We start from the raw sequence: 135,128 nt of genomic DNA on the forward strand, positions 1-135,128 counted from the left end.
ACGGCGGGCAGCGGGGGTGGCTCCGGTCCCTTTCAGACGGCAGGACCACCTGGGTGAAGGGCGGCCGATGCTCTGACCGCTGCGAAACGTAACGCAGGCGCTGGAGCTGCCCCCCAGGACCCCGCGGTGCTGAGGTGACACTGGGCTGGAGCCCTGGGCCTGGGAAGCAGCCCCAGGAGCAGCCCCACCGGGAGCACAGCACCCCCTGCGTGGCAGCCGGCGGTGGGCGATCGGCCTGGGACAACAGGTGAGTGGGCTGCACAGACAGCATTGCTACAGCACAAATTTGCCCGTTCTGGGATTTCCTTCGACAGCCAGTTCCTGCTCCAGCCTTAAATCCCACATGAGCATCCTGGTCCTTTGGTCTGGGGCTTCTGGGACTTTCGGTGGTGAGATCTGCATCAGCACTTGGTTAGAGGTTTGGACCAGCACTCAGAAGGATTCAGGGAAAGGTTTGCACCAGCGTTTAGTGAGAAGCTTGCACAAGAATTCAGGGAGAGATTTTCAGGTGGTGAGGAGGTTTGCAGGCTTGCTGAGGACACAATCTCTGAGGTCACCGGTGCCAGAGGAGCAGGTGACAGCTAAGAGATGCCATGGCACCACCTTGCCCATTCCCTTCCCAGGTCTTCCTGCTTGTGCCCAGACCTCGAGGCTGCCTGTGCAGGGACACAGATGTCTGGGGCACGCTCTGCCCCACGGCGGGTGCTCACCGGGGACCTGCAGCTGTGGCACATCACGCGTGATGGGCAGCTGGCACCGCAGTGGTGACAGCACAGCCACCTGTGGCCCTCGTTAGCTAGATCCCCAGGGACAGCACCAGCTGCGTGCCCTGGCAGGGGTGCCAGGCTGCTGCAGGGAGTGCAAGGGGAGGCTGGGACTGGGACAGCCACTGGCACCTTGTCCCCAGAGGAAGGGCTCGGTACAGAGCGGGGCTGGATCAGGGTCCAAGGGGGTTCTGTTGTCACAGCTGGGATCCTGTGGGGTGCTCAGAGCATGGGTTTGGGGTGCTAGCAGCCGGTCCTTCACCCCCAGGGTCCCCAGGACCAGTCCTTTGCTCCAGCTTACTCTTCAGCTCTGGCAGCCAGAGCAATAACTCAGCAATTAACACCATTTCCCCAGGCGAGGGCTTCCCTGAGGCTTCCCTCCTCTGGCAGAGCACATGGCATCCATTACCCACAGCATTCCAGCTTCAGGCACACAAAGCACTGCCAGCTCCTCCTTCCTCAGGGTGCCCATCCTCTTCTGCAGGTAATCTGGCTTCCAGGATCTGAAATGCTCACTGATCTGGATGCAATGACAGCCCACTGCAGCTATGTGAATGGGCTGAAATATCCAAGTCCAGCTTTTGGCAAAAAGCTCTATCTGCCTGCAGACCCTATGAATGCCCCCTCCTAATTCCCCCTTTGGATATGCTTCTCAGGCCCTGTTCCCCACCCAGCTGCAGCACAGGCACTGTGCAAGGAAAGCCCCCCCAGGGCAGGTGAGCCACCTTTGCAGACCATGTGCCACCAGTGACAGCCCTGCAGCTTTTCGTAGTTGTTCCATGGATGTGATGAGCACTGGAGGAACCTCCAGCAATGGTGACCACTCTCCAGACACCTCCTTCCGGGAACTCTTGCATTGCTGCAAGCAGCCTGTTCACAGCATCCAGCCGTCCCTTGCGCTCAGTGCTCTGTTGGCAGCCACCAGCAAGGAGCACCCTCTTCCCAGTGCATGGGTGTCCCTCCTGCTGCAGGGACCCGTTTGTGGAGCCATGGGTGCCTCCCTTGGCTTCCCTTCATTGCTGCTGTGGGAAACAAGGCCAAGCCTGCCTGGTATAGGCTGGGGCAAGGTCTTAAACACAACAGGCAGCCATGGGGTTCCCAGAATTTGCCAGGGAGAAGACAGAAGCCCCGTAAACACTCCGGACGGAGGCTAGTTGGACACAGCTGTTTAATGGATGCTTCTCAGTACAGAGCGGGTGTTGCGATCCACGCACGCACAGCCGCCTCCTTACCATGGCCATGGCTCTGGCCCCATCTCAGATCTGGCATCCAAAATATCCCCATTGGTGTGGCACACCAGGGCGGTAGAGGGAAGTGTCATGGCATTGGTGTGCCTCCCAGTTTTGCAGAAGGGAGAGTCCCAGGAGAGGGGATCTGTGCCCTCCTTGGGAAAGGGGGGCTGAGCGGGACGGTGTCCCTGTCACATCGGGTGGGAGGTGGGGGTGAGGGAGGGACCAGGGTGCTGCAGGTGCACCCCTGGTCTGTGCACACCCTGGGCTGAGCCCAGGACATGCCGGGGGAGAGGCTGAGGGCACTCGGGGAGGGTTTTGGGGGGCAACTGCTGGGGCTGCCATGAGACGGGGGCATCCCCACCCCTAGTATGCACAGCGCAGGTTTCCAGGGTTCCCTGCTCCTTCACCAGTGGGCTGAGGGCATCCATCACCTCAGGGCCGCTGGGCATCAACCCTGCCCAGCCAGTGCCTCATCCCTGCAGCTGACACCCTGGGGAGCTCTCGGCTCTGCCTCCTGCTTCTCACCCTGGGCACTGGTGCCCCCAGCAAGGTGAGGGTGCTGTGCTGGGGACAGAGCAGGAGCAAACAGGGCTGGTGTGGGACCGCACTGCTGTGTGGCAGGAGAGCATCCTGGGGGACCAGCAGGACAGGAGGGGATGAGGGATGCAGGGGAGCGCTCCTGTGCATCCAACCTTGCCCTCCTGTTCCCTTGGTGCCTTCTGTTCCCGGTGCTCCTTCCCACAACGTATCTGTTGGCATTAAATGGTTGATCCCCAGCAGGGCAGCATCGAGCTGTGCTGGGAAACACTCTCACAGACATGGCCATGAGCTGCGGGTGCAAGGGAGGACCTGCCGGGCCCCAGCTGGTCTTGAAGCTGGGCAGGGTCGTGAAAGAGGCCAAGTGCCTGTCAGCCACATCCTCCTGACCAGGATCCACCGTGCTGAACCCACAGTGCAGCTGTCAGCAGCACGGAGGCTCAGCCGTGCTGCTCCATGGCACTGTGGGGGGCTGGCAGTGCAGGGCTGCCCAGGGTTCCCTTCTCATCCCAAAACTACCTGCACTCAGCTCCAGGATCAGAGTGAGCCCCACTCTTCCTTGGGGCAGACCCTGCTCTGGCTGGGGATCCATGGGGATGGATCCCCAATGGCTCCAGGTGCTGGTGGGTGAGGTGTTGCCATGGGGCTGGAGATCATGGGGGCAACAGGTTCCCTGACCCTTGTACCCCACGGCACCCCCAGGCACAGGACCTCTCCACACAGTGGGGCCTGTGGGGGTCAGCCCCTGTGCCCCATGGCATCCCCAGGCAACAGAACCCTCCCCGCAGTGGGTTCTGAGGGAGAGACCCCTGTGCCTCATAGTATCCCCAGGCACAGGACCCCTTCCCACAATGGGGTCTGTGGGGGAGACCCCTGTGCCCCATGGCATCCCTGGGCACAGGACCTCTCCCCACACTGTAGTGTGAGGGGCAGCCCCTGTGCCCCATAGTATCCTCAAGCACTGGGCCCCTCCCCACAATGGGGTCTGTGGTGAGCAGCCCCTGTGCCCCACAGCATCCCTGGGCACCAGAGCCTTCCCCACAGTGGGGTGTGGGGGGCAACCCCTGTGCCCCATAGTATCCCCAGGTACAGGAGCCCTCCCCACAGTGGGGTCTGTGGGGGAGACCCCCATGCCTCATGGCACCCCCAGGCACAGACCGCTCCCCACAGTGGGGTCTGTGGGGGAGACCCCTGTGCCTCATGGCAGCCCCAGGCACAGGACCCCTCCTGCAGTGGGGTCTGTGGGGGAGTCCCCCATGCCTCACGGCACCCCCAGGCACAGGACCCCTCCCCACAGTGGGGTCTGTGGGGGAGTCCCCCATGCCTCATGGCAGCCCCAGGCACAGGACCCCTCCTGCAGTGGGGTCTGTGGGGGAGTCCCCCATGCCTCATGGCACCCCCAGGCACAGGACCCCTCCTGCAGTGGGGTCTGTGGGGGAGTCCCCCATGCCTCACGGCACCCCCAGGCACAGGACCCCTCCCCACAGTGGGTCTGGGGGTGGGGGGGGGGGGCAGTGTGGCTACTCCCTGCCACTCCCTACTTCCTCCCCATCCATCAGAGACCCGAGCGCCACACCCACTCCCTCACCCTATCAGAGCCTGGTACCCATCCTCACAACCAGTCACAAACCGGGGCAGGGGAGAGGGCGGGGCAGCCGCTCCCCTACCAGCCAATCGGTGCCCGGCTCTGCCCACAGTGGGAGGGCGGGCGGGCGGGTCTCCGCGGCGGGAGCAGCGTCGCTGCCCAAGATGGCGCCGGCGGGTCTAGGCGGGGGGGGGCTGCAGGTGCAGGGCTGCGCTGTTGGGGCGGGCGGCCAGGATGTAGGCGACGTTCTCCCGCAGGAAGCTGGCCCAGTCGACAGGCCTGCGGGCAGACAGGGGCTCACCGACCGCCCCCACACTGCTGCTCCCCCCAGGGTCTCCTCCAAAATGGGGGTGTCCCCCTCAACCCCCCCTTAGCCTCACCTGGCCTCCTCCTGCTCTGCAGCCGCCGGGGTCTTCTGGCTCTTGCTGCTGCCGCTGCTGGCGGGGCTGCTCTCCGACATGGGCCCTACATGGCTGATGCTGCAGAAGAGGAGGGAGCCCTTTGTTCCTCTCCTGGCACCCCAAATGGCGGCAGTGGGGTGAGGGGTGTGCAGGTTCGGGACAGGGCTGTGGGGCAGGAGGAGGGGCCGGCACCGATCTGTTCTCTCTGGTGACCAGTGACAGAACCCAAGGGAATGTCAGGAAGATGTGCCAGGGGAGGTTCAGGTTGGACATCAGGAAAAGGTTCTTCACCCAGAGGGTGCTGGACACTGGAACAGGCTCCCCAGGGAGGTGTCACAGCCCCAAGCCTGACAGTGTTCAAGAAGAGACTGGACAACGTCCTCAGACACACGATGTGAACTGTGGGGTTGTCCTGTGCAGGGACAGGAGTTGGACTCGATGATCCTTGTGGGTCCCTTCCAACTGGGGACGCTGATTCTGTGGCGCAGAGGGGAGGTGGCTGGGAGAGGGGCAGCCGTTTGTACACCGAGCCCCTTTGGTGGGCACTGGGGCTGTGGTAGGGCCCCCGGCAGGGACATCACCCCCACCCCAGGGCAGGTGTCCCCGTACCTGACGCTGCAGGAAGGCATTTCCTTTTGGTGCTTGCGGAACCAGCCGTGCCGGGCTCGGCGGCACTCGCCCTCCCTGATGAAGCCGTCGCCGTCCTGGTCCAGGGCCAGGAAGGCTGCCCGTGCTCGCTCCCGCTCCTTGGCTGTCAGCAGCCGCAGCAGCGCGTTCTGGGGGGGTAGAGGGGAATGGGGAGCGCTCGCCCCACGGGAACACCCTCAGTCTCCTGCCCAGCACTGTGGGGATCTCCCACCCTGGGTGCCACAGCGATGGCTGCCAGCCATGGGAGATGTCCCTGGGTGCCATGGCTGTGGGTGCTGGTCATGGGAGCTGGACCTGGGTGCCGTGGCCGTGCGTGCTGGTCATGGGAGATGTCCCTGGGTGCCATGTCTATGGATGCTGGTGATGGGAACTGGACCTGGGTGTCATGTCTGGGAGTGCTGGTCATGGAATCCTGCCCTGGGTGCTGTGTCCATGGGTGCCACCATGGGAAGCAGAGCTGGGTGCTGTGGCTGTACCTGTGGCCGCAGTTTCTGCAGCAGCTGGATGGACTCGTGGGAGAGGAAGTCGTGCCACTCGATGTGCCCCTTCTTGTCAGGGTCCAGGGCAGAGAACTGCAGGGCTGCCTGCTCCTCCTGCGCCTCGGCCATGGGCCGCTCAAACTGCTGCTTGTGCACCAGGTGCTTGTAGTGCAGGAAGTCGTCCAGGGTCAGACAGGTCTCTGGGGGGGCACAGATCAGCGCCTGGGGAGGGGGGACCTGCCCCCCTGCACTGTCTGGGACCCAACACAGGGAGGGGGGATCTGCACCTGGAATGATCTTGCAGTGCCGCAGGGTCTCCATCAGGCTGAACATCTCTTCCTCCGTCAGCAGGAGGTTGAGGTTGTCCTGGGGTGGGGGGCAGAGAGGACCCATGGGGCAGCAAGTTCCCCATCCCCTCAGAGCAGGCTGCCATGTGGGACCCTGCTCCCATCCACGCCAGTCACGGCTCCCTGGGGAGCACCCACCACCCAGCAGAAGCCCAATGTCCCCCACCCTGGGAACTCACACAGTAGTAGCAGCTCCAGCCCGTCTCAGTGTGCGCCGTCTCCGTCACCTCCACAGCGCTGTCATTCTGCAGGTAGCCCATGCGGCGCAGGCAGCCGTCGTGGTACACCCGGCTACAGACGCGGCAGGGGAAGAGGCTCTCGGCTGTCCACACCTCGCAGATCTCGCACATCTCGTCATTGAGGACCTGGGGAGAGGTGGGCAGCTACTCAGAGGGGCAGCGTGGGCAGGGGGGTGGCTTCGTGAGGTGGGGGTTAGGGTGGTGCTTTGCAGGTGGGGGTGGATGTTGGGGGGCAGAGGGAATGGGAGGGTGAGATTGTGTTGGGCTGGCATAGGGAATAGTTGGGTGGTGGGGTCACAGGGGGCATGAATGGTGGATGGGAGGAGTGTGGATGCATTTGTGGGGATGAATGAAGGGTGTAGGTGTCCTGCTGTAGGATTGGTGGGGCTGTGGGCTTGTTGGTCAGCTGTTCTTTAGGGCTGTACTGTGGGTGGATGGAAGTGCTGATCTGTGGAACAGCTGGTTGTAGGTGTGCATGGACAAGATGTAAGGCTGTAGGTGGGCTGGGGTGTGGGCTTGTCAGGGTGTGTGGATGAATGGGTGGAGTCATGGGTGTGGATGGGTGGGCTGAAGGCTTGCGGGCATGGGTGGGTAAGCTGTTGGGTTGTAGATGGGCAGTAAGGGTTGTAGTTGTGAATGGATGCATTGAGTTGTAGGCTGGCTGTAGACTGACAAACGGATGATTCTTCTCTCCTCCCCAGAGCTGCAGCTGTCTGTGCCCAGTGGTGACCCCTCCAAGACACCCCGGGGTTCCTCTGGGGCACATCTGACCAGTCACACCCTTCTCCCTGCATGGCACCTCCAGCTGCCCAGCCCAGACCCTGGCCCCCTGCCCCACCGAGCCACCTCCATGGGGCTTTGCTGTGCGCAGGAGGCTGTCACTGCCCAGCAGGCATCAGTGATGCTTGCACGTCCCCGGGGCTCTCCCCTGCATGTCTCCAGCCCCATCCCCATCCCCCCTTCCCCATCCCTGTCCCTATGCTCCTTCTGCTCGCCTGTTCGCGCGGCTCCAGGCTGATGTCGGGGGGCTCGTCATCATGCAGCTCCCGCTTGGGCCGGATGAAGGCGGGTGGTGTGAACCTGTTGGCTCGGTCAAACTCCTCCGGCTCCACGCCGCGGCCATCCCGCAGCCGTTCCCAGGCCGCCTTGCTGGCACTGCTCTCCTCTGGCTGGGAGGGTCCTGCTGATGCCTCCTCCTCTCCCTCCTGCACCTCCTGCTCCAGCGTCCCCCGGCGTGTGTCCCCCGCCTCTGCCCGCCGCCGTGTTGATGGCTGCTCACGCAGCCCGTCCTTAAAGGCCGACACAGCCAAGCTGACCTTCTGCACCTTCTCCACCGTCTGCCGCCTGGACATCAGCACCCCCATGGCTCTGTGGGGGTGAGGAATGATCTCAGTGCTAAGGCCTTGGTTGGCAATGCTGCTCCCCAACCCTGCACCGTGTCTCTGGCCCCAAAAAGGTGTCCTGGTGGCTGTCCCCCAGGGTTTGCAGGGAGCAGCTTGGGGCAGGGAGAGATGGGGGCTCCTTGGCAAACTGGTGCTGAGGTCTTCCATGGTGGCCATGGGAAGATGGACCCAAAGCCATGTGGAAATCTGGCTGTGGTGGGTCTGAGTGTGCGTGGTAGAGCAGGACAGCAATCAGGGACCTGGTTTGGGCGTACCCTGCCTCCCCAATCCTTGCTCAGTAGGCTCTGGCTTAACAAAAAAACACATCCAGGGCCTTCCCACACTAAAGCAGTAAATCCCAGAGGGACTGTGACCATCCCATTCTGTGTTGGAGAAAGCCTCTTTGGCCAGCCAAGGGTGAGGTATCCTCCTTCCAGCTCTGCGAAAGAGCTGGGCCAGAGCAGAGCTGGTGCTGGGTCTCTTACCTTCCCTAAATTTGGGGAATTTCATCCCCCCAGTCTCTGTTGTGCTCACATGCTCCTGTGTGTCTGTGTTTGCTGCTGCTCTGATCACTGGGCACCCTGCATCTCACCTCAAAACGTGGGTTGATGTGGCTCACAGCAAGGAGCTGTGTGGAGGGGTTGTGACAGTTGTGGGAAGGCTGTGAGGGTGCAGGAGGGGAGGGCAGCAGCACGTGGGTCTGGGGCACAGGGGTCCCAAGAAGGGGGTTTGGGTGCAGGACTGAGGGAAGTTCATCTTGGGGTAAAATAGGGAGGGCAACAGCAGCAATAGCAAGTGAGACTCTGTCTCAATGGGGCCAGGCTGACACTGGGGAGAAGCAGGATTTATTCTCCAGTGGTGCAGGGCACAGCATCACCCTCCATGGGTCCCAGCACTGTCCCCATGCCCCACTGGGGCTGGGTTGTGGAAGATGCTGCAGTCGAGTGGAGCTCCCAGCTGGTGCCTGGGGACCAGCAGGCGCTGCCTATGCAGGCAGGAGGAGATGGGAGCAGCCATCTCCCATCTCGCCAACCTCAGCAGGGATGTCCCCAGGTAGCGGGATAATTAGCTGCTCACGCATGCACACGCTGGGATCTTGTGGCTGCAGGAGGACACAGTGCTTCAGGCACTGGTAATTACTGGGAAGGGTAATTACAGCTGCCCTGCACCAGTGGTGCCCAGCAGAGCGTGCGGGCCAGCGGCACCCCGATGCTCCTCGCTCATCCCTACAGTTGCCCAGCTCCATGCTCTCGCCTTGTGACCCCCAGCCCTGTGGGTTCTGTTCGCACGTACGTGTGGGTGTGCAAACCAAAACACGGCTGCACGCACATGCATGTGATCTCCTAGCCTCCCCCCCCACCACTGCGAGACCATCTGCCTGCAGATTCCCACGCGGGGAGCTGGATGAGACACACGTGGGTCCTGTCCTGCGTGTGTGGGGGTCTCGGCGTTGGGCAGGGATGGTGGTATTTGCACCATTCAGCCCCTGTGCTCAGCTCAGGGCTGGTGCTGCAGCTCCTGGGGTTTTGCAAAGGTGGGATAGGGGAAGAGCTGGAGGCACAGCTCCCAGCCACAGCAATCGCATCCCTGCGGCTGTGCTGGCCAGGAGGGAGACACCTGGGTGTCTCTACCTCCTTGCTGTGCTCTCACCTCTGCCCAGGCAGCTCAGAATTCCATCGGCTGTGGGCAGAATCGTCTCTGCTGCCGGGCAGCACTGCAGCTCTGCCTGCAAGCCAAGGAGCTGGGGGCACTGCAGGGAGATCGCCCCCTTTGCAGGTCCCTGCATCACCAAGCGTGGGCCAGATCCTGACCTTACCCTGGGGAGACATGGGGAGGAGAGGGCGCAGAGGGGCTGGGCTCATGGAGAAGAGCCAAAAGAGGGATGTGAACCCCAGCTCTCAGCACACCAGTCTAACCAGTAGCTGCATGGATGCTTCTGCTTCCCAGCATGCTGGCAGCATCTCCCGGCAGAGCCACGAGGCTCCGGACCCGTTCCCAGTGACCCTGTGGCACAGCAGGGCAGCTGGCGTAGGAGTCTGCTGTATACCCCCAAAATGAGGTTCCCCTGTGTGTTCATGGTGTGATTGCCCTGCCTCACACCACTGCTGGAGGTTCCCAGCCTGTCCTCCTGTCACTTGTCCCCTCCTAATGCCACCCTGAGTGTCATGTGCCACAGTCGGTGCCACCAGCTGCTGCATGGCTGGAGTCCGGAGGCTGTCACTCCTGTCACAGCTTGTGTGTGTTCTCAGCCCTGCTTGTCTCCCTGTCTCTGCCCAGCCTGCACGCCCAGGGCCTGAACAGCTTCATCCCAAGCTCCACCTCCAGCCCCTGCTGCCTTTCCACAGGCCCCAAACCTGCTACGCATTCTCCACGACCCCTTTTCCCCCATGCCCTGCCTGACCCATTGGTCATGTGAGGTGGGGCATCACTCCCACACAGAACCGGCCCCGGCTCAGGGTCCTGCCCGGCTTAGGAGTCCCGCCTCTCCAGGGACCCCTGGATATGGGGAGGGCAGACCAGAGACCCCCTTGCCCTATAGCAGCCCGACCTACCTAAGCCGTCCCTGCATTCCCATGCGTCCTGGGGACATGGTGTCTCTGCTGCTATCTGTGGCCATCCTGCTGAGGTGCCTGGTGGTCAGGGACCCGGTGACACCACCCAGCTCACCTTAGTCCAAGGCATTGGGGTCTCGATCTTACTGCCAGGTGCCAATGTGGGGGATATTTTTAGGTTGCCCCCATGGAGGAGCTAAATCTGGGCATGGGCTGGAGCTGCCTGCAAATGCTCAGCTCTGCTAAGCCTGGCTGGCACCGGGTGCTGTCACAGCAGGTGGTGGGCACCTTCCCTTGCCTTGACACCCTGTATCCCTACCTTGCCCTCTGGGCACCACTTGTTCCCCATGGTCCCCTGATGGGTGTGTACTCCTTGCTACTCCCTGCCTGCAGCAAAACGCTCAGCCAGAAAATACTTCTTCCTTCTAGGACCCGTGAATTCATCTTTCCCAGCCCCATGCAGCTTTCTGCGTGGGGAAACTGAGGCACAGCTGGTGCAGCTGGTGTGGGGATCAGCCTTTCTTTGGGGAGGACGAGGGCATTTCAGATGGAGCTGGTGGCCAGCATGAAGGCACACAGAGAGGAGGCATTGTGGCAGCGCATCCAATGCAAACAGAGTTGTTGCTCCCTGCATGGTTCCAAAATCTCCTCTCTCTCATAGCAGCAGGAGCGGGGAGGCTTGTGCTGGGGGTTACGGGGCACTGGGTTTGGGTGTGAAGGTGGTGGCTGATGGGTGTGGGTGTATCGCAACATGGTGGGGATGTTGTGGTGGCTGGGAGTGCAGGATGGATGCGGTGGGGAGCAAAGCGGCGGGGATGTGCTGTGGGGTGGGTGTGTTCTGGGGTGGATGTACTACAGGGTGGATGTGTCCTGGAGTGGATGTGTCCTGAAGTGGATGTGTCCTGGGGTGGATGTACTGCAGGGTGGATGTGTTCTGGAGTGGATGTGATGTGTCCTGGGGTGGATGTGCTATGCAGGGCTGGCAGCTCAGGGCAGGGGTCATGGCCTGGCAGGGGGGGGTGTGTGCTGGGGATGTTGAAGCGACTGTGGACATGGTGTGTGTGATGGCTGTGGCAGCTGGGGGTGCGGGATGTGCGTATTTTGGGGGCCATGAGTGCAGGACGAGCTGTTGAGGTGCCTGGCAGTGGATGCGGGTGTGGAGTGCCGTGGCAGGACTGTGGATACCTGGGGCTGGCAGTTGCTCCCTGCCTGCCCTCAGCTCAGCCATGCTTGCCAGCCCCATGGTCTGTCCTTGGTGCAAAGCCCCATGGAGCAAATCAAGGGCCAGCGGTTGCTTGGGCTGGTGCCTGCCCACCATGCTGGTGCAGCCCCTGCACCACCTCTCAAGGGGGTGCAGTGGGGGTGTGCCAGGGGCAGGACCCCCTCCTGGGCTCCCTGGCTGGTGGGGAAGGATGCACCTGGTCCCCATGGGCTGCCCACGGGCCAGGCCTCCTCCCTGCCCTCGCCAGGCTCCCAGTGTTTACACCCCCTGGTGCTGCACCTTCCTGGGAGCAGCATTAGCGACCTGGCTGCACACAAGGAGGGTACTGATGGGGAGGACACCCCAAGGTCCATGGCAGCCTGGTGCCAGGGCTTGGTCCAAAGGGCACCAGGCAGGACTGAGAGGAGCTGCTGTGGCTCTGGCACAGCCCTGCGCACCCTGCCCACTGCTGCCTGCCTGTAGCCAGGGGTGCCAGGGAGCGCAGGCAGCAGGTTCTGCTCAGGAGACTCCACATCCTTGAGCTGGCTGGGGATGCCCAGAAGGGTCCAGCAGCACCCCCTTGTCCCCTCTCCTTGGCAGATGGCACGTGCTGGGACTGTGACACTGCTGGGGCTGCTGCTGCTGTGAGATGACCTGGTTGCCACGGGACAGGGGAGTCTGTGGCTGATGGCACCATCCCCAGCCCCTGCAGGGCTGCATGGCCCTGGTGGGGAGGTCTGGGAGGGTGGCTGGAGCCCCACTTGTGCTGTGTCCCCCTCCTGGGGACACTGAGCTAGTGGCTGCTCTCCCTGCTGGATCAGGCTGCCTGTCCTGCCGCGCCATGGCAGATTTTATAGGTGTGTCGCACGTTTCCATCTCCCAGAGGGGGATGAAAATGCCGTGACAGCAGAGTCCCTTCCTCTGCAGCAGACACGGCTCCCGCCCAGCTCCCCACTTCTCATCCTCATCTCCCTCTCCAGCCCCTCTCTCCAGCACCCACATCAGGACCCCAATGTCCAGCCAGGACCCTTCCGCCCCATCTGCATCCCCACTCCAAAACACCTCATCTCAGGAGCCCTGGTCACGCTCCCTGGCACCAGGACCCCGGGGACAGAGGGGAGGACCGGGGGGGACCCACCCATGGTTGTCGTGATGTGCATCCAGCCCGTGCCATGCACAGGGCAAAGAGCCAACAACAGCAAAAAAGCCACTTACCAGGGTCAGGGTCCGTCTGGGGAGCGCGAGCCCTAGAGAGCAGTCCACACGATGACCATAGCTGCTGCCTCTGGCCACGACCCCCTCTCCACCCGTGGGTGCTCACCGCATCCCACGCCCCGCATGCAAATCCCCGCCGGGGGATGGAGAGGCGAGGCTGGTACCCGAGGAGCCAGAGCCCTGCACTTGCTGCTGGAGGATGCAGGAGGCAGCGAGATGCTGGGAGCCGATGCCTGTGTCTAGCGCGCACACACACACACACACACACACACACACAGGAAGCAGGGAGCTTGTGACTGGGGCTGAGCAGATGCAGCCTGGTTTGCTGTCCCTGTACCAATTGCTGCCTGAGCTGTGTTAAACAGCTCTCTCAGGCACGAAGCATTTTTTTTAACCGGGCTGACGTTGGCTGGGAGATACCAATAAAAGCTTTCCCTGCATCTCCTCTGGCCCCTGGGGACAAACCACCTTTCTTTGAGGCAACCTCAAGGACTACAGAGATGGGGTTGCATCCATGGTGGAGCAAAGGTCTCTCCTGCCCACTGGCCAGGGTCTTCCCCAGGCCCAGACCCCTGGCCACAGGCTACCTGTGACTGCTTTAACCCATTGCCTGTCAGTCGAGGTTGCAGTCAGGCTGCAGGGGTCCTGATGTGGGTGCTGGAGAGAGGGGCTGGAGAGGGAGATGAGGATGAGAAGAAGAAACGTGTGACACACCTATAAAATCTGCCATGGCGCAGCAGGACAGGCAGCCTGCCACGGTGCATTGGAGGCATGGTGACTCTGGGCAGCTCCATGTGCCTGGTGCAATTGTAGCACTAGGGGTTTCAGTTCTTCTGGTCCCCAGGATTGGAGATGACCTGGGTGCATGCCACAGGGCTGCAGCGGGGTTCATGGAGAGCGTGAGGGAGGTGATGGGGCAGGAGGAAGGATCTTGGGCTGGAGAGGAAGGTACAGTGCTTCTGAAGGTGGGATATCTGCTCCACATGTAGCCCCACCAGCCTCGTGGACATGGTCACTCAGCCCCCTGACACCCTCCTGAGATGGAGTATTGGTGGCTGAGGGGGCTATGCACTCTGTTCAAGAGCTCCCAGCTCTGCCAGGGCATGACTTAGTGAACAAATCCTCTGAGCCCTCCTAGCAGCAGCTTCCAGCCAGGCCTGGGTTTAGTCCTGAAGATTAAAGCGGAGGGCCCTGGCCAGTGGATATTGCTGCAGGGCTACCCTGTCCGTCAGCGAGGCTGGATATGGCAGATCGTCTCCCATGTAGGGGAGACGGATGCTCTGCCCAGTCCACTGTGCCCTGGGGTGCTGCTGGGCAGACATCACCCTCCAGCCTGACTCCACGGCCATGCCAACCCCTGTGCTCTCCACGGGGCAGGACCTGGCTGGCTCCATGCAGACCCACCACCCCGTGGAGAAGAGGATGTGTATGCATGTGAGTGACAATGCCTGTGTCTGCAGAGGGGCTCATGAAGCCTTGGCAAGGCAGCAAGCGGCAGGGTGAGGGGATGTCACATTTCCCATGTAGAGACCGTGCGGAACATGGTGTGGGGGCCTTTGGGTGAAGGGCCATTTGATGCATGGAGCTTGCTGGCTCCTGGGAGGTGGGCAGTACCATCCCTGGGGTCTTCTCCACCCCCAAACAAGCCTGTGGTGGACCCAGGCTCCAGTGCCCATACGGTGTCCTGTCTTCCTAAGAGCAAGTGGCAGGGGCACAGCAGTGTCGAGGGTGTTTCCAGAACTGTACTGGGGGAAGGTTTGCTCCATCCTGTGACACACACTGGTGACAGGCTTGTCCCTGCCCCCTGTCCAGTCTGCGGTGACTCCCAGCAGACCTGAAGCTGGTGGCGTGGTGACTTCTTACCCCCTGCCAACCTTTTCCCCAGATCTATGGCCACTAACACCGTTCCCCCGATACCAACGCTGGTATTACAGACCCTCCCCACTCCCCCAAAATCCCAAGCAGCAGTGAGCTGAGACCGCTCGCAGCCCATGTCACCCACAAGCAGAGCCGGAGGCTGGGAAAGACAGTGTCTGAGCGCTGCACCGGGACCTGAGACATCTTGAGTGGAGATGTGCAAAGCCGTGCTGCAGACGGGATTTATCTGCTTTCTGCTTGTGGCTGTCAGGTTCTATCTTGCTTCGCTCCATCGGCTGCGGGAGCCTTGCAGAGAGCCTCTGGTTGCCCTGCCCTGGCCCTGGGCTCCCTCTCTGTGTGGAAATCTTCCCCAAGGATGCTCCCCATTAGGGGAAATCACATTTTGTGTTATTTGGCCCCAGGAGCACAGTGGAAAGGTGCTGGGATGCATGTGGGTTGGAGAAAGTGGAGGCCAGCAGTAAATGGGATCAGAGGAAAACATCTCTGCAGATGAACTCTGGCCCCAAAGGACTGGGGAGAGGGGGAGGCGATGGAGGAGGAGAGCGCCGGCAGGCTGCGAAAGCTTTAAGAGCCTCTGCAGGGACAGCCCTGCCCCGATGGGCCCATGGCCAAGCACAGTGGTTCCTGGAAAAGCTCAGGCGAGGAAGAACCCCAGTCCTGCTCCTGCTTCAGCTGCCAGCAGCCTTGGGAGTCCCGCTGCCTTCTGCTCTGGTGCTCTGCCGTCACTTCTGTGGCATGGCCATGCTGTCCCCTCTGCAGCAAGGCTCCATGGATGTGGCTGGCTGAACCTGGGGGATGGCACCTCCTCGCCAGCCCCTGGCCCAGCTGATGTTTATGGTGGTCCCACCAAAGAAGAGCTTTAGCCCAGATCTGCTTCTGCAAGGAGCGCCCAGCAGCCTCCACCCTGTGCTTGCTGCAGCATGCTCTCACACCCCCCAGGCAGAAGGAGGACATGGTCCCCTGCCCTGACACCCCTCTCTGAAAAGCCAAAGCGTGGTTGAGCGCCTGTCGGAGCGGCTGTGATGGCAACAGGCTGGGAAAGCTCTTGGCGGCGCCGGCAGCGCCGGGCTGCTGGAGGAGGGCTGCAGGGGCGGAGGTGAGAGCTGAGCTGCAGCGGGAATGTGCATTTTCGTCAGCTCTCCCCACCCCCCTCCCTGCCTTCCCTCCAAAATCGCGCATGACGCCCGCGTGTAGGTCACTGGCTGCTGCAGCGACGCGGCGTGTGGGCTCACCATCTGCGGCTGCTTCTGGAGCCCTCCGCCTTGGAACACGGCCCCGGCTCATCCCCAGTCCTATCCAGCCCTCTGCAGCCACCAGCACCCTGGGGGGCTGCGAGGAGAAGGGTTTGGTCCATGATGGGGGGGACCCAGACTTTTGGGTCCTGCCAAGAAGCAGGAGAGGCAGCAGTGTGCGCCTGTGTGAGCGAGCGTTCCTGCCAGTCAGCGGGAGGTGCTGGAAGAGAGAACTTGTCAAAATAGCAAGATATCTTTTTTCAGGAGATTACAAGTTTGGCTGATGGAGATAATAGTGTTGATGCGCTGCAGGGAGGGTTCGGAGAGGCATCGACACACCTCGCGGCAGCTGGTTCAGGAGGGGAGGATGATGCCATGATCAGCATGAAATGGGATAAAAACCAGCTGCCTGATGGGCTGCCGTGTAAGGCTGCAGTCAGGGAATGTAGAGCATCGCCCATCACCAGGAATGAACAGTACAGGAGTGAGCCCGTGAGTGGGGCAGACCAATGCCTCCATCTGGCTGTCCCAGCCCGTGTCCTCCACCTGCGTGGGCTCCGTGTGGGGGAAGAGGCTCAGGATCCCACCCATGGACCTGATCCCAGCTGCAGACATGATCCCGCTCTCCACCAGCACCTGAGTGGGACATCTCCTGCTGCTGGCTGCAGGCATCACCTCCCGGTGCCACCTGTCGACGGCTGTCCTTCATGCCCAGTGACAGCTGTCCATCATGACCACCAACAGCTGTCTGTCACTGCCCCTGGACATTCACACCAGCTCATTGATGGCTCTCCATCACACCCCGGTCATCAACATAAGCTCTGTGCACGATGCTGATGGTGGTCCATCATTGAGGCTGGCTCATTGTCACCGCCTGTTACATCCCTAGTCGTTGACACCGCTGTCCTCTGCTGTTCCCACGCCCTGACACCTCAGCCACAGCCTCCAGCTCCCTGCAGTCTGAGGGTGGGAGGGGGTGTGCCCCTGTGCCTCCCACCCCGAAGGATTCAACACAATTCTCTTGGGGGGCTGGTTCCCTGGCCCATCCCCTCGCGCTGGCCTGCCATGATGCCTTCTCTCTGCCATTCCTGTCCCCAGCTGTCCCCACCAGGTGTGTGAACAGGGCTGCAGTGCTGATGCCATTCCAAACTACTGCTGGGGCTGTAGATGCTCTCTGGTTCCTGCTCCCCACAGTCACACTGCCCTGTTCTTGGATGGGGATGGCAGATCCTGGCTGTGCCCCTGCCCTCAGTGACCAGGGCGCCCTGAGCAGGAGCTGACAGATGGTGCTGAGCAGGGACACAGCCCCTCCTTTGACCCCATCAGCAGCCGCACGGTGACAAACCCGAAGTAGGTTAAGACACTGCGGATGCTGGCTGTGTGCCCCACAGCCGTGGCACCGCGCTTGTTCACTCCAAGTTTCTCCCTCCTGTGCCAGGGCCGGAATGCAGAGCTCTTGCAAGGAATAATTACTGAGCAGCCTTGTATGCACCGTTGGGGTGCAAGTGCTGGCTCTGCCCGCTCCCCAGCAGCTTTGCCTGCATCCAAAAATCCCCCAGTATGAAAGTTCAAAGCAGAATTTTCCTAATGAATCTCCCTTCAGCCCTGCAGCTCTGCACAATCTAGGAGTTTGCAATTGAAGTCTCTCTGAATGTGTGTGGCAGCCGAAATCTCAGCTTGGGCAGGACCAGGCGCTGGGCTGGACCAGGTGAAGCACCTCTCGTTTGCCCAGTAGCAAATTTGGGCTGAGCTCCCTCTCTAGACGGACCCTCCCTCCCCTCTTGGGGCATGAGTGCATTGTGATGCCCAGGGCAGTTTTAGCTCCATCAAGGAGCTCCTGGTGTGGAGCTGGGCGTTGCTTCCTCCTCATCCTCACTGCTGTCTGATGCAGCCCTGCCTCATCCCTGCGTTCCCACATCTGCTGGGCTGAGCCATGGCAGCCCCGGATCTGCTGAATATGCAGCCCTGAGTGGATAACACATCCCCCAGCTTCTCCAGCTGCTGGAAGGAGGAGATCCAGCCTGCAACCAGCCCATCCATCTTCTTGCACGTCCATTTCCAGGTGAGCACGTTGCTGCGTGCTGCTATCTTCTCCTTGCTACTGTCTGGCAGCCACAGCTTGGCTGCTCCCTTTACCCCGTACAAGACAGGGCCCTGGGGAGCCTCAGACAGAACGTGAGGTGCTCAGCACCATCCTGCTTTGTGCAGCCATTTACTTGTGTTGCTGCTCAATGAGCTGCCTTCACCTCTGTGATAAGCAGAAAAAACTGGTAGGGACCAGTGTTACGACCTGGGAAAGGGGTGCAGAGAAAGGGTGAGGTCTGACGGTAGGGATGGGTGGCAAAATGCCCCAAAGGGGAGCTGGGAGGAAGGTGCTGGGGTGATGGAGGCAGGGAGATGAAGCAGGCAGCAGGAAGCCAACAACCCATCCCACCCCCGGGGGAATGCCTTGTGGTCTGGGGTCTGCAGGAAGGTGTTCCTCCAGGGTGGCTGCTGGGGCTGACCCTGGGCTGTCCCTTCCTGTGGGTGGCACGTCCCTGCAGAGCAGCCAGGGCGTGGAGCTCTGGGTCTCTACCAACCCCATCCCTGCAGCTGGCAGCTTGCCAAGCCTGGCCCTGACGAGACGAGGATGCTCCCTCTGGACAGATAATAGCTGAGCGCTTTAGAGCTCTCTAATCTAGGAGCACTCTTGCAGGCATTAGCTAAATGACCCTCTTCACAAGGCGACTCCTGCCAGCACCAGCGGGCAGCTATCCCCCCCATGCTGTCCCCTGCGAGTCCCCAGGAGGGGCGAGGCCAGACCCCTGGGTCTCCAGGGACTGGTACCCCCTCTCCCTAAGTGGGGACACGGGTGTACCCTAACAGCAGAGCCTGCTGGAAGGACTCATCCCCCAGGGCACTGAAGGGCTCTGGAAGAGCAGGATTAGCCCTGGAGTGGGAGAGAATGGTCAAGGCTGGGTTGTGCCCGCTGCGACTGGACCATGGATGGGTGCAGGGTATGGCTTTGCAACCACAGCATCCCAGCGCCAGCCCCACAGTGCCTTGGAAGGGACATGGCCATCCCCAAAGGGAGGCATGGGCAGGGATGCCAGCCCTCCCTGCTGCCTGCCCTGCCAGCCTGGATGTCCCCCTGCAGTGTCACCTGTCCCCAAACCTCCCTTGGTGGGGCCATCTCTGCCTCAGGCTGGTGAAGCATCCTCACAGAGGAGCTTTTCAAGTGGAACGGAAATGCCTAATGAGGGCAGACTTCATTAACTGGGCCTGTCACAGGGATGATTGCTGCCTTCCTGAGCCACTTTATGAGCAATAAAACTGTGACAGGAGAGTAGGGGAGAAGGGCAGAGCCTGCCCAAATACCTCTGCCCTGCTGGTAAGGGCACCACCATGGCCTGTTTTGGGGTCTGGGGTCAAGCAGGCAGCCCTTGGGGCTGGAAGCAGATGCTGGCTCCAGGGGAGCATGTCCCAGCGGAGCTGGGGGGTGACGGATCTAAACATCTGGGGCACAGTTGGGTTCTGTCCCACCGTGGACATGGCGAGACTCACACCCAAGCCGGCAGCTACGCAAGGCTCCTGGGTGCTACTATTTGGACAGGGATGCGGTGCTTGCAAGTGTGTCCAGCAGCCTCCATGTTTCTTTTGGTGTGTCCGTCAGCCCTATGCCCATGCCAAAGCATTCTACAGGCGGGAGTAGTGCAAGGGCTCGTCCCCAGCTTCTCCAAGCCTGGACACCCCCTCCTTTACCCCATGTGAGGTGCAGGGTATGGCTTTGCAACCACAGCATCCCAGCGCCAGCCCCACAGTGCCTTGGAAGGGACATGGCCATCCCCAAAGGGAGGCATGGACAGGGATACCAGCCCTCCCTGAGGCCTGCCCTGCCAGCCTGGATGTCCCCCTCTCTTGGAGAACCCCCAAGCACCCCTGATGGGGTGAGCGGGGACAACCCTACGTGGCGGCTGAGCCCCGGCACGCTGTCGCCCCGCGCTTGCCTCTTAATCAGCTAATTGTGTGTTTGGGGTTTCAGGCGCGGGCCCCAGCCTGGCGTTGCCATACCAACTGCATCAGCATCACTTTCAAACATTTACCAAGCAGGCTTGAAATGCAGGGAGGGGGGGAATTAAAAAAGGAGAGGAGGCCAAACAGAGGGTTGATGGGAGGGGAAAGTAAAAGGGCTTTCTGTGCCTCTTTCATTATACCGCGTGGAGTCCCGCCGGGCAAAAGGCTCTGATTAAAATGGCTCTTGCTGAGATTCAGAGGCTTTTTGGGGAAAAAAGAAAATGCCCCTGCCTGCTGGAGGCTGTCTGAGGCACTGTTGGTGGTAGGAGTGTCTCGGTTTCTTCAGCAGGGTCAGGGGAGGGCTGTGAGACAAGCCAGCCCAGGTTGTGTCCCCAGGCAGAGAGCGGTGGGTGCTCGCCCCAGGGACTCGCTGTCCCGAGAGCTGGTGGGGCAGACAGCTGGAGCGGTGGCTCAGTGGAAGAGGGAGAAAAGGTGGCTGGGGAGTGCGGTGGGGTAGATCTTGGAGCTCAGAGGGTCTGTCTCGCATTTGTCCCCGACCTGCTGTCATCCCAGGGTTTGGGGCAGGACCCACGCCCCCAGGAGCACTGCACACCCCCCCTGATTTCTGCCACTGGGTTGTGTGTCTCCTCTGCCCCACTCTGTCCTCTCTCCTCCTTCCAAATCTACCTCTTTGCCACCCTTGGCCTTTCTGTGAGCTGACCAGGTCTCTAAAGCACCTCCTGTCCAGCTGGACTGCTTTTTCTTGCCAGAACTGTCATAGCATGAGCCCTCCCTTGCCCCCTGCCCCCCTCCTTCCCCTCTGGCAGTGACCAACCTGCTGCAGGGGAGGAAGCTGTCCTGGGGGGGCCTTGGAAGCAGGTGTGTGTTCCCCCTCCTGCTGACCCGGCTTCCCCTGCAAACCTATTTAACAAATCAAAATTTTATATGCTGAGCCACACTGAAGCCCAGAGCACAGCTCAGTTTTGCAGGTTTTAGTTGAAGGAGGGCTACATCAAGGGAAGCAGGCATCGGATACTGCAGGGGTGGTGGGGGGAACAAGGGAGGACAGGTCAGAGGAAGGATGACATAGAAGGAAACTTCATTTTTGAGGGTGACACGTGGATTTTTGGCATCCTGTCTTATGGGATGGCTCTTGCTGTGGCATCTGAGTGCCTCCTCCCAGCTCTTCTCCACCTCCACATCCCCTGGCTGGGCTCTGACACTCATTCAATGGGCGTGTGACCCTGGTGGCTTTGGAGGAGACGCAGCCAGTCCCTTCTGCCTGCTTGCTGCTGATGCTTCAACATGTTGAGCTGTTTCCCTTCAAAGCCCTGCTCCTCCTGCTCTGCACTGAGTGAATCTCTCCATCCCTTGCATGCTGACGTTGTGGCTCAGCCATGTATCACTGTGGGCAACACTGCTCCTCGGGTGTTTATCTCCAGAGAAGAGCCCATGCACCATGTTCCCTCCTGGCCTTGCACCTCCGCCTTGGCCACTCTCTGCTCCTCAGAGCCCCAGCTCTCTGGAGACCAGAGCTTGTCAAGGGAAGGGGCTAGAGGGAGGCAGAGGGTTGTTTCTCTTTCATGAGCTCCCTCATTCCCCTCCCAGGTGTCTACGTGAGCTCTGCATGCCCCAATTCCCATTGTGGTCCATGAGCATCGACCAGCACCACCAGAGAGGCTCGTCACAGCGGGCTGCAGACACATGTGCCATGCCCAAGGACCCGGGGGACCCTGCCCATCCCATCGCTCCTTCCAACATCATGTGGATCGCCTGGGAGTCGCGTGCCTCACCTGTCATTTCTATGGTGCTGAGAGCTGCTGGAGGTGGCCGTAGGCTGTGGGGTGGCTGCTCTGACCTCGGGCTCAGGCTTTGCTGGGGAAGCACCTGCACTGCCCAGGGCTTTGCAAGCAGCCGTGAGACGGCTCGACGGGTGCAGTTAGTGTGGTGCCAGGCCCTGGCTTATCAGCCTTGCTGAGCATCTCTGAGTGGTCCAGATGGCTTTGTGCTGGCAGAGAGCAGCCCTGGCAGCTCACTTCTGCTGCAGACGGCGTGCGGGCAGACCCTCTGCCTCCTCCTGTGCACTGCCGGGGGCTGCTGCGCTCAGTGCCTGGGACTGGGGCTCACCCAGAACCTGACACAGTGAAAATTAGGGCATTGACAGTGCAAGAAAGTAAATCCTCCCCTATCCAGGCGGTGCGCATGCTCCTAGATGCTGCCAACCCTGCTTGGATGTAACAATTCAGTAGATTTAAGTGGGATGCCCTATGCTGAGGGGTGTCCCTGCTGGGAGCACCCTGGGGTGTCCCTCCTGGATCTCACACCCTCTCTGTGGCTTCCCAACTATGTACGAGGCACCAGCCAGGATCTGGGACAAGTAAGGGCACCCCCTGTCACAGCCTCCAGGACAGGCTGTGTCCTCCAGGCTGCTTTGCCTTGCTCTGCCCCAAGCATCATGGTCTGTTCTCCCTCCTCACAGGCTGTTCTTTTGGTGGAGAGAAACCTCCAAACCATCATCCCCTGCAGCTTGAGAAGGAGATGACCAGAGTGACCTCTATGCAGCTGGTGGCGAAACGGGATGTGGTGTCCCAGGGCCCTGCACCCCACCCCAGGAGAGCCTGAGCATCACTCGCTCCTGTGCAGCACTTCTGGGCCTCCGAGCGCTGGCTGCGAGGTTCCTTTCCAGCCAGCTCCAGCCGTGAGTTTTGCAGCTGCCTGGAACATCTCCAAAGGGTTGATTTACTGTAATTCCTCTGGAAAGCAACTTTTGTGATTGCTAGCCTGGAGATCTCAAGCTGGACCTAAACAACAGGATCCTAAAGAGGCCATGAATAATTGAGTCTAATAAATATTAATAACTCGCCTGCATGGTGGCAGGGCATGTAATTGCAAGGAGCATTCTGGAAGCACAGCTCTGCAGGCAGGGCCGTGGCAGAGCCTGGTTAACACTGATGCTGCTGGGCCATGCAGAGCCGTGTGTAGCCACCAGCCCTGGGGCTAGCAGTGGCCAGGAGCAGGGGGTGCTGGCCACCATGTAAGTATTTGTATGTCCTTGGTGGGCCTCCCCCTTCTGAGCTGCTCTCCTATTGAACACAAGTAGACTTGCAGCATCCACTGCATCTTTTGGCAGGGATTTCTCCATCTCTGATCCTTCTTCACTCCTCAGGCACCTGGGAGGACCTCAGACACCCCGTTCAGAAAGTCCTGCCTGCCGTTGTGTACAAGCCAGATAGACGTATGTCCCAAATCAGAGGCAGTCTCCGGATGCTCCCTGCTCTTTCTCCCCAAAGACCGAGTGGTCCATCTGTGGCCAGACTTCATACAGGACAGTCCTGTGCATCATAAAAACTGATGCACCGCAAAATCCAGCTCCCGGGGCCATGCGATACCGAGAAGGCACAGTCTAAGTATGACCATACAAGTCCTCCGAAGTTTGGGTGCAGGTGGGTTTGGATGATTGAAGACATGGATGAGGCGTGGGATATGGATGTATTTTCTATTTGTGACAATACAGTGATGAGAAGTGCATGTGGCCACCCCTCTTGGCTGAGGCATGTCCTGCAGGGGAAGGCTAAGCTTTTTCAAACCCTTGCCAGCAGCACTGAGCCATTGATCAGACCTTGTGTAGGTGTAGGATCCTGCCTAAAGCCGCTGAGGTTTCTTGGATGAACTATAACCACGGAGGTCAAGACAAAATCCAGCTGTTTCCCTCCTGGTGTGCTCTAGTCCCTCACCAAATCGCATGCCTGAAATAACGCTGACGCCTGTGGCTTTGCCGACACCCGACAGAACCCAGCATTTCCCAGGCTTCTGCTTTTTGAGGCAGATGAGGAAGAGGAGTCTAGAAGGGACTGTGAGCGCTTCCATGGTCACAGTCAGCTTGTCTGTAAAGCCTCAGCAGTACTGTGAGCAGGGTACAAATGCACGCATGGAGGCTTTGCCAGAGCTTTCTGGATGTGCCAGTTCAGGGTAGGCAGCTTGTAGACCTGCCCCTTCGGAAGCCACTGTGGGTTTTGCTACCTGATGCTGATGGTGTGACGAAAGATCCCACATGGTGTACAGAGGAATGGGACAGAAAAACGCTGAGTTTGTAGCAAGGGCTGGGGGGAGTCCGGGTGGGACTGCTTGAAAACTGTGGTACTTGTGCAGCTGAGAAGACCAGTGAATGCTTGGCAAGGCTATTGTAAGGCTGTATCCTCTGCAGGAGCTCCCACACTGAGCGTTTCTTTCCCCCAAGCTGCCTGGCTGTTGAGACTGCATCTTGCAAATGCGGTTTCAGATAATAACAGCTTGCAATTATGCAGCGCTTTCAAAACCAAGATATCCTGAATTTCATTAACATCTTTGTATAAAACTAGCTGAGGCTGCTGCTAAGATGCAAAGCTCCAACCTGTGCGGAATTGTCGCAGCTGAGGTCACCCAAAGCTTTCTACTGTGACACGCTGGAGATGGTTCTGTCTGCTGACTTCAGGACACTTCTGGGTGACTGGGACCCCATGCCTGGGCTGGCAAGACAGAGCAAAGCAGGCACAAGAGACATTGCATGGTCCCTGCCCCTGCTTTCTGTGTTTTCTAGCGCTATATGTTTGCAGGAGGAGGACTGACAGACGGTGGGGATTATCCACCCAGAAGCCAAAGAGCTCTGCGCTCTCCAGGGGAAGGGGTGATGTGACTTGGCATGGATCAGTAAAGCAAAGCGGTAATTGCTGTAAGACTTATTATGGAGCACAACCTCTCAGAAGCCATTTCTGAGTGCGTAAAGAGCAAGCAGGGATTTCCCAAGGGAAAACCTCTGTACCAAGCGTGGCCACCAGCGGCTTGACAGTGGCCATTAACTACCAAAGCAAAGCTGACACGGGGCTCACCATCAGCAGCCTGGGCACTGACACAGGATAAACCTTCAGCAAAGCCTCAGGCGCCACTAGACAAGTGTGACTGACACCTGAAACAGGCTCAGTCTGGGGTGGGATTGGATCAATGTGTGCACTGACCCTCTGAAATTCAGCGAGGGGGATGCAAAGCACAGTACCAAGGTGCAATAAGCCGAGGCTGGGAGCGGAGTACCGAGCAGCAGCGCTGATGGGAAGGACCTGGGGCTTGTTGTGGGCACTGGGCTGAACATGAGCCAAGAGAGCACTCTTGTGAGAAATGCAAACCACATCCTGGGCTACATTAGGAAGAGCGTGGCCAGCAGATCGAGGGAAGTTATTATCCCTTCTCCTTGGCGCTGGTGAGGATGCACAGATCGCAGAAGCCATTCTCAAATAGCTCCAGCAGCAGCTCTCCCCCACCTTCCTCAGTTGATAAAGATACTTGAAAATAGAGACAATAATACAGGGGTTGCTGCAGGAGCAATCAAAGGAAACTGTAGTGCTATCCCAAGGCACTTGTAACACTTGCTTGGGAAACAGATGATCTTGCTTGAGAGTCCCATGTCGTTCAAATAAGACACTTGGGGAAGCGAGGAGCTTTACACTTGGATATTATCTTCTGTTTGGATGAAAAATTAATGAAAGGCTTGGCTGAAAAGAGCTTGTGGTCACAGATACCCCAAAATATAATATCTAAATGCTTCCAGTCCCTCTGTGCTGCTCTGCAGCTGCTCCTCAACCAAAAAGCAACAATACCTTGTCTGCTGGACTGTTTGCAGGGTAGCAATGAACCTGTTTTGACAATACTTGAGACTGTGAAAAAGCGAGTGGTCGGTCGCTTGGCCGATCCTTGCTGTGTGCAGCTGGCGGTGCTGGGCTGTGCAACGGAGCCAACCGCAGAAATGAGTGTTTGCCCAGGGCTGACTGCCCAGCCCCTGTGTAGCACAGAGCCTGCTCATACCAGTGTTTTTTCAGTCTTTTTTAATTTCCAGCTATGGCCAATTCAGAGTTTCAGATGAGACTCGTCTGCTGTGAATGGGTAGAAACATAGCAGCACATTTTTCCCCCAGGGTTAACTTCATATCCTGCAGTACAGAGGAACTCAAAAATTTTGGGGGCTATCACAGCTATCTATGCACTGGGTGAAAACTGCCGAGTAGCATTTTGAGAGGTCTCTAAAGCTGGTGACACCCAAAACCGGCCTCAGTGCTGGGTGAAGCGATTACTGTCGTGTCGCTTCAGAAGGAGCCAGCATCGTGTGGCGAGGCAGGCAAGGAGGCACACATCGAGGAGACAGTGGCATGGCCAGGCTGGTGACAAGTCTACAGTGGTCTACGGCTTCCTCTCAATGGGGTAAGAAGGGGCAGGTGCTGATCTCTTCTCTCTGGTGACCAATGACAGAACCCAAGGGAATGGCAGGAAGATGTGCCAGGGGAGGTTTAGGTTGGATATTAGGAAAAGGTTCTTCACCCAGAGGGTGCTGGACACTGAAACAGGCTCCCCAGGGAGGTGTCACAGCCTCAAGCCTGACAGTGTTCTAGAAGAGATTGAACAACACCCTCAGACACATGGTGTGAACTGTAGGTTTGTCCTGTGCAGGGACAGGAGTTGGACTCGATGATCCTCATGGGTTCCTTCCAACTCAGGACATTCTGTTATTCTAATAAGTGTCTGGGTTAGGTGTTCAAGCCGGTGGCATGTCCAGGCTGGTGACAAATGTCTGGGGCAGATGTACAAGCTGGTGTCATGGCCAGGCTGGTGACAAGTGTCTGAGGAGACCCTCATTCAAACAGGGCAACCAGGGCAGGACTGCATGCCCTGGGGCACCTTCTCCCTCAGCTCCTGCCTTCATGGGTGATTGCAGAGCATCGATCCCCAGATCTCCTCCACTGCTCAAAGCTTTTAGGCTCCCTGGGCTCTACTATGCTCAAAGGTAGCTGCATGAAAGAGTATTTTCCCTTTGTAAACAAATGCAGCGACCTGCTAAGTATCGATTCTGTGAGGTTGGGCTTCAAATTCAATTTGCTTCCATCGTACCTGTGAAGAGTTTGGTAAATTGATTTTTAAGATTGAAAATGTATTGAGAGTGATTACAGATTATAAATATCATTTTAAATAATAAGATGAGGCTTATTGTTCACCTCAGGGGTGCAAAAATGTATAGTCAAGAAAACAGTATTTTTCTAAGACATCACTTATAATGCTGACCTTTATTTTTCATGGGATGACTCCAATTTCCATCTAGTTTTTCACGGAAGGCAGCCCTGGAAAGTCAGGGAGTGCAGCTGATGATCCCTAAACCTGCAATTTATGCTACTGTTGTAATCTCTGCACACCATAACTGATGAATATGCATCATATCATTTCTATGCGCAGCAGAAAGTAACCTACTTCTGTCCCCCAGCAAGCTATGGTAGATCCTGCGGCTCTGTACCCAAGGTGGGGATGTGGGATTTTGGGCAAGGTGGGGATGACATGGGAAAACCCTGAGCCCAAACCCAGTCTGTGGCTTAAGACCAGTTCCACCCGTCCCTCCATCCCTCCATCCATCCATCCATCCATCCATCCATCCATCCATCCATCTCTGTACCTGCTTCCTCTTAAGACCCATTTAATGTGGGGTTTGGGCGACAACAAGGTGGCAACCTGCTCTGGGAGGGTTGATGGGTGGAGGATGATGGCCGCCCCAGAGACAGCCCTGAATAAACATTTTGAAGCAGAAGTGTCAGGGAGGTGATAGACACAGAAGAATAGCCAAGTGACACTCTAATGAGTGTTAATGGGAGGCAGGAATTAAATCCTGCTGGCTCATTAGCATGGGAAGATGTGCCATCTGCCATGGCTGGCAGGTTTTGAGGGGGGAGCTGCTACTGCAGGGATGTGGGGAGGCTTGACTGGTGCCCAGGAGGTCTTGTGCTGCTTTGCCTATGACAGCTGAGAGCCAGTCCTGGAGAACATAATGTGTGAGACCCTCCTTGGCCTGGTTGGGGGGCTGCCTTGGGAGGAGGAGGAGTCCCTGTGCACTCTCATTTTGTCTGTGGACCCTCCCCAGCCCTTTCCAGCCTGGCCGACAAGGCAGCAGGACCGGTAGCATAACTGGCAGGAGGACAAGCTTTGATCTTGCCAAAGTATGATGATGGCCTGTGAGCAGCAACTATCTGGGCTCTTCCCTTTCAACCTGCTGACAGTGGCACAGGGTGACAGGCACCCTGGTTTGGATCCCCACTCACAGCCTGCAGGCCCAGATTGTCCCTGATCCCCCCAGGACTGAGGGATTTGGGGCTGCAAGCCAGACAGAGGAGCTGAAGAGCTGCCTCCATTCAGCCACCAGCACTGTGGAACACTGTGTGTGAGACAGTCTTTCTCCTGGACTGAGGAGGAGATACTGTGGTCTCCTGGTTTGCCCACAGTACCCCCAGTCCTTCCCAGAAGAGCCAGCAAGGCACCAGGACATGCAGCTGGACCAGCTTTGGTCCTGCCAGAGGAAGATGACAACCATCAGACCAACTTTGCCACCCCGTGCTCGTACATGGTTGGGGATGGGAGCCAGCCTCGTGTCTGTTGTCAGCTCTGGAGTTGAGGCAGGACATGTGCAGCAAGCTCTGGTTGCAGCCAGCAATAATACGGCTGGAGATACAGCTGTGAAGCTCTCCAGGGCAGTGCAGCAGTCCATGGAGAGGTGGCATCAGCTGCTGCCCAAACTCCTGCAGCTCGTGGCTTGCCTCCTGTGGCCATGCTGCACCTGTGTCCCCTGGCTGAAGCCAAGCTGGAGACGGGCTGAGACAGCTGTGGTTGTTCAGCCTGGAGAAGAGAAGGCTCCAGGGACACCTTATTGTGACCTTTCAGTACATAAAAAGGGCCTATAAGAAAGAGTGGGACAGACTTTTTAGCAGAGTATGTTATGACAGGACAAGGGGTGATGGTTTTAAACTGAAGGAGGAGAGATTCAGGTTCAACATAAAGAAGAAATTTTTGCCCCTGAAGGTGGTGAGACCCTGGCCCAGGTTGCCCAGAGAGGTGGTTGATGTCCCTGGAGGCATCCCAGGCCACGCTGGACGAGGCTCTGAGCAACCTGGTCTGGTTGAAGGTGTCCCTGCTCATTGCAGAGGGGTTGGACTAGATGACATTTGAAGGTCCCTTCCAACTCAAACTATTCTATGGTCCTATGGCTGCAAAATCCCTTGAGTCCTGACAATGTACATGGTGCAGAGGGACTGGAGTGTGTTGGGGGGCCATGCCTGTGCTGGTGCAGGGTCCTGGCAGTGAACAGCACTGTGTCAAGGCTGTCCCGTCCTGCAAAAGCTCATCCTGCCAGGTAAGAGACAGCCCTAGGCATGGCAGAAACTATGCACCTTGTTGTGTCCACCATGATCTTCGGGTCCGAGACTGGAGCTGTGGAAAGGAGCGTATACGACAGGCACAGCGTGGATGCTTTGGAGGACTAACCCCAGGAGCATCCCCAGGAATCGAGACTTTCAAGGAAGATGGGCATGTAGTGGCCTGCTACAGCAAATGCCGTAGCAGGCAGCTGTGACACCTCCCAGTTTAACATTCCCCAGCCCAGAAGAGATCCCCCAGACAGTACAGCTCACTTTTGCGGGAACAATGCACGCAAACTGCAGGAGGAAACTACTGTGCCCCTGCCACCAGGCACATGTGCTCATGCTACCTGTGTCGAGGTAGCAGTGCCCAGGGTACTGCAATGGTGCTGACCAGCCATAATCTCTGCTTGGTCTGGGACAAGTGATGGACAAAGAATTGGCTGGATGATGACATCCAAAGAGTTACAGTCCATGGCTCAGTGTCCAAGTGGAAACCTGTAACGATTGCTCTACCCCAGGGGTCTGTACTGAGACCAGTACTTATCTAATGGCTTCACAAGTGACATCGACACTCGACAGTCATTTTGAGTGTACCCTGAGGAAGTTTTCCAGCACTCAAAGCATTGAGGGCTGAATAAAAAAAGTGAAAAGCATGTGCTTTAGAAAGGCATTATTAGAGGCTGAAGCCTGAGCTGTGCAGTGAGGAAGGGGGTTTCACTGATGGGCTGTCCTGCTCTTGTCTGGGATAGTTAATTTTCTTCCTCATAGCTATTACAGTTCTGTGTTTTGTATTAAGTACAAGAACAATGTTGATAACACACTGATGTTTTCGTTCTTGCAAAGCAGTCAAGGACTTTTCTGCTTCTCATACTGCCCTGTCAATGAGAAGGTGGGGAGTGTACAACAAGTTGGGAGCCAGCTGACCCCAACTGGCCAAAGGGATCTTCCATACCATATAGCATCATAATCTGTATATAAATCTGGGGGAAGAAGGAAAGGGAGGATCTTCAGAGTTATGGCATTTGTCTTCCCAAGTAACGGTCACACACGATGGAGTCCTGCTGTCCTAGAGATGGCTGAACACCTGCCCGCCCATGGGAAGTAGTGAGTGGATTCCTTTTTGTTTGCTTTTCTTGTGTGTGGCTTTTGCTTTACCCGATAAGCTGTCTTCAACTCAACCCATGAGTTTTCTCACTTTTACCCTTCTGATTCTCTCGTGCATCCCACCAGGGGGTAGTGAGTGGGTGGCTGCGTGGTTCTTAGTTGGCAGACGGGGTTAAGCTATGACATGGGCCCGGCAGAGGAGGGATCTCTGTCCACATTGAGATGGGTCGGCAGGGGCAGATGCAAACGGGAAGTTGAGAAGTGTGTAAAACTGTGAACACCCCTGGGAGATATACATGGCTGACCACAGCAATGAGGAGGAGGACAGCTTTTACTATCAAAATACATCCTCAGCTTTCAGATCTGCTTCCAGAAAGAGTGAAAATGCTGTTATGCAAGATGCAGAAGGGAAGGCAGTATCTATTTCGGAAGAAGCAAGGAAGGCTGTGAAATACTTCCCATTTTATTGGGCACTAGAGGGGACGCTTGAAGACATACACTGAGGGCAAATATTTCGAAATTAGCTGCCCAGCTAAATTGTACCCAAGAGCCCTGAAAGAATGGGCTGAGGGATCTTAGCTGCAATGGTATTTATTTCTTATACAACTGGAATTTCCCTGGTGTTCCCAGGAGGTGCTGGGGCAAGCAGGCCTCTGCTATCTCCCTCTTAGGCATCCATGTTCCCCAGAGCACAGAGCATCCTTCATGTGAGTCAGGCACGCAGCAGCAGCATGGCTGTTACTACAAGGATTTTGAAAGAAGAATGACTGCTTGCTTTTTCTGGGAAAAGCCTGAACAGAGTAAAGCAAAGCTGATACAACTCCCACATGAGGTTTTAACGCGGAATGGGAGCACGTCCTGTGGGACGCGGCCCCTTTTGCCCAGCTCTCCACCTCTGCCTCCTCCATCCTCAGGACAGTGAATAAATGTGAGTGGTTTGTGTAGAGAAGTCATTTTTCCCTGGACATGGGACAATCTGTGAGCTTGATGCTAGAAGGGAGCATCTCTTTGTGGTGTGTGCAGGGACCTGATGTTAAGAGACCTCTTGTCTGTGGCCCTTCAGAGGTTTGATCACCAGTCTGCCAAATTGCCCTCCAAAAGAAAACACCTTAACATTGCTTAGTTGCTGCTTCTTGAGAATCTGTCTCACAAAACAAAGTCTCCAGAATAGCTTCCAAGTTACCTTGTCCATTAAGCAGTGCTTTACAGATTCTGTGATGTTTGCACAATTTAAACTTGCAGATCTCTCGCAGCTTTGTTTGCAAGCTGCCCTGCCATTTATAAAATCATATAGTACTTTAGGTTGGAAGGAACCTTCGAATGTCATCTAGTCCCACCTCCCTGCCATGAGCAGGGACATCTTCAACTAGGTCAGGTTGCTCAGAGCTTCATCCAGCCTGGCCTGGGATGTCTCCAGGGATGGGGCATCAACCACCTCTCTGGGCAACCTGGGCCAGTGTGTCACTATCCTCATTCTAAATAATTTCTTCCTCATGTCTAGGCTGAATCTCACTTCCCTTAGTTTAAAACTTTCACCCCTTGTCCTATTGCAACAGGTGCTGCTAGAAAGTCCGTCCCCATTTTTCTTATAAACTCCTTTTAAATACTGAAAAGCCACAATAAGGTCTCCCCAGAACTTTCTCTTCTACAGGCTGAACAACCCCAAGTCTCTCAGCCTGTCCTCACAGCAGAGCTGTTGCAGCCCTCTGATCATTTTTGTGTCCTTCCCTGTGCTGTGGAGGATGTTCTGGGTACCCTAGTGTCGAGGGTTTAGAGTGTGGGGTGACAATAAAACCGTGGCAGATGTATTGTTAACCTCCTCTCCCCCTATTCCCCCTTCAGCCTTTCCCTCTCCCCCCTTCCCACTCAGGACAGGCAATCGGGAGGGAAAGGAGGACAGAGAGAAGAGAGCTAGAAAAATTAAAGATGTTTTACTAATGCTACTAATAAGAATAGAGAAAATAATACAAAATATACAAAACCAATCTTGAAAGTCCCAGCAACTGCAGAGCTGGCACCTGAAGTCCTGGACTGGACTCTGCAGCCAACCGGAGCTGGATTCAGTCTGTCACTAGGCTTCAGTTCACAGGGACGACTTGCAAGGTCCTCTCCTAATGTCGGCCACAAGGAAAAAGGGATGAGATCGTCATAATCTCCCACTTTTATATGAAGTATTCACGTGAATGGGAAGTTATACTCCGTTGGTCAGTTTCTTGGTCACCTGTTTCTCGTCGCCCCTCTCGCGAGAGGTGCATCCATGCTTATCAATAACTTCGCATTCCATTGCTATGTTTACCAAAACATGTATCTGGTTCTCCAGGAAAATGCAGCTAATATGAAGGCTTTAGCTGACAGGCAAATTCACTGAAAGAGAAACTTGTTTTTTAACAAAACCAGGACACCTAGGAAGTGTAGCGCAGGTGGGAGTCCACGTGGCAGTCTGGGACTTCAGGTTTACCTGATCAGAAGAGGGGCAGGAGGTGACTCAGGACAACATGTGTGACCCCAGGCACCAGTAACCATCTACAGAGAAGTGGCACCTGACAACCTGTTTCTCCAGGACAAGTTCTGGGCCTGATCACATTCAGCATGATGGGAAATGAATATTAAATGGTTGTAAATGAGATCTGCAGGTACAAGGAGACAAGCACAGAGCTAAAACATTGAACGGGCTGCACAGCTATACAGCCACCAGCAAGGCTTGGGGCTGTGAGAAGCTGATCTGGTGGCTCCCTCTGGCCGCAGGCTTTGTCAGTCTATGGAAAACGCATCCTGCAGCTGCTGCATTCCCACAGGCATCCAAAGAGACAGGGAACCTGTTTCTTTCTCAGATCTGTTGTCTGCAAAAGGCCTCCTCCACCACCTTGCCCAGGGAGGTTTTGGGTGATGCAGAAACACAGGGCTGGTGCTGGGCTGGGCATCGCCCACAGGTTCTTAGTGCACACAGGAGCTGATCCTCACCTCGGGACAGATGGAGCAGTAATTTTGGCAATGAACTTGAGCTGCTAAAAGGCAGAAGGGCTCAGCTCTTTCCTGATGACCTTGGGAAGTGATTTTCCTCCTCTGCTGAGCAGAGGTGTGTATCTGGGTACTGTGTTCAGCTTTTGGTCCCCCCAATACAAAAAAGACACAAACAGAAGTGAGTTCAGTGAGGGCCACTGAGATGGTGGAGACTGGAGCTCCTGTCCTGAAAAGAGAGGCTGGAAGAGCTGGGTTTGTCCATCATTGAGAAAGGAAGACTTTGGGGAGACCTAGGGCAAGCCCCCCAACACCTATGAGGAAATTATGGGGAAGATGAAGCCAGGCTTTTAATGGAAGTGCATAATGGGGGCATAAGGGAGAGTGATCTGTCTGGTAGCATGGGGAAATCATCCCCGTGGGGACAGCTGGGTGTTTGAAGAAAGGCCTGGAGAAGTAGTAGGATCTCCAGCCTTGGAGGTTTTCAAGACGCAGATGGGGAAAGTCCTGTGCAGCCTTGTCTGATCTCACCACTGCCCCTGCTTTGGATAGGAGGTTGAATTTGAGACCTAGTTTGGTTTGCAAGTCCGTGAGATGGGTTTGTGTGTCCACGAACACAACAGGAGACTGGAGAGATCAGCAGCTGAAAATGGTCTTGGGAAGAGGGACTCTGAAAGAGTGATGGGGAAAGGCTGGAGAAATGACTGCCTGATGCTTGGTGTGAGGAAAACCTGCTCTACCACAGGCAGTCTCTGGTGCCCCATCTGAGCCTGGATCACAGAATCATAGAATAGTTTGGGTTGGAAGGGACCTTCTAGTCATCTAGTCCAACTCCCCTGCCATGAGCAGGGACATCTTCACCCAGATCAGGTTGCTCAGAGCCCCGACCAGCGTGGCCTGGGATGTTTCCAGGGATGGGGCATCAACCACCTCTCTGGGCAACCTGGGCCAGTGTTTCACCACACTGACTGTAAAAAGTTTCTTCCTCATGTCCAGCCTGAATCTCCCCACTTTTAGTTTAAAACCATCACCCCTTGTCCTATTGCTACAGGCACTGCTAAAAAGTCTGTCCCCATTTTTCTTATAGGCCTTGTTTAAGTACTGAAAGGCTGCAATAAGGTCTCCCTGGAGCCTTCTCTTCTCCAGGCTGAACACCCCAACTCTCTCAGCCTGTCCTCACAGCAGAGCTGTTCCAGTCCTCTGATCATTTCTGTGGCTCCTCTGGCCCTTCTCCAATGGGTCCATGCCTTTTCTTGGTGATCGTGTTGCCAAGGACCTGCTTGGAGCACAGGACTCTTGGAGCTGGTGGAGAAGAGCAGGACCAAAGAGCCTGAGGAGCTGAACGAACTTGGATGAGAAACCCAATTTCTAGCATTTCGTTCTGGATTCAGACTTATCCCAATGTGCTCTTCTGCCAGCTCCAAAGGAGACTGGAGAGAGGAGATTAATGGAGCTGCTTGGAAAGAGTTTTTAAACACTTTGGCTGCACACAGAGGGCAGTGGGGCTAGGGGCTAAGAGCCGCATGGGGCACTGGGGTCCTACGCAGGGCATGTCCTCGGGCTGGGGGCTGAGCTGCCCGGGTGTTAGGGGGTCCAGGACTGCCCTCCAGGGGACACAGCGACGGGATGCTGACTTCTGCATCAGGAACGGAGCAGGGCACGGGTTTACGCCTACGTTTCAGAGGCGGGAGGGTGTAAATCAGGGAACGCGCAGGGTGCACAGGCGAAGGAAGATGTCTGAGCTGTCTCAGCCCCTAGTGGGACCCAAGTCTGTCAGTGATTAATGAGGCCATCGCTGGGTCTAGACAAGCTGATTAAGCGTATGCGGGAAGGCCACCTCAGCCAGCTGGCAGGGAGCAGCCCAGGGCTGAGCTTTCTCTCCCCTGGAAAGAGTGGCTGCATCTCCCATCCCTCGAGTATGGTCCCTGACCCTGCTCACCCCCATACACTTAGCTCGGTGCTAGCTGGCCCGGCTCAAGAGCACGCGAGGGAGCGTGCACATAATTTATCAGCACATGCAGTGATGTTGTAGCGGTGCCACTGCCGCCCCAGCATCGCTTCAGGAGGACATTGTCGCTCCAGGGCCACTGCGGTGATGAATCAGGAGGTACCAATGCAAGAGACTTTTCTGAAGCTTTAGGCAGTCCCTGTGTTTTAGATGTTGTGAGACCAGGGACAGCAGAAGGAAAAGGAACAAACTGTATGATTGCTGCAGTTTCTCTGGCCAACAACTGCTGCTGCTACATCACAATGTTGAGAAATCAGGTCCATGTGCTCTCCTCTTGCTTCTTTTATCCTCCCTAGCCCCTCATCCATGGACAGTTAGTCACCCAAAAAGCTTTTCTATCTGGTTATGTCCCTGTGATTTTCTGGGATGCTTTTGTCCTTCTGACTAATGAGAAACAGTCACCTCTCTCACCAGGGTTCACGGCGAGGACATTGGTCAGTGCTGCGGGTTACCAGGGTCCCCTGGTCAGCGCGAGGTCTCAGGGCTCTCTGGCAGCTCCCATCGCTGGAAAACCCATGCCTTTCACCCACGTGCCTTTCAGGAACATGCTTATTTAAAAAAACAAAACAAAGCGAGGAGAATTGAAAGTACTTTTCCCGTTTCTTTCTCCAATCGTGCTCCTCAGTTAAATTAAACTGTTTGTCTCAAAATCTCCCCTCTGTATATCTGAGCAATGTTTCTGGTTTAACTGACCAGGTTTTGGGTCCAAGTTTTCCTGTTTGTATTATCCCCAAAAGCTTTGGGCTGTCATGCCTGGGAAGACATCCCCCTGCGAATGCCTGGCCATGCCGAGAAGGGGATGGGACCTTCTGTCGCCAAGATGCTGCAGATGGGACACCCGGCAGGCTCCCCGCACCCGAGTCATCCAGATCCCCACTCCCAGGGCTATTGCAGGTCCTGCTCACCTTGAGCCCTGCCAAAATGCAGCTGTGCTTAGCCTGAGCTTTGTGCTTTGCCACGGCACGAACATTGCCCATTGCCTGACTTAAAAACCACTCACTGGCAGGCAGAGGAGGTCCTGGAGTGTCTGCAAGTGAGGTCAAGTGTCTGCAGCCATTTGAGCCTGATGTAAATCCCCCCAGCCTTGTGTTGTGCTGGCCCTGGGAAGGATGAAGGGGCTGGTGGCAGGGAGGGCAAGGACAGGAGGACAGACCTGCATGTTTGACATGCCTGGAGCTGGACAGGCTTGCTCAGGTCCCTGCACTGCCAAGGAAATGAGCTGCATGCTCTGTTCCTGCCCTGGTGTTGGCACATCAGCCACCATGAGCACATGTACATGAAGGCATTGCATTTTAGCCCACTGTCACACTCTTGCAGGCAAACTGCCCAAGGAAATACCTTCCTCACCTCAAAACCAGCAAAACTGGGGGACCTTCCCCACCATGCTGTGGGAAAACAGTGCATTTCAACAACAAGCCCCCTTATGGAAGTATCTGGCTTCTCTCTCCTCCCCAGCTCACCCTCATGCCCATCCCTGAGGACTCAGTGCTGAACAGCTGAGAAGAATCATAGAACCATATAATAGTTTGGGTTGGAAGGGACCTTCAAATGTCATCTAGTCCACCCCCCCTGCAACGAGCAGGAACATCTTCAACTAGATCAGGTTGCTCAGAGCCCTGTCCAGCCTGGCCTGAGATGTTTCCAGGGATGAGGCATCCACCACCTCTCTGGGCAACCTGGGCCAGTGAGTCACCACATGCACTGTAAAAAATTTCTTCCTTGTGTCTAGTCTGTCTCTCCCCTCCTTCAGTTGTCCTATTGCAACAAGCCATGCTAAAAAGTCTATCCGCATCTTTCTTATAGGCCCCTATGACATAAACATGACCCTAGGAAGGGTCATGTTTGTCAACTGTGCATTATATACAGCAGTCCAGCAGGATCCCCAGATAGTTGGACCCCTGTTTTTCCCCATGGTGTAGGCCAGCTGCAAGCTCCTTCCTTCAAATAGAAGCAAACATGGGGCTACAGATGGTCTGGGGGTTCAAAGCAATCCCTCCAGCTTGTTAATAGAGCAAGGACAACCTGTTTACTTTGACAGGGACAGCGGCTTGCTTGGTGGGTGGCTGCAGAAACCTCACCACACAGCTGGACAGATGCAGGACAGCTTCTCTGTCATGTTGGCTTTGAGTCTCCTGGCCACGAGAGTTCGAAGTATGCAAAATCTGGATTCAATCTAGTAAACGAACAGCTCCAGCCAGCAGCTACCGCCTGCAGCCATGGGGCAGCAGGACAAGAGACTCCGTCTGTGAGGATGAGCATGGAGCCATGGGCTGGCTGCTCAGCTCCACTGTGCCCTGTGGAATGGTGGGGTTTCCCCTCCCTAAGCGGGTGAGTGTGTCAGGGTACTCAGGAACATGGAGGTGACAGCCCAGCAGACTTCTTGCAGGGACAGGAGACACTGGGATCCAGGCTCTGTGGTGAGATGCATTATGGACATGAGTCCTTTCTGACAGCTCTGGGCACCTTTTCTCCAGCCTGGTTGCCTCCCTCAGCTCCCACTTTGAAGGACCTGTGGCTGATGACCCTGTGGTTTGCAATGTCCCTAAACGGGTGGCTGGTTCTTGGCTGGGCTGGGTTAGCAGTGAGCCATTCTCGGGAATTCCCTGCACAGATGCCATGGTGTTTATCAGCCTGTGTGCATTTGTGCAGAAGTGTGACTACAAAAGCTGTTTGCAGAAACAGGCTGAAGCTGTTTGCAAACCATTCAGCCTGAATCTTTGCCTTTATCTCTGTGATTAGCTCAAATGGAAAGGAACAGCTGGGCAGCTGGGGAGCCTGGGAAGTGGGACAAACACAAGTGAGATCCAAAGCTTCCCAGAAATTGCACTGTGTTGAGTTCAGTGCTGAGAGACAGGAAGGACAGCTTTTTATGGGGGCATCCTTGAAGTGGAAGAACGGAGCGGGCAGTGTGTGGTGCGCCCATGGCTTGAGCATCCAGGGATGGGCAGGAGAGCCCTGGCTGTGCCGTGAAGGCAGAGGAAGGTGTGGGTGCCACGTCTCCCCTCTTTTTTGTTCCTCTGGCCTTCTGCTTGCATGGCTTGGTGTTCAAGGCTGGAGGAGACCACTGGGTCGCCCAGTCTTAGCCCTGTGCAGTGCAGACCACAGATGCCTGTGAGATTGCTGTGGGGCAGGAGATGTTGCTGCCTGCATGGACACCCACAAAGGATGCTGCCATTCCCCCGGTGGGTTTGGTGGGGGTCACAGGCTGCAGGTCCTATGACTGTAGCTTTCTGCACTTAGCTCTTCTCAAGCAGCTTGGGGCCAGCACACTGGGGTCTCTCACGGTCAAGGGACCGTGGTGGAGGTGGACAGACCCATCATGCTGTTTCAGGGAGGTCCTCAAAGGGGGATTTGGGAGTACAATGTCCGATGGGTTGTGCCCACCCCAGAAGAGCTCTTCTAATGCCCTGCGTCACTTGCTTTAGCATATATAAAATGACTATTCCAGCAAAGCGTGCCGAGCTCAGGCACTGGCCAAGTCTCAGGATAGCGGGGATTTCCAGAAGATTTAGAAGAAATTGTTATGCCAATATTTGACAGGGGCACAGAGGTGACCAGAAAGATGGTGCACGTGTTTTAGGAGCCACTTAGCCCCTAAGCACATCCCCAAGCTGTAGGACATCTCTGGCAGTTGAAAGTTTTAAAATAAGACGGGATTTTTTTCCTGAAATTTGTGTGCGACTCGGGAGATCCCAAGGCAGATAACATCAAGTGGGAAGGGAGAGCGGCTTGACCTCCAAGAGCTGCTTGGATGTTTGTAGCCTTGTCCTTATCTTTGCAGTGCTTTAGCCAAAGCGGCTGTGTACAATCTCTGCTGGACGCTCAGCTTGGGCTTGTCAGCCTGGAGATATGCTTATTTTCTAATTCCCAGTGATAACATGAGCAATTGCAATCTTCAACAGGTTCTGGGAAGGTCTATTTCCCGGGCAAAGAGGTTACTATCATGAAGACAGGATATGAAAAGGTACTCAAGGAAAGACAGGGAGGAGATGGGGTTAGTGTGATGGACCTGATGATGGGAGGTTGGGGTCCACCAAGGAGAGGTCACTTGCATGAGAAGCTGGAGCCCTGCAGAGGTGCAAGGTCAGTCATCTACCCTGGCTGTTCCAGACTTCTCTTTTGGAAAATGGAGTGTTTTGTGTGCGTTTGCTTGTAAATGTGCTACTTGGCCTTTGTGTTTGTGTCCCAAACCCTCTCCCCGAACCTCCTTAGACCAACCTTTATGTGTGCTAGTGCTGCTCTGGCTCATGTAGTGAGCTGTTATGATAGTCTGGCGCACATAGTGAGCCAGAACAGAGGAAGATGGAGGGTCCTGTACCCCAGGGGGTTTCAGGGCATCCTGCCAGACTGTGGTGGTGGGGTGTGGAGGTTTGTGCCCTCATTCCCTGCCCCTGAGTGCTGCCACCCCTCTGGCAAGCAGAGCTGTGGGGCTGGAGGGGTCTTACTGTTTGGAAGAGAAAATACAGATAGTGCTTTAAAGGAAACGCTGCTTTGTCAAAAAAGCATTTGGTGCCGCTTTCCATGATACCAGAAACATCAGGCAAATAGAGGAGGTGTCTGTGTGAGGTCTGAAGCTCCTTATCTGTAGCTTTAAACCCCACAGCACTGCCAGCATCACAGGTAACTGTCCCCTCTGCCCATGCCCACCTGGGAAGCAACAGGACATGCTCTGAACTCTGCTCCCCACCTCTCCTGCTTTGGATTTTAGCTCCAACATTGAGTTTCCATCTTTGGCCATGAATCTTTGGCTGTTGGATCGTGAAGGGATACTACATTGGGCGATGAGGAGAGGAGATGTTTTAGCCTTTGGTTTTCCAGGCTTAGTGCAAAGGTCCTTTCACTGGGTGGCTGCCATGCAGCTCATGGGGGGAGCTGGGCTCTGGGCTTGCAGACCCTCAGTGGTCCTGCTCCCAGAGGTGGGAGCACAAGGTGAGTACAAAGAGGGCAGGAACATCCCCAGAGCTTTCGGTGCTGAAACGGCACGCAATCTTGTGCCGCTGCTTTGTACATCTTCCCCCTCTCCCTCCAGCGATGCTGTTGTTTTGCAATGCTGGCAACTCTCACAGAGACCTTTAGTACTGGAGCAGAGCCCTGCACAGATGGGAATTAGGGCCATGGCCCCTGTGGTCTTCCTGGGGGTGCAAAATCCCCCTCCTGATTGCAACCACAGTCAATTACTGTTGATATACATGGGGCATGATCTGGTGTGAATCTCATCTTGGCAGCCTTGAGCTCTTCCAGACCTCCACAGCATGTAGGGCCTGCTCTGCTGCCAAGGCGTTGGGACAGGACCCATTGGGAGGGGCAGAGATGGGACCTCTGGTCCTGAGATGCGGGAGCTGGACTTTCAGAGCACACACAGTGCTGAGCCCCATGGGTGTGTGCAGAACAACCCAACAGCTGGGCCACCAGAGGCAGATCTGCTCTGAGTGGATATCCAGTGTGGCCTATATGCCACAACAGCCCTGCTTGGGTTTAGACCATCTTGCTGTCTCCATTGCCCTCTGCAAAAGCCCTCATGTGCCACATTGAACTGGTCTCTAAGGGGAGGCAGAAGAGAAGAAACACCCGCCACCGTACAGGGAAAGCAGTGTTTGGAGCTGGGACTTTGCTCGAGATGCTGCAGCCGTCTGGCGAGCATCCTAGCTCTTTGGTTCGGCGGGTGGCTGCAGGCGGTGCACGATGGGCTGGGAACAGAGCGAGGGGCTGGAAATTCCCTTTGGGGATGGGGATCAGGCAAGACGGCTGTTTACAGCAAGGGAAGAGCTACAGGGCCAGAAGCCGGGAGACCTCCCGGCAGCGTCCGCCTGCCAAGGCTCTGGAGACACATCACAAAGATGGGGAAAGGACACACCAGCCCATCAGGACAGAGCAGCTCTGGGCTGTGGAAAGTACCAGATGGGCCAAGGCAGATTGTTCATTCATCTCCCCATATCAAAGAGGAACAGTTTGGGCTCTTCTCCAGAAGACATGCCAGCTTCCTCACTGTTTTCCAGCCAAGATCTTTTTTTTTCCAGGGCAATTTGGTCTTGTGGTGTAAGAATCAACTCATAATTTGGGAGTATAAGGGAACCACAGACATTTGGGTCAGGTTCATCCTGAGCTCTGACCCTGTGGCATCCCTGGAGCAGCCTGGGTCTGTCTGGAGATTTAGAAATGCTCCACAGTTTCCACAAGTGCCACCAGTTCCCTGTCTCTAGGAAGACCCGAGGGGTCCCTCCTGCCCATTGTTGTATTTCTATGTGGTATACTGAGTGGAGAGTGTATCTGATATATGTTGTTTTGTGGAATGTTCCTTGTGGAAACTGGTTGTTGTAGCCATGAGAGAGCCTATCATCACAGTTACTGTGGGGGACAAACAGTTGGCCATGTCCATCCAGAGTGATGGAGAACAGCTTACTGCTCTCTGGTCTGGCCTTGCAGCTCTGAGTCAGTAAATGTGCCTGATGAATATTGTCCTGGGGCAAATCTGATGGGACACAACCACTACCAGTTGGCTGATGTACATATACACAAGAGTACATCAGCTGCAATGCCCTGTTTGTGAATCCCTGGTGTTTACATCAGCCACAAATTTTCTAAGTGCAGGTTAATTTGGCTGCTGAAACTATTGAGACAGGACATACTCATGGACACCACGGCTATCTGAGTTGTGCTTACAGAATAAGAACCGACCTCATTGATCATGACATTGGTCTCAGTCGATGCTAGTTCGTGGCCTGAAGTCAGACAGGAGGAATGTAACCATTGCTTCTGTCCTTCATGTCTAGCAAAATAAATCTACCTGATTATGGTATTTTGGCCTCAGTGGCAACAAGAGGCTGGCTTTTGCAGTTTGTGATTGCAGTGATCCCATCTGGGGCTTTCAATGCATCATGGGCAGAGTTGGAGTGGGCTGGTGAATCTCTAACCATGGAATAGAAAGGTTTTCATGTGAGATATGGCAGATGTACTAGTTTCAGGCAGGACAGAGTCTTTTTTGGCACCCAAAGCGGTGCTCAAAGGGTTCAAGATAGTGACAGATTTGATTGGAGTGTGCTAGACCCAATTTATAGCTGTTTAGCTACTAATTGTCAGGCTCCTGTTCTTGCCACAGGGCTTGCTTGCCTTACTGTGTATTAGTGTCTAGTGCTTTTTAGTGTCTGATTTTTGCTTTTGCTGCTTGCCGTATCACCTTGCTCTGCTGTGTCTGGGAACATTTTGATAAGAGCAGTGGGCATGCACCTGGTCTGGCAGGTGGCCAGGGCATCGCTTCTGCTCCTGCACTGCTGTGCCGGGCTGGCTGGAACTCCAGTGTGAACTCAGGTCGAAGGGACTGTGACCTGTGGGTGAGTCCGTGTGGGAGCAGGTGCACCCCAAGGAGTCTGTGGCTGTGGATACGTCCATGTCTCAGCATGTACACAATGAAACATTTGTGGCCATGGATAAGGCCATGCTGGAACACCTAAAAATGTCTGTGGCCATGGGTAGGTCCATGCCACAACACATATACTTCTGAAGAGGCTGTGACCCATGGATAAGGCCACAATGGAGCAAGAACATCCCTAAGACACTGCAGCCCACAGAAAAGCCATGCCAGAAAGAGGTTATTCTCTGAAGAGATTGTGGCTCATGGGTATATTTACAGAAGAGCAGCAGCAAGGGGTGGAGTTCATTGCAATGTTAAGTCCTATAAATTGGACCAAAGGGACCAGGGGTAGAGATTGTAATAGAAATACCTTTATGTTGTTGTAACGCATTATTTGGGTTTCATGTTATAGTAATTACTATAGCAGGAACGACCAGACCCAGTAGAGGACGAGCCTCACAAGAAGCAGTGCAAGTGCAGCAGTGACCTGACCTGAGCTGGTTTTGGCACCCAGTAACTCCATGCAACACACCACCTCTCACGTTCTGAGTGCCCACCATACAGATGGAACCCAAAGTCATAGACTAGATGAACTCAATGGACGTTTTGTGGACGTTTGACAGAGGCGACCAATAAACTAAGTAAATGATATCTGTTTCTAAATCAAAGGATGGGAAGGGTGCAAGAGGGGATTAATGAGGACATAATGGATCTTGTGGGACCTGAGCATGACAAATGGTATCAAATAAGGAGTGGAGATTGTACTGGTTTTGTCTGGGCTAGAGTTAATTTTCTTCACAGTAGCTCATATTAGTGCTGTGTTTTGGATCTGTGACCAAAACAATGTTGATAACATAGGAATACTTCAGTTATTGCTGAACAAGTGTTTGCATAATCTCAAGGTGTTTGCTGTAACATGGGGGTGCACAAGAAGCTGAAAGGGGACACAGCCAGGACAGCTGACCCCAACAGACCAAAGCGATATCCCATACCATCTAGTGTTTTGCTCAGCAATGAAATCTGGGGGAAAGAAGGAAGATGAGCGGACATTCAGAGTCAGGGAGTTTGCCACTACATATGATGAAGGTATTTACTTCACCAGCATGGAGAAGGCTTTCCTGGAACTGGCAAACACCTTCTTGCTGATGGGAAGTAGTGAATTAATTCCTTATTTTGCTTTGCTTGTGCATGCAGCCTTTGATTTACCTATTAAATTGGCTTTCATCTGTAGCCATGAGTTTTCTCACTTTCACTCTTCTGATTCTCACCCCCATCCCATTTTGTGGGGAGTGTGTGAACGGTAGGTTTAGCTGCTTACTGGGGTTAACCCACAACAGCAGATCAGCCTATTTTTAAGTTAAAGCTGTGCTGCCCTGGGGCTGTGATGGGAGGGTGAAGTCAGTGCTGTGAGTTGTTGGTAGGATACGTCCTGCTCAACTCAGCATTGAGCCTAAGTCTAATTAGGCTCTGGAGGGAGTGGAAAGAGGCAGGAACAGGCAGAGAATTATTTGAATCTGGAAAGCCATGGGAAGAATTGGATCTGGCGTCACCTCCCTGCTGAGTGGTGAGAGAAACCCGAGTGGCATGGGATAGACCACATGTGCCAGAGCTGTGTCTTGAGAGGCTTCAGGGGCTGCAGTATTTGTCTGAGAAATCCCCTGTCCAGTGGCAGGTATATGAAGGCCATGGGGACAGCAGGATCTCCTGAGGATGCCGTCCCTGTCTATTGAGTAATGCCAACCATATCAACTGGGTTTGGAAACTTCTTTCTTGCCTCTGTAACCCTGCCCTGGTGCAGCCGTGAGGGGTTTGCAATGCTGGCAACTGTCACAGAGATCTTCAGGCGTGGTGATGAGCCCTGTGCAGATGGAAATCTAGGCTGCAGCACTCATAGTATTCTTGGGGAGGTGAAATTCCCCTTTGTGACTGTGACTGCAGTCAGTCACTTCTAGAGGACACAGGACAGGGCTTGGGCTTAGTCTTGTCTTGGCAGGCCTGAGCTCCTGCACCTCTCTACAACATACATGGTCTGGTCTGCTGCCAAGGCATTGGGATGAGACCCACTGATGTGTACAGTGGCATGTCTCCTTTCCCTCCTAATGCCTGAGACAGGCATCCTCTAGAAGAGTCTTTCAAACTGTCTGGGTGACTTTCCCAGAGCTGACACTGCGGGGTCTGTGGGGCTTTGGTAGGCAGACACTGCTGGGAGGTCTCCCGGCTTCTGGCCCTGTAGCTCTTCCCTTGCTGTAAACAGCCATCTTGCTTAATCCCCATCCCCAAAGGGAATTTCCAGCCCCTCGCTCTGCTCCCAGCCCATCGTGCACCACCTGTGGCCACACACTGAACCAAAGAGCTAGGATGCTCCCCAGTCGGCTGCGGCATCTCAAGCAGAGTCCCAGTTCCAAACACTGCTTTCCCTGTGTTCAGACATGTGACCCTTTCCTCCTCTTGGAGACACCAATTTGATGGCCAGGTCAGATGGCCAGTCTTGACTTCCCAGGTCTTTGGTGCAGCCGGTTCAGTCCCTGCTCTGTGTGTGCCTGGGAAGAGGTTGTTCTGCATTGTGCAGGTCTCCTTGGTGGTGCAGGACATACCACCTGCATTGTGCCTGTTTGCTTGGGTGCCAAAATGAGCCTCGGTTCAATCCTCGTGTCTTCAATCGCTGGCCCCATGGTGGAGTCAGCTATTATAGGGTTTTGATGGCTCCATTGCTCTGCCCTGCTGTGCTGAAATACTGCTCATGACCAGTTATATTTAGGTGTGGAGTATATAACTTCTTTCTATCTTTTTTCTTGGCAGGATGAGACCTGTTCACTGTGCAGTTGGGCTCCCGGAGCCTCCCTGTCTGTTTCCATCCCTTCCAGCAGCTGTTTCCTTTCCATGCAGGCTGCTGGGAAGGGCTTGGACAGCCGCTATTTGGGTGCCCTTCTGGCACCGGTGCTTCCCTCTGATGCCAAGCCCAGATGCTGGCAGGCAACACAGAAGGTCTCTGCCTGGTGTTGGTACCCAACAGCTCGTGGACCTGTGGGGCTTCATCTCCTTTGTCTTCACTTTCTCTCTGCCTTTTACATTTTCTACCACTTGCCTGAGAGTTGGTTGACTGCTTCCCTAGTTGGGGCCTGGCTGAGCCACAACCAGGAGCAGATCCCTTCTCTGGTGTTTTCCAGTCTTGGCTGAAGCATATCCAGTTCCAAGTTTGTATGTTGCTCTAATTTCTTCTGCAAACTCTCCAGAGCCTTCTCGATGCTTTGCTTCATTTCCCTTCAGCCGTCTTTAATTTCTCCGTCTCCATTTCCCCCCTCCTGATGAACTTGCCATGTGTGCCAGCTGCTCTTTGCTCTGTAGGCTGGATCTGGGCTCTCCATCCAGCGGAGCTGAGCTCCTGCCAGAAGTGCAGGGCACAGCATGCTGCTGGGAGGATGCCGGGTGTCTGCAGCACGGCTCTGCCTGATGTCAGGTACAAAGTCCAACATCCCAAGATGGAGAAGGAGCAGTTTCCTTTCTGACAACACTCAGCTGACTTTTTTTTCCCAGCAGCTTCTCGAATCTCTCTGAATTCATGCACGAGGGTGATGTCTTTGCTCGAAGCGTAGGTGTGTGCGCATTGCAGCCAGGACAGAGCCCACCCAACCCACCCATTCCAGAATGTGCAGAGCTCACGGCTCAGCTGGCACACACCGTGCCTTTCTTTGGGGGCTGCTGCTTGCTTTGCCCTGAGAAGATTTATGGCTTGTTATGTCTCCACTTTCAAGGAAGGCTGGGTTGGCACCAGCAGTTTCCATGAAGTTCTGCGCTGCAGTACAAGGAACTGAGGGATTTCTGGATGGAGGATTGATGTGCTTCTCAGTGGAAGATGGAGAGCTGGGCTTGTGGTTGGCGGAAAGGCTGAGGACTGGCTGACAGGAGCACGATTTTCAGTGAGTTACGCAAACACCTGTGGACCCTGCCTTCCCTGCAGCATCCCCTACTCTCTGGCCTAGCATCTCTGCCAAGAGCCTTTTGCCCTGTTCCCTTTCCACCACGAACCTCAGCCACTCCATGGGGGTGTCTGCCATGCCACGGAGGCACAGGCTTGGAGCCATCATATTTTTCAGCACCGAATGTATTTCCTGGTGATGTAATGACACATGCGCACACTCACAACAGCCCAAAGGATCCCGTGTGTTGGGTAGTGCCTGGATCAGGAGGGGTGAGAGCTGAGCAACCCTGACCATGTGCTTTCCACGGGGAGACAAAACACAGATCCTGCCTGGCTGCTTGCGTTTAGGTCTGAGTGAGCACTAAGGGTTGTGCAGCATGCCATGCAGGGCGTGCTGTGGGAAGAGAGCATCTTTCCATGGCACAGGACTCGCTTGGGTCCCTCTCAGCCTGCTCATAACAGCCCTGCACATTTTCCAGCAGCAAGCCTGTCCTGCTCCAAAGCGTCTGAGCCGCTCTGCAGGTGTGCTAGCAAGCAAAGGGTTAACTCCTTGCACCCATACCTAGCTGAGAAACCAGATTTCCACCTGGGGTGTGCGAGGAGGGCAACAAACTCCTGGCTGAAGACCCTCTGCAAGCCCAGGCGTCTCCATCACCCGTTCACAGGGAGGGGAGTCCCGTGGAGCAGCTTCCCTGCCCTTCCCAGCATGTTGTGCTCATCCTGCTCTTCCCATCAGCCTTGCTGAACGCCGGGGATGGCGCGGCAGCCAGCAGGGAGGCTGCCCGCCTCATGTGCTGCTGGCTTCCAGCAATTCTTTCCCTCTTCCCGAGGACCACTTAGCTATACAGCGTTTCTATACGGTGTGCCTGGCAGGCAGCCTGCTCCCCTTCCCAGCTATGGGGGTTTTCCACACTGGGCTTTGCAAAGTACCTCTGCTCTGGGTCCTGGGAATCGGGGCTTCTGCAGGAAGGAATTTGCTGGTCAGCGGGTTGAGCTGAGCTGTGCGACCCTGTTCCTGTTAGTAGTGACTTTAACTTGGAGGCAGCGTCCCGAAGGATTTGGAAATTCCCAGTCCCTCTGGATGGCTCCCCTTGATGCCTTTGGTCTGTGTGTGTACCTGAGGAGCCTCAGCTCCCAGCCATGAGCCACCTGAGGAGCAGACCCTGCTGTCTGGTTAAGCAGGACAGAGCTGGGGGCTTTTGCAGGGCTGAAGTGCAGCCCAGGGCTAGATCAGGAGAGGGCTGAGGGGTCGGAAGAGAGGATCTCCTGGCATTATGGGATGAGATGCCAGGCAACTGCGATGCTGGAAGCCAGGGAAGTAATTAGTGAACACCAGGCTCTGGTGCTGGGATGCAGGGTGCAAATGTGGGAAACATTTGGGATGGTGGCTTGAGTGAGTCCCTGCAAAAGCTGCCTGGGAAAGGCTCACAAGAAAGGTGGTTTGGTGACCGTTGCCATGGTCCCACTGTTTCTGCACACTTGGCATGTGGGGACACTGTAGTCTCTGCCTAGGACATTGTCTCCTCTTCCCACAGCCTGGAGGTCCCTGCACCTCAGGGATGCAGAGGGGGCTGGAACTGGGCTGCTCGAGCATGGGGGTAGCTGGAAGCACCACTGCATGAAGCCCTATTGCAAAGGCAGTGTGTAACGCAGACTCTGGGGCCAGAAAGGGATTCCCTATAGCTGAGAGACCGCAGAGGGGCACGCTGTCTGCTTATGTCCCCTTCCCTGTGTCTGCCTCGATCCTGCACCTCTGAGTTCTGGGAAAAGGCTGATGGTGGCTGCAGGAGCCCAAGCTGATGAGAAATGGGTTTATGTGTGTGTGTGCAAGAAATTGTGCCTGGCCAAAACTTTTGCTGGAGCCTGCTGGTGTTGGAGAATCCCAAAAAGCCTTCCCTCTATTCCCTACCCCTGGTAGCTCCTCTGTACTCCAAAAGTTCAGTCTGCCTTGTGACCCCCTTGCAAACAGGGATCTTCAGCCCTCTCTCATTGCCAGAAACTCCCTGCTTCCTCCATAAGCTGGGAGGACAGGTGACAGAGCAAGGCACTTGGAAGGGACAGAGTGAATGGGGGCTCTGAAGGAAGTGAGACAGGAGCGAAGATGGGGCACAGACCCCCAAACTGATTTCCATGGGGCCCTGCTGCTCAGGCGTGCAGGTACATCTGCATCACTCAGAGCAATGGCCAAGTACCCCTGCACTTATTTTACTCCCTCCTGTGTCCGCTCCTATCTGGCTTCCCTGGAAGGATTGTAGTGAGGCTCTGCTCAGGCCACTGCTTTATTCAGGGTGCAAATCACAACAACCAGAGAGTTGCCAAAGACTGATGCCTATGAAGAGGACGCGTGCCCTGACCCTACTTAGCAGCTCGGACCGTGTCTGGGACTGGCGTCTGGCCAGAGGATGCTGATGTGGTGTCTTGAAAACACACAGAGAGCCAGGGACTTTCCAGGCGCCTGCAGCCACGGCTGGATCTGGGACTGGGCAAGGAGGGGATCTGTGCTCCACACTGGGACTGCAGAGCTCTCCTGGGCTCCTTTGGGAGCAGAGGGAGTCCTGGGATGGACTGATCTGTGCCGGGGGCAACTTGTGATATGTGTGCCCCCCCGAACATCACTTGTCCTGATACCACATATGATCTAGGAGAGGTTTGACCAGGGTGGATGGCTATGGGGTCACTGCTCCCCCAGTTTCTTCAGCAATGGGGCAGCCCAGCTGTGCCAAGGAGTGGGTTCATCCATGTGCTGGGCACTGCTCCCAGGAAAGGCTGCAGAGGTAAGGGCTGGAAAGGAGATAAGTGCCAGCATGGCTCTCCTTTTTCTGCCCTGTCCTGATGACACTGGTGCTTTGGGGTTGGAGAGGTGTGTCACAGCACACAGGATGCCTCCAGGGACCAGTTCTCTGTGCTGCTAGGCATGCTGGGGAGATGAACCTGCAGATGACTACTTGCTGCCCATGGCCCATGCTGCCACATGAACCTGCAGATGATCACTTGCTGCCACATGCCCCAGGAACTGCTGCCTGTGGCCACACCAAACTTGGTGCTGCATGAGTGTGCAGGGAGCTGTTCTCATCTGGGCACCGGGCACATGGGTACCCCCAGCATGGGTTGCCCAGAGAGGTGGTCGATCCCCCATCCTTGGAAACATTCAAGACCAGGCTGGATGGGGCTCTGATGAACCTGATCCAGTTGAAGATGTTCCTGCTCATTGAAGGAGGGTTGGACTAGATGAACTTTGAAGGTCCCTTCCAGCCGAAACTATCCTATGATTTACGAGTCTACGGGAGATGCCTTACCCTTCTGCAGGGGTGATGAAGGAAGCCCCAGGAGTTCAGCCCTGGATCCCATGCTGCCCCAGGCATCTACCTTGCCTCTGAAGAAGGCAGCAAGCTGCTGCAGCTTTCCCATCTACTTGCCCAAGAGTGGGCTGCAAGGCAGTTGTTGTGACCCAGCCCTATGGCTCCAGCATTGCCCCCTCCCTGCTGAGGGGGGCAAGGATGTGGGCATCTTATCACAGCTTTGCTTTCTACAGCAGCCAGGACTTTGGTCTCACCCTGGGTTACTCATTGCCCTTGATAACTGTTTATGAGGGTCCTTATCAGGAACAAGTGAAAAGTCCTGGGGCTGCTGCCCAGGTTGCAAGCAGTGGGGCCTGGGAAAGGGCTTGGCCCCACCAGCATTGGGTAGAACCCATTGGGACTCTGCAACCCATTGGGCATTCCAGGAGACAGCTGACATGGCAGTGGCACTAGGGCTGGATGAGGAGCTGGAGACCGGGGTGAGCAAAGATGGGCTGTAAGCTGTGGGGTGCTGACAGCAAAGGGGGGTCCTTGAAAGTGGGGGCTGCCCAGGGGGGCTGGAGAGATGTTGTGGTCTGGCTCTTCACAGCGGGGCCCTGGGGCAGGGAGAGAGGAAGTGGCACCAAATGCATCAAGGGAAATTCCAATTAAATAATGGAATAATGGGGAAAATGTTTTCAACATGAGAACACTGCAAACACAAGAACAGGTTGCCCAAAGCAGTTGTGAATCTCCACCCTTGGTCTCTTCCAGACCATGCCCTGGTGATCACATGAAAATGTGAAGGTGTCTGGCCAACCCCTCCTCAGAGCAGGACCTCTGTTACTCTGGATTGCTCAGGGCTTGGTCTAGCCACATAGCCAACTCTTTGGGTGGTCTTTGCCACCACAGCAGTGCCCTGTGGGGTCCTGTTCAGCTCCCCTGGGTGCCTCTGCATAGTCTCCATCTTGCCAGCCATGCCCAGCCTGTGCAGCTGCACAGCATCACGCCATCCTGCCCATGGGACTTCACATCTTGTCTGCATTAAACCTCAGGAGGTTTCTGTCAGCCCATTTCTCCAGCTGGTTGAGGTTCTCTCTCATCCTCAGCTTCCCACAATTTGGTGGGCTGTGCGATCTCTCCCAGTCCCGTTTTCAATCTGGTCCTTGCACATGCCAGCCCCACAGATGTGTTCAGCTGTTTGGGGTGGTCCCCAAGGCAGCCAGACAGGGATGGGGGCTCAGGGAGCTGGGATGTGGGGTGACCCTGAGCCCCTTCTCACCTGTGTGGGGTGGGCAGCTTGGCTTGGGGGCAAAGCATGAGGTGGGGGAGCAAAGCAGATTCACTCCTTGGCTTCCCTAATGGCTTGGGCACCCGCCAGGGTCCCTGTCTGCTGAACAAACAGGCAAGCAGCAACACCCGACCCACCGTGAGCAGGTAGCAGCAGGTTGTGAGATGGGTGGGAAATAGGAGCCCACAAACTCATCATGCTGTGATGGAGGCCATGTCTCCGGCGTGCCCCCTACCTGGCACCCTGCGCAGTGATGGGCAGCTGTGAACAAGACAGGACGCGTCTGTAAAGGGGGGCTCACGGCTTACAGGAATCCCTCACCCTCCCACTTCTCCATCACCCAGCCCTCGGCTGGCTAGTGGGCTGCCTGCCAAGACTGTCCGAAAATGAAAGCAAAGCGTCCGGAGATAAATAAGAGCAGCCTCGGCACAACGGCAGCAGAGCGCGTCCTGCTCCCCCGCCGTGCTCAGCTCAGCACCCGCAGCACCCACCATGGCTCTGCGTCTTCTCCTGCCGCTGCTGCTGCTGGCTGCCACCCTGATCACCGCCCAGGCGCAAGGTGAGGGGCACAAAACCCTCCTGCCTGCCTGTGGGTGGGATGGGGCAGGGGACTTGGGTGCTCGGCAGGGTCCATGCAGGGTGCTGGGTGGTGTGATGGCAGCACACAGTGCGGGGCTGTGGTGCGTTTGTATCTGTGCAATGCTGCGGGTGGGGGTTTGCAGGGCAGTTGTGTATCGGGGGGTGTGTTTGTGCATGCATGTGTGTGTGCTCGCCTGGTTGGTGTGTGTCATTGGCTAGCGGTGCTTGCTTGGCTTGGAAGCGTGTGTGTGTGTGCACGTGGCTGGTGGGGCAGCAGCACCACAAGCTGAAAAGCGCAGGTAGGTGAATGAGGTTCAGTCCCTTTGGAAGGAGCTTGTGTTGCCCTCAGTTTCTCCTTTGCCAGCAGTGAAATTGGTCTCACGTAGCCCTTGGGCAGGCTCTGATCTGCACCTGGGAACTGAGGTTGAGAGTTTCCACTCCCACGTGCTGTCCCAGCATCTCTCCTGCAAATGTCACCAAACAAGCCCTGTGCTGTCAGCCAGCCCTGCTGTGCCCCCCCAGGACTGGGAAGGTGCCCTGGGTCCAAAATCCCACATCCCTCTCCTTGCTTGCAGGGACTGGCAGCTCAGCCTTGGACTGCTGCCTGAAGCACAGCAAGAAAGACATTCCCAGAAACTTGGTGAAGTCCTACCGCCTCCAGGGACCGGAGTTGGGATGTATGCTGCCTGCTGTTGTGTAAGTAGACCATCCAGAGTGGTTTGGCTCCAGCCAAACCCTCCCTCTCCCTGTCCTCCCCCTGCCCACCTTCCAGCAAACATTTCTGCCTGCACCCCCAGGTTTACCACCAAAGGGAACAAGAAAATCTGTGCCTCTCCCACTGACCCTAACAACCAGAAGCTGATGCAGAAGCTGGACAAGAAGGTCCAGAGCAACAAGCAGGGCAATCCCCCACGTCCCAGGAGCAGACCCAAGCGGCAGAAGCGACAGCGGGTCTAAGTCAGGCCTGAAGAGGTAGGCAAGGGGGAGCAGGGGGCAGCAGGATGACGGGGTGAGGGTGCTGCACTCCATCCTAGATGCTTCCCCATAGAAGGCTGGGCATCCAGCTCCTGGGAGGGTTGCCAGCACCGTGACTGGACCACAGAGGCACTTAGGGCATGGCTCCCTCCTGGTCAATGCTTACCTTAAAATCAGATTTCTTTCTGGAGCTGCTGGGACAAGGCAATGCTTGAGTAAGGCAAGGCAAGGGCCCCCTGGGTGGGGCGGGTGCTCTTGCTGAGACCCTCTCCAACTCACTTCCCCCTCCTTGCCTTCCTCAGGACGGATGCCTTCCACACCGATGACTGACCCATCACCCGGCAATGGACACCCACAGGCCACCCACCCACCTATCAGCCCTGGGGCGAGGATGGGGCTGGCTGAGGGGGCTGCCCACTGCTCCACAGCTCCCTCAGCACTGCCGTGTCTGCCACAGAGATCCCCCAGCCAGGACCCCCTGCACTGGCTGGATGCTCTTGGTGGCGGGGACACCCAGGTCCTCACTCTCCCCATGACCACGCCAGAGGGGACATGGAGCCATATGGGAGCTGAGCCGCATCACCCCACTGTGGGGAGGTGGGACGCCTTCCCACCAGAGGGGATTTTCTGTAGCCTGGCAGGGTGGCAGCTTTTCCTATGAGTATTTTTTTTAGGGGGATTTTATACATTTGTATTTATACGTAAAGACTGTGCTTTCATTCAGTCTTCCTGGAAGGCTCTACTTCTGGCTCCTTGTGCTTCACAGAGTATCCTTTATGCTGCAGGCTGGCTTTTCTGGAAGATTGCTCTTATTTTTCTACCAAATAAACGATGGCTGCTTTTCATTTTCCTCCCACTTGTTTGCTCCTTTTCAGCTTTTAAGGCTGTGGGGTGCCCGGCAGGTCTCGTGTCCCCATGGTCCTGCCCGGGCTGCTCGCTGGCTGCTTCCTCTCAGGGCACTTTATCGTGGCTGAGATAGAGAGTTTGGGGACAACTGGGGTGACAGTGTAGCTGCACTTCCAGGCGGTTCTAGGCTTTCCCTTTTGCTTTTAAAACACACTGTTGCAGTTTGGAGGAAGATAGCCAGGATTCACCCTTTTCGTTTTTAAAATACATTTTAAAAAAATTTTTTTTAGGTAAAAAATTGCAATGAAATCAGAACAAATAATTCATTTTACTGGCAACTTACGCCTTTATCCATCTTGGTTTTGCTGTTTTCAGAGATTCAAACATTATTAAGCCAACTGCTTAGTCTTCTGGAAAAGCAACAAAAGGAAATTTATATGCTTTCTTCCCAAGTCTGAAAAGCCTACATGGTGAAAACTGTGCAAGTGAGGCTGTGCAGGTGGGGAATGGAAGACTTCACAAAATCCATTGCAGACACGCTGCCGCCATTTGCGAGCAGCTCCATCCCAAACCTTTAGTAAAATGAGAAGTCACTAACCTGAAGACAGCATAGGTAAAGCTGTGAATAGAGGGGGCACAGACCTCTGGGACAGGGCTGGCGGGGAAATGGCATCTCCCTGTGCTTGCAAACCCCCTCTAGCCTGCTGAGAAGGAGCAAATAGAAGTGCTGTATGGCAGCAGCAGTGCTATCTGCTTGCAGAGGCTTCAGACGTGGACTTTGGTCAGTAAAGGTCTATTAAATCATATAATTGCAATAATAGGATTTGCAGGGCTTAACAGTATCAGTAAAGGCTGTGTGTTGGCTGGAGTAAAGCTTCTAGCCGAGTGTGTCTATCAAGCACGTTTATCTGGCTCTATTGCTTTATTAGGCGGGCGTTTATGTCTATTATTTTGAGGCTGTGTAAAGAAACTGTGAAGTCCAATATACCGGCTCCAAGCAGGGGCCGGGCGCTGAGCTGGCTCTGTGCTGCCCTCTCCTCCATGTGGGAGGACGCGGCCGTCTGCCAGATCAGCTTTTGGACAGGATGCGAGGCAATAAAAATATATCCTTTACAAACCAAACTCACTTCTCCTGGCTGTTGTGGTGGGCTTTGGCGGGGCGGGAGGCGCTGCATGGGGGGCTGCTCTCCTGCTCCACACACCATCATCCCCCAAGTCCTGGGTTTTACAGCCCCCCTCCTGGGTGCTGCATCCCGGGGGTGCAAGGGCTGGGTGTTGCTGGCACAAGGGACAGTGCAAGTCCCTTCACCTGCTGCTGTGTTGCCCAGCAAGGTGAAGACATCTTGTTTGCTCGTCCAAACCTACTGAGAGGTCCTGAGATGCCTGCAAACACGACAGTACAAAACGGTTTTGTATGCGGAATATTTTGTTCATGGCTGAGCCTATCCCTCCCACTCCAACCCTTCCTGGACAAGCATTGCCTGCTTAAAGCAGGGGCTCTGTGTCCCTTGTTGCTTTGGGAAAATAGCATTAAACCAAATTATTAATGAGGCTGTGCTCTGGCCTGGGCTTTGCAGGAAGCGTGAGAACTAACCCCCGTGCGCTGGGATGGATGTGGGAGGGCTGGAGCCCTGCATTTGCTGGGGTTGCGCTGCATCCAGCCCTTCTGTGGGACTCCTTGTTGTGCTGGTCATGGTGTCAGGGTATTGTGAAACTATTGCAAAAAGCCCCTGGAAATGAGGCCCAGCCAAATACGTATGCAACCACAAATAGCAAGACACGAGCAGATGGCAGGAATGAGCCAGCACGTGAAATGTATCCTAGTGTGTCTGTGGCTGCAGATGTAAACACTGCATGGGTGTTTTTTTTCTTTCAAATGCTAGGTGAGCCTTAGGGTAAGGTAGTTTAAAAAATGTGCCCATGGGGGTTCTCTAATTTACCCTAAAATTTGTCCTCAAAGCAAGGCTTGTGGAAGCTTGCTAGAGTTTTTCCCGTATTTGGGCACTGATACCTGCACAGGAATGCACACGTGGGCACAGACAATGATGGACAAACAGAACCTATATTTGCACACCACTTCCAGTTTTACTGCAGAATGCTGCTTTTAAGAAGTAAGGGGTTGGGGTTAGTGGGAGCCGCTTGCTGCAGATGCAGGTGGCCACAGTGCTGCCACAGTGAGATGGCAGCAGGGAAACACCTCCGAGGAGATTAACCGCAGGATGCTGAAGGAAGAGGCGATGGGCTGAGATCTGCAGCACACAGCAAGGGATGAAAATCCTTTCCAGTGGAGGAGTTGAATCCATGGACCCCAGCTGAGAGAAGAATGATTCTCTAAGATGATGCTGCAGAGAAGCAGCAAAGGAGGATTCACACAGTTGTACCCAAAGTAGAGCAAACCTGGTGTTCCACTCCCTATATAAATACAAAGCAGCATCGATGCAGTGTGTGCTGGAGCGGTGGGTGTGCAAGAGAGATAAATGCCCCCCTAGACATCCTGCAGGGAAGGCAAGAAAGTTGCGACCATTTCAAGCAGAGCAAAAAGTTAGGAGAGCTCGGCCACCCTGGAGCAGAAAGGCTTCAGTGACGGTAGAACGTAACCAGGCAAGACAGAAACCACAGGGCGCAGCCAAGAGGAGGGAAGTCTTGAACCCAGGCCAGATGATTAGCTCAAGTGCAGACGGTGCTCCAGGCTTGTGCTGGTGGCTGAACGTGCTGGGCTGCAATGCCGGGCTGAGCTCCAGCAAGGCTCACCTAGAGACACGTGTGCTGGTTCCATGCCTCTGTCCCACGCCGTTCCTAAGAAGCAGAATCCAGCTACGCTGCAGCAGCCCCACGGGAGCCAAGGGCTGCTTTTGGGGCTGTGTGGGTGCTAAAGGGGCCGTGGTTTCCAGCTGAAGCTTCAAGGTGGTTTTTGGTGTTCTGTCCACCAACACTGCCCTTCTGGGGTCTGTTGTGGTCTTGAGTTCAGAGAGGAGTTGGAGAAGAGGCTGGTGGGCTATAGGGAGTCCCACTGTTCCCTTCCTTCCCCAAGGTGTTTCCCAGTCCTGGCTATTGCCTTAGCATCCATCCTGTCCTAGAGGTCTCCCACCCAGAGCCCCTTCTCAACCCTTTCTTCGTCTACCTGTAGCTCCTAAGTGCTTTCCTTCCCCTGTCCTCTGTTTTGCTGGCTGAAGACACTTGGCTTTGTGGTGTCCTCATGCCACCAGTCCTTTTTACACTTCCCCAAACCTTCAGGTCCTTCCACTTCCCTCTCATCCTACTGGGGATTGAAGACCTACTCCAGGGCTGCAGGTCTCCACGGTGTGATAGAAGAGCATCTGCTCTCCTATGAGCGGGTCCTGTAGTAGGGCCAACATGAGCCATCTCCCAGAGCTGAACCAGATCAAGAGCTCCACAGCTTCCTCTGCTCCGTGTCAGTCTCAGAGTCAACAGAGCAGCCAAGAGAGCAGTCTCCAAGGGTTTTGGTCCACCCCATGTGCTTTTAGATCTGTCTACAGGTTAATTTGGGGTGCAGCCTCACTGGGCACCCTTCCTGCCAAGCCATGTGTGAGATAGCAAGGAAATTGTCAATGGGCTGCTTTTGCCATAGGTGTCCAAGCTGTTCCCCAGCCATCCCCTCCTGAAAGACCTTGAGAGGTTACAGGAAGGAGGACAGGTGGTATGACAGCAGGGATCCAGGGCTGAAGGCATCCCACCTGCCCACTGACATCTTGGTGCCACTACAGCATGTCTGAGGACATTTGCAGGAACCACCTGGCTGGGAAACTGCACAGCCCAACAATGATTCTGAGGGACACTTGTGTTCCAGGGACCTCAGGAAATGGGTGCTCACCTGGGGCAGTTGAGTGGGACACAGCTGAAGGGTCTTGGCTCTGCTGCCCATTGCCTACAGTGACCCTCAATATCAATGACACTGAAGCCATTGAGGGACAGATGGGCTCTAACAGAGGAGGAATCGGCACCTTCTGCATCCCTCTTAGTCAGATGCTCAGGACCAGCTTTGCTCCCTCTGGGCAAAGGCATGACTTGCTCTTTTTTTTCCCCTTAACTCCATTTAAATCAGATTGACTGGGTTCCCTCACTAGAAGAGATCCAGTGGGGCCTCAAGCCCCATGGGCTAGCAGTTGCCCCAGTCCTCGTGCCCATGCTGGGACTGGGACTGCCATGGGAGCTGTGTGGGAGGCTTCCTTGTGTTGGTACATATGAGGGAAATTGAAACAGCTGCAATGTCTGCCTAGTATTTCCCAATGAGGTAAATGCAGCCAGGCCAGATCCTGCCCCAGGGACTGTCTGTGCCTGGAATTTGCTGAAATTCCCCCCTTGCCCTTTCCAGCTCCATAGCTTGGAGGTGGAAAGCAGAGCCCACAAACAGACAGGGAACAGCTGTCCCACGGGCTCCCACAGCCAGCAGGTCTCCATGAGGGTGACAGTGTGTCTGGTGCTCCTTGAGAAGAGCCCAGGGATGGAGGTGATGCTCACACAGCCCATTTACATTTTGATGGGTTGGATTTCCCACAGGGATCTCCCCTCCCTCATGCATGGTTTCCACTTTAATTAACAACTGCATTATCAACGCTTCTGCAGCAGCGAGCACTAAAGGATGCTTTGCAGTGCCTGTGGTGTCCTCAGGGCTGGAGCTCAACTACTTCCAGATTACTCCAGATGAGGCTTAAATGGGTCAGCGGACATGATGCTTTCCCCTCTTCCCAAATCACACTGGATTCCTGGACCCCAAAACATTCTTGCTTCCTCATCTGCCTCTCCTTGTCCCTGAGGCTCAGCCCTGTGAGGGGGATGGGGTGACATCCCTGCATGCCACAGGGATGCACTTCAGGGATGACCACTCTCTTCTTAGAAATCCTACTGACTCCAGTGGAGGGGGGGGAAACCCATCACATTCCCCTTTCACAACACAGTTGGAAAGCCCCTTTCCTCACCCTCTGGTGCTTCTCTTGGGGAGCAGAGGCGGCTGGAGCAGCCGTGCTTTCACCCACTTGGCACCTGGACAGCTGTCGGGAGGAGGCTGAGCCTCTTTTTCCTGCCCATATGTGAGCAGGGACTGCAGGCAATGCGAGGGCAGGGGGTGCCCTGCGACCAGGGGTGGATAAGGGGTTTACCCCCAGAAGGATGTGTTCAACAGTGGACATGCTGCTTTCAGCCAGGAGCCAGCAGCGGATGGGAGCCCCTTGTGCCAGGAAAGTGGCTGGGGAACCCCTGGCTTGCCATGGTGACCAGAACCTCAGCTGTGCATGGAGGAATGTCCCACAAGACAGGACCCCCAACACCCCTCAGCAGCCTTCACCAGTCCTCAGGTATGCTTTGGTAGATGCCACTGAATGTACAAGGAGGTGAGGGTTTGCTGTCAGGCAGTACCCCCGGCATCCCTCACCAATGTGTCAGGGCTCTGCTTTTGGAGTCTATTCTTCACAGGGGCCTTTGGGTTGCCTGTCCAGGCACCAGGGAGGAGCCAGCTCTGGGTTAGGAACATTTCTGCCTGGAGGTCTGTTCACCAGCATCAGCATTGAGGAGACATTGTTCTCCCTGCTGTGGCATGTCTTTGCCAGTGCCCTGGGGAGATCAAGAGGAGACCAGGTCCCAGAACCAGCCTTGAATCCCCCAAACCTGCAGAGAGGCTGTGGCCGATGACTGACACTAATCCTCTGCCATCTAAATTCCCCTTCTGCCAGTTAAGATTTCTCCTCAATAGCTTGTGAGTGCTAGAAGAAGGCAGGTGCTGACTGAAGTTAAGCTGGCACATCCTGTTTATGCTGCTCATCCTGCACATCTACCCCTGCCTAAGCCCTTCGGCACAGCGCCAGCTTGCCAGGGCACAGGCATGGCTGGAGGAGATGCTCTCCTGATGGAGGAGATGGTATCCTGATACAGGAGACCACCCCACGCATGAGGCTGGTGCCAGTGCCAGTGCAGGGATGGAGCACATTGGCTGGTGGCATGGCTGGAGTCTCCTCTGGCTTCTTATCGTGGAGCAGGGAAGGCACAGAGCTCGCTGTCTCCTTCTGCTGAGAGGAGCAGAGTCCTGGGTCCCTGGTCCCAGAGATCCCTGATGTCCCCTGATCCCAACTCCATGTCTTGTCCCCTGGTAAATATTTTTCCCTGAGGAAGGGCTGTCGGGAGCTCTCTGCTGAGATACCAGGACAGGCCAAAGCTGGAGCAAGGAGGAGGATAGAGGGATGGAGATGCTGCTCCGGGATTTGCTCACTCTTGTGGGGAAATATTTTTCCTACTATCAATGGGAATTTCCCTGAGTGCAACTGGGGCTGCTGCATCTCATGCTGCCCCTGGGCCCCTCCAAGAGCAGCCTGGCTCTGGCATCTCTCCAAACCCGTATGAGGCAGCTGCTGGCAGTAGTGAGACCCCCTTCACCGTCTGTCCCCCGGGCTGCACAACCCCACTGCTCTCAGCATCCCACATACCGGGGCTGAAGCGGCCTGGTTAAGGGACATCACTGCAGGTGGCACTGGCATGGTGGTGAGTCACCATCCCAAGGAGAAACAGCCCCCTTCCCTGTGCTCCCGTGAAGGTTTGCAGCAGGAGTGCTCATCTTCGCTCCCCGCAGTGCCCACGCAGACATTGAGCTTCTGGCACCCCACAACGCTCACACAGCCTCCGCGGGGGATTTCTGCTCTTGTGCTGAGAAAACCTGTTTCCAGGAAGCTTTGTCGCTGCCTTTGGCCATGAAAGCCATTTGCTGGGACACCTGGAAGCCAGGTTGTCTTTTGGCATGTGAGATCACAGTCCTGGAGCGGAGCATGCTGGCTGGGCTCCTCTCCATCCATCGGCTTCTGATGTGCCCCCAGAGGAGCAAAGGAGAGGGGGGGTGGAGAGAGCCAGGCTCCTGCAACCAGATGGGGGGGGGGCTCAGGCGTCACCCCAGTGCCTGCATATATCCAAAAAATGGGGCTGAAGCAAGTTATCTCCCCAGCATCTGTGAGCTGAACCTATACAATATGTGATGGGAATGTCCCAGAGATGTCTCAGAGGAGGGTCTGGGAAATGTATGTGGTGAGACCCCCCAAGTGCTTGCCCAGGGTCCCAGGGTGCTTTTGCAGGGATTTTGAAGCTGCACTGGCCCTGACCAGCAGCCCCTGTGGCCCGGCTGCCAGCAGCAGAGAGGGAAGGAGAGTGTTTGGCTCTGGGATCGTGGAGCAGCTGGCTGCAGGGAAAGGAGCCTGCATATTTGGGAACTGCTCAAAGATTAAAAACTAGCTTGTGGCAAGATTTGTTGCAACTTCCCACCCCTCTCCTCCAAAAGAAAGTGAAAGCCACAAGCTGGAAGGATAAATAGGCAGCGGTGAGCATGAGCAGCAGAGCGCAAGGAAGCTGTGCAGAGCTCACCTCTCCTCCCCGGAGCACCACTCTCTCCAGCCCAACTCCTGCCAGACTCAGCATTAAAATGCAGCAGTTGCATCTTCTCTGCTTCAGTCTCCTGGTGATCGGATGTATCCTGGATGGTAAGAGGGAAACTGTTAGGCTGCTTTTCTCGTGGAAGGGAGAGGACCCAGTTTCTTGCCCTTCTTTTTCCAGAAGACTTTTAGTGGGACGCATCCCTGGGGCTGTGTCACAGCCCTCCTGTGTCTTCTGCTTGTGACCTGTCCCATAGGGAGTCTGTCCTGCCCAAAGTCCAGGCAGGAGCACTGGGGTTGTAAAGCTGTGCTTGAGAAAGGCTGTGGAGCAATCCTGCCTCCCAGTGCCCTAGCCCAGCTGGTGCACACTGGGCTGGGATAGCCTTGGTCCCCATTTCGATAGCTCATGAGGGGAGCATCCCTAGCATGCTTTGGAAGCCTGGGGGCAAGCGGCGGGGCTGGGAGCAGGAGAGGTGGCATATGTTAGGGCACAGCCCATGTTTGAGTCTCTGCTGGTGTTGAATATGTGGTGTGCACAGGTCACAGCTGTCTGGGTGAGTGACACTAGGCTGTCTGCTCTGCTGTGGGGTGCTGGGGGATCCAGATGCCTTGTGGTGTCATACCACACTTTGCTGCCTGGGGTTACAGCCATTCCTGGGCGCTGCCAATCTGCATGGGCATTAGCAGTGAACACAGCACTTGCTTGGAAGACAATCAAGCTCCCTTACCCTGCAGTGAAGTGCAAGACAGCTGTGTCTCTCAGGTGTCACAGGACTGATTGTTATGGGGAGGGCTGGTGATAGACTAGCCGCAAAACCTGTGACTGCTTCAGCAAATACAACCGAAGCCATTCCCAGGCCTTTGGGAAAGGACATCTTCAGCATTGCAGCATCCTGAAGTGTGGTGAAGACCTCCATCCTGCCCCACTTTCCCTGGGGGTTCAGAAGGGACCCAGGCATGCAGAAGGGCTGCCCTTCACCAAACTGCTGGTTTTCACCTTCTTTGCTTTCTGTTGGAAGGAGGCAAAGGGCTTCCAGCGCTGGGGCATGGAAGCAGTAAATCTTGCGCTCATGTCTGCAGGCGGGGAGGTGGTGAGGGCATTGCCTGTGAGCACCATCCTGCCCGCCCCCTCGGGGCAGACCTGCAGCCCCTGCACCCTCTGGAGAGACTGGGTGAAGGTGCAGCTGCCCCAGAGACAGCAACCTCAGTCTGCATGATCTATTCTTCCTCCAGTGCACGGTGGGAACAACGTCCTTGACTGTTGCCTGCGAACAAAAGAGACGCCCATCCCGTGGCGGATAGTGCAGGACTATCGGCTCCAGCTGGTGCAGGATGGCTGCAACATCCCAGCTACTGTGTAAGAGTCCCAGGGTGGTGGTGGTGGTGGCTGAGGGGAAAGAGCCGCAGGCCGGTGATGGCCAAGGGATGGGCTTTGCTGGAAGGCAAGGAGGGAGACAGAGCAAAGTGGAGGAGAGACATTGAGCTGGGTGAGGGAATAGGGAGGGATGTAGAAGAGACCTGGGAGCTCAGAGGCTCAATCAGAGCAGGACAGATCTGCTGGGAGGGAAAAACTTGGGACAAAAGTCAGGAAAGAAATTCATCCCAAAGTAGAGATGGAGGAGGGCAGTGAGGGAGGCAGTGGATGAGAGCTTGCGCTGTGCTGAAGCTGTGCTGGAGCATCCTCAGTGAGCAGCTCCTGCTCACCTCATCTTTTTTTTTCCCCATGGGCCTGGCAGGTTCATCACCACAAAGGGCAAGCGTCTCTGTGCCCCCATCCAAGCCCCATGGGTGCTTCAGCTCCAAAAGAAGCTGGACGCCAGCCCTGCCAGGAAGGTAAGAGCCAGACCTGCGCTCAGCCAGGAATGATGAGTTTATCCACCATCAAACTGGCTTTTCCCAGTGCGACGGGGCTGCTGAGAAGAGCTGGGGTGTCTCTACTGTGGCACAGACAGTTTGTCTCGGTCTCCATCCCTCTTCCCTCTGACTGGAGGCAGTCTGTCTCCTTTGCAGTCCCTCTTCCACCCAAATAAATGCAGCCCTGGGGCTGTTACCCACCCAGTGCCACCCTGGGCTGAGCCAAACGGGGGCTAGAGCAAACAGCACCACAAGTGAAGCCCCCCACTTCTGCCCTGCAAGCCTGGAGTTTGCAACTTGTGCATCTTCACAGGGTGGGCTTATTACGGGTTTTGTGGATGCTTTGCAAGCCCTGCCATGGCCCCTCTTCACCACCATGGCTTGGCCAGAGGAGGTCACCCCTTGGTGACAACCCTGACCATGACTTAGGGACCCCAGGGATGCTCCTGCCCTGGGGATTATAATACTTATCACAGCTGGTTTTTTTCACTTCTCCAGGCCAGACTCCAGGGCAAATAGGCTACAAGAAAGTTCATGGCCGGCCCCAGTGCCTGGAGTGGGGCCGGCTCCCAGCTGTGAATTCAAAGCTAAAGGAGCCGATCTGCTTCCACCTCTGACCTTCCTTGGGACCCATGCCAGCACTCAGGGCTGAGCAGAGCCGTGCCTGCTCTCTCTTCTTCCCTCTGCCTTTGGTGTGACCCAGGACCTGTGTCAGGCTGAGCCTGAGGCTGAGGGACCAGAGCCTCCACTGCCTTTGCAGCCTGGGGGCTGGCTGATGGATTGCTCTGTGAGATGAGTTTGGGGGGTCTCAGCCTTCCCTTCAATGCAGCATCTGTGACCTCCAGCACCAGTTTAACTCCTTTGGTTTCCATCATCAGTTCCAAACCTCCTGAAGTCCTTCTGTACCCCTGGGAAGGGCTGCCAGTGTGTGACAACGTGGGGATGGAGGAGATGGATGGAGATGTTCCTCACCAGCCATGCACTGTGCTGCTTCCTTGCTGAGCACAACCTCAATGCCCTCAAGCAGAGCACGGCCGATGCGGTTCATCTGTCATGCCCTGACTTCCCTGCATTGTTTCCCCTCCTGCCCTTCCTTGAACAGGTAGAAACAGTCAGTAATGTGGTGGTGGCAGAGTGGGCAGCAATGTTGTCCTTGGCCCTTGCACTCCTCAGGGACATTGCTCTCCTTCTTGGTCCCCAGCCTGCCATCATGTTCAAAGCCTGCTCTGCACCTGGGCAGGGATGCATGAACAGTGTTCACGCTGCTCTCAGGTATTATTTGCTGCTAGGTCTGATTGATGCAACAGTTATGGGTGCAAGCTGCTTCTTTTCTCTCTCTTTTTTTTTTTTTAATTGTGTTGTGATTTTGTTGAATAAAAAGAAAAGCCAGTGAGTGGTTGACGTGCCTCGTGTTTGAGCCCAAAGGCCAGTGGGGAGGAGGGGTATGCAGCCAGTCACAGTGGCAAGGGGGGTTGCTTGGGTGCAAGGTGGGGCAAGGAGGCTTTCATAGGCATGAAGGGTGCATGCTACAGCAGCTGGGCTGCAAGTGTCTCCCACGAGACTCTCAGCACCATGGTAAGGCAGGTGTCCTGCTCCCTGTGGCTTGGCCAGGCTGCTTGAGTGGGTCTGCAGGGGCTTGTATTGCAGAGATGGGGTGTGAGGGAGCATTGCAGGTGAAGGGAGGTGATTCTGCACCTCTGCTCCACTCTGGTGAGATCCCACCTGGAGTCCTGCGTCCAGCTCTGGAGCCCTCAGTACAGGACACACATGGACCTGTTGGAGAGGGGTCAGAGGAGCCACAGAAATGATCACAGGGCTGGAACAGCTGTTGTGAGGACAGGCTGAGAGAGTCAGGGTCGTTCACTCAGGAGAAGGGTCCGTGGAGACCTTATTGTGGCTTTCCAATACTTAAGGGGCCGATAAGAAAGGTGGTGACAGACTTTTTAGCAGGGCCTGTTGCAATAGGACAAGGGGTAAAGGTTTTAAACTAAAGGAGGGGAGATTCAGACTAGATACGAGGAAGAAATTATTTACAATGAGGATGGTGACATGCTGGCCCAGGTTGCCCAGATAAATGGTTGATGCCCCATTTCTGGAGACATTCAGGGCCAGGCTGGGTGGGACTATGAGCAACCTGATCTAGTTGAAGATGTCCCTGCTCATGGCACGGGAGCTGGTGTGACCTTTGAAGGTCCCTTCCAACCCAAACTATTCTATGATCCTGTGGTGGTGTTGCACCATCCAGCCCCAAACATTTCACTCTCACTGGTGCAGCTGCTGGTCTGGACCTCTGCTGCTCTCAGCTCCCACAGGACATGGCTGAAGTGCTGTAGGAACATGAGCTTTGTCTTTGCACTGAAGGGAAACTGAGGCACAATGTTGCTGATTTTGTCTGCCAGTTGTACTGGCGATTTGGTGCTTGCTAACAGCTGGAGTGTGGGTGAGGAGAAAGAGCTTTTGGAGAAATTGGGGCAGGTGAAGACACCTGCTTCTGAGCACACCCATGGATAATGCCCACCAGCTCCTGCCCCTCATCGCTGATGAGCTGGGAGTCCCTGGTTGTTTTCCTCCTGTGCCTTGGGTCCCCTGGGTCTGTGCACTGCAGCTACAGTCTTTTTGCCCCAAAATGGCCTTACATCCCCTTGAGATCTGTCCTTTTTGCTGGACCATGTGCTGTTTGAACAAAGCCGCTCCATTCAGCTGAAGCATGGGCTGAATGTGCATGAGTGGGGTTTGCATGGCTAACAGCCAGGCACCATGCTTTCCTCTCAAAGAGGTCAAACATGTCAAACACGACCATCTACATCATTAAATTATTTACACTGTTTCTGGCTTGGTTGCCAGCCAGCAAGCCAGAGCACAGGCTGGGAGTGAGATAGCCCAGTGAGATGGCAGGGAGACGTGTCCACCAGCCTCTCCAGGGGTTGACACCCACGGTGTGCAGCAGCTAGGCTGTCCAAGCCAGAGATCTCCAGGCATCTGATAGCTTTTGCTGAGACCTATTTCATGCAAGCTTAGACATGTCCTTTTTCCTCCCCTAGTCTGCTGGCTCCCTTGGTTGAGGTTTATTTTTCAGGTGTTCCCCCCTCTAGGATCCTCCTCCCTGGTATCTGTGCACATGCAGTGCCTTGGGCTCAGCTGCCTATTGGTGTGACTTTCCCAGAGCACCATCTCTGTCCCAGCTCATTAACTATAGTGACAGCCTCGGAAATACAATCCTGAGGAGGAGGAGGTAGAGGAGGAAGGTGGGTATTGGAAGAGAGGCCAAGACAAACAGCGTGACTGGGAAAGGAGGATGGTCGGTGCTTGCTTGGGCAGAAGCCTTCCTGCCGCTCGCTCGGTGACCCATGAGGGCTGGGGAGGAGGAGGAGGATGCTCGGTGTGGATCTGCACTGTGGCTGAAGTGCTGCAGCTGGAGCAAATCCCTGTGCAGGACAGGGACTGCAGAAAGGGTTTAGCCTGAGGTTCATCCTTGGCCAGAGGCTACCCTGGCAGAGAGCACGGTGTCCTTGGAAACTGAGGGAGAAGGGGCTTGCACTGATCTCTTGGATGCTGGAAGCAGGTTTATCTGCTTCCATCAGTGTTTGAGTGACTTCTTGGCCAAGATGCCTGTAAGACCATCATCGCAAAGCTCAGGGCTTCTGTCTCTTCTGGGAGCAGTGAACGTGTCCTCCTCAGAGCACTGCAGCAGTTCCTCACAGATCCCTGCCAGGTCCTTGTCTCTTGTGTCTCTCAAGGGGTGTTGAGCCAGGCCCCAGCTCTGGCAGCAGGCTGCCCTTAACCTCCCGGGTAGAGGACATGAGGAGACGCTCTCCTGGGCCAGGTACATGGTCCTGGCTGGCCGAACCTCCTCCAGCCCTGCAGCAGCTGTCCCTGCTCCAGAGCCCGACTTTCAGGAACCCACCAAAACCCAGCAGGGTTCAGTACTTTGAAAATTACGGAGCGAAATTTTCCGGTACAAAATGCCAATGCTATCTTCAGAGGGAAGCAGCCTCTTTCCTTACAGAAAGTAGCTAGTCACCACCACGTCAAAACCCTCGAGTGTCAGCCCAGAGCTAGTTTCAGTAAAAATTTTTGCAAGCCCTCCTGTTTCCCTCTTTCCAGCTCTGTTTTTCCTGCTCTTTGCCCTTGGGAGCTGGTGGAGCATGATCAGGATCCCTTGCAGTACAATGCAGACGTGCCCTCAGTAAGTCTGGGGCTACGTGCAGGGATCCGTTTGGTGTGAGGTGTTCTGGAGCATTGTTTGAATCATCCGCAGTCCTTTATCTATGCTTGGGACCTGTATTTCACATGCTGTGGAATAATAAGACATTACAAGTAAAAAGCTTTCCTAGGGAGCTGAGAAAGCAGCTGCTCTCTTGGTGATTGTGCACAAGGCCAGGAAAGAAAGACAAGGCTGCATCTGCGCAAGCAAAGTGAGCATGCCCTGCGTTGTTCTTTGTCTGCCAGGTCTCATAGCCAAGGACTGTGAGAGCGCTCCTGTCTCTCCCAGGCATGGTGAAAGCTGTCTCAGATGGTTCCCGGGCTGCCTTCAAGGGCACAAGGTGCAGCAGGCACAACCTGCTGTGGTCTAGGGTCTCTGACCTGGCATGGGCATTCACAGCCCTGAAGTCAGATTGAAGGTCCACAGCAAAAACAACTGTCTGCTTCTCTACAGCAAGAGTAGACACCAAAGTGCTACGCTGGTCTCACTGGGTGCCCTAATACATCTTCCAGAGGCTTTATGGGAGCTGTTTTTGTCTTTCGCCTCCAAAGAGATGGTGTATTGGGGTTTTTCTGTCACGAGTATCCCACACAGGCAGCACATGTTGCTCCTGAAGTGACTGAGGAGGAACTGGCTGCACTCGCAGGTGAGATGAGCAGCATTACGGGGGCTAAAAGCAGTTCCCCATCCTGCAGACCTCACATCGCTTCTTCATGTCCCTCCCTGGTGCAGAAGAGTCCACAGGAGCTGTGAACATGTCCTGGGCATGTTTGTCAGTGCAAGAGCTGGTTGTCTCCTGTGCTGATGGTCTCCACTGCTTGGTGCCAAGGCAAGGGGCTGCTCTCTGTGGGCACAGCTCCCTTGGCACCAGTGCCAGATCCAGCACGGTGGGAAGCCAGGTGAGGAAAAGCCTTTTTAGTCTTGTCCCATTGTGCTGTTCACTCTTGCCTAAATAGTAATTTGTGTGGGCGATGGAGAGGATCCAGGCCTGGCATCTCTCCTCCCCAGGCCCCTGCTTGCTCCCCTCTCATTCCCAGAATGTCATCATTGCTGCTGCTTGTCTGGACACTTTCTGCCGAGATTTGTCCTGTGGGAAGACGCCAGCACCCTTGGCCAGGCTGTGGGGCTGTGAGCAGGAGCTGGTGCCACCCCTGCCAGCCTCCCTCTGCAGCTGGACCAGGGAGACCTGATGGTACCACCCAGCATACACATCCGTGATCTGGCTTCTTGGCTCTGATCCCCAGGACTGGAGCATGGGACCAGTGTGCTTTTCCTGGCCCAGGTCCCTGGAGTCAAACTGAGTCCCGAAGTTGTCTGATATGGGCTCCCTTGCACCCAGGCAGGGCTCAGCTCTGTGCTTGGACACGTTGCAGGTGCTGCAGCTCATTGCAGCAAAGGTTCAGGTCCCAGCCGGGCGCACCCTTCCCAGATGCCAGGGCTCAGAGCACCCTTTGGAAAGGGAGTGGGGACCCAGCTTCTCTGCACTCAGATGCACTCAACTTCTCTTTATGCACAGTAGCAGTAGAAACTGGAGATTAAAGAGAAAACCAGGAGGACAAGCAAATAGGAGACTTGTTCTGCTGCCAGAAGTCTCTGGAAAGTACCTTCCCTATCACCCATCGCTCCCAATGAACTAGTAGGCAGTGATGGAACACTTAGTGCCGTTTCTGTGGCACTGCACACCTTTGCCTCCTTTTTTTCCTGCTTAGCTGTGCTCCTAAGTGCAGATTTCTGTGCACCCCAGGCCAGGACACTGGAGGAGAACCTGCCCTCCCTCCTTTTCCTAGTTCTACTGCAACCACAGCAAAATGGTACAGGTGAACAGCAAAACAGAACTGGCTCTGTAGGAGGTTGAGGTGAGGTTGCACCAGCCATCTCAGACTGCAGGCATGGGTCTTGGAGGGGACTCATGAAGATCTGAGAGGTCACATAGCCCTGCTTGGGAGCACATGGGAGGGACAACCATGGGGCAAGAACCAGGCAATGGCAGCAGCAAAGAAGACATGATTCTTCTGTTGAACTTGTGAAACTGATGTGCAGCCCAAGGCTGCCTGGGATGCATTAAATCCTTGAGTGTGAAAAACCTTTCCTTGTCTGGGATGGCAGGAGAGAGCCAGAAGATTGCTAAGTGCTAAGGCAGACTTAGAGGGTCTTCCTGTGATCCTGTTTAAGTGTAAACCTCTAACCCTGGGGTCTCCCTTCCCCTCTGTCAGCTTAGCCCCATGCTGCCCAGTTTCCATGGATCCCTGTGCCCCAAACTTCACCTGAGCAGTGACTATTCTGTGCATGTCCAGAGACATTTTGCTGCTGCATTGTGTCACTGCAGATGTGCCAGATGTGGTACGGGCTGCTTGGCTTTGGAAGTTCACCCTCTGCAGCCTTTGGTCAGCCTCCTTGATGAACACATCTCACTCTTCTCCACTTTCCCATAGAAAGCAAGATTTTCTTTCTTGCAGATGTTTTGGCTGGGAAAACCCCTCCTCTGCTGGGCTGTGAACTGACGGTCCCCATACTGCAAGCACACAACTCTGTTTACATGCATGTTCCTTAATCTTGTGTAAATTATCAAGCCATGACTTTCTACTGTCTCTGGGAAGATGATGCTCCAGAAACACAGCATTTGTTATCAGGAGTCTTGTGAGCTGCTGAGGTGGTCTTTGGCAAAGAAATCAAGCACTTCCCTTGAAAGACTCTGCGACTTGCAGTTTCCCACCTTTGATTTAGTTGACGTGGCTTTTGGAAAGGCACCAGTCAGCATTTACAGTGATGGATAACAGCCACTGTATTGCAAAGAACAAAAGCAGAAGTATCTTGAATACTTGATTTGCCCTCTTCTCACAGTGCTTGGTTTCATTTCCCAGCTACTGTTCAATGCTCCGGCATCCTCCTCTGCCCCTGCCAAGGCCAGCCACCCCAGGGAATTCCCGGTGTTGGAGACTGCATGGCTGTGGGTTTCATTGCCTGCCTGGGGTGAAAGCAGGGCTGAAGTCCATGGGGTCGATCCCTGCTGTTTCCGAAGCCCGTGTCTGTGCTGTGCAGTGGCTCTTTGCTGAGCCCATGGGATTGAGTTGGCTCGAGCAGGGCTGCAGTTCCTGGAGATGCTGGCACCCAGCTCTGCACCTCTCGTTTGGGGTAGGGAGGCTCTGCCTGCTTTGCGTTGCACTGTCCCATATCAAACAGACAATAAGAGCAGGAGATAGTTTGCAGCATGACAGGGGATGGTAGGGGGGAAGCTCTCTCCACCGTGGCCTCTGTTCAAGCTAGCCTGCTCACTAGCCATGCTGCTAGCAAATCCAATGCAGGTGGCTTGTTCTAAAAATTACCATCTCCTGGCATGCTCGTGTGCTGTAAAACCGATATTTATAACTGTGTCAGTGCAGTCTAATGCAAAAAAAAACACCACAAAGAGCCATTTGTGAGTTAGCCTCAGACCAGCCTGATTTGACAGCTGGTGCAGTGGTAGCGGCAGAAATTGTGTTGCGGCTGTTGGGATGAGGACAAGGGGGTACACGTCCTGCAGCTTGCTGCCGCTGAATCCAGCCTCTGTCCCCTTCCCTCCTGGCAGGGACAACTGTTTTAATTCCTCTCTGAGCTTTGTTCAGTGAGGATTTTGGGCATCACTTGTGAGTGATCCTGTAGTGCAGGAGTTATCTAAGTCAGTCTGGGTGGGAGAGGCGGTCCCAGATGGGAAAACTGGGCTCTGGAGAGGAGTGCGCTCACTTGGGAGGGTTGTAGAGGACAGCAGTGAGTTTGGTCAGAGGTCTAGATGACTTGGCCTCTGAGCACAGACTGAAGGAACTTGGGTTTACCCTGATTCCAGGAACGAATATCTTCTAGTGCACAGAGGGATACTGTGAAGAGAAAGTGAAAAAATTACTCTCTGAGTTTACATCTGATAGCTCAGAAAACCACAGGGGTCCTTATGGGTCAGATTTCAAGGGAAAATTACATTTAGCAGGAAGAGGCTGTTGAAGAAATAATACATGTACACTGCCAGAAACTTTTACGGGTAAACCACTGCCTGTGGGAAAGTCATAAGTAGTGCTGGTCCTGGCTCGGGACAGGATGGATAAGTTGACCTGAGGCAGTCCTTCCAAATCCTTATTCCTCTGTTGTTCTGGTCTACCAGGTTCCCAGTGCATGAGGTGGGCTCCTCTGGGAGCTGCATCAAGTCACAGGGACCATGACCTTGGGAACCTCTTTAGAAGGCAGAGGTGGGAGGATGATGTCACACTCTGAAGTTGGGTGCTTGATGTGAGGCAGCCCAGGCCACAAGAAGCTCTTGTCCATGGGTGCAAATTCAGGAACTGACCTAGTGCCCATGTAATGAAGCTGACATGGGAGCATGGGGCAAGCCTGGCTGAAGGAAGCAGATCTTGTGTTGCATCTGTGAGCCCTCTTTGAAGCTGAGCAGGCTGGGCAGATGCTAATAGTAAAGTATTAACCATCAGTGGTGGAAAACAACGTCCTTGCTGTTACCATCTGTGCCACATTCTTGGGCACATGCTAGTGTACTCATGGCAAGGGCCTTGGCAGCCTTGGTTCTGTTTCAGTAGCATAATTTGAGTTTGGGTGTGAGAAAAAAGAAAGAAAACAACTCAAAGAGAGGAAAGAGCTCTTCAGGGCAAACGTGAAGCTGAAGCGCTTAGCATCAAATGCCTTTTGAAAGCAGCTGTGAAGCCTTGATCTCAGATAAATAAAAGCTGGTTTGATGCTGGAGAGCCATGCTGTTCCCATCTTGCCAAATGCTTCCCGGACCACCTGTCCCTGCAGGGCTGGGTTCTTGCAGAGCTGCTGGGAGCTGTCATGGTGCCGCACGTGCTGGTGGAACAGCTCAGTCCATCGCCAGGATCCTGATGCTCAGCCTGGGCTTGGAGCAGGGCTCAGGGTGCCATGGGGAGGTGAAAGCCCTCAAGGGCTTCTTTCTTTCCCTGGAGAGCTCAGAGACCTTTTCACCTGGTGGTTTATCCTCACCCTTTGTGAGGCTTTGAGGATTTTTGAGTGGGAGGCAGCTGTGAGAGTTTGGTTGGCAGGAGATGTGCGCTGCCTGCCCCCTGGTTAGTATGAAATGGAGGCTGTGGTTTTGGGTTGGTGCAAGGTCTGAAGCATCTGAGCGAAGGGAGTTAGAACCAAAGCGGGCCCTGAAGTGTTTGTGCTCAGTGCTTTAACAGAATGAGGAAGAGCTTGAGCAGAAAACATCTGGAACAAGATCAGAAGGCAGACCGGCTCCTAAACAAAGGAGATACATGACCTGGAGGAGAAAACAGACATGTAAATGGATATGGGGTGAGGGCAACAGCAGGTTGAGTTTCCATGGATCTCATTTGTCTTCCTTGTGCTGCAGCTGTCTAAAGTAAATGCTGGAAGGCTGTGGTGTGCCAGTACATGCCGGGGCCATTCATCATGGGCTCTGCTGTCAGCTGGGGCAAGTCCATGACGAGCAGAAGCTTCCAGCTATCCAGAGGGGCTCTGCCTTGTCTGCATCACCAGTTTTGAGGATGCAGCATTTCCCGTACTGCATGCAGGCGAAAGCAGGGAGAGAACAACCTCTTTCAGCAGGACATTAACCTCCTTCAAATGTGACCCTGTGATGTTTTTCTACAAGGGCTCTGGCTTGACTTCAGGAGGGTCATTGCTCTCCCTGCTCCCAGAACCCCGTCAGCTCAGTCTGGGAAGGAATTCCGCCTGTTTCGGGTCTCGTCCCTCATAGGGTATTTCTGGTTGCACTCACACAAACCTTATCGGTCACTACTTTCCAGTTTGAACAGTCCCAATCTACTCGGCATTACTTCTTCTCTTCCAGAAGCTGCTCTGCTGACAGAGTGTGTAAAGATGGAGGGCAGGAGTTCTGCAATGATTTGGTATGGATCTGCTACAAAGGGTTTTCTTCGAAAGCCAGGGGGTTGAGGCTGGGTACAGTTCTGGTCTGAAAAGAGCCTTCAGCTCCATGCAGCACCTGTGTGGGCCATCAGGGACAGCACGGGCAAAGAAATGGAAAGTGAAAGTTTCCCAAGTGAGCCTTTTTCTCAGCTGCTTGCAAAGGGAGCTGGAGGAGGCCACGGTGGCTGGGTCATTGGGGGCTTCCCCATGCAGCAGAGGGGTCCGCACTGCCCCAGGGTCAGCATCTTCCTTCCCAGCCTTCCTGTGGGATCCTTCTGTCCAAAGATTTCCAGGCAGAGGATGACTCGGGCCAGGAAAAAGCCATCAAAGAGAGTGAAGAGAGTGTAGCCTGCGGGGGCAGAGCTGTCAAGAGTGCAAAGGCAGCAGAGGGCAGAGGGGCTTGGGAAGCCTTCGAAGCAGTGTACCAGGCTGTTATTCCTACCAGGGCACAGCAGCAAAGAGCGGAAAACCCCTGGCTGGCTCTTCTGTGACTGATAAGGCAGGTTGGCTCCATGCCCTGCCAAGGTAGGACTTGCTTGTGGATCCTTTTCTACAGAAAATGGAGGGGGGAGTCATCAGGACAGCAGTCAGATAGATGGGAAAAGAAAAGTTGGCTAGATCCTTCCTTCAGGCAGGTCCAAGCATAGCCAGGTCCCTGAACTGCATGGTGAAGCTGTTGGGAGATCCTGGGCAGCAGGTCCAGGACTTCTTATCTGCAGGGTGGAAGACAACATTGAAGCGTGCTAAGCCTCTGAGCTCCTCTCCCCATCCTAAATGCTACCACAAACCCCTTAGAATTTCACTGCCCTCCCTGTAAACCCTGGAGGTCTTTTAAAAGCTCTTCCTGCTTCAGAGGGGCTGAACCAGGAGCCCCTTCAATTCTGGTCAGAAATATCTTCCTTGCAGTGTACTGCAGCACTGCGTGGGCCAACCCAGCTGCTTCTGTGCTAATGTTGTCCCCAGGCCTGACACAAGCTGTGTCCATCCCTGTGATGATCAGGTTGCAAGTTCAATGCAAAAGGGAGTGCCCTTTTCACAATCTCTGTAGATGAATAATGGAAACCTGCTACACAAGGCACTGGAGGGGCTCAGCCAGGTGCTGGACATCCCATGACAGTTGGGTGCACATGGGTCCCATGCAAGATCCACCTGAAGAAACTCCTGTGTTAGTGACTGCTGGGTGCTGGGAAGGGGTGGAAAGGAAGGATGACTGTGGTTTTCTCTGTTTGTTGTGCTTTTTCTTATCTATCTAGTAGGGGTCTCAGCTGGAGAGAGAACAGAAAGCCTCTGTCCTGATAGATCACTGCTGTTTTTGGACTGTTCCCTTTGCCCTTTGCACTGCTGAATTTCCCCTGGTATCTATTACATCCGCTTTTTCCTGAAAGGCATCTTGTCGCTCCTCTGAATCATCAGAGAGTGTCATTAACCTGCTCCCACCTTCCATGTTGATGTCCCATGACCAGCCCCATGGGATGCCAGGGCAACTTGCCAATGGACTGAGCCCTGTAGCCACTGCTCTTTCAAAACACTCTGCTTGCTGCAGCCACCCCTCCTACCCTTGGATGAGGGATATCATGAAAGGTTCTTCCTTGCCCTTCATCCCCAGGAGGTCTTCACCTACCTAGCTTTTGTCACATCCTGAGGAAGCAGCTGCAGATGGAGGAGCTGTAAGCACTATTCAGGAGGGAGCATGCCGGTTCTTTGACCTCCAGTTCTGCAGGAACAAGAGTTCTCCTGGCTCCCTGCCCTGTCCTAGCAATGCTTAACCCAATGTTCCTGCCTCCCCGAAAAATCCCGGACAGCAGAAAAAGCCAGCCACCACCGGGAATGGATAAGGAAGGCACTGCCGAGCCTCTTCTTGTCTTTGTTGGTGCAGGCAAAGTCCAAGGCTAGCTGTCACACGGAGCCGTTCCCGGCCGTGGGTGTGTGCCAGCACATCCCGGAGACTCGCAGGAACTGTCAGCAGAGAAAAACAAGTTGGAGAAAACTTTGCCTGAGGGGACCCAGGGGATCTCAGCGCTCAGGACACTATACATGAGGTTGGGTGGCCTTTTTGTGTGCTCCCTGAGCCGTGTTACTTGCCGTGTTGGGCCCCTCCATGTCCTTACAGTGCCGAAACGGTCAGGTCCCGGCTGCCCAGGGAGGTTGATGGGGGACAGATCTGGTACAGCGTTTGTTGAGAAGAGCAGACCACATCTGGTGCTGACTGTGGATGAAAAACTAATGGATCACTCCATCAAGTTTTAAGTATTTTGTGGCTTGGTTGTTGTTTGCCCTTTTTTGTTGTTGTTGTTGTTTTTTTTTTCCTTTTTGTTTTGTTTTGTTTTTGTTTTGTTTTGTTTTGTTTTGTTTTGTTTTACTTTAAAAGGAGAGTAATTTATGGGGACAGGGATTCCTGGGGTGAACATGCCAAGCTTTAGACACAGGCACAAACTAAGAGGCTGCTCCAAGAGATTCCTCCCCTCCATCTGAATCTCTCATGGCCACCGTTGCCGCATCCCAAACATCATTTCAAGAGGGGTAACAGGATTCCTTGTCATCTTGTGGAAAGACACCTCTTGTCACCAGCTTGTCCCCTAGCCGAGAAGCAGCCTCAGTGGAACAGATTGCCATCTCTTGTGTAGGAGAGTTTATCAGGCAGATGTGGTTGCAGCTCTGGGCTCCAGGAGCATGTGGGTTGTGGGAAAATGACCCTGCAGAGCTCAGCTCCACAGTGACAATGGGCTCATCCTTTTGCTCTGGCCCTGACATGCTCTCTCCCTCTCCTCCTTTCCTGTGTAATGGAGTGACCGATCAACTCTTCCACTTACTGCCTTCCTCTCTGTTTAAATGAAATTGTAAGGTCTTTGGGGTTCAGTGTAGGTCTGAGTCTCTGGACATCACCTGTAAGAGTCATGGTTCCTGCATGCCTTGGACAGGGCTGGCACGTCCCTCTGGGCTGAACGTTGATGCTTTTGCAGTGTGTGGGAAACCCAAGCCATGGTGCTGAGTGCTGGCACTGGCCGTGACAAATGCTTCAGCGCTCTCCTTCCCTCTCTACTGTCCTAAAATCCCAGGAGAAGACTGTGACAGTCCTCCCGGCCAGAGGAACCCTGCTTCGGTCATGTAACACTTGTCTTTGCTGGAGATGCTATCCCGAGGACTCTGACATTCAGCACTGCTAGATGTCTCTCCTGAGGGCCAAGAAGAAAGGCATTTTCCTAAATATTCTTAAATATTTTTATCTGTGGCTATAAAAATAAAATTCTGAATCTAACTAGATTAAAAATCTCCAGCACAACTAAAATGGAGAACTCAATAGTCATTGTCCTTCAAGACTTAGAAGTATGCATCCACAGCTCCTAGATACTGTCATGTCTCTGTGTTTTTGCGGTAAAGGATCTCACAATCACTCTGCCTTTGGTCTCCACCCTGCAGCTGAAGCTGCCCACATTTTCAGAGGCATTTGATATACACTAACCACTGATTGGAAGGAAGTGCAGGCTTACTTCCAAATTTCTGTGGTCTGGGATATTGTATATTTGGACAATGCCCTCAGACACACAGTGTGAATTTTGTGGTTGTCCTGCACTGGGACAGGAGTTGGAATCGCTGATCCTTGTGGGTCTCTTCCAACGCAGGACATTCTATGATCTTGTGTGCTAGGATGAGTCCACAAGCCCTCCTCCCTGTAGCTCTCTTCTCATACTAACAGAGCAAGGAGAAAACATCTCCCAAACCTCCATCAGCACCAGCAGTGGCTGGAGGGAGGCAGAGGGAGCTGAGCTGAGGGAGACGTCCACATGTGCCCTGCTGCTCACGGTAAAGGACCTTGCACAGCACACCACGAGCATGGGAGGAAGCTAAAACCTCCATCCTCGTGGGTATCTGCTATTCTTTTTTAACCTCCCATGTAAACCTTCATCAGTTCAGACCTGACATCACGTCAGTGCTCCAGGCACATTCCGTCCTGCCATTCCCTGGCTTTGTCCCTGCTGACACCCTGAACCTACACCTCAGCCTCCCCGCATGCCTGGCCAGTTGTCTCAAGGTTGTGCATGGCCCATTATACCCCTGCGAGGACATTGAAAGCCACCTGGTTTACAGCCAGGGATGGGGCAAGGCTAGCCTGCCCATCCTGCCGCAAGCGCATGCCAGTGAATGCTTCATAGCTTATCAAGGATGTTTTCCAGTGAGCTCTGAGCTGCACACATCTCATGCCTCACACCAGCACCATTTACCTCTGCAGTGAAATAAGCTGCTGATTACGCAGCGGTAGATTAAAGAGCTTTTAATATCTTTATTGGGTACAAGATACACAAATGCAGCCTGGTAGCTGTCCTCAAGGAAAAAAAAGTGAAGGTGAATTGAAATGATCAAGGGAGAACTCGGTGCTTTATCCCCCTTTTTACAGTCTGCTCAGGTTTGCAGATTACGCAGCCCTGAGTGCCTTTGCGTAAACGTCCACACTGATAGGATGCAGGTTCCTATCCTTGAAGGGACGCTCGCAACCCCCGTGTCTCAGCCTTGTCCTCTCTCTTCTTGCATCACCCATGCTAATATGTTCTTTGCCGCTGATGGAGAGGCTCTCTCTCACTGCGCATCCTGTCTCCTGGCCCCAGCAGTGAGCACAGGGGCCATGGGGGTTGTGTTGTCTCCTTGCTGTGCATGGCAAAACTGAGGAGCACAGCAGAGATGTGTGACATCCAAAGTCCAGATCTTAGAGGCACCAAGAGGTTGGGCTTTCCTTGATGAGACAGGAGTGAAACCCAGCAGCCGGCTGGGCAGACCCCCTCCTTGCACCTCACGGGGTTTCTGCTGCTGCCCATCATCCCAATACCCAGCCTCCTTGTATGCAACTGTATTTTTCTTTTTTTTTTTTTTTCCCTTGAATTTCAGATGCCAGCTAAGCTTTGAGGAAGGGTGCGGGAATTATTACACCGGGGAATCACAGCAGCGGTCGCTGTGGGCTGTGCTGAAGCCTGTGCAAAGGGAACTTGCACTTCCCTTTGTAGCTGGTGCCCCAGCGAAGACAGGAGATCCTCTCTGGGGTTTTTCCTTTGAAGTAGCTGCCCACAGGAGGAAATGAAAGTATGACCCTTCAGGCATCAGTACCCTTCCTCTGGGATACAGACCCCGATCAGCTCTTACATGTTTTATGTGTTTCCAGCTCTGCAGAGCAGGGAGAACTACAGGGGTGAGGCAGGGTCTGCAGATCCCCTGTCAGGTCTTCACCATGGACGCTCTGGCCACAGCTTAGCAACTGCAATAGGTAAAGGACCATGATGCAAAAGGATAGAGAAAGAGATTATCGACTGCAGAACATGGCCCTGGGGCAGAGCCAATGTGCTTATGCAAGAGGAATAAACAAACACAGCTAAAATCCCACAGAAAGTGGAGGCCACTAACCCAGCTCCTTCATCTTTCCTCCACTCTGAGGCTTTGGTCTCTGCTGGGTTCCCCTTCTGTCAGGCCACAGCAGGCTGCCATGTCGGCAATGGTGGCACACCAATTGTAGAGTGATTCCTGCCATTTATCCTCCCAAAGGGGTCCATCACTCAGCAGTTATCTTTAGCCACACCACAGGCCAGAGCCTGAACTTCTCCAGTGTCCCACTGTCCTCTGAAAACACAGGGGTGCCCGCTGCAGGACAGCAAGCCTATGTGGGTGACAGTAACTGCAGCAAATGTCCCCTTGCACTGGAACTCGCTCAGCATCCCTCCTAGCGGAGTTTGGCCCAGGTTCACTGTGGCAGCTGACCCTAAGGGCTGGCACCATCCCCAACAGGCAATTTGGGTGCAGCCAAGATGAGCTTTTAACTTTGGTTTCTCCAAGATGCTTCTGCTGGGGCTCTCAAGTGTGTCATGGTGTGTTACTTCCTTTACTTCCCTAGAGAGCAAGGTGAAATGGGCCTGGAGAGGCTCACCCCTCAGCTCTGCATGTAGCAAAAACATTTCTCCAGCACTCCCAGGTACCTTGCTTCCTAATGCCTCTCATCCATAATCTGTTGGGGGATCTGAGCTGGCACAAAGTGGGGCACACAGCCCCACGTCCCCCTCATGCAGCCCCAGCACAGCCCCTTTTCTCTGCCACCACTGCCTCATATCATGCATGTGGCCAAGACTCCATGAAGGGCCACAAGGACAGAGGTGCAGGTCCTCACCTGGAGTAGCTCCGTGCAGCTCCACCAGTATTTTTGAAGCCTCAGCAGCTTCATGCTAGAGGATGTTCTTGCCTGGCAGCACCAGGCGAGGAATGTGGATGGTGTCACCCAGCTGCAGGCAGGAGGAGGTATGGCTGGCCAGTTTGCTCCAGATCCCCTGGCTTGCTGGCTAGGTTGGGACCACTTGGCACCACCACTGGGCCCTTGTGGCCAGGAAGGCCAATGGCATCCTGGGGTGTATCAGAAGGGGGGTGGTTAGTAGGTCGAGAGAGGTTCTCCTCCCCTCTACTCTGCCCTGGTGAGAGCACGTCTGAAATATTGTGTCCAGTTCCAGAAGGACAGGGAACTGCTGGAGAGAGTCCAGCGTAGGGCAACAAAGATGATGAAGGGAGTGGAGCATCTCCCTCATGAGGAAAGGCTGAGGGAGCTGGGGCTCTTTAGCTTGGAGAAGAGGAGACTGAGGGGTGACCTCATTAATGTTTATAAATATGTAAAGAGTGAGTGTCACAAGGATAGAGCCAGGCTCTTCTCTGTGACAACCAATGATAGGATGAGGGACAATGGATACAAACTGGACCACAGGAGGTTCCACTTAAATTTGAGAAGAAACTTCTTCACAGTGAGGGTGACAGAGCCTGGAACAGGCTGCCCAGGGAGGTTGTGGAGTCTCCTTCTCTGGAGACATTCAAACCCGCCTGGACACCTTCCTGTGTAACCTCATCTGGGTGTTCCTGCTCTGGCAGGGGGATTGGACTGGATGATCTTCTGAGGTCCCTTCCAATCCCTCACATTCTGTGATTCTGTGATGAAAGCAAGGTCCAGCCTGCACGGATCTGAGATGGGTGCAAAGCAAGGCCGGGGACCAAGGAGGTGCCTGTTGCTCATGGTGGCATGTTGCCTTTTAGAGAAGACCAGCCAGCATGAAAAACCCAGAACCTTGAGCCTACAGGTGAGGGCCAGAACCTATCCTAGGATCTGGACTGGAAAGCTGGATCAGGGACATGTCAAGGCAAGTATGTGACAACCTAACCAATGGCACTTGCCCATCCCTTGATGTCCTCAGGTCAGGAGTGAAGTGGCATCAGCAGTCAGGGATGAGTTAGTAGAGCAGGGTGATGTTTAGCCTGGGGCTACTAGAGTGGTCTCTTATGCTGTGGCTCTGCAGGCACACAGGCTGTACAGACAAGTATCTCCCACCTAGGTCAAATGCTCCTGGATCTGTAAATCCCACCTTCAAGACTGATGCAGCCACACCTGTGCTGAACTGCTGCTCTGCTGCCTTCAGAGGCTGTGAGTTCGACAAGGTGACGGGGAAGCCTCAAGCCACAGGGCTGCACCAGAGCCCACACCACCCTTTTTGTCACCACTTCTGTTCCCATCCCACATCCCCAGGCATCGGCACGTGCCAACACAAGGGCTGGCAGGGAGCCCAGCGATGCCGGGGAGCACCAGAAGGGCTTCCTACCTGCTCTGCTCACGGCTCAGGGGCTGTCACAACGGGTCAGTGGCTCAGCGCCCTGACCCATACACCGCAGACCAGCTCCCAAAAACTCCTTCAGTTTCTGTTCCCTGGTCACCCTCTTCCTTTCATTTTTCCCTTTGACTATAGATAGCCCCAAGAGGGACTTCCCAGCCCTCAGGGAGGAAGACGCATTAATCTCTTCCTGAAGGAAGAGGCCGGGGTGTCTGAAGAACCCTTCTCACCAGAATGTAAATGGTGTCAAACAACGTCTCCGGGCAGGAAACCCTGGAGGCAGCAAAGCCTGGCAGTAGCAGGGCTCCTGAGAGCTCTGTGGAGGAAATACAGCTGCTCCTTAATGCTTGGGGGGCTGCTGTTTGGAACCCAGCCATTGAGGTTCCCTGGTGCTCCCTCAGAAGCACTGCTGAGCTCTGGAATCCAGGTTTGCCACAAAAGCAGGCAGCATGCAGTTGAATGGCCAAGAGCCACCTTGAGGGACTCTGAGAAGTGTTTTGAGTGGGATTATTTACTTCTCATTCTGCACCTCTGTGCTGGAGGCAGCTGCTGTCCCCTCTAGCCACCCAGGCCTCCATTTCAGAAACAAAACCCCTCTCTGAAGAGAATGTCTTCTCCCAGGTGAAGCTACCTACACAGTGGTCTAGAGAAAAATTTGCATTCAGGGTCTTTACCCTCAGCTGGTGCCAGGAGTGGCTGATCCTGTAGTGCCTAGGATTGTGCCCTTGCACAGACCCTCTCCTCCACACCTGAGCCAACACACTTCTCTCTCAAGATTGTCTAATTGGCTTGACTTGTCTGTATTAAACATTTACTGTCCACAGTTAGCTCCTTCATTAGCCATGACGCATCATGTTTAATCACACAGCAATATTGCAGCCGTAGCAAACCCGGCAGCAAATGCTCAGAAAAGCTCTGCACAAGCTTAATACATGGAGCATGAGAAAATCTGCGGCTGAATTCAGACAAACATACACAGGCCTGGAAATACATCTGAGCTGGCAGAAGATCTTAGACAAGTGTGCACATCCACCTGCACAGCCTTCATCTCTGCCTCCTTTATTTATATTCAATGTAATGGCTTGCCCATGGACCTGGGGGCTTGCAGGGAGAAATGAGCACACACTGGGCTTGCAAACCACAGGGCAATTAATTCTCAGTAAAGCTTCTGAGTTTCACTTTGTAGCTATGGAAATTCAAGATGCTACCCAGGGTTAAGCAGATGTCTGTCCTGCATGCCCAGGGTGCTCAACCCCACCAGCACGGGGCAAGGGATGGGTCTCCTGGTACAGGGGAGAAACCAGGCAGACGGAAAAGGAAAACAATTTTTAAAATGACAGAAAAAAACAAGATGAGGAGCACTCCAAGGGTCCCTGCTGCCCCTAGTCCTGCTCCCCAGCAGCGTCAGACCCTTCACCCCCAGGGGCTTCATCCCAGCAAAGGGTTTTCTCAGCCTCCTCTCCCAGGGAAGGCACTGAATTCCTCGAAAGGCTGTTTTGAAGGCAGTGTTTGCCATCTAGTGGGAAAACAGGGTTTGGGCAGCCCTCTTGCCTGCTCTGGGGCTGTGGAAGGATGAGGCTCCGAGTTGTTTTGGCAGCAGTTGGGGGTGATGCGCCCACCAGCCCATAGCCAGGCAAGAGGGCTGCCCAGACCCAGCTCCAAGAAGGAGAGAAATCGGGAGAGGTGGTGCTGGCTCAGGCTCCTGCAGACCTTTGCCTTCCTCAGGCAGCTCACTGCACTCTTTGCAGACAGCCGTGGAGCGCAGATCCCCAGCACAAGCTCTCGGTGTGGTCCCTGGCTGAGCTGGTGCCCAGCATTTGTGGGAAGCTGAAGTGTTCTGGAGTCAGAGAAAAAGGGCCATGTCCTGGATAAATGGTGCCTTCAAGGCCAGCCTGCCCCTGCAGACTGGTGCCATGCAGTCTGGCATCCTCACAGGCATCACTGGCTTCTAGGTCAGTGACCTCTTGGGGACCTGTGCCTTCCAGGTTGGCATCCCCAGCATATCCCTGACAATCAGCGCCCTTCCAGGTCAGCATCTTCCTGACTATTGGTGCCTTTCAGGTCAGCATCCTCGTGGGCATCAGTGATATCCACATCACTAGATCTTCCTGAGGATTGGTCAGCATCCTCCAGGAGATCCCAGGTGTAGACACAGATCTGGCACTTTTAGCACCTTACCACTTCCAGAGCCATCAGCGCAGAGGTGACCATGCCAGTGCCCTGCATGTATGCGGAGCTTAGCTGCTACCAGATCTAGTGGAACCCCCAGTGTGGATCAAAGGCTGGTAGTTGCTTGTATGCTGGGAGGCCTTCATGTGTTGGAACCCTGCAAAGCCACATGAAACTCCCAATGTCACATTTAACTCTGGCTCATCATTTTCAAGATGAAGAGAAAGGCCCTGCTGTATAGGGTTATCTGCCTGCGCAGTGTCTGCTCCATGCAGTCCTGGAAACCTGAGAAGTGCTGGGCTCCCTCAGCTTGTTGAGGAGCTCCTGTGAGCTGTGCTGTGCATGGTCTGTCCCTGCAGGCAAAGCACCTGATGTGACAGTGGACACAGGGGGACCACAAAGTGCAGCTGGTGAGAGGAGAGCAGGTAGGGAGGCTCCCTGTCCCTCCCCAGGGAAGGTCCCAAAGTATGTCCTGCTCTGTTTCAGTCCCCACAGTTCTTTAGGCAGCCAGAGATCTTGTTTCTGCCATGGGGAAGGGAGGAGGTCATCTCTGAGCAAGTGACATGGTAGTATTGAGGACATGTGGTCCTCATGCTGCACGGCGGAGATGTGTGCACAGGAAACAGGCAGTGGGCGCTGTTGTGAAAAGTGACATGACTGCATGTGTCCCCCTGACCCTGACACTTCATGTCAGGCACACGAAACAACAGGAACAACAGGGCTGTTTGCAGTGCAAAACAAAAAAAAGCTGGTAGGAAAGTCCTGGGCTTGGTGAGTTCATCCAAAGACCTGCTGCTGCTTTAAGAGAGAGCAGCCGTTTCCTGAGAGCATCACGAGCAGCAGTGCTTGGTTATGGCTAAGCTGCTGGCTTTAGCCTCCCAGCATCTCTGTGGCCACATGCTTGGTGTTTCTTGGCCATGAAACACTGATAGCATCCTGGAGGCAGGGACAGGGCCAGCCCCAGCAAGCAAAGAAAGAAATAACCCCTTGCTGCAGGGAGAAGCCTACGATGGAGCAACAAGAAGAGATGTCTCAGATCTCTTCATTCCTGCATCTGTTTGGGTGCCAGCACATCTGGCCCGGCCGGTGATGTCTCCACTTCTCTCTTTCAGGAAAGAGTGGGTGATGGGCAAGGAGTCTGCAGGCCTGTAGCCGCTAGAAAGGGAGGCAGATGAAGAACAGGGAGAATGGGTGATCTCAGAGGTCTCCAGTGGGCTGGGGGCTTGCATCATCTAGCAAGATCCCAGGCAGTGGTATCCCAGCAGAGCTACAAAGATGATGAGGGGTCTGGAGCACCTTTCTTATGAGAGACTGAGAGAGCTCGGTCTGTTCAGCCTGGAGAAGGGAAGCTGAGAGGGGATCTCATCAATGTTTATAAATATATCAAGGGTGGGTGTCAAGAGGATGGGACCAGACTCTTTTCAGTGGTGCCCAATGATAGCATGAGGGACAATGGGCACAGCCTGAAGTACAGGAGGTTCCACCTGAATATGGGGAGAAAATCCTTTACTTTGAGGGTGCCAGAGCACTGGAACAGGCTGCCCAGAGAGGTTGTGGAATCCACTTTTCTGGTGACATTCAGAACCCGCCTGGACACGTTCCTGTGTGATCTGCTCTGGTGAACCTGCTTTAGCAGGTGGGTTGGACTGGATGATCTCCAGAGGTCCCTTCCAACCCCAACCATGCTGTGATTCTGTGATCCCATGTGCAGGTGAGATGAAAGCTATGGTCAGGCTGAATGTTGAGTACTGTTTCTTTAAAGCATTTGTGTTTGTATTCAGTGGCCCTGGGACAGGATCCCCACTGCTTCTTCACCCCCAGTGCCTGTACAACGTGAGATGGAAGCAGCTCCTCAGGGGGATGCAGCACCTCTGGAGATGCAGCCTCTGACACTCTCAGGACCTCCACCAGTAACAATTAAGGCTTTGCCTCCTGTCAGCTGTGATGCCACTTCCATGGGGATGGAGTGTATGGGTCACACCTGGGACTGTTCCCAAACACCATCCCTGCTCTGTCCCTGGGCGTCCCTTTGCCAGCCTCACACACTCGGCTTCCCAGCTGTCTTCACAAGTCAGTTCCTGCATAATGAGCATCTTTAATGCTTAGGATGGTATTTGGGTGTCCAAACTGCCTATCCATCCATCCATTCATCCATGCGTCCATCTGTATATCCATCCCCATCTCCCTCTGCCAGCCGATTCATGCATCCAGCTATACATCTGTACTGCTCCTTCCCTCAATCCCTGCATCCTTCCCTCCCTTCTGAACCACTGGCTATATGTGTACCCATTCCTTTCTTCCTTGCCTTGTGACATATATATGTTTTGTGCCTTCCACAATCTTCCAGAGTTGCTTTTACTTCTTTCCTTGGCTCAGGATGTGGCGGAGAAAGACGCAGGAGCAGCAATGAGAGGTAAGTTGAGACTGTTTTGCTTCACAGTCCTGTACAATTCGCCTCCTCCCCTGCAAAATGCAGGCTGATCCTGGCAGTGAGGCAGGGAGAGGAGGAGGCTGGGCCCAAGAGCCAGCCCAGATATTTGGCAGGGTCGGTGGCAGTCAGGCAGCCCAGGCACCGCTGCACAACTGTCCACAACTGGTGGCCCACCACAATGGCTTTGGCCCAGGCTGTTGCCTTCCCAAACAAGCCCTGCACACAGCTGGTGCCCAAGAGATGCTCCGGATGGGGCCACCCTGTGCTGGATGGAGACACAGGACATGGACACTAGCCTTTCTACACCCCAGTACTGAGAACCTTCCCCTGGCATGTGGCATTGCCTGCCAGAAATTTTGGGCCCCCAGCAGGACCCGGGCCATGTTCTTCTGCACTCTTCTCCCACTGGGCTTGGGCTGGTGCCTGTCCGATGCCAGGGAGCTGGACCCATCCCTGCTCCTCGCAGAGGCAGCCCACAGGCTGCTTCACCCCGGCACAGGCTCAGCATCCCCAGGCCTGGCTTATACAAGCTCCCTTCCTGTGATCTTGGCACATCATCCGCCCTGAGAAGGGTGGGATACAGCAACAAGGCAAGTTTGGAAGTGCCTCTGCCTACTGCGGGCAGGGTGCGTCCAGGCAGGGCTCCAGCCTGCAGCAGGAAGCCTCCTGCTCGCCGGGCAGCTGCACAAGCCACCGAAGAGCCCGAGCCCCAGAGGAAGTGCCCTGGCCCCGCAGTGGGACAGGGAGGTGCCGGCACTGGGCCTGCTCTCATGGTCCCTTCCTGTTTTTCTTCTTCACGGCTTGAAGTCAAAGTTTACTTTGGCATCTGGAGCCCTCTCCTTTATCCCAGATTGCTGGTACACCCCAGCCCTCCCTTCTTGCATCTTCACTGGTCCAGAGGAGAGCACTGCTCCTCCATGCCCAGTGCCAGGGCATCGTCCCCCTGGGCAGGATGCACTGAGCATCTTTAGTCCCCCAAGCACTGGGCTTGCTGCTTCCTTGGGGTCACATCCTGCCTGTAGGCTGTTGGGGAGGGGGCTCAGACACGGGGCATCCCAGCAGGCAGACATGGTGTGGGCAGGCAGGAATTCACAGCAGAGTACAAATTCTCACTTGCTCGTGGTACCTCCAGGTGCCGAATAGGTGGTAGGTCCCATCTCTAAAGCTGCCATCAGAGAGGAAAGGGGCCAAGGGCAGTGGGATGCAGTGATGAGGACCAGATGTGCATCCCCTGCCCTCAATCTGCTCTGGTCACCAGAAATGAGTGTCCCCACTGACTGCCCAGCCCAGCCTAAGAAAGGGGACAAAGCAAACATGGGGACAGTGCAGCTCTGGGTCCCCTCTGCCCAGTCTTTCTCATCTACACACCTGAGCTTGTCTGCATGGAGCAGATACACATTGCCTTGTGGATGTGCAAGGCTCCGGTGGTCTCTGCTCCCCCTGGCCACCAGCAATCTCCTGTTTGGAGCATGCCTGGACTTTCTGGAGTTTATGAGCAGGCAGGATACAGGGGACGGAGCTGCTGGCTCACACACTCTCCCATTTTCTGGCTGTTGTGCTCCTGAGTCTTGAGCAGGCGTCAGCCTTTAAAACAGCATCAAGTGCTGGGAAACAGCCTGAGCTCAGTTTGCAAACGCTGGAGCTGCAGTTATGGGATGGACGTTACATGTATTCAACAGCATCCTATGGACAGCCGCAGCCTTGGTCCCCTCCATAGTGGTGAGGGAGCGGGATCTGGTGGTGACAAAAGTGGGTTTCCAAGCAGAAAGTCCCCAACATGGCACGCTGGGGACTGAGGAGAGACAAGGGTGACCATGTCAGAAAGGGTGCTGGCTGAGTTGGATGCTGGAGACCAGAGTCCAGCAGTTGATGGCAGCACTACACAGCTGGAGCTGGCAAGTTCTGGGGTGCACCTGGGAATGCGTCTGTTTGGTCCAGAAGCCCAGGCAGGATCTCTCTCCTTATGCCCACCCTGCCCGTGTCCCCTCCAACACAGTCCTCACCAGGACCCCACTCCAGGATCCCTCTGCACCCCAGGTTCAAGGGCAGCCCTGAGGCCCAGCCAGGAGTGACACATCTCCCCGTCAGGGCAGGCGCAGGGACCCACTCCTTGCTGGCTCTGCTTCCCGTGCTCCCTGCGCTGCCACTGCCTAAATTTCCACCCAGCCCATCTGGATCTCGCTGGGCTGCTGGCGTTGAGCCCTGGGGTCGAGAGGTGCCAACACACGGAAGCCATTAGAAGGCCATTAGAGGGGCCCGGTGGAGGCACGGGGAGGGGGCCACATGCTGAGCAAGGGGAGCTGTGCAGAGGGTCCAATCCCTGCTGCTGGGCTAGCAAGGGCAGGGGACTTGTCCCAGGAAGCTGCCTGCATCCTCTTCTGGCACATGGCAAGGGCTGGCCTGGGAAAGGGTCTCTCTCAGCCCCTCCAGGTGCCTGGGGAAGGGGCTGACCTATCTGGGGACCAGCTCTGCTGCCTGTGCACCTCCTGCAAGGACCGTCCCCAAGCTGGTATCTCACCTGCGGCCACTCACTTCTCCCCTGGCCCAGCACCATCTGCAAGGGGTATTGCTTGGGCAGTGCCATCGCTATCCCCTTTATTGGCATCACTGCTTTGTCCAGCCACAGTACGGGGGATGGGGACAGAGGGGTGGGGGAGAGGGACAGAGGGTTGGGGGGAGGTCCCTTCTACCTGCTGGTGGCTGGTGGGGGGTGATTGGCAGGGCTCAGCATCCCCTGGTAGCCTGCATGGGTGGTCCCCCTCAACACTAGGCAGTGAAGTATGGCTGGCTCAGCATTTTATCCCCATGTGTTCAGCAGCGCCCGGCGGTGGGGCTGGCCCTCCGCCTTGAGTCCGAGGTGCCTCCAGCCAGCTCCTGGTAGGCACAGGCAGCCCAAAGCTCCTGGGAGCAAAGCCTCTCTCCTTAGCGTCCATCCTGCAGCCCCAGGTGCTTCGGCAATGTCCACAGCTGTGGGGTGACCCAGGAAGTGTGGGGTCCTTGGGGACCAGCAGTGGCATCGAGTCCCAGGCGTGGGCGAGTGGGTGCAGGGAGCGGGATTTGGCCAAGGCTCTCTACAGGATCTGGGCCTCTGCCAAGAGAGAGGGCAGGGGGTCAGGGGGATCACTGACCTGCCCCTTACCCTACACTCCCTCCCCTGCATCCTCCCCATTACTCCCCCTGCACCCCAACTCACTCGGCAGTGCCTTCAAGTGGGTGGCAGTAACCAAGAAGTTGGGTTTTGTCTTGTCCTTGCCATGTTTCCTCACCCGGAGCCTGGGGACAGAATAAGAGGTGGCTGAGGACCTCAAGCAACATCCCTGTGCACCAGGATTGCCCACAACCCCAGTAATCCCGCTCTGCACCCCCATCCAGCTGTGCCCAGCTGTGCCATGCCACTCCAGCAGGTCAGCTCCAGAGCTACAACAGGAGCTGGTCACAACACAGAGCAGGGCTGGGGTGGAGACAAACCAACAGCAGAGCCACAGCATGGCAGAGATTGCTCAAGTGTGGCAGGATGAGAGGGGACCCAGGGACAGGATCAGCAAGCAGCTCTTGGGGACAGGACTGCCAGGGGGCAAAGGCATTTGGAGGGGTCTCTGTGCTGACTCTGGAGCATGAGACTCCCCAGTGAGGCAGGAGGCTTTGGGGGGCTGTTAGTGACAGCAGCATCTTTTTGGGATACAGATAAAGGTCCCATGGATGCGGGCTCATCAGAATTACTCCAGCAAGCTGGGCAGTGCTGCAGCTGGTGGGGTGTGCTGGCAAGACGCATTGATGTGGCAAGGAACCAAGAGGAGCATAAAGCACCTTATGGGGCTGGCATCAAGTCTGTTTGGGCAGGGAACCCAGAACAGGGCTCGGGGAACATGGGGCACCCTGTGCTGAGGGTTTGGGGATAGTAACCTCTCAAAACCCAACCTACCATATGAGGATGGTGATGACAAGAACAGCAGCCAGGACAAAGAAGGCGAAGATCCCAAGGGACACCAGGACAGCCGTCTTCTCCAGGGGGTCACTGCGGTCTGGGACAGAGAGACTGTCACGGTCAAGGGACACCACAACCCCTGGCACCTGGGGGACCCTATTGCAAGCTCCCGGGGTATCCCAGCACCCCACATATGTGTGGGCACAGGGCAAGAGACCCTTCCCATTACTCTCAGCCACAGGTGTGCACAGGCAGGCAGTTGCCTGTGTGCGGTCCCCAGTCCTGTCCACCACCCCCAGCTCTACTCACTGATGGGCTCAGGGTTGGGAGCCTGGGAGGGCTCCTCAGCCAGGCTCTCCAGGTTGGGATCTGTAGTGGTTTCTTCACTTGTCGCAGTGGCTGGGTCTGGAAGGACAGAGTGGGTGGGAATCACTCACCCCACATCATGGCCAGCACCCCAGGGACACACAGGGAGGAGCAAAGAAGGGTGCCTCTGTGCCCCAAAGGTCTTGTCAGCCCACGGGTGGCCGGGGGTGCTACTGGTGCTACAGGAGACCTGAGGCTGTAGGGAGAAACCCCAAATGGCAGTAGCAGGGCTTCAGCCTGCCATGGGGCTGGGAGATGCTTTGCCCCTTTGTAGCACAGTTTTTGTATGGTGCATGAGACCAGCTTTTTGGGTCAACTTTAAGGGATTCCAGGAGCTGGGGCTTGCCCTGAGTGATATCTGGGGAAACGAGTGCCAAGCTGGAGCAGGGCAGCCCAGTGCTGTAGGGGCTTTTGGGAGGGATGGCACAACCTGGCAGGGATGCTGAGTGCTTCAGCCTGTCCCACTCGCACCTGTGACTGGCGTTGCCCGTGCCTCGGCACTCCACTCACTCCAGTTCCCCGCATCCAGGAAATCCTTGGCACTGACTTGGACCACGTGTTCCAGCCCAGCAAAGGCATCTGTGATCACCTCGGAGAGGTTCACTGTCTCCACCTGTGCCAGGCAGAGAGGAACCATTGGGCAGAAGGGTGCACCCCTTGCTGCCCACCCTGGCCCCATGCCCACCCTGCTCCCACACTGGCTTCGCTCTCCCTCGCCCATCACTTACCACGGACCAGGAGCGGTGGATGACGGGCCGGTACTGCAGTCGAAACCTCAGCTGGAAGTGGGGCTCCTTGGGCCAGGACGATGGGTACTTCCAGCTCACATGGAGCCGCCGTGGGGCCAAGGGGATGGGCTCCACCACCAACCCCTCTGGAGGGTCTGGCTTAACTGTGTGGGAGATGACAGGGAGCCCTTGTCACACCAGACTGCCATGCAGAGGGGAGCTGGGCTCCCCATTGCCACCCAGGGCTGGGTGCCCAGGTGATATACAGACATGGGGACAAACAGACTGATGGAGAGGGACTCACTGATGGCCTGCATGGTGACATCGAGGAGGCGGAAGCTGGATCCCAGCGGGTTAACCTCAGTGATGTTCAGGCGGTAGGAGCTCCAGAACTCTGACCCATGGACAGTGCAGGTGCCAGGGTGGGATGGATCCTGCAGGCATGGCCCCACATGCCCATTCTTGTTCCTGCAGACAGGGAGAAGGGGTAGTGACACACCCTCATCATGCATAGTGTCCTAGTGCTGCCAAGGAGGTGCCATGTGGGAAGACCCTCATACCAAGAGCCCAGTGGAGGAGGCAGCTCCCCTTTATGGCTCAGACAGGGTCCAGGCAGCTGGTCTCACCCCTCCAGGGCCTGGCACATCCCTCTCAGAGGGACTGAAGTGACCTAAATCTCAGTCCCACAGTTTCTCCTGGGAAGAGCCCTCCTTGGGGCAAACCCTTCTCCCATAGCCCCAGGCTTGGGAGCTGGTTCCACCATGGAGACACTCAGCCCTTATCTCAGGGACCCTGCTGAGGACGGTGGCAGAGCCTTTGGGACAGGGGTCAGACCCCAGGGAGCAGGACCAGGGTGGGGGTCCTACCTCCGCTTCTCTTCGCCTGTCAGCGATTTCTTCCTGCCACAGAGAGAGATACAAAAGCAGATAGTGAGGATGAGGGGACAGCATGAAGCCATCCCCATCATAACCCAGAGGAAGGACAGGGGCCTCCACACCACAGAGCAGCCTCTCATTCCCACATTGACATACAGGGGTGACATGGCACAAGGGATGGAGCTAACGCCACGCCCAGCCCCGCTAGTGAGCAGCCTGGCAGAATAGGAGTCCCAGGGGAATGAGATAGTGGTGTGCTCAGGAGGGTCTGCCCTGCAGGACCACCCTTGCCCACCTGATGTTCATCATGCAGCAGCAAAGGCACAGGGACGCTGATAAAAGCCCTCACCCTATGGCCTCCAAAGCCCCTGGCTTCCCACAGCCCCCTCCTTGCTGAGCCCTGCTCAGCCCCCTGCTCCTGCAGCTTTTAGCAGGGCTGTGCTTTATGAGCTCCGGCTGACTTCAAAAGCAGCCCGCTAATTTGGCCTGCTGGGATAATTAGAAGCAGTGACACTGCCGGGGCTTCTTTCACTCTGAAGCATGCCGAAGCACTCGGCAGCTTGCAGATGACCTGCTTCTCTTTTCTAGCCCCTCCGGTGCTGGCAGAGCTGTCGGCAGGGAGGGAGCCTGCGTGTGCCAGCTCCCCAGTCTGCTGGGGGCCCATCCTTGGAGCAAGACATGCTCTGTGCTCTGCTTATCCCAAAATATGACATACTCTGAGGTGCAGCATGGTTCTTGGGGCAGAAGGAGAACCATGGGTTGGATGGCTGGCAGGATTTGGTGGTTATCCTTGGCTGGGACCCTTGGCTCGCCCCATAAATCCCCCAACCCCTGCACTGTAGGGATACATCACCTGTAGGTGGTGATGTATCTGGTGGGGAGGAAGGTCTCCACACTGGATGTCCATGAGCAGGAGAAATTCTCATAGTCGGACGCTCTGCAGGACACAAAGGGGACTCCCGGCAGGTCTGGGGTTGGGGGGGAAAGTGACAGTGAGCAAGACCTCCTCCATCCTGCAGCCCAGCCAGCATGCAGGCACCCCTGGGTCACCACAAGTCCTCCCTTGGCAAGCCTCTGCCAGGGGTGTGGGTACTGCTGGCCCATTCCTATGGGGCCACACACCCCCCATACCCAGCCCATGAGCATGCTACTCACACCCCAGCCACAGGGACACGGCATGCAGGAGGTCACCGTCCTTGCTGTGGCAGCTGTAGGTCCCCGCAGAGGCCAAGCCAGCGTGCGGCAGCACCAGGGCTCCATGATGGATGGCTGAGCCCTCCGGCAATGCCTCAGCTCCCGCTCGTCGCCACTGCACCAGCGAGCTGTGGAGGAGAGATCGGGCAAGTGGCATTAGAGGATGGGGACTGCCGGGTTACCACCTGCAAACCATCCCATCGGATAAATCTCCCAGTGCGTACAGAAAAGACCTACCCGGAGTGGGCACCGGCACACAACAGCGTCACGTCTGTCCCCACCTGTCCATACTGCACACCTAGAGGGACACACACACCCTCAGATGGGTCTTAGCACCCTGTGCCACCCCATGTCAAGGCTGTGGGTCATGGGGCTGTATCCTGGCCCTGGGATGAGGGGTGCTGGCTGTGGGGTCTTGCCTCACACAGCTGCCACCATGCGGGACTGGGAAGGACTGGTCCCAGTTGGGGCTGGGCAAGGGGTAGCTGCAGTGGGGTCCTGGACAGAGGACACCCATTGCCACAGGGTTGCATTTTGTGTACACCCTGATTCTGGTAGGTCTGTGCCTGCCAGAGGGGAGTGGAGTCCCCTCAGGGTCCCCATGTCTGGGATGTGGGGGCTGTGTGGGGGGCCTGGAGGGTGGCTTACCTTCCTCTTCCCAGCCCTCGGGGACGGCGAGGGAGGCTGACGTCAGGGCTGCTGCGAGGAAGACCATCACCCTGCCCAGGCCTGGGATGGGATTGCGCATCTGGAGGAGGCAGAGTGGGGAGGGAGAGGGTGTTATCCCCTGCAATGGGGCATCGGGCAAGGTCCACGGCCCAGAGCATCCTTGCAGGACCACAGACCCTGCATCTCCCCCTCCTCTCATTGCGTCCTGCTCAGGACAGCGTGGGGACCATACCGCTGCGACACCATCCAGGACAGCAGGCAGGGTCTTTTCCACTGTCACAGCTGTTGAGGAGTCCCCATGCCTGGAGGGGGGATGCAAAGGGCAAACATTGACCAGGACCTTGTGGCTTCATGGGCTGGCAAGACAAAGGGCTCTTTGACACTGTTGTCCTGTGCTGGGAGCCTGAGCTGGCGCTCAGCCCCAGGGTGGTCCAGAGACCTAAGCTGGTGCTGCTGGAGCAGGAAGGGACTAAGGAGAATTTCTGGCCTGTTTTTATGTGGCAGGAGGCAGCAATTAGAACTGAATAGGCTCACACAGACAGGGCAGTATGTCTGTGAGAGATCAGACCTTACTAGAAGTTGGGCTGGATGGGGGTCCCACATCACTGCCCATCCTTGGCCTTGCTGCAGGGCTGGTATGTGCAGGTCTGTGCCCTTCTGGGATGCTTGAAGTATCTGGGCCCAGGGAGAATGGCCCTGAAATCCTTTCCTCCCACCCAGAGACCACCAGTGAGGGGGATGCTGAGGAAGGGGTGTGCACTCTGCTCTCCATGGGTCAACCCCAGACAAAGATGTGAGTCTTCTCACCCCTGTCTGTGCCAGCCAGAATCTCTTGTCCATCCCAGCCAGCATCGCTCTGTCCATTCCAGCCAGCATTCCTTTGTCTGTGCCAGCCAGCATCCCCTAAGGCATTCATTCCAGCCTGCATTGTTCTGCACATATCAGCCAGTGTCACCCTGTTTGTCCCAGCCACCCTTACCCTGTCCATCCCAACCAGCATCACCCTGTCCATCCCAGCCGGCACCACCGTCTTTCCCAGCCAGCACTGCCCTAGGGCATCCATCCCAGCCAACATGACCCTGTCCATCTCAGTGAGCATCACCCCATCTGCCCCGGCCAGCATCACCCCAGGGCAGCCGTCCTGGACAGCATCATGTCATCCATACCAGCAGTGTCACACTGTCCCTATGAGCCAGCCATATCCGCCCCCAGCGGGCACAGACAGCTGAATCATTTCTCCCTAGAAGACCCTCCCTGCCCACCTCCCACAAAAAAGGAAGGCCTGTTTATTTACACCCATATTACTGTGCTCTGCTCCCAGTCGCAGGCGGGCAGGGGCTGAAGGCACAGTAGAAAGTGAGCTCCCTGCCACCCCCAAGTGCAGGATGCAGCTTCTGGGTATAAATCTGCATCCCTCTGAGTCACCCAGGTTCAACAGTCAAGGGGCTCCAGGGAGGGATGCCCCAGCCCTGCAAATGCACCCCAGAGCAGCTGCCGGTTCGTCTGTCATGGGCAGAAGCCCATGGCTGCAAACCAAATCACGTGGCGAAGGAAATAAGAGCTACGAGGCGATGTGCTGCAATCCAACAAGTGCAGGGGGGAAGGTGTGTGGCACCCCGCATCAGCTCTGTCCTGAACACGCCAGGCAGCCTCAAACACAATCTCCAAACATAAGTGATTTATTGAGACTGTCATAAGCTTTTCCTACCAAACCACTTGTAGAAATGTTCCCAAGAAACATCAGTTAAAAGGTCTCTGCCAAAGCTATGCTGGTAACTAACTGGGAACATTTGGCCTGAAAGTAAAATATTTTGGTGATGGAAAAAAAAAAGAGACTTAAAATACACTTAAAAGCAGCAACCAAAAATAACTCCAAACATCACGTGGGCTAGAGTTAATGGGATGGGCGCGGGTCAGAGAGAAGGGAGAGTGTGTTAGTGTGGAGAGAGATAAATAGTTTTAAAATAAAATCATTTCTTCTCCTGGCCACCCTGAGTTTCCATGCAAACGCTGCGGAGGGTGAAGGCAGAGCTGCTGCGCCCATTGCGCACCATGCCCCTGTGTGGCAGGAGGACGCGCTCTGGGCGCTGGCTCACTGCTGACATGAGTTTGACAGGTCTCAGGGCTGCTGAGTGCTTCAAGACCAAAGATGAAAAACAAAAAACGACCCTAGAGCCGTGATGTTGAAAGGCATCTTCCCCTGGGTGGACAAGGGAAAAGGTGTGGGAACGGCATGACTTGCATCCAGACACTGCTAACATCCCCGGGGAAGGGTGCAAGCCCTGTCCAGCTAACCTGGCTGCAGGTGGTATTGCCAACAGACCAGAAGCACCCCAGACCTCTATGTGGTGGCAGAGGGCATCTCTGCAGACCCTGTCCCCAGCTGCACTCCAAATACTGATCTCCATGATCTCCCCACCACCCACTCTGAGAGCCACCCTACATCGTCCCCTCCAGTACCTCTGTCCCAGGGCCCCTTTAGAGCTCCCCATCCTCACCCCAGCACCCCATAAGCTCCCCTGCCTCAGACAGGCTCTTTTGGGCAGCTGCAGTGCAGTGACACAGCACCGAACTCCCTCCTACCCCACAGATGCACACACTGGCTTAGTAAATGACCCGGCTGAGCATTGCCAAAACCTAGCCACAGCCCAGCATCACCACAGAGAGCAGAAACAGGGTAAGCCTTTCCTCGCCTGCCTGAAGGCCACAAACAAAAGGGGAAGGAGCCGCAGAGCGGGGAAAGACCCAGAGCTTCCCCCAGCCCACGGGTGTGTTGATGTGGCAGGGGGCCAAAACAGCCTGCCCAGAAAGGATCCTCGAACTTTCTGCAGCCAGACTCCCTCACTGATGGGAAAACAGGCGTGCAAATGACACACACACAGGTGGTTTGCCAGACCACCTTCCTCAGCAGCTCTTCACCCCCACGATGGGCACACAGAAGGAGAAAACATCCCTCTGTGCTTGCACTGGCAGTGACATGTCTGCAAGACAGGGAGTCCCAGGGCAGTGATGCTGGAGCTGAGCCGGGACAGAGGGAACAATCGGAGCTTTTCTTCCTCCCTGCATGCTAATCCAGACCCGAGAGGCGTCTGCTGCCCACCCGGGGCTGGGTGACCTGTCATGGCCGGGGCAGAGGGACCCAGCCTGGGGCTGTGGCTTGTCCCTGCAGGGAGGGCAGCAGTGACAGATGCTGCTCCCTCTTGTCACCATCATGGCCAGTGTGACCAGGCTATGCGTGGCACCAGGGGCTGTGAACCAGAAACACAAGGTGCCACTTTCCATCCTGCACTGACCCTGCTGTCCCGCTGGACAACATTTCAGCTCATCCAAAAATTTTGGGAGCTGTGGGGAGAAATCTTGCTGTGGGCCCCTTTGTCCGTCCAAACTGAAATACTGCACGTTAAAACATCCCCCAAAATCTCAGTCATGTGCACTGGCACCGACACCCACATGGGGTGTGACAGTCCCCCCGTCGTGGCCTGGAAAAGCCTGGCGCAGATTCCCGGGGGAGGCCAACTTTCCATTGTGTTCGGCACTTTGAAAGACAGTTTGTTTTGGGTATTTTTTTGCTTTGCTTCATTTGAAGTCACTCTTCAAAGAGAATGAGCCGCATGCAGAGCTGGGGGTGGTGGTGGTACAGACAAAAGCAGACGATGCTGAGTCACAGGGGTGAGGATGGCAGTGGGGAGACAGGGCATGCTCCCCACCGAGCAGAGAAAACTGAGGGGCCGCCTAACCTCTCCCCAGGGTGGTCCAGAGCAGCATCGCTGCAATAGAGATGCAGCAAATCACCCAGAGAATGCTCTGCCTGCTGCCTTCTTGGCCCTGCCAGAGACACCCACCTGCAAAAAGCTGCTTTGCAATAGGCGATGCCTGACTCCGTCCAGCTCTAACACCCTGGAGATGGCATCACGTTGCTCTCCTGCCCCTCAGCTGGAGGGAGCATCCCTGGTCCTGCACCCAAGACTCTCCTCTGTGCTGGTGCCCACTATGGGAAACCTGTGGCCAAGGGTGGCAGCGTTTTGAAGCAGCAGGAATTTCGCTCTCTTTGCTGTCCTGTAGGCTTGGGAGTACAGCACCTGCTAAACCGCCCTTCTCCTGGCAGCCCCACAGAAGCGCCTGTGCCCTGCCCAAGAAGCTGTGGCATGGTCTGAGACCATCCATGTGGCTGCTGATCTGCCCACAAACCCAGCAGCACCACTGGTGACCTCCATCATCATCGCATTAACATGCAACTTCAGAGCAGGGGGAAGCCTCAACCCCACTGCTGGGACAGTCCCTTGCAACCAGCCATCCCTGTCCCCTAAATGCTGCTGGTACCCTCCCAGCTGCTATGTACCCAAATAAAGTCCAGCGATGGGTGCCAGCAGGGAGGGAACCATGTCCTCCACCACCTCCAGGGCCACTGGGGCCATGCACAGCCCACAGGACCACCCACAGTGCCTGGGGGCAACTCCTCGCCCACCCTGGGGTACTGTCAGGGTGATGCTCCCCAAAGCCAAGCGGAGAACCCCCACTTGCTGTTCCCAGGCCTTCTGCTGCCTTAGGGACCAGAAAAAGAGCTGTTTCCTCTGCAACCCTTCAGTGGGGTGCTGAGCACCCATGGGCCCCCATGCCTGCTGGCAGTGGGGGCACCATGCCAGGCTGGGCTGAGCCAGCGCACTGGAATCGCCCCAGTTAAAACACTAAAATCAGTGGCAGCCTTTCCCAGCGCAGTCCAGTAAGCCCTGCGTGCAACCTGAACACAGGGTTAAACTCAGTACAGTCCCAGTGTGGGGCCTAACTCAGGGCAGCCCAAACAACGGATTACACCCCACCTGGCCCAGGAACAGGCTTAAATCCCATTCAATCCAGGAGTGGGATTAAATGCCATTTAGCCCAGGCGTGGGATTAAATCCAGCACAGTCCAAACTTGGGGTTAAATCCAATACAGTCTAGCAGTGGGGTTAAATCCAGCTCAGCAAAAACGTAGTGTTAGATCGAGCAGAGCTCAATATGGGGTTATGCAGTCCAAGTGTTGGGTTAAATTCAGCACAGCTCAGGAGTGGCATTAACCCCAGCTCAGCCCAAACCTGGGGCTACACAGTCCCAATGTGGGGCTTAACCCAATGCAGACCAGAAGTGGGGTTAATCCCAGTTCAGCCCAAGTGTGGAGTTAAACTTCAGCTCAGCCAAAACAGAGAGTTATCCCCAACACAATCCAAACATGACGTTAAACTCAAGACAGCTCAGCCATCGGGCAGCACAGTCAAAATGTGGGGCTAAACTCAATGCAGCCCAGAAGTGGAGTTAATACCAGTCCACTCCAAAGATGGGATTAAATCCCAGCTTGGCCCAAACACAGGTTTAACCCCAATGCCACCCAGGGCACCAGTTCATCTCCACAGCTGGGTACAACGCACATCTCCATTTAACCCTGACCAACACCTGCATGACATCCCCTGATGATGCCCAGCCGACCACAGCCCCACTGGTGTCCCAAGCCAAGCCCAAAACACCCCCCACATCCCGAGGGTCACCTCTCTCCTCTGCGGGGCTGGTGGCCACTAGCTGGACCTGGTGCTGGGGGCCCAGGGAGCCGCCACACACCTTGGCATGGTGGTAGCTTCATGGAGGTCAGGCTTTTCTCTTAGACCAGCCAGGAAACTCCCACCTCAACGCCCTGATTTCCACCCTCCTCTGCTCCTTCCCAAGGGAAGGAGAAGTCTCTGGCTCCTGGCTGTAACCAGAGGCATTGGCAAGGATCAAAACAGTAAGGGCCCCGTTAGCAGCCAGCAGTCCCGATGCGGTGCCAGCTGGCAGCATTGCATTTGGAGGGGGGAAGAGAAGGGGTCCCCGCCTCCCTGTCCCCATCCCCACGGTCCCCCCTGAAGCCACGCACCAGAGAAATTCCTAAAAATAATCTCCCAGCTGTAAAGAAACTCAGTGCCGGGGGTCTTTTTTATGGCCCGAAAATTAATTTTAGGATAGAGATTGTGGGGGTCTGTGTCCCCAGTGTCCTCGGCACAGGGTCATGGGACAGGGACAGGCACCGTGCTGGATCTAGGGACACGGGTGTGACACGCCAGCTGTGAGCTGGGCCACCCTGTGATTAGAACAGGGTGGGAAAGGCTCTTCCTGTCCCGGGAACGTTTTAGGATTTGGGATATTTTTCTGCTCCTGGGCTCAGCCCATCCTGGAAGAGGTTTCAGTGAACCCGTGGTTGCCAGCATGATGGATACCAGCTGGGTACCAGCCTGTGCCTCAGCATTTCAACCCCCGCCGAAAAAACTGCCCCCATAAGCTGGCCCTGGAGCTGACAAAAGAGCATATGCACTCATATACGTAGGGGACCAACATACATGTATCTGCACAGATGTGTATGCCCCTTGCAAGCCCAGCTCCTCCTGATGCTCCTGAGAAACTGCAGGCTGGTGCTGGGAACTCTGAGCAGGAGAGGGGACCCACAGCATCTCCCTACCTGGTGCTCCCCCCATTCCTCCCCGTGCTCCAAAGCTGGCCTGTGCCTGGGAGCCATCAGGCTCAGCTCCATCCCCGAGGTACGAAGGTGCCCGGGTCAGCCAAAATGCTGCGGGGCGGCAGAGCCAAAATAAACAGCTCACCTTACACAAATGCTCCCCCAGCTCACCATGTGCTGTTGCTCCTTTTGCAAAACAAAAATCCATTTTGGGCTGGAGAGGGATTTCAGATGTCATTAAGGGCCACATAGGTGGACAAATAAAGCCACTATCAAAGGGTGGCTTGTTAACCCTTTGTACCCCACCAGCAATGTCCCCATGTGGGGTGAGGATGGCAGTTGCAGACACCTGGCAATGTGTGATGTGTGGATGCCGCTGCCAGACTCTGACACCTGATGGGATAACCGTGGCTTGTCTTCTCTAAGTCTGGAGGCAACCTTGCCTGCTTTGCTAAGGGAAGGCAGCCCGGGGGATGCAGGAGGGTGCAAGGCACATGGCAGGGATGGAGGCTGGGGAAGTACTCAGCTGCAGCAGCATCCATGCCCCTTGCCTCATGCCAGGTTAATCAGATGGCAGCCCCCAAGCCAAAAGGAGAGGTAGAGAAGTGGTAAGAAGTGGGGAAAAGCTGGGGCAGAAGCCCACTGCCAAGGCTGGGGGCTCCAGCTCAGGGCCAGGGGATGGAGGCTCTGCCCTACCTGAGTTGAGAAGGTTGGAAAAACATCTACCCACTTGCTTTCTGCTGGGGAAAAAAACCCCAAAACCAACAAAAAAACCCAACAAACAACTAAATTATCTTGAAAGATTAAGTGCAATCGTATCCGAGCTGGGGGGGAAAGCAGAGCAACACGGTGAGTGTGGTGACACATCTCCTTCCATGATGCTGGAGCGTCGCCCCAGCCCCGCTTGGGCCAGCTCTGTTTACAGGCTCCTATTGTCTCTTTTTTTTTCCTTTTGTTTTGTTTGGGTGTTGTTCACCCCCCAGTGTTACAGTTCAGAGTAAACAAAAGCAAACAGCCTCTCACTCCAAACATTTCAGCCATCCCAAACTTTCTCTGGAGGGGGGCTGCCTGTGGAATTTTCCTCATCCAAAAGAATTTCGAAATGTTCCCATTGCAGCCTGCTCTGACTGGAGGCCAAGGCAGCTCCAAAATCCTTTGTGAAACGCTTGAGCTGTCCTCTGCACAGCCCTGGCTACAGCCAGAGGCACCAAGGACCAGTAGCAGCCGCACCCCAAAATCCACCCCATGCACAGGGAAATCCTCCAGCCGAAGGGGGACAGAGGCACATCCCAGCCTGCACAACCCCCCGAGCCCAGCCCATCACCTGAAGGGAGCCCACAGATCCTGGTGAGGCCGGATCCTGCTTTTTGTATTTTAAGCTGTGACCTAGCATTGTTATTGCCCTGAGATGGCAATGCTGGTGCAAAGGGCTTGGGGGCTGCACCCCAATGCACCTGGTATTTCTCTTTGTAGGCATCTCTGCTCCACCAGCCAGGGGATAAAGGGCGAAGGGGCTGCTGGAGCTCCTGAGAGGAGCGTTCAGCAGCACCCCAGGCACGGGGAGGGCAGTTTGCAGCAGTGATGCCTGCTCAGTGCTGCCTGCTCTCTGCTGGGGCAGATAGAGCTGCATGCACCCCTGGGGATGGAGCGGAGAACACAGCGGAGGAGCAAATGTCCTCCAGGATGAGCTGTGGTGATGATGCCCCCCAAGGCGGCTGCTCCTCCCTGGCACACATAACACAGTCAGGGTGTGCACCCCCGTCCCCTAAGAGATGGGACTCCAAGCAGAGACCCCAAGAGCACCCTTGGCTCCAGCCAGGCACAGACGTAGTGTGGGACCCACCAGACCCCAGCATGGGGCTCCTGGTGCTGCTCAGGCTACCAGCAATGGGGACTATATGGTGGCCTCTGAAACAATGAGAGGGAGAAAAACACAGCTGCAAAGCCCCACAAGAAATCCGGCAGTCATGGAAAGAAGTACCCAAAGCTCAGCCCAGTGTGGATTTGGCTGTCAGTGCAACCCATTGTGGTGGTCTGGCATGCTGATGTCCTCTGCTTGCTTTCCCGAATGGTCCCTGGAAGGGTGTCCCCGGGTAGGTGGTCCCACAGCCCAACACACATACCCAGACAGGCTGGGAAGACCCCACGCCCTCCCTCCCCAAGCACAAGCAGATTTTGGGGGCTACAACCCCTTGATGCACACATGCTGTCTCCCCAGCAGAGCAAAACCACTCTGGTACCCACTGTGTCCCCCTCCCACAGCATCCTGCCCCAGTGGGTGCAGAGCCCAGTGTCACCATAGCAGCACCGGGGGGAAAGCAGATACCTCAGCTCCAGGCCAGACGGGAGTGTCGCCGTGGGACGGGGCTCTGCCGGGCGCCCCGCTGCCTCTGCACCATCTCCCTGCACCGCCTCGCTGGGCTCTCCTCCTGCACGGAGGCTGCTCTGTGGCTCGGCGTGGGAGCGGTCCTACGCCGCCCCCCCCAGCAGCCCCCTCCCCTATAAAGGGGCCAGGCAGCGGCTGCGCGGGGAGCAGAGCCCCCGACACAGCAGATGGGGTCTGTAAGGCGAGGTTCCCCCAGGTGTGTTTGCCTTGGCTGGGGCTCAAGCCTGTCCAATTAGAGCTATAGAAAACATATATTAAAAAAAAAAAAAAAGAAGAAAAAAAACAACGAGGGGGGAAAATAATCCTCTCCCCTGCACTGGGCCCAGGGTTTGGCCGGGGTTTCTCAGCAGGCCAAGCGCAGGCGATACAGGCTCTGCTGGCAGCAGCCCGGGGAGGGAGGGGTGTTTGTGGATATTAAAATGCAGTCGTAAAGGAGAATAAAAGGGCAGCCTTGTTTCAGAATGAGTCTCCGAGGCTTTCCCCTCTCCCGGCATGCTCAGCACCTGGCCAGCAGTACCAGGAGCTTCCCCTTCCCGCAGCCCCCCGGCCACCCCTGGCTCGCCCAAGGACCGGGGTGCTGTTGGCGAGACCCCCAACCCTGACAGGGTGAAGCCCAGCACCCTCGGGTGGGAGCAGATTTAGGAGCGCCCTACCCTGACTCTGCAGCCAGCTGCACCAGGTTAAAATTACAGCTGGCGCTTTTGAAAAGCCACCCCTGCACATCCCTTCCTCCACACCCCCGCAGCTCCCTGCCTTCCCCTGCCCGCTGCCCTGCCTGTGTGCAGGCAAGGCTGCCTGGCCCCAGCTGCCTGGCAGCAGCCACACGGCAGCACTGCTGGTATTTCACTGCCCGGCCTCTCCCTGCCTCCCTGCCGGAGGCAGAACAAGCCGGATGGTGTTTTGGCCAAGGTTTAAAATTAGCCCCAGGCATCCAACACCCTCAGCACCCACGCAGAGCAAGGGGTCATGGCAGGGTCTCATGTGGCTCCCTGGCACCTCAGACTCTCTCTCCATCCCCAGGGACCCACAAACCTCTGCAGAAGCCCTTTCCTTGGGACATCTCCCCACATCCATCCCTGCAACACGATGCTGCCTCCCCTCAGCATCTCCTCTGCCTTCCTGCTGCTGTGCCTAACTCCAAAAAGTCATGGCCAGGACATCGGGAAACAGCTGCGGGCGTCAGCCCGGCAAAGGCGGTCCCGTCCCAGCCACTGCTGCTTGGCCAGAGATGGTCAGTGCACATCTGTTTTCACTGCTGCCCTGTGTCCCCTCCCCAGGGCACTGAGGAGGGGGACAGTGAGCTGTGAGCCCAGAAACCTCCCCCCATCCCTCTCTACATCCCTCTGCCTTTTCCCTGGCAGCATCCCAAAACCCCGGGTCCCCCCAGCTTGTGGGGACCCCGGGCACACCCTGTCCCCAGCCACGGCCCAAATGACTAACATCCCAGCGAGCAAGCTGGGTGCCGCTGCGGCGAGCAGGACCCGTCCCTTGGCCACGCTCCCTCCCCGCGGCGGTGAAATCACGTCTGGAGAAAGCACAGGGAGGGAGACACCGCGTCCCCCCTGTTGCTGCTTCCCAGTGAGGATGCTTGGTCCCTGCCCACTGGCTGCTGTCCCTGCTTTGCAAACCCCACATCCCAACACAGGGATGCTCTGGGCGTGCAGCCTGCGACCAAGCCACATATCCCACCTCCTCTTCCTTGCTCCAGACCCCATAGCAACATCCCAGCTGCAGAAACGTCTGCAGGACGCAGAAACACGGTGGCAAGCCCCAGGTGCTCATAAAAGCCCTGCTGGGGAGCGGGCATGAACCTCTAACCTCCCTTTAACCTCTCACGGCACTGCAACCCTGTCAGAGCCTGGAGGGGCGGAACTGGGGGTGGAGAGGGGACTGCTGACACCCCCCAGGGTAGGAGCAAACTGGCCATATTTCATGGAAGGAGATGGCAGCTTCTGCGGGCAGGAAACATCCCTGGGCAGCACCAGAGGGGACGGTGAGGGACAGGCCACCGCCGCTCGCCTCCGGGCTGGCACACGGCACGCGCCGGCTGCGACGGGGGTGACTAATGCGGCTCTTTAAACGCCTCCGCCGGCACGGGAGCGTGGCTCCGGGTTAGGGTTTAATTATCTGCCTTCCTCCGCAGCCCGTGCTCTCCTCTTGCTGAACCGCTGCGGGGACCTCGGGGACAGCATCCATCCCCCCGCCCTGGCCGGGGCTGCTGGCACTGAGCGAGCGGGGCCACAGCGGGGAGCTGGCCGGGAGCACGCCGAGGCTGCAGCTGGGGGCTATAAAAAGCACGGCTGCGGTATGCAGCGAGGCACTGAGAAGGGAATAAAATAAAATCAGGTGGTGGATGAGTTGGGCGCTCACTTCTGCACCAGGGCTGGCCCCAATACTGCGCCCCATCATCTCTTCTCCCACCCCTGCCCAGCTGACGGCCCAGTGAGGCTGGGGCAGGGCGGAGAGCTGAGATTTGGCAAAGGATGGAGGACACAGCAGTGGGACAGTGGGCAACGGAGGGAGTCAAGGCTTGGGGAACAATCGCTGGCTCTGGCATGTGGACTCCTGCCTGAGATGGAGGCATCGCAGCCACCTCTTGCCCAGCCCAGAGACGCCGGATCTGGGCACCCAGCCTCCTGGCAGGTCTCACCGGAGGATTAACCGTGCCCTGATTTACAGCCAGAGGTGCCTTTGATGGGAGGGGGCTGGCACAATGACAGTGGGAGTGGGTGCCCCAACATTGCCCCACACCCCAGTCCTGCTAGGGACCTCATCCAGAGGGCACAGTGACTGCATAAAGTTGGGGACAGACAGGACTCTCCTTGGGCCAGCAGGAGATCCCGCTCAGGGACACACTTGTGTTTGCACAAGCCTGAGCGGTAGAAGGTCAGATTAATTTTAAACCTGAATAAACAAGGAGAGAAGGCAATGCTGGAGCTCGCCCTTCCTAGTAGGGATGCCCGGCAGCAGGGCACAGCAACCACGGCACAGCTGTGCCCAGCCTGGGTACCAGCGGGGCTCAGCCCCGGGGCTCAGCCCTGGGGCTCACATCACTCCAGGAGACCTGGGACAGACTCAAATCCCAACCCTGGGGGCCTCCCCTTTCCACAAGGAGCTCCTGCTGAGTCAATGCTGGCAGTGAGGAGAGCGGTTCCTGCTTGCCTTCGCAAAACCACGCCGGCCTCAATGGGAGAGCACCCGCCCTGGGACCCTCGTCCCACCAGGGACAGCACGGGGGCTTGCCTGTCCCCTGGCCACATATCACATAAAGAAGTCTTGGGAAACAACCAGGAGGAACAAAAAAAAAAAAAGCAAACTTGTTTGTAGGTCAAGAGGAAAATGGAAAAAAGAAAAAAAAAAAAAAGAAAAAAAAAAGTTTGTATTTTTCGTGCCAAGAGGAAAATGAAAACCAAAACATTTTGTTCTAAATGATAGGCCTTGTTTAGTTTTCAGTGGTTTTACTTTTTTAAAATGGTTTGAGTTAAATCGAGCTAAATTTGCCTTCCAAACATTACCTTGGGGTGGGTAATAAAATAAAATTAAAAAAAAAAAAAAAAAAGAAAAATCAAAACATCTCATTTGGAAAACGCCAGAGTGAAACGCCACTGCTTGTCCAGCCCTGGGAGAGCTGTAGCCGGGCGCTGAACTCAGTCTCAGCTCACAGCTTGCGACAGCCCACCCAAAGCAGCCTTTTCTTCCAGAAAATAAAGCAGCTGCTGTGCCGATGGACAGCTGGGAGGGCTCGTGCCCTGGTGCCTGGCTCCCATCAGGGATGTCCCCTCTGCCCGTGCTGGTCCCTGGGACCTGCTAAGGCACAGACAGACCCTGCTGCAGCCAGCAGCCATGTGCATGAGCCAAATTCGAGCAGAGCCGCTCTCCAGAACTTCTCTTTAAATGTCTTTTCTATTAGGTCAGCATTCCTGCATCGCCCGGGGAAGGTGGTTACGGCCGGCAGCCCGGCACACAGGCTCCTTGGTGCTGGCTGCTGGCTCTCCGTCAGCAAGTAGCCTGCCCACGCTATTACTTTACTGAGAAAAATGGATTGTTTCACCAAAAATGAGGTGCAGGAACCTCTCACGCAGCGGCAAGGCGAGACAGTAATTGGAAATTCATAGAGTTGGCCACAAATGCTGCCTCCGGCCCCACTCCACCCTCCGCTGGTTGCGGCAAGGGGTGGTGGAGAGGCACTCGCTGCCATTCCTGAAATGCTGCTGCCGGTCAAGATGCAGCTGCCACATCACTGGCAGTGCTGCTGAGGTCCACTGCACACCCCAGGAGGGTTAAACGCTCCCCTCGGCAGACAGAGAAAATAAGTGAATAAAAGCCTTCAAGGGCCTTTCCAGGCATTGGAGAAAGAAAATCCTCCATGCACAGCTGGACCTGCTCACCATTAACCACCCTGCTGGGGACACGTCTCATGGGGATATAATCTGGGGACACAATCTGGGGACACAGCAGGACACACTGCCTCAGCACCCATCTCGCTCCTGCAGCTGCACCCTAGGGCTGAAAACTGAGATGACCTTCCCATGGACTTTGCTCCCCTTACATCCTTCACTCGTCCCAAGTACAGCACGAGCACCACTGCTGCTCCACCTGAGCCCAGGCATCTCAGCATCCTCCTCCTGGGCCACTCCGAGTCCAAACTTCAGCGCCTCAGTGGATATGTGGAGCCCACCAAGGCACCTCCAAGGCAAGCTGTCCAGCTGTTGGAGCTGCCAGAGAGCTCGGCACGTATCTGCAGCCTCCGTTTGGGAAGGAGGGATGGGGATCTGCAGCAGACTGAGAGCTCTGTCAACAGGAGGCTCCCAGAGATTGGTCCCTCTGGAGATCACACCAACTGCTCCCTGTGTGGTGACAGGCACCTGGGGGGGCTGCATCCTGCTCCTTGTGTGCACCCCTGGTGCTGTGGGGAGAAGGAACCTGGTAGCTCGGGAGCCGAAGGCAACAAACTGGTTTTTGGGTGCTGGGGGTACAAGGACCCCAGGCACAGCCCCAGCTGGGGAAGGGGAACACAGCCAGGTGCAGGATCAGGGACTTGTGGGGTAAAGTAATGCTTCCCTGCATGCAGCTGTGCTCCAGCCATAAAGCTGCAATACTCAAAGCTGGGATGGGGTGGACCAGCCTCAGAGGAGCTACACAACAGCTCCCTGGGAGCCTCGCAGGAAAAATCAAAAGCAGCCCAAGCACTGAGGAACCCCCTGGGGTTGCGTGTTGGCCCTTGCAAGACAAGTATGGAGCAACAGCTGGTTGGATCCACCAGCTCCTCCTAAGCCTTGAGGCCTCAGGCAAGACTCATGGAAAGAAAAGGAAAGGCTCCTGCAGACTTTGCCAGGGGCTGGGGGCTGGCCCTGGCCCTGCAAGAAAGTCTGGGGAGATGCCAGCTGGCCCGGGCACCCTGCGTGACAGCGGCTTTTGCAGAGCCAAGCCAGGCCACCACGGCTGAGCCATCCCCAGGGACCTTTGCAGGGCCATTGCAGCACAGCTGTCGGGAGCTCTGTCGCAACACAGGCACGGTGCTGGGCCAGCCTGTGATGGAGACCCTGCATGAGGACACTTTTTGATTTCTTCCTAGCTACTTTTGCAGAAAGGTGATGGCTGAATCACGCCTTTCACAGTGTTACTGAATTCAAGAGGCACTGATGCCCATGCCGGCTTTCATCAGAGGGGCTGGTGAGATCCCCGGCTCCAGCTGCAGCTATTGGTCTGGCCAGGACAAAGCACGCAGAGTTTTCAGTCCCAAAGGAAGGGGCTGGTGAAAGCACAGGAAGGTGAAGGAAACAGCTGGACGGGAATTGCCGTGCCAGCCTGCGGGGACGTGCTGCAGGGGTGCCACGCCACCCCCATCGCCTCTCACATGCTCCTTTGCAGGGACATCCACACCCCTCAGGGCTGCCCACAGGATGGCAGCCCCGAGCCCTGTTCAGGGGTCCCCAAGGTGGGATGGGATTTGGTGGCAGTCCCTTTTTGCTGAAGTCAGGAGACCCTCCCCAAGATGCCATAGAGCTGGCAGCTTCTCCCATCCCCTCTTCCCCTCAGTGCATCTCCAGCTCTGGCTTTTCGACAAGGCTTCAGGATCCCTTGTTTTCGATTTAGGAGGTGGGGTAAACCAGAAGATGCCCAAATGACCTTCTTTCCACCATCAGGATTTGATTAGATGAAGGAGCCTAAACTTTTCCACCTCTCCCTATAAGGCAATCTCTGTGGGTCCATAACCATTTTTATTAGGCTGTTTCTATTTTGGCCGTCTCCTCTCCTCTGGAGAGGAGGGGACCAGAGCTGACCAGCCTCTGGCGAGCCCCGGCTTGATTTCCAAAAAGCTTTCAGCATCCTCCCCTCTCCTGAGCAATGCGCGGCCCTGCTTGCATGCCCCTGGCTGTTGCCGCCTGCACAGGCCAGCTCCACATCCGATCATGCTAGGTCTGACCTGAGGTCCCTCCAGCCCATGTTCATCATCTCCAGAAACATCTTCAGGAAAGGTGTACAAGCCAGGCACCAGCGCAAGTGACCTTCCCCTGACCAGACAGCCCCAGCAAACCCTTCCAAAATCCCTTGTGAGTTTTTTCAGCAAGAACCCATCCTTGCTGGAGCAAACCCAAGCTCCACTGTGGTCAGATGTGACCACAGTGCACAGTCCTGATAGGACAGAGGTGAATCAAGTCTTGATGTACTTCTGGTTCCTCTTCTCCTGGACCTTCCCCAACCCAAACACAGGAGGAGAGGTTTGGAAGTTTCTTTTTTTTCTATGTCCCAGACTCACAACACTGGAGAGAAGGAGGAATCACACCTTTTAGCTCAGACCTTCCCCTCTACTGGAGAGCCTGGTACCTGCTTCTGGAGCTGCAGGTGCTGTGACCGTCCAAAAGAGCCTGAAGCTCACCCCATCCCACTCCCGTGTCAAGGTGATTCAGAGACCTGGGAAGCAGCCAGACTCGAGAGATAATTCCTGTTAACATGCTGATCCCCGACACTGCAAACCTGCTTCTAATTTCCAGAGGAATTTTCCTTTTTCCATGGAAATGGTCCATGGGAATCTGGCTGTTGGAGAAGACGAGTCAACCACAACTGCAAGGCATCTGCACCATTCACCACCTTTACAGCCTGGATGGAAGCAGAAAACCATCATGAGGAGACGCAGAGATATCTGCTGGTAGAACTTGGGTCACAAGGTCACTACATCCCCGGCTGGAGAGATGTGGTGATTTTCACACATGCGATGCTGTTGTAACCACAGGAACACTTAGAAAAACCAAAAACTCTCTAAACATCCCAGCAAGTCTCCCCAGACAACCCAGGGCTAATTCTTGATGCTGGCCTTGTGACAGCATCCCAAATGCCATCAAGGCCCTGGTGCTTTGCCTGTAGGGAAGAGCTCCCATCCCATCCAAGCTCTGTCCTTGGTTACACCTTCAGCAGGGGCAGAGCCATCCTCTCCCACACCTTGACAAGAAGAGGGGAAACAAGCTGAGAGAGGTGCTGAAATTTTCAGAAGGGAGAAAAGCAAAGCCACAAGCTGGCACCTGCCCCCACCTGAGGGAAGCATCTCACAAGGGGTTTTCCTCCAGGGCCAAATCTGCAAAAGAAGAGGAGGCAAGAATCCTTTGGCTTGCTTAACCTAATGAGGAAGTTATAAATACAGCAGGGTAAACACTGGAGAGGGAGAAGAGGTCTTGAACTAAAGCAACAATGTTGGCACGGACTCACGGGGGAATAAACTCTCCAGGAACGTATTTGGCAGGAAATCGGAGGGAGGTTGAGCCCTGCATGAGCAGGAAGAGTCTGGAGTTGCCTTTGAACAAGAGCGGAGCGGAAAGAGAGGGTTTGAAGTGAGTGCTCAGCTAGTTCATGGTAGGTGAGAGTGCTGCGCACCATCACCACCTGTGGGGTTTCCCCACTCTGGATGGTCCAGGCGAGTCGGGGATGAAGGGCAGCGGAGGCAGGGTACCTGCAGGCTAGAGGATACAGCTGTGAGCTGCACAGGTGCCCACCCAGCATGACAGCTTCTGATATACCCAAAAGGGATAATGCAAAGGGGAACCACCACTGCTATCACGGTGAAGATGGCGGGGAGACTCAACACACTGTGAGTCATTCATTTATCCTTCACAAACACAGCCTGCACTTGGCCAAGCATCCTCCTCCCCCACTGCCGGGACAGCTCTCTGGGATGGGGAAAAAGTGGCTTATCAGATATAATCAAGTCAAGTTTTCCCCTCCCTGCAAGGTTCCCAAAAGACCAAAGCTCATGGAGTAGGAGGCAGGGCAAAACCAGAGCTGCTTTTTTCTCAGACTCCTGAAGGCAGCCTTCGCCTTCAGTTTCATCCCCCAGGTTTTGGCCCAGGGACCGCTTTCCCCCTATCCTGTCACACCTCACATACCCATCAACCCACCACTGGTGACATGCAGCTCTGCCCACAACCTCTATCTCACAGCTCCATGTCACTTCAGCTGCCAATGTCAGTTCACAGGTCTCTGGAGAGGAGACGTGGCCTCTTTCACTGCCCTAGAAAAGTGCCAGGTTGGTGGAGCAGAGGGTGTGTGGGTGCTAGGGACACCTTGTGGGCATGTTCTGTCCCCACCACTGCCCCAGGAGCCCTGTCAGCTCAGCCTCCATCGCTCGCAGCTCCCCATGAGACTCCTCTGCACCAGGCTGAGACGCCGTGGGCTCCGTGCAGCTCCATGCGTAACCACGCCGTGACCTGCTCTCCTATAAACAGAAGCAGAATGCAAACACCCCACCTCCTCCTGCAAACGCAGCGGCCAGACGTGGCTGCAGCCTGCAAGGAGCTGGCACCTCCTGGCACCCGAGGCGTTCTGCCAGCCATGGGCGGCTCAGCACCGGCTACACCACCACCGCCAGTCAATCCAACACTGTTTTGGGCACAGCAACATGTCCGGGAGTTGATGCAGCTCTGAGTTTCTTCCCATGGAGACCCAGTACAAGGAAAATGAGATTCCCAAGGCACCACCTGGCCCCGTCACAGCAGAGTCTGCGTTTGCTGACAGTGATGTCCAAGCCAAGCTCAGCCCCATGGCCCCCTTAGGTGTCCAGAGCCAGAGTTGGGAAGGGACTCAGGGGGTGACACAGCCAGAGAGTGTGACTTGGCCATCCTGTGAGGGTGGCAGTGGGCATAGCCTGGATTTGGGTGCCCACAGGGGCTGGCACAGGACAGAGAAGTCATGATTGAGATGGTGTCCCAGGGCAAGGAGGGACAAGGCAGGCAAAAAGCCCTGCCAGTGCCCGCACATGGGAAGGCATCTCTTTCCGCGCCTCTCATAATTGGGAGCAGCTTTTCCCTCCTCGGACCCCCCAGGAGAAGGGGGGCCCTGCCAGGGGTGCATTTTGCCTGCTGCTGTTGCAGTCTTTCTCCAGAAAACTCACTGCGGAGACACAGTGGGCTCAGTTTTCGGGTGGAAGGCTGGGGAAGGGGCTCAAAGTTCCCACCTCGGGGACTCAGTTCATCCCCCGAGCATCTCTGGGCAAGGCGGAGACGCGCCGGGTGGAGGAGAGGGAGCAGCACTGGGTATCCCCGGGCAGGAGGGGGCAAGCGGGAGGCCAGCTACTGCCAGCTACTTTGCGAGGACACGTGTACCTCCCCGCTCCCCCCCCCCCCCCCAAATTTCCCAGTACGAGCGGCAAAGAGCCGGGGATGCCGCCTGCCTGCGCAGCGCCGGCAGCCTGCCCGCAGCCGTGCGCCCCTCACCGCGGCGTCGGGGCGGCGGTAAGCCTTTCCCCTCGGTGCCGGCGGGACGGGACAGGGAGGGTTTCCTACCTTCCTGCGTGGCACCGCGTTTATGTGTCCATGGCGCTCGGCGGAGCGGGGCCGCAGCCGGGAACGGGGCCGGGAGCGGGAGCGGGGCCGGCGGGGCGCCCGCGCCGGGCTGGCTGGGGCCGGTAGCGCGGGCGGTGCGAAGCCGCCGGGGCCGCCGCCGCCGCTCCATTGGAGCAGGGCCCTGCCAATCTGCCGCCGCCGCTCCGGGACGCTTCCTGTCTGCGAGCCGCCCCCCGCACCCGGGGCGGCCCCTCGCCCGCTCCCCGCAGCTCCCCGCAGCCCCCCGCGGGGTGCGCGGTCCCCTCCGGGGTGCACGGGCCACCCCGGCGGGTCTGGCTGTCCCGCTCCGCCCGGGGCGCTGGGCTCGGGATCGCTCCCCACGGGGTGCGCTGCTACACAGTTCTCCCAAGAACACGGGGTTCTCTCCCCGGGACACAGGGACCCTCCTCCCCAGTGCCCTCCCGGGGCAGCACCTACTGCACTTGCCAACCCTTCCTGCCCCACTCCCCGCATCCCAGAAGAGTCGAGGCAGGCAGGTCCTGTGTGTGACTCAGTTTCCCTTGCCCCTGGGAGAAGCATTTATTTGGGGTTTATTTTTGTAGTGGTTTATTTGATGAGAAATGTGTAGGGTGAAGTCTGCCCCCCGGGGCTTTTGTCCCTGAGCTGAAGAAAAGCCTCTTTCCTCCTCACAGCTTTTAGTGCAGGTTGCATGTCCATTCTGTGGCACTCCTCCGTTGTCCTACCTGCTTTGCTTTGGAAATGGGTTTGTTTTGCAATTTTATCACAGTGAAAATTTTCAGGAGTCAACACGTTGAAACTCTGCAATAGCAAACCAGCTGGTGAAGACCCCTTGGAAACTTTCTCTTTCCCTGGCACCTGGGGCCAGGCATGGCATCGGGTCCCTGTAAGACACGCTGGAGATCCCAGGTGATGCCATCGGGGCTGATGCTGCCGGAGCCCTGGGGTGGACTCAGTGTTTCCCTCACTTCCTGGGCACGATACCTGTGCGGTGATAAGGGACATGTGCCCTGGGTGTGCGCAGCACACGCAGTGCCACACCAGCAATCCTGCAATGACAGACTGCTCTGCATCCTAACAGGAATAAATGGGGTCATAGCCCGACTCTGCAACCCTACAATAACAAACTGATCCTTGCTCACCTCCTGCCATGCCTCTGCAACCCCACAATAACAACCAGCTACCTGCTACTGCCTTAGCCTATCTCTGCAACCCCACAATAACACACTCGTGAGTCATCTCACCTCCTGTGTAACGCTGCGGTAATAAACTGATGCTTTCTTTTGTCCCAGTCCTCCTGTGCAGCTCTACAATAACAGAGTTGGGGAGAAGTGGAGACCATGTGTGGGGTGACCGTGCTCAGCCCAGAGCCTGCACCAGCTCCCAACCACGCAGCGGGTGCTGCGCTCAGCTGTGGTTTAGGCTCAGTGTCCACATCACCCGAGGAATAGCCCAGTGTGGTACATCTACTCGTGGCCTAGGCTGCTGCCTCACTAGCCACATGCGGCTGGATCCATCCTGCCTGTGCTACAAGAGCTGGGGCTGTGCCAGTGCTGGGGATGTCCCTCCCTGAGTCAGCTCATGGCCTCTCAGGTGCTTTGCAGAAGGGTTCTGGTCCCACCAGCCTACTCACATCTGCCCTCAAACTAATGGCTTACATGGATTTTGGGAATCTGGAGATGTAGGACGGGCTGGTCCTGAGCAGAGAGAAGTTTTATCCATCCAGCTTCTCACTTTCCCATTCCTGCCTCCCCACACCACTCTTCACTCTGCAGTCTGCATGAGCTGAGAGATGCTGAGCATCTTGCAGGATCAGCCCCTCTGGAAAGAGGAAAGCTGGGGGATCTGCAGCAAGCATTTGGCCCTGGGTCCTCCCCTGGGAGCAGACCCTGAGCTTTCCCCAGCACTTTGTGGTGCTCGCTGGATGCCGGGAGCTGGGCTGCTTGGCGCCAGCACTGGCAGGGAGCCATGTACTGCTTTCTCCGCCGCTGCAGCGCTGGAGAGCCGAGCAGAGCTGCAGATCTGGGGAATCCCCTAGCTCTGCAGGGCTGGGGCCACCCTTGAGGTTGGGAAGCTGAGAAGCAGAGCTTGATTTGGAGGGGTCTCTGTGTAGGGGGTTGGAGCTGATAGACACACCACTGGGGCGATGGGACAAGGGATGCAGTGGGACTCTGGGCTATGCTGAGGAACCAGCTCCGAGCAAAGCTAGCAAGCTGCGATGTTGCATGAAGAAGGAACAGATTCGGCAGGGGTGGTATGGGTTCTGCCAGGTGAGCAGGGTGCTCGGTGAGGCTGCATCACCCACCCTGAAGTCCTTGGGGCACAGTCCTCTACCCCTCCCTGGCACAGGATGAGCGAGACTGGCACACTATGCATCTCTGACATTGCAACTCTTCCCCTGCTCCATCCTCCCACTTAGATGAGGATTGTGACCTCCGCATACCTTCTGGCTTCTCCATTCTGCTGTGGCACAAAAGTTTACAAAAGAACATCTCCTAGACTGGCTGCACCCTCCTGTCCAGCAGCTGCTCGCCTGCTCAGCACCACAGAAGGACTGAATTTGGGAACCATAGGGTCTCTCTTCTGTCTTCCTCTCCTCTGTGTGGACACTAGGCCAGAGACGGAGCTGCCAGCTCTTGTTCAGGCAGGTCAAGACTTGGACACATGAGCAGGTGGCTGGGCCTTATGTTACACTATCACAAACCCAGGCAGGACCTGCTGAACCGAGGCCACTCGGGCTGTGCATTTCTCTCCCTCCCAGCCCATGGCTTTGCCTTACTTCCTACTGCCTTCTGCTCAAAGGTGCTCTGAGCTGTTTGCTGGGAACAATCAGCCACCTCCATGAACTGGACTCCCACTGGTGGGATCTTGCAGGACTGGGTGGAGAGATTGGGATCAGAAGCTTGATTGCTAGGATTGGACCAAACTTGAAATGAGATGTTTCATGCTGATGTGCAGGTACTGTGTCAGGATGATGCACGAAGCGACAGGAATGCTGGTCCTCAGCTTTGCTGAATGTGCTAGCGGTTGCTGGATTGCTGCATGGAGGGTGCAAGTGGAACAGACAGATGGAAGAAGCTTACGAGGTGATTCAATTCAATTTCTGTGCAGAGGGCACTGCCACAGGGTGCATGCCCTTTGGTGCAGGGCTGGCCAGTGGTGTGAAGCCTCTCCTGCCGTGGTACCCATCCTGGCACTGCCCGTTACTGTGCAGGCTGAGCATTGGATGAACCTGGGGTAGTTACAGGGCACACACATGCTCCAGACCCCAACCTCAGTGACTGTCCTTGACATCCCAGAGGCATGAATGACTGTTCCAGAGGTGCAGATGTCTGCTGGCTGCGGGGCATTGCAGGGCAATGGGGCTGTGCTGGTTGGCACTATCCCTTTTTTCCATGCATGGGACCTGTCCTGTGAAACCTCCTGCTCAGTGGCTTCACTCGCACTGGCTTGGCACGTGGCTGGGCTCTGGCTGACGTGCCGTGGGCATGGCCCCGTTTGAAGTGCAGGCTTGTTGTGTGTTTACCCTGGCCAGCCTGAGGTGTACAGGAAACCAGACAGCTCTGCTCCCTGGCTGTCACTTTATTTATTATGGTCACAGCTCAGGCTGCCCACACTGTGAAAAGGAGGTAGCGAAAACTCCAAGCGCTGCAGTACGGCTCCTGCCCTGCCAGCCCTGCTCTGCTCTGATTCGTACTGCTATCCTGCGGCTGAGAGCAGTCCTGCCCTGGAGCAGGATGGTGGGATGCTCAGTGCTACACGATGCTCGTCCAGTCTGATGGGATGCTCATCCTGTCTGAGAGTAGGGTGGCTCATCCCAGATGTGTCCAGCCACACCATACCAGGAGAAGTTGCTGATGAAAGCCCATCCTGATGCGACACAACAGTCATTACCTTTACTAGCATCTGGATGTCCCAGCCTGGTTACATCTTCCCTGGCTCTTCACATCTGCTCTGCAAAACAGCAAAGAGCATTGCCCTAGGTCTCCATAGCTGCATCTCTACTCCTTGGCTTTCTCTTCATCCATCTCCATCACCCCTGGAAAGGAGGTATGGAGGACATAGCCCAGCTACCACTTTGATGTGCAGAGCCTGGGGCTCACCAGATCTTTGGGCTTGCAGGACCCCAGCTGTTTGTTGCCCGTTCTTAGTTCCACACAGCCTGCTCCAGCCCTGCTGGCATGGCAGGTCCTTGTCCTGGAGAAGACACCATGGTGGTGACTGTGGTTGCTTGAAGGATGGGATTTAAGGATTGGAGGCTGCTAAGGACTGGGAGTCCCTTCCTACAATGCCCTCAGACACATGGTGTGCACTGTGGGGTTGTCATATGCAGTGACAGGAGTTGACACAATGATCCTTGTGGGTCTCTTCCAACTCAGGACATATTCTGTGATTCTAGGAGGCTGGGGACAGGTGTCTGGATGGAGACTTGAGCCACACCTGCTGCTCCCCACCGCTGTGCACTGCGAGCACCCAGCTCACAGCCTGCAAAGCGCTGCACACTGCAAGATATGGGCAAACTCACAGCTGAAGTAGTGAAGCAGAGAGAGGCGACGTTATACACGTGTCTATTTATAGAGGCTGTCCTTCTGCCAGGACTTGACTGGCAGCAGCAAGGGCTGGGCTGGTGTTTAGGGACCTCAGCCCAAAACCACTAGCCACCAACCTGGGGACGTGAGACGAAACCTCCTGGCACTTGGAGGGCTCCTGGTCCCCGTGGAGTCACGCGGATCATGAGGCTGCCTTGCTATTAAAGGTAGAAAATGCTAGTGAGCTGATAAACAGGGGGTGTGAGCCAGCTGCTGAAACCCAGGGTGATTTGGCAGCCCTCCTCCCAAGGCAGGCAGCTCTGTGCCAGAGCCTACCACATGGGCCTAAGCACTTGATCTGGAATTATTGATAGGATGGTTTGAGCCACACAGAGTTAAATTTGTGGAGGGCACAGAGAGCTGCCTTTAAGAAGGATTTTTAGAACTTGATATTAGTTTAGTCGTCTTTAGTCTCTGTGTTTTCCACCAAAAGGAAGTCTAGGCAGGGATTCACCAAAGAACCACAACAATGTTTGAGTCTGACTTTCTGAAGACATGAAATTTATTGCGTGAGATAGCGAGTAAAAAAAAAAAAAAGCCAGGGAAGTGGAACATGAGAAGTTATTTCCAAAGGAAAAAATGGAATGTTTCCTTCCAGACACTTCTGGACTCCACCTCTCCTCCCTTCTGTTGTGGAGGATGGATTTCACTTCTGGCTCCAGGCAGCATCTCCCCAGTGCCAGCCCTCAGCAGCTGGATACTGCCCCCGGAGCCAACCCCTGGTGCTGCACAAGGAGACCCAGCCCACGGACGAGCCTCAGTTGCTTCCCAAAGCTGCCAGTGACTACAGGCTAGCTTTTTGTTGTTCAGACCCAAGGTTATATTGCTCACGTACCTGTACCTTAATCCCTTGACAGAATAATTGTCCATCTCCCCAGCAAATCTCAGCAGAGCCAAAATGATGCTGTTGTTCTAGGACAACCACCTTCTCCTGCTGGAGATGCTTCTGCTGTGCCTTGCAACTCAGCTCCACTAATGTTCCAGCCCTGCTCTGGTTGTTGGCAGGTTGTCTTCAGAGATGCCTCCTTGACCTCCCCGCAGGCTGGTGTAACATCAAAGGGGATCTGCCCTTGGGACCTGCTACTGACTGTGGATCAGGGCAGGGAATTGTGTCTTGTCATGTCTCTGCTCCCAGAGGCTGCTCTTGCTTCCGGACCACAGGGTATGGGGATTCTTTACACTGATATAAAAAGCCACGTTGGTCCTGCCTCTGTAAGCCCAGGCTGGTGCCTTTGGGCTCTAGGTGATGCTGTAGCACAGAGCAGAACTGGAAAATAGGGAAGAGGTAGGGGAGACTTGAAGCCTGGTGCTCAAAACCCTCCAGCCTGATGTATCCTCTCCTCCATCATGGAGTGGTGCTGCTGGAGGAGGGGTATTTACCCCAGGGATGGGCATGTGGCCAGTTTGAACACAGCCCCAGGGAGAGCAGGAGCCCTCAAGCTGGACCAGGGGTGCTCAGCAAAGGCTGGGAGGCTGCCGGGGGAGGGAGCAGGAGTGGTCCTGGCCGAGGCCCAGGCAGCAGCCAGGCTTCCCGGCTCCTCTGCTCGGGCTGTGGCTGCCCTCTCCCGGCTGTGGACAAGGGCTGAGCTTCATTTCCTGGGCTGCATCTTCCTCCTCGAGGTCCCAGGCTGGCTGTAGCCCTGTGCCTCACATCCTTCTGTCACTTTTCCCTGCTCCACAGGGCCAGCAGCTCCCAGAAACTTTGAGCCATTGAACTGGAGCTTCTCTGGGTAATGGGTGACCCCCTCTTTCGCTGCTGAGAAAGTCATGGCAGGGGTGACAAAAACGTCAGGCTTCAAATCCCCAAAAGTTCTCCCTCCTTTGTGACAAAGAGCACTGCAATATCTGATGCCAGGGATCTTGTGGTGGCTTGTTCTACAGCAGGTGACAGGGACACTGCTCATCCATGCCCCAGCTCTCCTGGTTCCTTGGGGGGTCCTTGGTGGGGACCTTTGTAATGACTTTTGCCCATTACAGCGGTACACTGAACCAGTCAGAACTTTAAAAACTATGGTGGGAAGGGCAGCAGTGCTGTGTGGGTTGTGGAAGGTGACAGCTATCATCTTGTGCAGGATGGGGAGCTGCCCTGGGGCCCGCAGGCATCACAGAGGATGTCTCTGTGAGACAGAGATTTCCTGAGATGGGCCAAGCCATACCCCATTGCCACTAAAAACTCCACTTGGGTTTTGAATTTTGCAGGCACATCCTTGAAGGATGATGCTTCAGGCAACACCTTCCCAATCTGAAGAAAAGCAAAAGCATTCAGTTTGGGCAGAGTTTCTGAGCTCACACTGCTCTACACTGCTCCACACTGCTCCAAGCAGAGTGAGGCACCTGAAAGAGAAGCAGCAGCGTGAGCCAGGGCATCTGCCTTTATGGCACAGGGCCAGGAGAAAATGGAGCTTGAGCTTAGAAGCACCAGGGAAAATGAGGACCTGGCAATTAGTAGCAAGCATCCCTTGAGCAGAGGCAGGAGAGTAGCCCACCTATATAGAATGAGAGGAAGCAAGGGCCATCCCTGCACCAGGAGGTGCTGTGTGCTGGAGATTTAGATGAGACATTAGGAAAAGCTGATGTTTCCCAGAGCATGGTTGGATTTGTTAACCCCCCTTCTGAGAAATGACACCTGCAGTGCAGCGGGTACCATTCGCAGGGGCATGAGCAGTGCAGCAGGTGTGTGCACAAGAAGAGAAGCAGTAGCGAAGATGAGCAGAAAAAAGGAATTTAAGTATTGTGCCATAAAACTATTATCCCCAGTAAGTTGCCTGGATGGATTATAGCTCACTGCTGGAAGCTGGTCTGGGCTTCTTTCTTGAGGTCAGGATGAGAGTTGTGGTGTGGGACAGGGGAAAGTATAGAATTACAGAAGCATTTTGCTTCAAAGAGTCTCTTAAGGTTATCGAGACCACCCATAACCTGAGTCTAGCACTAAGCCATGCCCCTAAGAGCATCATCTATATGCATTTTAAACACCTCCAGGGATGGTGACTCCACCACTTCCCTGGGCAGCCTGTTCCACTGCTTCAGAACCCCCCCTTAGGGAATGTTTCTCTCTCAACAAGGGATGGTGTCAGCCGTGCCAGTGCAGAGCACTTGCTGCAGTGTTCCAGAGGCACATGTCACCAGTGGGGTGGCACACGTTAGTAAAAATCCATGGCTCTTTGCGGATCTCCTGCAGGCTTTGCCATAGTCCTGCAGCACAGCCCAGATTTATGGGTGCACTTGGTCCACGAGGAAATGGCTTCTGCTGAGAAAAGTGGAGATGTACTTCAAACCAGGACCTTCATCGGCCTGCGCAGGTGCTGCAGGAGGGCCCCCACGCACTCCCCCGAGCCGGGGAGCAGCGGGACGAGCCGGGGAGCAGCGGGACGAGCCAGGGAGCAGCGGGACGAGCCGGGGAGAAGCGAGATGAGCCGGGGAGCAGCGGGACGAGCCGGGGAGCAGCGAGATGAGCCGGGGAGAAGCGAGATGAGACGGGGAGCAGCGGGACGAGCCGAGGAGCAGCGGGACGAGCCGGGGAGCAGCGGGACGAGCCATGGAGCAGCGAGACGAGCCGGGGAGCAGCGAGACGAGCCGGGGAGCAGCGGGACGAGCCGGGGAGAAGCGGGACGAGCCGGGGAGCAGTGGGACGAGCCGAGGAGCAGCGGGGCGAGCCGAGGAGCAGCGAGACGAGCCGGGGAGAAGCGGCACGAGCCGGGGAGCAGTGAGACGAGCCGGGGAGCAGTGGGACGAGCCGGGCCCGGGGGCTGCGCACCCGGCGGGACGCCGGCAGCCTGCAGCGCAGCGCGGCCGTGTGAGGGCAGCACAGACCGCTGCCCGGCAGCGGCAGCGGGAGCGGGAGCAGGAGCAGAGCCGAGCTCGCACACCGCAGCCAGGGCCGGCTCCGGCAAACTGCTCTGCATCGAGCACGGGCAGGCTGGGACCCTCCGCTTTTCTGAGTTAGCCTGAGTTCTCCAGGTAGGAGACACGGACGGGGCAGCTCGAGCTTTGGTGGAGGAGAGGGGTATGTCATAGAATTATAGAGACACAGAATCATAGGATAGTTTGGGTTGGAAAGGACCTTCGAAACTCACCTAGTTCAACCCCCCTGCAATGACCAGGGAATCTTCAACTAGATCTGGTTGCTCAGAGCCCTGTCCAGCCTGGCCTTGAATGTCTCCAGGGATGGAGCATCTACAGCCATTTTGGGAAACGTTTGCCAGTGTGTCACTACCCTCATACCTTCCTAATGTCCGGCCTGAACCTCATGTCCTTTAGTTTAAAACCATTAGCCCTTTTCCTGTCATAACACGCTGTTCTGAAAAGTCTGTCCCCATATTTCTTGTAGGCTCCTTTTAAGTACTGAATGGCTGCAATAAGGTTTCTCCAGACCCTTCTTTTCTCCAGGCTGAACAAGCCCAACTCTCTCAGCCTGTCCTCCCAGGAGAGGTGTTCCATCCCTCTGATCATCTTGCCGGCCCTCTTCTGGACCAAACAGGTCCATGTCTGTGGATATGAAGCAAGCCACCAGGCTCCTGTACCCAACAGAGCAAGGGTCCCAGGGCAGTGTGCCTACTGGACATCATGCACCATGTTCAGACTGTTGCTGCATCCTTGTGGGCATGAAGCCTCTTCCCTAGCCAGGACAGGTGGACAGGAGCAGGTATCTTCCCTGCCACCAGCTTCTGCCCTGGTGTGCTGTCCTTGAGTTGTGGCAGGAGCAGCAAATGCAGGATGAGGCTTGGCCCTGGCTCACATTTGCCTGGTGCACTCATCTTTTCCTGCCCCTGCTCTTCTCCTTTCTGCAATGTTCAGATGCAGCATTCTGCGCGAGATGATGAGGATGGCCTGGGAATGACCAGAGGAGGCAAAAGTCTGCAGTCAGAGCTGACTCATTGCCTTTGCATCAGCTCCCCAACAGGCTGAACCCCCAGACAGGCTCCCTAGCTTCAGGGTTGCACTGCAGTGGTCCTGCTTACTAAGGACTCACTGTCCATGTCCCTTTGGGGACCCTTGCCCATCTCTCTCCCTCCAGTAGGCCTTTGTTTGCTCAGGTGGAGTGGACCTGCTGCAACACCTGCTGCTGGCTCAGGAACTTTTTAGCTCCTTTCTGTGTGGTGTGTGAGATACACAGAGCAGACTGGGTGGGTGTGCGTGGCTCCAGCTGTACATCATCTGCCTCAGGCTTTGGAAATCCTACTCACTCACTGAGAAAACTGGGCTGAAAATCTGAAAAGACGTGAGAACAGTTGAAAGAAATGAAACTTTTGGGGATCTGCATGGGGAGCCCTGCTCACCTAGAATTTGCCCTGTGTACTAACAGGCCCTCTCCCTGCACCATGTTGGAGACAGGGACTGAAAATTCAGTGTCCATGCAGGCAGCACCTTGTAAGGGCTGAAAGGTGGGTCTTCCTAGCCTGCTGCCTACATGAGGCTCCATGGGGGGACCAGAGGAAAGGATGCCCAGGGCAACAGGACCCTCTCCAGTATGATGGGAGACTAGCATTGCTCCTACAAGGGGATAGAGGAGGTCGCAGGGCAGGAGGTGTGTGGGCTGTGAGCTGCCACAGGGATCAGTAGGCCTTCAGGACTAGTGGGCAGTCAGGACAGTAAATGGGCAGGGAATGGTTCATATGGGATCCTACTGCTAATCTGGCAGGCATCACTTGCTGCAGACACCATTAGTTAGAGACACAAAGGCACAGTGGCACTTTCCAATGTTTCGCAGCTCCAGAAAGTGTCTGGAGGACTTTTGTTCCAGGAGGAGATCTGTGGTGGATGCTTGGACTGGGCTAACTCTTCATTTCTGGGAGGAGAGCCACAACTGTGGGAGCAGCATACTTCCCAGGGCTATCCCCCTGCCCACCCCAGTCCAACCTGCTCCCAGTGGGTTGTGATGGGATAGATTCTGCTCTCCACATTTGCCAAAGGACACAAAAAAAATGCAAAGGCACTGAATTTGGGCATTGGTTGACTTTCTTCTTGACTAAATTACCTGGAAACTTTTGGGAAATACCTCGCCTCCTCACTATAACAGCAGACAATGACACCAGCATGTTATGTCATCCAAAAGAAACCCTTATGCCAAGAAAAGAGAAGATTGCTCCAGCTTTGGAGGAGCTAGCATATAGGCAGAACATGTACCCAACAGCTGCAGCTAACCTGGATACCTGCTTGGGTTATAAAGTTATGTAGAATTGTAGCATCTCCTCTCTGTATTTGACCTTCCTTCCTTTATGGTTCCTGGAAACATTCTCTCTCTTCAGATAAAGTGCTCTTGGGAACATGAAGTACTTGGGGATATGGGTCTATGTGAATCTAAACGTGATGGCAAAGGGAATATCACCTCCTTTGCATCACGGCGTGCAGATGGCGAATCACCGTCCTCCCCGCTGGGACGTGCCGCAGCAATTACACAGCTGTTGGACCAAACACAAGCACCTCCTGCTCATCAGAGGCACGAGGCTCAGGCATGGGGCACGGGGCATCTCCAAGAAAGAGCTCCCAGCTTCAGAAAGCATCAGGGCTTCCAGAAAGCCAAGTCTGGTGCTGCAGACCACTCTTGGATGGATGAGCAGGTAGCACATCTGTGGGCCTGTGTTTCCACTGGGATCTGGAAGGGGTTGCCATCCCCTGCTCCTTGACTTTTCTCAGCTCCCAGCTCCACTGAAGCATAAAGTAGTGAGTGTTACATCCTGCAATCCTCTCTGAAGAAGCCCAAGGAAATGAAAAGACTTTTGCTACCGGCCCTGTTCTTAAGCCACAGCTTTGTTCATGCAAAACACTCGAGAGCAATGTGTGTGCAGATCTCCTTGCATGAGTGAGTGCTCAGTCATCCCAACAATCCCATTAAAGCTGGAGCCACCATGGTCTCTCTTCAGCATCTCCCCACCCGGCATAGCCTGTTAACATGGTTTATCTCTAGGGCTTGCCAAACACCATGCAAACATCGACCTGTAGCAAACAGCTTCTGCCAAGCAGGGATTCTCATTACTCCTGCACGTCTGAGTCTGGGAAGCCATGACCTCCCCTGATTCCTCCTTCCAGTTAATTTGCAGAGTGTGATGACACACAGGTCGGTTTATTCTCAGCCATCTGATGCTTTTTCACCTGAATGTGCTCCCCACGCAGAGGGAGTACTCAGCAAAACACACTTCTGGACGAGAGTCCCCTGAGACCGTAAGAGTCTATGGGATTTATCTCTGCAACTTATAAAAGTTTTACTACAAATCTTCTCGTCCAAGTGAGCCAAGAGCTTGCTCCATAAATTACTACCAAGCCAGGGATTAGGAGCACTAAAACAGACGTACTTCACAGCTAAAAATAAGGCACGGCACAAGCTTGAAGATTTGTTCTGCCTGGAAGTTTTATTGCACCCAAACTGTATGAGATAATGTGCAACAAAGAGACGCTTAGCGGATCCATCTGCTTTTGGACACGTTCGCCTGCGCAATTGCTCTGGAACGAGGCAATGAAACCGCGAAAGAAAGTGGAGTTAGACAGTGTTACCCAGCGCAGTAAAACTTTCTCCAGACAAAGGGAATGGTGACACCATCCCCTCCCAGCGCTGCTCTTACCACAGCTGCATCCCTGGTGCTCCGAGGAACTTGAGCTCGGGCAGCATTTGGGGCTGCTCACAAAGGAGTGATTCCCACCAGGGTTGGTGCTGGTGGTTGCTGTTGCTTGGTTCCTGCCATCCCCGGGGCACTTAACGCGCCGTTCTAGCCCAGGTTTGGTGTCTGAGCCCAGTCAAGAGCACATGGACAGGAGGTCCCTTCCTGTCTCGGCATAGGTACAGATGCTGTTGAGGTCCAGCCAGGCATAGAGAGGTCTGGATTGGGATTGCTCCCCTTTGTCCACAGACATGTCTCCACCATGTTGAAGTTGCGCTCCCTCAGCCCATGGATGTGAACAGGCTTTGAGAAAGTGTTTTCCTTCTGCTAGGGCCTGTCTGTGTCTCCAGGGGTTCCCAGCTCCTTGCTCACTGGGTGACCAAGCTCCCTTGCAGAATCCAAGCTAGGGGCATAAAAAAACCCACGTAATGCAAAAATTGTGATGCATGCAAAATTCTTCACAGAATCACAGAGTGACTGAGGTTTGCAGGAGCCTCTGAAGGTCTTATTTGCTCAAGAAGGGCTACCTAGACCCAGCTGACCAGGACCACGTCCCAATGGTTTTTGAATATCTTCGAAAATGGTGACTCCACAATCTTCTTGGGCAACCTACTCCTGTGGCTGGTCACTCTCACAGTAAATCAGTGTTTCCTGATGTTTGGAGGGAAATATATTCCAGTTTGTGTCCATTACCTTTTGTCCTCTCACTCAGCACCACTGAAAGGAGCCTGGCTCCGTCATCTTTGCACCCTCCCTTCAGTTGTTTACATACATTGATAAGATCCCTTCTCAGCTTCCTCTTCTCCAGGTTGAACAGTCCCAACTCTCCCAGGCTTTCTGTATAGGGCAGATGCTCCATTCCCTTCATCATCCTTGTGGCCCTTTGTTTGACTGTCTCCAGTACATACACGTCTCTCTTGCACTGGGGAGACCAGTACTGGACACAGAACTCCAGATGTGGCCTCAGCAGTGCTGAGTAGAGGGGAAGGATCAGCTCCCTTGACCTACTGGCAATACTTTCTATTTGCAACCCAGGATGCCTTCTTTGCAGCAAGGGCACATTGCTGGCTAATGTTCAATGTGGTGTCCACCAGTATCTCCAAATCCTTGTCTGCCAAGCTGTTTTGCAGCTGGGTATCCCCCAGCAAATACAGGTGCATGGAGTTGTTCCTCCCTGGGAACAGGACTTTGCACTTTTCCTGTTGAACCTAGTGAAGTTCCTGCTGGCCTATTTCTCAAGTCTGTTGAGGTTCCTTAGGATGGCAGCATGACCCTCTGGTGCAGCCGTCATTTCTGCAGCAGGAGAGGAGGATGCGTTCCCCCTGCATGCTCCCAAAGTGTGCCAGGGACATCTGGTGACGAATGGGATGAAGCAGTGTGGTGCAGCCACCATGCAGCATGGTTGAGGCTGGTTGGGCCCTCTGAGCATTGGCAGATATACGTGCTGTGGGTTGGCACCAGCCATGCATCCCTCAGAGATGGAGCTGTGCTGGCCGGCTGTATATAAAAGAGCTGTATTTCTTTCAGAGAGCCTCTGGTGACATTGAGAGGTCTGGAAGCAAGGCGCCCATCATTCATTGGCCTCACTGTAGTCCGTGTGTCAGTGATAGCGTCTATGGTGTGTGCCTTGGGCCAGAGAGCCATGTTACTCACAAGATCTTTGGGGATCTTATTTATGCTTATAAATATCTCAAGGGCAGGTGTCAAGAGGATGGGACTAGACTCTTTTCAGTGGTGCCCAGCAACAGGATGAGGCGTAACAGGCACAGACTGAAATACAGGAGGTTCCATCTGAATATGAGGAGAAACTTCTTTACTTTGAAGGTGCCAGAGCACTGTAACAGGCTGCCCAGAGAGGTTGTGGCGTCTTCTTCTCTGGAGACATTAAAAACCCGCCTGGACACATTCCTGTGTGACCTGCTGCAGGTGACCCTGGTTGGACTAGATGATCTCCAGAGGCCCCTTCCAACCGCACCCATCTGTGATTCTGTGAGGATGCAGGGAATGGGGCAACTTAGGGACTGCTTGTCTGCCTGTCCCTGGCTTCTCTGCCACCTGTGGCTCACCCTGTGTCCCTCCAAATGTCATCAAGGCTGAGTTGCATCAGCAACAACCTCAGAGGTGGCAGGAGGACACAGGCACACGGCTGAGAGCCCAGTCCTGCAGTGACGGTCAGCCCAGGCTGGTTAATATTTGAGGCCACAGTCGCAGCAGAGTTTCAGTAGCCATGAACATGCCTCAGCAGGAGTTACCTGTGTTGGGATGAGTTTCTGTGGGACGTGAACCAGCGCGTGGGGGAAGGCAGGCACTGAAGCAGTCAGCAGTGGCACAGAGAGTGCAGCCAGGGGATGTGCAGCTTAACAGAGCTGGAAATCACAGCTGCTCTGTGACCCTGTCCTCTGTCTGGGACAGAGACAGCCCAGCCCTGTCCTGTCACCCCACTGAACGTGACAAGTGTGCCACCAGCTGTGCTGGAGACAGAGCTGGAGCAATGAAGCACTGTTGGACTTCAACGGGGGCTGTGCTTCCCCGGGTATGAAGGAATTGAGCTATGGTCACCCCCCTGGTCACATCTCCAGGGCACAAGTGTGCACCCCGCATGCATCTTCAGCCCATCTCTGAGTGCCTCATGCCATGGGGCAGAGAAGGAGGATGAGCCACCCAGCTTTGGCAACTGCCTTTGCATGGTGCAGGGGTGGAGAAAAGCAGGAAAAGGGTTTGCTGGGAGAAATTCAGCAGCAGTCATGCTCAAGAAAGTCACCAAGTGTCCTGTCAGCTCCTGGAGGCTGCAAGCATCCTCCTGCATGAAAACTCAGTGAACTGCAGAAGGAAGATGGGTCCCCCACTCTGCCCCACAGGCTGCCACCGTGATGCCCAGCCCCACAGCAGCACCCAACGGCCTGCAGAGCCCCACACTGGCCACAGCATTTGCTGTTGCTCTGGGGATCTGCAGCCTCAGGTGTGCCCAGGTGGTCTGCAGGGCCACCACGAAAGAGCCAGCCCTGGGAACATACCCCGTGCTGAGACCAAGCTGCAGCGTGCAGTGAAGCCATCTGTTTCCATCCTGCAGCTGCTGTCCTTCCCATTACAATTTACTCTGCCTCCTATAATTTATTCATCCCAGGATGCAGCTTGTACATCTGCAGTATCATTACTGGAGACGCCATTAGCCTGAAAATTTTATAAACGTCTGTGCAGGTGATAAGTTGAAAAGTTAAAGCGGGTTATTGTGGCAGTAAAAAAAAAAAGGGGGGGGAGAGGTATTTGCTCCGTGTTCATCTCACACCAGAGGGCCAGGCTCCGGAAGGCTATGGAGGGAGATGGTGGACTGGTGTAAGTGAGTAAACTACTGCCAGCTCCCAGCCAGCTTGCCCAGCTGCACATCCTTCCCTGCTCAATCCATGCGCTAGACAAGGGCCCTGAAGGCTTTTCCACGTCTTTCTCCCCTCTTGCCTCCTCGACTGCAAAATTTCTTCAGGCAGAAGGGACTGCAAATCCAGATGTTTGCTTCTGGGTGTGCTGCTCTTTTTTTGGTCAGCATCTGTGAAGGACTTTCCAGTGACTGGTGAGGGTTAGAGCAACACTGAATCACTGCCGGCTGTCTCTTGGTCTGGAGGCTGCAGGACTCTCCAAGGAGCTGGAAAGTCCCCACCATGTATACACCCACCACCCAGAGCATGGGGGTCCCAACCTCCAACCCCTTCCTGCAGGGTGCTCCTGCCTTTCTGCTCCCTGACCAGAGCACCCAGCCTCATACCGTTGTTAAAGACCACAGCAATTAACTCATGCTGGGGAATTTTCCCTAGACAGTTTCCGTGGCCTGGATGCAGGCATGCACCAAAGACTGTGCTTGTGAAGTTTGGCAGGGAAGCAGGCATGGGAGCCTTCACGTGGAGGCCCCACAGTCCTCGCCATGAATTAAGAGCACGCTGATCACTCCTGGCAGCTGGAGGTCTCTCTGACTGTTGAGCCGGGGGGATAAATTCCCTATCCCCAAGGGCAAGAGAGATGCGTGTACAAGAGTGATTTATGGGCTGCTTGCAGGGACTCATGAGCTGCAAGGCTGCAGGGAGCAGGGTCGGTGATGAGCAGCTTGGGACACAGGGAAGTGAGCAGTGGTTAGAGGGACAGAGGAGGTGGCTGGAACGAGGGAGGGAGATGGAGGAGATATGGCCCCAAAGAAGCCCTGCAGCCTGCAGATAGTTTTCTCTCTCCATAGCACGTGAGAGCATGGATCTATACTGAGCATAGCATCATAGAATCAAAGAACAGTTAGGGTTGGAAGGGACTTTCAAAGGACACCTGGTCCAACCCCCCTGCCATGAGCAGGGACATCTTCAACTATATCAGGTTACTCAAAGGCCCATCCAGCCTGGCCTTGAATATCTCCAGGGATGGGGCATTGACCACCTCACTGGGCAACCTGGGCCAGTGTGTCACCACCCTCAGTGTAAAAAGTTTCTTCCTCATGTTTGGCCTGAATCTTCCCTCCTTTAGTTTAAAACCATCACCCCTTGTCCTAGTGCAACAAGCCCTGCCCTTCTTATAGGCCCCTTTTAAGTACTGAAAAGCCACAATAATGTATTCCCAGAGCCTTCTCTTCTCCAGGATGAACAAGCCCAACTCTCTCAGCCTGTCCTCATAGGAGAGGTGTTCCATCCCTCTGATCATGCCCAGTTCCCTTTCCAGCCCCTCTGTACTCGCAGCCCTGCTCATCCTCCGTCATCTCGAGAGCTTGGTCACTGCTGCCTGTCCCATGGTAGAGCCATGGCAGAGAGGTGTGAGCACTGGGAACATACTGCTGGTGGGTCTTGCTGGCACAAGCCTTTCCATCCTGTGCATCTTGCTCCTCTTGCTGGCTAGCGGTGTTTATTCGTCCAGCAGTCTGCAGCCAGATAATCTGACTGCCACCTGCCCTTTCTGTGCACCTAGTGAGTCCTAACACACCATGTCACCCTGCCTCCTGTGTGTCACTGTCCTGCAATGTGGCTTCATCACACGCTGGTTAACTGCACTGTCCAAGCCTTGAGCCCTCACATGAGCTTTGCCAGCAATAGGAGGCAGTTCAGGTTCAAGGTTCAGCAGGTGTTTCCCAGTCTGTTCATCCCTCTCCACTCTATTGGCATCTTGTATTTCTTTCCAGAGTTACATTTGCTCAGGATGCTCCAGGACCAGCCAGGAAGGATACAAGATCTAAATGCTCAGTTGGAGGGAATTCATGCACATTTGTAACAGGAGGGGAATGAAGTACGGGGAGGTCTGCAGGACACACTGGCCCAGCAGGGACCAACCAGTTCCCAGCCTGTCCTGCTCTCCTGGAAATGCCAGATTTATCTTTTCCATCCCCAAAGGACGTCTACATGTTAACTTTCCTGCTCCCCGTCCTTCTTCACTGTGATTTTCTGTCTCTGGTTTATTGTGGGAGACTAGGTGGAAATGGGACAGAGACATCTGAAATGGCCCTAAGTAGGAAGAAAGTCTGATTCTGCTGCCTTCCACAGGTAGGCATTGTCTGCTGGGGTAATTTTGCCCAGGGCAGAGTTCTCATTTGCTTTTTTTGGGCGACACGCCCTGGGCTGTGGGCGTCACCTTTCCCACATTTGCAGACCCAAAGCTGTTGATGCCAGAACAGGCCAGCCTTCTTGTTCCATCTCCCTCTGCTGTATAGCTCACACCAGAGACCTTACTCTGATCTTCTCTGCCAAGCACTGGCTCCTCAGGAGCAGATAAGGGTCTCCTAGCACAGCCTGGTCATCTTATGCCACCAACAGTGCCTCTGGGAACTTCATGACCCTCAGCAAGCTTTGATGATCCCGGGCTTGACTCCATGAAGCTTGGTGAGCTGGGACAGACAAGACAGCCCTGCACTGCTGTTTCTGCTACCCACTGCCAGATTTTGGGGACATGCACCACAGTGTGCTGTCTCTGGGGACTGCTGGCTGCCTGCCCAGGTGTCATGTGAATGGGGACACTTTGGAGACAGGTCATCGTCTGCCAGGACGGGATGGAGCTGGCCAGCTGAGCAGAGGTGGCTGGAGGAGCCACCTGCTTCTGCTACACTCAGAACTTACGACAGTCCCTTCTGGAGTGCGAATACCAGGCAAGGCTGCACTTGATGGCCAATTCTGGCAGCCAAAACTAGCTCCTTCTCAATCTTCCGCTGCACTGGCTTTCTTCACCCCATGCTGCATATCTTCCACCCAGTGATAAGCCAGGAGAAAGTCTTCTCTAATTGCTCCTGACTTCAGACTGCTGTCAGGTAAACAGCGTGGAAATTAGTGGAGACAAGTAAATAATTTGTAAACGATCATTTATTTATTACTTTCCTCTCCTTTCCCTGTGCAAGCAGATTGCAAGATGCCTCAAAAGCACTTGCAATTTGGAGCGACTTTTCTTGTGAGGCATTTCCCACTCCCTATGAATAACTTATGAACAGATCAGAGTGAATATTAACGGGTTGAAAATCCAGAGACTCGGGCTGCTGAGCTCAGTAAGTACTGCTTCAGCTCCTTGAATAGACAAGCTATCTAATGAAACAGCACTAAGTGGATTCATCGTTCTGTAATTAAAGGGCACGCACATTTGTTAGTCAGTGCATTGTCGGTCAGGCGGGGTAGGTATTATGCAGCAAGGGAACGATGCACCTGAAGGATACGAGATGACCATGACTGTGATTTGGACACCACGTGTTAGCATTTGCTTTTGGAGGTGATTCGTGATGTACAGTGCTCCTACGGAGCTGTTGATGGGAGGCAAACATGACCCGGCCAGATGGACTGGGTTAATGCTGAAGGTTCACAGAGGAGCTTTCTGGATAAACTCACACATCTATAAATTACCTGAGCATTGGTAGAAGGCACGCACAGAGGGTTTGAGCCCCAAATCCACTGAGAGCATAAAGATGCGCTGACTTCAAAGACTCCAAAGCACTTGCACTTGGCTTCAGCCAGGTGCTTTGTGCTGGGCATTTATCCACCTTCAAGCTCAACTGCCTGCTTTGTGTTATTATTTTTTTTTTTTTAAGAAGATTATAATTCACTTGGAAAAAGGGTCCCAACCCCCTGCTTGGCTCCTGAGGCAAGGATTCAGATCAGTGCTATATGAAATGGAGAGGTGAGCTATGGGCTGAAATCCCTGTTGCTCTTGCAAAGCTTCCTGCCAGCCCTGCACGTGATGCTCCCCACCTCCCATCCCCAGCAGGACCCACTGCCTGGAGTGGTGCTTGCAGGATCATGGGTTGTGCCTGGCCATGAGTGCATGGCTCAATTGTCTCCCAGTGTTGGAGGAAGGGCAGGAGCCCCCACGACTGGAGATGTGAACAGCACCATGTCCTGAGGAACTCGGCACAGTTTCAGGCCATCTGGCTAGGATGGCAGGAGGAAGAGATGATATCTACAAGATCCTTCCTGTTTCTTCACTGTTGTGGCTAGGAGGTCCTTGGTGGGACTTAAACCAGAGGTGAATTCAATGTGAGACACGCAGCTGTGGATCCAAGTGCCCAAACACTTGTGGTACCCAGGGGTTGCAGCAGTCACATGCTGTCTCCCAGAAAGCCATGAGTCTCCTCTAGACATTCTGCAGCACATCTACTGACATGGTCTAAGTCTTCCTGTGTCCCTGAACACCTCCACAGTAGGGTACCTGCAGGCAGCCCTGGAATAGCACCCACAAAGCAATGCAGTGGACTCTGGAGCGGATGGAGGGGACCATTCCCACTGCAGAGATGGACCCGAAGCAGCAAACAGCTTTCGTCCGGCCCCAGCTCCCCCTTGCCGATCCCTCATGCATCTGTAGTCCCTTCCTCTCTCCAGCAGCCCCATGCACCTGTGCTCCAATGTGGAGTGGGATTTATTCTGCCCCAGGCACTCGGTGCAAGGGGTCAACCCTCGTAAACCTCGCCGGCACTGGAGCCCGGGCTAGCTGCCTCGCTCGTGACTGTGGGGACGGGCTCCGCATCCCGGGCGTGTTTTATTGTCAGTGTCTGGAGCCATTCTCTGGTCCATCACCCGTCCTAGTGGGTCCAGGGCATGTTGTGGTGGAGGTGGGGAGGGGATGGGAATGGGGCTGAGCACCCCCAGCCCCAGGTCTCCTCCCAAACCAAGCACTCTGGGTAACCCCGATCTGTGGGAGGCGGCGTGAAGTCATTCTGGTCCTCCAACAAACCCCTCCAGCTGTCTGGAGCCAGCACAGATTGTGGGACGTGTCTGGTGACTGACGGGGCCTCAAATCCACATTTATGTGAGATGATATCAAGAGTTTTAATTTTTTTATGAGCGAGGGGTTGGAGGGAGGAGGGGATTCCCAGGGCGGCTTGGAGGGGAGGCGGTGGTGCGTGCATGTGCGTGTGTGAGACACGTTTCGTCCCATTGACCCCCAGCTGCAGGAGTCCTGTGCAGATAAAAACAGCATCTCATCACCTCCGAGTGGTGGGGAGCAGCTGGGGAGGAGGTCGGACAATGGCTGCTTGCAGCCTGCCTGGAGCAGGAAGACGGCAGCAGGGCTTAGAGCTGGCCCTCCAGACCAAACCCTCTTCTCAGCCCCTCTTGCACATCACTAAAGTCCCCTCCAGTCCCTGCTCATGGGGTTGCTCCAGGCTCAGCTCTTTCCTCAGTAGATGGGTCCCTGGAAAGCTCTGTTGAGTTGTTCTCCTCCTTCCCCAAGGGAGAGACCACTCAACAGAGCACCTGAGCAGGGCTTTTCTGACGTCCAGAGCCTCGTGAGATGCTGTGGCTGCTTTCAAACCACACCAATCCTCTCAAAGAAGCTGCTCTCCTGTCCTGCAGCCTCATGGGCAGCATTTGGTGTATACTGGTAGTTTCCACAGGGGCACCCTGCCTGCAGATGGCAGATTGTGCAAACTTTAGTGCCTAGCCCTGCATGAAACCATGGAGGAGCAGGTCAGAGTCACCAATGCTTTTCAGCTGGCCAGAAAATTGTGGGTCCGGTGTCAGGCAAGAACAAGGCAGAAAGTGAGCCAAGGTAGAGCCCAGACATCTGGTCCTAAGTGTCCTGTGCTGGGGGGGATCCAGCTGGGAATGGACCTGGAGCAACTGCTTGGCCAGGAAATCTTGGAAGAAGATGCCACCTGCCTCCTGTACACTCAGGGCAAGTGGCTGACCCTGTCCCCAGGACCACCTCAGCACCAGGTGACTTCCAAAGGTGGAGGAGATGTCCACAGGAAGCTGGGAGCCATCAATGCCATCCATGTCCCATGGCTGAGGCTGTGAGGTGGCCCCACAAAGGTCACACACTGCCATCCCAGACTGTGGGATGGGAACTTCTAGGTGGCACCTGGCTCTTTCAGTGGGAAGATCCCATCCCCGCTTCCCTCAGACAGTGGGGATGGAACAACCTCTCCCCGAACAGGCCGCAGTGCCTGCGTGCAATGACTCTCACCCGGAAAGGGGGAGGGGGGACGAGGCCTCTTTGTAACCCAATCTCATCTGTATGGGCCCCTTTGTTGTTATTACATTTATTTATTGATCCCCCTTGGGAAAACCTTAGCAGTGCTGGACTTGCTGGGGCTTTATTAATGGGGGTGGGGGGGCGAGAGAAGGGGAGGGGGTGCTGAACAGAGCGCTCGGACCATCTGTTCCCACCGAAGGGATGGAGCAACAATAGCCATGTTTATAAAACTCCTCCGCAACTCATTGTGTTTGCGAAAGGAGAGCTTCCACATCAAAGACTATTTCCGCTCCCACTGCTTGGGGGCCCCTCCATTTTCGAACATCCTGCAAGGATCACCCCATCTTGGTCCCCTCCTCCCGCAGCTTCAGCATCACCCATGGGGGGACTATGGTGGCTGGGGACACCTCAGCCCTGGCAGGTGACCCCTAAGGGAATGTGCATCAGTCTGCTTATGTCCAGTGATCAAGGGGAACTTCCCAAGGGGAGGTTCTCCTGGAAGCAACAAATCTCTTCCATAAGGAACTGGATAGAGTTTTCCAGGCGTTGGTGGTGGGAACACCAATATGCCCAGTGCTGGTACAAGGAGACCTATCCCCACGCTAGTTTCATGCAGTCCACTGGAACAGTTCATGAAGCTGATTTGGGTTTGCTCAAATTTCAGATGTGGGGTAAAAAAAAAAAAGGAGCAAAATCAAAAAACAAAGAAGTGAGTGGGGTCTGGCCACGTCAAAGCTGGCTGATAGGGTCCTCCGTAATGAAACAACTGTGTTTGGCTTTGCTCTAGGCTTGTATTAGATTATTTGTTACAATCAGATATGAAATAAAGGCCATTAAACAGCAATGAAATACTTTGAATGAACCAGTATGTTGTTTTTTCTTCCCAAACTAATCTTTATGGAGGAGATGAGGGTTCAGATCTGGCTCAGATCAAAGCTGAATGCCTTCCTGGGGACTTGGACTTGTCAGCCATCTCCTGACCACGACTCAGTCTTGTGGCTGGGGAATGGGCTTGTCTGGGTTAAGTCTGCGGGCTGGAGGTTTGGGACACGTCCAGACTGTCACATGTCCCCAGCATGACCCTGAGTAATGGCCTGTCATCTCCTGGGACTGCGGCTTCTTCCCTGTCTGCTGGTGCGTTACAGTGGTGACTGTCTCCATGGGCTGATTCATACATGGGTCTGTGACTCTGCTGGGGTTCATGTGTGAGGAACAGGGGAACTTCGCCTGGGGATGTGGGAACATCCCAGTACAGCCTTGGACAAAACTGACACCTCTGTGAGATGCTGCCAGCCTGCAGGAGGGCAAGACCCCAACCCAGTGGCACTTTGTCACCCATGGGAAAGGCTCCTCTCTGCATCACCTGGTTATGCAGGGACCTGATTTGCAGCCTACAGGACAGGCATCTGGACAGCAGGCTGGTGGCTGGGCAGGCACGAACTGTCTCACACCTTCAAATCACCCCTTCCACCCTGCAGCAGGGAAACCTTCGCAGGGACTGCATGACACCTTATTGGGAAGCGGCCCAAGGCCCTGTGGCTGTGTCCTCTTGGCTTGTCCTCCTCCAGGCTGCTGGAGGAGACCTGGAAGCAGTCCCTGATCACTCCTGGCAGGGTGTAGGAAGCATGCTGCTCTCTCCCAGCACTTAGCAGCATCCCTGGGAACCATGCAGAAAAGAAGAAGAGGAGCCCAGACTTCTGGGAGACACTTTCATTTCATGCCTAAGCCACTACTCCGCTGCTCAGCCACACGGCTCCATTAAGTCCCCTTCTGGCTGTCTTCTTTCCATCAATCACCCTGTCTCCACAAGCAGCCCAGACACCGGATCTGGGTTATAAATAAGACAATCAATCAGTGATGCTATTAGATAAACAGAGTGGCAGAAGCCAAATTAATGCTTGGCTTTTTCTTGAAAGGGAGGAAAAAAAGAGTCAATTGCTTATTAGGGGACCCTGGTGTGGTCTGGTCTGCATGCTGCAGCTGAGCCGGGTGGGCTGAGCTTGGCTGCTGTGTCTGCATGCAGGGAGGTTTGGGATGCTGTGAGCAGATGGTCAATATGGGTCACTCTGGCCACAGCAGGCAGGGAACTGGGGCAGACTGAGGGTGGTGAGGCAGGTCACAGCACTGAGGAGGTGACACAGAGCTGAGGAGGCAATGGCGGGTGCTGCACAACCAGCCACACTGTGGATGGAAGGCAGGGAGGTATCAGAGCTGGTCTGGGGTTGAGGTAGGACATGAGGCTGCAGGCAGTGGTGTCTGGGGACCAGGGACACAGTACCAGGCCAGAGGCTTATCCATTCAGGACAGACATGAAAAGAGGAGAATCGTAGAATCATAGAACAGTTTCAGTTAGAAGGGACCTTCAAAGCTCATCTAGTCCAACCTCCCTGCCATGAGCCGGGACATCTTCAACCAGATCAGGTTGCTCAGAGCCCCATCCAGCCTGGCC

The 135,128-nt window shown here is 55.3% G+C and overlaps 4 protein-coding genes across 4 annotated transcripts; 2 read left to right on the forward strand and 2 right to left on the reverse strand.

Moving 5' to 3' along the window:
* Positions 1-4,297: 4,297 nt before the first annotated feature.
* On the reverse strand, positions 4,298-7,596 carry PHF24 (PHD finger protein 24; the record flags this gene model as incomplete). The annotated part of the gene is made up of 7 exons (XM_080362551.1): positions 4,298-4,397; positions 4,499-4,597; positions 5,129-5,295; positions 5,644-5,846; positions 5,934-6,012; positions 6,173-6,358; positions 7,228-7,596. The coding sequence occupies 7 exons, from the start codon at positions 7,594-7,596 to the stop codon at positions 4,298-4,300; spliced, it is 1,203 nt and encodes a 400-aa protein (XP_080218677.1).
* Positions 7,597-51,276: 43,680 nt separating this feature from the next.
* LOC308051903 (C-C motif chemokine 21-like) lies at positions 51,277-52,320 on the forward strand (the record flags this gene model as incomplete). Its single annotated transcript, XM_080362552.1, has 3 exons — positions 51,277-51,343; positions 51,939-52,059; positions 52,161-52,320. 3 exons carry the CDS (start codon positions 51,277-51,279, stop codon positions 52,318-52,320), a joined length of 348 nt encoding a protein of 115 aa, XP_080218678.1.
* Positions 52,321-60,598: 8,278 nt separating this feature from the next.
* On the forward strand, positions 60,599-87,583 carry LOC308051904 (C-C motif chemokine 19-like; the record flags this gene model as incomplete). The annotated part of the gene is made up of 4 exons (XM_080362553.1): positions 60,599-60,656; positions 61,782-61,905; positions 62,285-62,381; positions 87,518-87,583. The coding sequence occupies 4 exons, from the start codon at positions 60,599-60,601 to the stop codon at positions 87,581-87,583; spliced, it is 345 nt and encodes a 114-aa protein (XP_080218679.1).
* Positions 87,584-87,773: 190 nt separating this feature from the next.
* IL11RA (interleukin 11 receptor subunit alpha) lies at positions 87,774-92,538 on the reverse strand (the record flags this gene model as incomplete). The annotated part of the gene is made up of 12 exons (XM_080362554.1): positions 87,774-87,790; positions 87,896-87,975; positions 88,625-88,724; positions 88,937-89,032; positions 89,465-89,606; positions 89,722-89,885; positions 90,026-90,189; positions 90,588-90,620; positions 91,450-91,564; positions 91,752-91,918; positions 92,028-92,088; positions 92,439-92,538. 12 exons carry the CDS (start codon positions 92,536-92,538, stop codon positions 87,774-87,776), a joined length of 1,239 nt encoding a protein of 412 aa, XP_080218680.1.
* Positions 92,539-135,128: the final 42,590 nt, after the last annotated feature.

The sequence above is a fragment of the Nesoenas mayeri genome, assembly GCF_963082525.1.
Source record: "Nesoenas mayeri genome assembly, chromosome: Z".
Taxonomy (NCBI): Eukaryota; Metazoa; Chordata; class Aves; order Columbiformes; family Columbidae; genus Nesoenas; species Nesoenas mayeri.